Raw genomic sequence first — 126880 nt, 5'->3', positions numbered from 1 at the left:
AGTTTTTTCCCCCTCTGCTTGCACCTGTGATATGCTGGTAGAAATTAGGTAAAGCGGATTTAAGTTTGCCTGCATTAAATTCCCCCGGCCACTAGGAGCGGCACTTCTGGATGAGCATTTTCTTGTTTGCTTATGGCCTTATACAGCTCGTTGAGTGTGGTCTTAGTGTCAGCATCGGTTTCTGGTGATAAATTGACGGCTACAAATAATATAGATGAAAATGATCTCGGTAGATAGTGTGATCTACAGCTTATCATAGGGTACTCTATCTCAGGCGAGCAATACCTTGAAACTTCTTTAATATTAGACATTGCGCACCAGCTGTTATTGACAAATAGACACACACCCCCACCCCTCGTCTTACCATAGGTAGCTGTTCTGTCCTGCCAATGCACAGAAAACCAAGCCAGCTCTATATGATCCGTGTCTTCATTCAGCCATGACTCGGTGAAACAAGATAGAGATCATCCAGTTTATTTTCCAGTGAATGCATGCTGGCCAATGGATTGGATGGTAGAGGTGGGTTGACTCAGGGGTGAAAGATATGTAAAACCCCAATGATGTACAATCAAAGTTTCTGTACATAAAACATTTTTCAATCACTTTGTCAGAACATTTTTTGATCTAAGTGGTATATTTTCAAATCTCTAATTACAAAACTCAAAACTGATAACACTTATGCCCCCATCTTATGTTTATAACCTTTGATTGTGCATTCAGTGCGGTTTCACACCTGAGTCATTCATCCAAAATCAAGCCCAAGTTTTCCATGAAATATGAGAACACTTTGTTTAGTCACCAATATATCAGATAAAGATAGACTCACCATTTAGCAATTTTTATCTCAATATCAAATAATTTCTGGGTAACAATTAAGTACCTTACTGTGATTGTTTTCAATAAAAACGGTCAAAAAAAATAAATAAATGCTTCTTAGCAAAGAGCAAATTCTCAAGCAAGAATTTAGCAAGGACTGTCTGACAGTGTCCTACTGTCTGTCAAGAGGGAAAACTCTCTTATTGGTCTAACCTCTCTGGGATAGGTGGGACGCTTGATAAAAATCATGCCTTACCTTTGACGAGCTTCTTTTGTTGGCACTCCAATATGTCCCATAAACATCACAAATGGTCCTTTTGTTCGATTAATTCCGTCGATATATATCCAAAATGTCAATTTATTTGGCGCGTTTGATCAAGATAAACACAGCTTCCAATTTGCGCAACGTCACTACAAAATATCTCAAAAGTAACCTGTAAACTTTGCCAAAACATTTCAAACTACTTTTGTAATACACCTTTAGGTATTTTTAAACGTTACTAATCGATCAAATTGAAGACGGGACTATCTGTGTTCAATACAGGAAGACAACAAACTGACACTACTTTTCGAGTCATCTCTCAAAAAGTACACTTCAAGTGACACTCATTCAAGATGGCCATACTTATTCATTACACAAAGGAATAACCTCAACAAATTTCTAAAGCCTGATGACATCCAGTGGAAGTGGTAGGAACTGCAAACAAGTCCCTTGGAAATCTGGTTACCCAATGAAAGCTCGTTGGATAGACAGTGACCTAAAAAAAAAACTCTGAATGGTTTGTCCTCTGGGTTTTGCCTGCTACATAAGTTCTGTTATACTCACAGACATGATTCAAACAGTTTTAGAAACTTCAGAGTGTTTTCTATCCAAATATATCCAATACTAATAATATGCATATCTTATATTATGGGGATGAGTAGCAGGAAGTTGAATTTGGGCACGCTATTTATCCAAAAGTGAAAATGCTGCCCCCTATCCTGAATAAGATTTTAACTAATTTACCGCCTGGTGATGTCACTAGGCAGGTCAAAACTCCATCCCACCACAACAGGCTGCATTTCACTGAATTATTCCAACGTGGAAATATATATAAAACACAGGAAAAGCACTGGAGCTTTAAACTACCATTTAATCCAATAGCAAAAAGGAGAAACACATTTCAAAACAATTATTTTTAAAGAACTGAATATAAAGAATAGTGGATGGTAAAATATAATTTTCCATACAGTATTTGACTATAACTTGACATGCAAATTATTATTATTTTTTGTTGCATCCAATGGCAAGTTGTGAGCATGTTATGAAATGTCAGTCTTACAGTTTCGTTATCCTCATACAGTACATACATAGGACAAATCATCATAAATAAGAGGTATTGTAAAGCAGTTGGCTACTGTAAAAATGTAGCATGTGTGCCTTTTCTGCACATTGTACAAGATCACCTTTTCCATGTGACTTCCTACGACAACTGATACAGTATCACCATTCTCCATCAGCCAGTGTGCTTTAATAGGAAAAAGTGGAAAGAGTCACTATGTGCTACCATTTGGAATTATGGTGTGGTGTACAACGCACTGGTAAAATACCTGGGTTGTATATAACAAGATATTCCACTCATTATCTGAATGTCATCAATACACTCACTGTAAGCTGATGAATATCAAGCACAGAGACAGACAATACTGTATCAGTCGACAAGTCACATCGAAAAGGTGATCTTGTACAATGTTGCATGGAGCAGAAAGGGCATACACCACCGTGCTATGTTTTTACAGTAGCCAACTGCTTTTCAATACCCCTATTTGGGATGATTTGTCCTACAAATAGGATAATAGGTCTGAGGATAATGAAACTGTAAGACTGACATACAGTATTTCTCAACATGCTCACAACCTACCATTGGATACAAATTATTTAAAAAATGGTGCCTGTCAAGTTATAGTCAAATACTGTATGGAAAATGATACTTTATTTACTCAATTATTGCAAGGGTTCTGAACATAAGATAGGGGGTATTAAAAGTGTTATCAGTTTAGATTTTTGTACTTTTGCCATTTTGAAAATATACCACTTACATCTGAAAAATGTGCCAAACTGTAACAGGTGCTCTATGGTATGTCTAAATAGCTTCTTTCAAGGCCATGTGTGTACGTGCATGTCCCTATCATTCAGAGTGTGCAAACCTGAGGAATAGAGATTGTTCCAGTTGCTTGTGGAAAACAGATTTGAAGAAATAGGAGGATTTTAATTGTATATCTGTTGGTACTTTCCACTTTGTTTGCAATTTGACCATTTTGATAGGTCAGTCTGATTACCCACATCACCAGGTGACATCCACTGTATCCTTCCCTTGCTTCCCCTTGGCATTCACTGTGAGGAATTCAACTATTCTGTCTATAGATTGGTATTTCCATCACTCTACTTTGTCTCATTTAAATGTCAGAGGAGCAGCTCCTCATCTCCAAATCAGGGCTTCTAAACACCATTTGTCACATAATCCTTTGAATGTTTTTAGTTTCCACCTCATGTAAGATATTTCATGAATACTGATATGGATATGCTATCCTCTCAGAATCAAGTCTGTTCAAAATCCAATGGATTTATTGACATAGTATACTGTACAGTTTATTATGTGGTGCTGCGGTAGTCAGTCCTACTCAGTTCCTTTTTTTAGGGGTCGCTTTAGGACTGCTGTCTCCATGCAGGGGATTTTGTGTAGACTAAACAGGGGTTGTGGGTTGGCTTCCCCCAAGCAGTCGAGCCCAATACATGGTGAGCCACGGGCTCTGTCTCTGTCATATACTAAATGAGACAGTTTCATTTGTCATCTCTTTGTAGTCTCCTCCATGTTGTAGTCTCCTCCATTTTTGTAGTCTCCTCCATGGTCTCTCCCTTAGCTCACAGCTCATATCCCCTTCCTCATACAGTCTTCATGGGACTCATGAAATAAACAGTGAGGTATGTCTTTGTCCCAGATCTGAACACACACTCATCTCCCCCATGGCTCAAGACCAGACACACAGACAGAGAGGCTGCATGCGCTCACTATGGATCTCTCCACTTCTGTTATTTTTGCTACAATGCATTTGCAAAGCACTGAGAGAAAAAAAGACATGGATCAGTGTGTGTAGACCCTGTTCAAGAACAGCAGAGTGGAAGGCTCATTGTTCTGAAAGTGGGGCAGGCCAGCAACAAATAGTAGATTTATAGCAAAGCAGTCAGCTGATTTGAGAAGAGGAGCTTCCTTCAATGATAGTTCTGGTCAATTGAATGAAAGATGCCTTACTTTTACTGAAGGATACTTTATTGTTGTTTAGAACCAATATTCACCTACAAGCGCACTATGTCACTTTCTCACAAGAGGGTTGTATCCAACCTTGTGTGTGTTTGAGTTTTTTATTTTTATGCAATTCTCAAATCTACAGAACTCACAAATAGGGATGGGCATTTGAAATGATTTCATTATCATTATATTTTCGGATATCTGGATAGTCGATTATTGTAATGATTATTTTTTTCTACTTCAATTAAGACTTGCTCGGGCGACCCGAGAAAGCCTGTGAGCTGTGCTCTGCTTGTTTCAGATGGTGGTTGGGGGAGGGGCGACAGACGAGCAAGGGCCGGTGTGTGTGACAGTCTATATGTGTGGCAGAGAGGGAGAGAAAGGAAGTAGACAAACCGACTTGTGCTAGTTAGATCATTTATGTCTGCAACAAGTCGGTATGATAGATAGACAATCTGTTAGGGCTTGTCTTGACTGCATCAAATCATAGTAAAGAAGCTAGCTAGCTATAGTAGCCAGCTAAGGTAGTCAGCTAACTGAACAAAAATATAAAATATAAAATCAACATGCAATAAAAATAAGGATTTAAATAAATTCATTCGGCCCTAATCTATGGATTTCACATGATTGGGAATACATACAGTTGAAGTCGGAAGTTTACGTACACCTTAGACAAATACATTAAACTCAGTTTTTCACAATTCCTAACATTATATCCTAGTAAAAAGTCCCTGTCTTAGGTCAGTAAGGATCACCACTTAATTTTAAGAATGTGAAATGTCAGAATAATAGTTGAGAGAATTATTTATTTCAGCTTTTATTTCTTTCATCACATTCCCAGTGGGTCAGAAGTTTACATAGACTCAATTAGTATTTGATAGCATTGCCTTTAAATTGTTTAAAACTTCGGTCAAACATTTCAGGTAGCCTTCCACAAGCTTCCCACAATAAGTTGGGTGAATTTTGGCCCATTCCTCTTGACAGAGCTGGTGTAACTGAGTCAGGTTTGTAGGTCTCCTCGCACACACTTTTTCAGTTCTGCCCACACATTTTCTATAGGATTGAGGTCAGGGCTTTGTGATGGCCACTCCAATACCTTGACTTTGATGTCCATAAGCCATTTTGCCACCTCTTTGAAAGTATGCTTGGGGTCATTGTCCATTTGGAAGACCCATTTATGACCAAGCTTTAACTTCCTGACTGATGTCTTGAGATGTTGCTTCAATATATCCACATAATTTTCCATCCTCATGATGCCATCTATTTTGTGAGGTGCCCCAGTCACTCCGGCAGCAAAGCACCCCCAGAACATGACGCTGCCACCCCCGTGCTTCACGGTTGGAATGGTGTTCTTCGGCTTGCAAGCCTCCCCCTTTTTCCTCCAAACATAACGATGGTTATTATGGTCAAACAGTTCTATTTTTGTTTCATCAGACCAGAGGACATTTCTCCAAAAAGTACGATCTTTGTCTGTGGATATACTGTAGATACTTTTGTACCTATTTCCTCCAGCATCTTCACAAGGTCCTTTGCTGTTGTTCTGAGATTGATCTGTGTGGTCCCATGGTGTTTATACTTGTGAGCTATTGTTTGTACAGAGGAACGTGGTGCCTTCAGGCATTTGGAAATTGCTCCCAAGAATGAACCAAACTTGTGGAGGTCTACCATTTTTTTCTGAGGTCTTGGCTGATTTCTTTTGATTTTCCCATGATGTCAAGCAAAGAGGCAGCGAGTTTGAAGGTAGGCCTTAAAATACATCCACAGGTACACCTCCAATTGACTCAAATTATGTCAATTAGCCTATCAGAAGCCATAACATTTTCTGGAATTTTCCAAGCTATTTAAAGCCACAGTCAGCTTAGTGTATGTAAACTTCTGACCCGCTGGAATTGTGATACAGTGAATTATAAGTGAAATAATCTGTCTGTAAACAATTGTTGGAAAAATTACTTGTGTCATGCACCAAGTAGATGTCCTAACCGACTTGCCAAAACTATAGTTTGCTGTGTGGATCAGAAAACCAGTCAGTATCTGATTTGACCACCATTTGCCTCAAGCAGCCCGACACATCTCCTTCACATAGAGTTGATCAGGCTGTTGATTGTGGCCTGTGGAATGTTGTCCCACTCCTCTTCAATGGCTGTGGGAAGTTTCTGGATATTGTCGGGAACTGTAACTCGCTGTTGTACACTCAATTGAGATCATCTCAAACATGCTCAATGGGTGACGTCTAGTTAATATGCAGGACATGGAAGAACTGGGACATTTTCAGCTTCCAGTAATTGTGTACAGATCCTTGTGACATGGGTTTGTGCATTATCATGCTGAAACATGAGGTGATGACGGCGGATGAATGGCACGACAATGGTCCTCAGGATCTTGTCACGGTATGTAGAGGTTCTGGGCTGGAGTGTGTACACATGGTCTGCGGTTGTGAGGCCAGTTGGACATACTGCCCAATTTTAAAAAATGACGTTGGAGGCAGTTTATGGTAAAGAAAAGACTATTAAAGTCTCTGACAACAGCTCTGGTGGACATTCCTGCATGCCAATTTCTGTTGCTGTCAGAGCAGCTTACCGATCACTGTACCTGTACACAACCCATCTGTAAATAGCACACCCAACTACCTCATCCCCATATTGTTATTTCTTTTTTTGCTCTTTTTTCTCCCAGTATCTCTACTTGCACATTATCATCTGCACATCTATCACTCCAGTTTTAATGCTAAATTGTAATTATTTCACCACTATGGCCTATTTATTGCCTTACCTCCCTAACCTTACTACATTTGCACACACTGTACATATGTTTTTCTATTGTGTTGTTGACTGTACGTTTGTTTACCCCATGTGTAACTCTGTGTTGTCGTTTTTGTCGCACTGCTTTGCTTCATCATGGCCAGGTCGCAGTTGTAAATGAGAACTTGTTCTCACCTGCCCTACCTGGTTAAAAAACTTTTTTTTTAATATGCACGCTCCATCAAAGACATCTGTGGAATTGTGTTGTGTGACAAAACCGCACATTTTAGAGTGGACTTTTATTGTCCCCAGCACAAGGTGCACCTGGGTAATGATCATGCTGTTTAATCAGTTTCTTGATATGACCTGTCAGGTGGATCGATTATCTTGGCAAATGAGGAAAGCCCACTAACAGGGATGTAAACACATTTCTGGGATCTTTTCTTTCAGCTCATGAAACATGGGACCAACACTTTACATGTTGCATTTATATTTTTGTTCAATGTAGCTAAAGTAGCTAGGCTAATTGAGGCTATTTTGTTGCGCTCCCCATACTTGTCTACAACAACTCATTCATATGAAACAACAGTCTACCTGTTGGTTGATCCATTTCACATTGATTAGAAATCTCCCACTTCACTTGCTACACATGGAGCCTATGTGGCGCTGCTTTGATTGACTGACAATAACAACAAGCTACCTGTGCATTTTTTTTAAGGGGTGCACTCATAAAAACTGTCATAAAACTGTTGTTTTATTTCAGTTTCAAATGTAATGGTCTATCCTTGTAGGCTATTTAGCAACGCCACATAGACCATTTGAAGCCTTTCCATTGCTAATAGGCCTATATTTTTTTATTCTCAAAATGTAATACTCTCCCAAGTAATCAAATACAAAAGTCCATTCGGATATTCAAATATTTAAATAACCGTGCTCATCCCTATACAAAAACAACATGGAGTGGGCATAATTTCTTTGTCATCATGGTCAAGTTTGCATGACAAAAGATCAGTCAATGATTACATGGCAAGGCGTAGGGCAAAACAAGCAGGATATCTATGCCATGCAAGAGGGCTGGAGAGGGTGCCAGTCAATCACAGTAAACAGTATTTATATTCACACTGACATTCACATTGATATTCACAATGGAAATCTACTGTACCCTGCTTTAGAGGAACAGGGAAAAGCATGAGATGAACTTGGAAACATAATAATGACTTGCACAAAACAGGTGGGAAGTGTTGTTTCAGTTGAGTGTACACTGCAGTTGTGTGTATACTGCAGTTGTGTGTATACTGCAGTTGTGTGTACACTGCAGTTGTGTGTACACTGCAGTTGTGTGTACACTGCAGTTGTGTGTATACTGCAGTTGTGTGTACACTGCAGTTGTGTGTATACTGCAGTTGTGTGTACACTGCAGTTGTGTGTACACTGTAATTGATGCCTGTTAACACAGTGCTCCTGTAATAACAGAATGTATAGATCTCAGCTACTGTAGCAAGTTGGTTAGCCAGCAAAGATAGAACTTTGGACCACGTGGCATTGAAAGGCCATTTGTCAAGAATTTTCATAGAAGCTATGACAGCTGTCATGTTTCTGATCAAGGCTAAATGATGCATGGTTTAAGACATGTGTTACCAAACAAGTGTGCTGACCTTCAGGCTCCTGAGGCTGTGTGTGTATGTGTGTGTGTGTCTCAGAGGTGACTGGTGTAATCTGTTATAGCCAGGCCAGCAATGGCATAGCCTCGCCCTGTTAACATGGTCTTGCTCTACTCTGCTCTGCTCTGGTACCAGTGTGTGTTCACAGTCCGAGCCACACAGACTCACTGTACTCCACTGTACCAGAGCATCAATGTGCACATTCAGCCACTTCACTCTCATTTACTCCATCAATGGACTCATTCAGCTGCCCATGTTATATAGTACAGAGCCTGCTGGCTCTAGACCTGGGCTCATATGACTATTGGCTAACAACAATAGTGAATATCAGATATTGAATTGGAGGATGGTATGGAAGACGTTATTCAGAGGCTTTTTGTAATTATTTCTTTACGATCTACAGTACCAGTCAAAAGTTTGGACACACCTACTCATTCCAGGGTTTTTCTTTATTTTTACTATTTTCTACATTGTGGAATAATAGTGAAAACATCAAAAAGATGAAATAACACAAATGGAATCATGTGGTAACCAAGAAATAAATAAATCTAAATTCTTCAAAGTCACCCTTTGTCTTGATGACAGCTTTGTAGTCTTGGCATTCTCTCAACCAGCTTCATGAGGTAGCCACCTGGAATGCATTTCAATTAACAGGTGTGCCTTGTTAAAAGTTAATTTGTGGAATTTCTGTCTTTCTTAATGCATTTGAGTCAATCAGTTGTGTTGTGACAAGGTAGGGGTGGTATACAGAAGATATCCCTATTTGGTAAAAGACCAAGTCCATATTATGGCAAGAAAAGCTCAACTAAGCAAAGAGAAACGACAGCCCATCATTACTTTAAGACATGAATGTCAGTCAATCCGGAAAATTTCAAGAACTTTGAAAGTTTCTTCAAGTGCATTTGCAAAAACCTTCAAACGATATGATGAAACTGGCTCTCACAAGGATTGCCACAGGAAAGGTGAATGGATTATCTCCACATGTGTGGTTCCCACTGCGAAGCATGAAGGAGGAGGTGTGATGGTGTGGGGGTGCTTTGCTGGTTACACTGTCAGTGATTTATTTAGAATTCAAGAAACACTTAACCAGCATGGCTACCACAGCATTCTGAAGCAATACGCCATCCCATGTGGTTTGCGCTGAGTGGGACTATAATTTGTTTTTCAACAGGACAATGACCCAACAAACCTTCAGGCTATGTAAGGGCTATTTGAACAAGAAGGAGAGTGATGCATCTGGCCTCCATGATCACCCGACCTCAACCCAATTGAGATGGTTTGTGATGAGTTGGACTGCAGAGTGAAGGAAAAGCAGCCAACAAGTGCTCAGCATATGTGGGAACTCCTTCAAGACTGTTGGAAAAGCATTCCTGGGAGAAGCTGGTTGAGAGAATGCCAAGAGTGTGCAAAGCTGTAATCAAGAATCATGACAAAGGGTGGCTACTTTGAAGAATCTAAAATATATTTAGATTTGTTTTAACACTTTTTTGGTTACTACATGATTCCATGTTTGTTTTTTCAGTTTTGATGTCTTCACTACTATTCTACAGTGTCGAAAATAGTAAAAAAAAAGAAAAGCCCTTGAATAAGTAGGTGTGTCAAAATGTTTGACTGGTATTGTATTTTGAATGATTCCCAGTTAGTTTCTATTTTCATCACAGTTCTTCTAGTCAGCTGAATAGAGGAAGGGTGGAGGATAGAATCAGCTTTATTAAAACGCAGAATAGACATTCAACCACCTCTAGATATTCAGCCTTTCATTTCAGTGAATGCTATTATATACAGAACATAGAGCCTTTGAATTCATGGTTACAATACCTTTAGAAAGCACATGTCCATGATGCGAATGATGTATGCACGAAAACACAATGTCGTACCGCTAACTGTCAGCTTTAAATAGTTTGCATGGGGAATATAGGAGTCATTATTCCAATTTTATTCTGCATTTAAAATGATCAGAAAATAAAAAATAGATGGAACACGTCCTGGTTGTGTTCCTATTCTGTCACCCACACACTGGAGCTACAAGAGGACAGTTGTTTGAGCTTTCAATTGAATATTCCTACATTTGTTTACAATCTCCTCACGACCTCCTTTGCAATCTTGCCTGGTGATGACTCAATTGCTTAAATTGACTTTATAATTAGTGTTGGTGTTACTCATTTCAGAAAATGTCATTTCTATTCTAACATAACATGTGTTATGCAAAGCAATATTTTTTGCCAAGTGTGTGTATTAGGCTGTGTCTACACTTGACAGTTAATGCAGTTTTTATATTCTGGTCATGAAGTTCTGATCATGGAAGTCCGAACACATCATGCGTCTACACTTACATTTAAATGTGTCCACCATGTCCACATAGTGTCCTAATTCCCTTTTTACGCGCTATATCATTTTAAATGCCAGTATGCATTCTGCAAACGATGGAATAGGCCAAATATGATAATAACACAGAACCCATGTTCACCCATGACTGTGTGGTCACGCACGCCTCCAACTCAATCATCAAGTTTAAAGACGACACAACAGTAGTAGGCCTGATTACCAACATTTTTACAGATGCACAATTAAGAGCATCCTGTCTGGCTGTATCACCGCCTGGTACGGCAACTGTACCACCCGCAATCGCAGGGCTCTCCAGAGGGTGGTACGGTCTGCCCTACGCATCACCACAGGCTCACTGCCGGACTTCCAGGACACCTACAGCACCCGATGTCACAAGAAGGCCAAATAGATGATCAAGGACATCAACCATCCGAGCCATGGCCTGTTCATCCAGCTATCATCCAGAAGGCGAGGCCAGTACAGGTGCATCAAAGCGGGGACTGAAAGACTGAAAAACAGCTTCTATCTCAAGACCATTAGACTGTTAAATAGCCATCACTAGCCGGTTACCACCCGGTTACTCAACCCTGCACCACAGAGGCTGCTGCCCTATCTACATAGACATGGAATTACTGGCCACTTTAATAATGGAACACTAGTCATTTTAATAATGTTTACATAATGCTTTACTCATCTCATATGTATATACTGTATTCTATTCTACTATATTTAGTCAATGCCACTCCGACATTGCTCGTCCTAATATTTGTATATTTCATAATTCCATTCTTTTACTTTTAGAGATGTATATTGTTGTGAATTGTTAGATACAACTGCACTGTTGGAGCTATGAACACAATCATTTCGCTACACCCGCTATAACATCTGCTAAATATGTGTATTTGATTGACTTGATGGCAGTTCTGTAGCTGGCCAACAAGCTAGCAAGCAAAGCTAAAGGGATTGCAAACAGGTTAGCATAACTGTAGCCCCCCCAAAACTGTGTTTTCTCAACAGCATTTTTGAGCCCAGCAAACACGTTCCTCACACGCTAGGAACGTATTTCCCCCAACTTTAAAATGAAAAGGTGCCTCTCTCCCGTAACACAGACTTGTGGGCATAGTGCTGATGAAGTCGCCCATTGTATGCGCTTTCCTTAGCCTGATTGCGTCCAGACAGGAGAAATACGCACCCAATGTGTCAGAAGGTGGGCAGTCAGATCTGAACACAATCAGACTGCAATGTGACTTTTGTGCATCTAGACCTGTCTTTTCAATGCAGTCTTTGTATTCTGATAGCAGAAGTCGCATTTAAATGTCAAGTGTAGACACAGCCTTACCCAGTTGCCTGAAGTGAGATCCCATGTCACGGTGGAAGCCATGTTCAACCTGGGCTCAGAGCATTTCATATTATTCTGTATGTAAATCCGAGACGCTCGGTTTAGCATGTTACGCTTTGTATGGTTACTTAAGGCAAAAATGAAAGTAGGGTGGGTGGTTGGTTTGCATGGATGGGTGAGCATATAATGTGAACGTCTAGCAACCCGAAGGTTGCGAGTTCGAATCATCATGGACAACTTTAGCATTTTAGCAAATTATACAACTTTTCAATTACTTACTACTTTTTAGCTACTGTGCAACTACTTATCATGTTAGCTAACCCTTCCCCTGACCTTAACCCTTTTAGCTAACCCTTCCCCTAATCATAACCCTAACTCCATAACTTAACTCCTAAACTTAACCCTAACCCCTATCGAGCTAGATAATGTTAGCCACCTAGATAGAATTCGTAACATATCATACGTTTTGCAAATTCGTAACATATTGTACGTTTTTACTTTTACTCCTTTTTCTCCCCAATTGGTAGTTACAGTCTTGTCCTATCGCTGCAACTCCCTTATTGGCTCGGGGAGGCGAAGGTCAAGAGACATGTGTCCTCAGAAACATGACCCTGCCAAGCTACACTGCTTCTTGACACACTGCTCACTTAACCAATATGTCGAAGGAAACACCATCCAACTGGCCACCAAATTCAGCTTGCAGGCGCCTGGCCCGCCACAAGGAGTCGCTCGAGCACGATGGGACAAGGCTGGTCAAACCCTCCCCTAATTCGGACGATGCTGGGCCAATTGTGCGCTGCCTCATTGGTCTCCCGATCAGGTTTATATTTCACCCTCTTAGCTGTTGCAGATCTGCAGTCCACATTTATTTATCTGAGGGGACTAGCTCTACTCCTCCATAACTTTTTACTTATCAACCTAGACCTAACTAAAGCCATTGCTTCTATTGTTTGGGGACAATGTGGTTATAGTTTGGCCCTGGCCAGGCAAAGAGTGCTAGGCTGAGAATGTGAAAATATGACTGACCCATATTATAATGCATGAGACCAACAGAAAGTACTTTTGTCCTGCTGGTAAAGGTGGCAGTTTGTCTGTGAAGGCTGTGCATCACCATTAAGTGTCAGCCTGCTACTGGGATTCCACTTTGTGCTGATTGCACTGATACTGAGTCAGATAAAGGTCAGGTTTCATTGTTGTGGAAACATTTTAACTTTTGGATATTATCATTAGCAACATAATGACTAGTCTTATACAATGTGTCTGACATTAGACTATTATAGGACTTTTTGCTTTCACAAATGCTTAGTTTCTCCTCCATTATTACTTCTTATTCCTTTTGTATTGACTTAACCCTCCCTCACCCAGTCAATCAAACTAGGGTTTGATTCAATTATCCTGTCAAGTACAGAAGGCTACACCTCCTACAGCATGAAAAACAAACACCCATACTGGACTGTACATACACTATGTACCCAAACATCCACACTCCCTTCACACACCCCACAATTCAATGACAAGAATGAGGATGAGCAGATTTTTAAACTCTGTATGTCCTGCCCCTATCATGTTCTTGTCCTGATCCAGTTTAATATTTTATCTGAAAACATGTCTTCTTCAGTATGTACAATGATAGTTGACAAGTATGTCAACATTGCCAAACAAATATGTAAATGTATGCGTAGTGTGTACTGTAGCTTTGTGTGTACTGTAGCTTTGTGTGTACTGTAGCTTAGTGTGTACTCTAGCTTAGAGTACTGTGTACTCTAGCTTAATGTAGCTTAGTGTAGCTACACACTAAGCTACAGTACACACAAAGCTACAGTACACACTAAGCTACAGTACACACAAAGCTACAGTACACACTAAGCTACACTAAGCTGCAGTACACACCAAGCTACACTAAGCTACAGTACACACTAAGCTACAGTACACACTAAGCTACACTAAGCTACAGTAAACACTAAGCTACAGTTCATACTAAGCTACAGTACACACTAAGCTACACTAAGCTGCAGTACACACTAAGCTAGCTTAGTGTAGCTTAGTGTGTACTGCAGCTTAGTGTAGCTTAGTGTGTACTGTAGCTTAGTGTGTACTGTAGCTTAGTGTGTACTGTAGCTTAGTGTAGCTTAGTGTGTATTGTAGCTTAGTGTAGCTTAGTGTGTACTGTAGCTCAGTGTAGCTTACTGTGTACTGTAGCTTAGTATGAACTGTAGCTTAGTGTGTACTGTAGCTTTGTGTGTACTGTAGCTTAGTGTGTACTGTAGCTTAGTGTGTACTGTAGCTTAGTGTAGCTTACTGCGTACTGTAGCTTAGTGTAGCTTGGTGTGTACTGCAGCTTAGTGTAGCTTAGTGTGTACTGTAGCTTAGTATGAACTGTAGCTTAGTGTGTACTGTAGCTTTGTGTGTACTGTAGCTTAGTGTGTATTGTAGCTTAGTGTGTACTGTAGCTTAGTGTGTACAGTAGCTTAGTGTAGCTTACTGTGTACTGTAGCTTAGTGTGTACTGTAGCTTAGTGTAGCTTACTGTGAACTGTAGCTTAGTGTGTACTGTAGCTTAGTGTAGCTTAGTGTGAACTGTAGCTTAGTGTGTACTGTAGCTTAGTGTAGCTTAGTGTGTACTGTAGCTTAATATGAACTGTAGCTTAGTGTGTACTGTAGCTCAGTGTAGCTTAGTGTGTACTGTAGCTTAATATGAACTGTAGCTTAGTGTGTACTGTAACTTTGTGTGTACTGTAGCTTAGTGTGTATTGTAGCTTAGTGTAGCTTAGTGTGTACTGTAGCTCAGTGTAGCTTACTGTGTACTGTAGCTTACTGTGTACTGTAGCTTACTGTGTACTGTAGCTTAGTGTGTACTGTAGCTTAGTGTAGCTTAGTGTGTACTGTAGCTCAGTGTAGCTTACTGTGTACTGTAGCTTACTGTGTACTGTAGCTTAGTGTAGCTTAGTGTGTACTGCAGCTTAGTGTAGCTTAGTGTGTACTGTAGCTTAGTGTAGCTTAGTGTGTACTGTAGCTTAGTGTGTATTGTAGCTTAGTGTAGCTTAGTATGTACTGTAGGTTATTGTGTACTGTAGCTTAGTGTGTACTGTAGCTTACTGTGAACTGTAGCTTAGTGTGTACTGTAGCTTAGTGTAGCTTAGTGTGTACTGTAGCTTACTTTGAACTGTATCTTAGTGTGTACTATAGCTTAGTGTAGCTTAGTGTGAACTGTAGCTTAGTGTGTACTGTAGCTTAGTGTAGCTTAGTGGGTACTGTAGGTTACTGTGAAATGTAGCTTAGTGTGTACTGTAGCTTAGTGTGTAAGGTACAGTACACAGTAAGCTACAGTACACAGTAAGCTACACTAAGCTACAGTACACACTAAGCTACAGTACACACTAAGCTACAGTTCACAGTAAGCTACAGTACACACAAAGCTACAGTACACACTAAGCTACAGTTCATACTAAGCTACAGTACACACTAAGCTACACTAAGCTGCAGTACACATCAAGCTACACTAAGGTACAGTACACACTAAGCTACAGTACACACTAAGCTACAATACACACTAAGCTACAGTTCGTACTAAGCTACAGTGTACTAGCTTACAGTTCAGTGTGTACTGTAGCTTAGTGTACACTAAGCTAGTGTAGCTTAGTGTGTACTAGCAGTGTGTACTAAGCTACAGTGTAGCTTGGTGTGTACAGTACAGTATGAAGCTACACTAAGCTGTACTGTACACTAAGCTAGCTTAGTGTAGCTTAGTGTGTACTGTAGCTTAGTGTAGCTTAGTGTGTACTGTAGCTTAGTATGAACTGTAGCTTAGTGTGTACTGTAGCTTAGTGTGTACTGTAGCTTAGTGTAGCTTAGTGTGTACTGTAGCTTAGTGTGTACTGTAGCTTAGTGTAGCTTGGTGTGTACTGTAGCTTAGTATGAACTGTAGCTTAGTGTGTACTGTAGCTTAGTGTGTATTGTAGCTTAGTGTGTACTGTAGCTTAGTGTGTACTGTAGCTTAGTGTAGCTTACTGTGTACTGTAGCTTAGTGTAGCTTGGTGTGTACTGCAGCTTAGTGTAGCTTAGTGTGTACTGTAGCTTAGTATGAACTGTAGCTTAGTGTGTACTGTAGCTTTGTGTGTACTGTAGCTTAGTGTGTATTGTAGCTTAGTGTGTACTGTAGCTTAGTGTGTACTGTAGCTTAGTGTAGCTTACTGTGTACTGTAGCTTACTGTGTACTGTACCTTAGTGTAGCTTGGTGTGTACTGCAGCTTAGTATAGCTTAGTGTGTACTGTAGCTTAGTATGAACTGTAGCTTAGTGTGTACTGTAGCTTTGTGTGTACTGTAGCTTACTGTGAACTGTAGCTTAGTGTGTACTGTAGCTTAGTGTGTACTGTAGCTTAGTGTAGCTTACTGTGTACTGTAGCTTACTGTGTACTGTACCTTAGTGTAGCTTGGTGTGTACTGCAGCTTAGTGTAGCTTAGTGTGTACTGTAGCTTAGTGTGTACTGTAGCTTTGTGTGTACTGTAGCTTACTGTGAACTGTAGCTTAGTGTAGCTTACTGTGTACTGTAGCTTACTGTGTACTGTACCTTAGTGTAGCTTGGTGTGTACTGCAGCTTAGTGTAGCTTAGTGTGTACTGTAGCTTAGTGTGTACTGTAGCTTAGTGTGTACTGTAGCTTAGTGTAGCTTACTGTGTACTGTACCTTAGTGTAGCTTGGTGTGTACTGCAGCTTAGTGTAGCTTAGTGTGTACTGTAGCTTAGTATGAACTGTAGCTTAGTGTGTACTGTAGCTTTGTGTGTACTGTAGCTTACTGTGAACTGTAGCTTAGTGTGTACTGTAGCTTGGTGTGTACTGTAGCTTACTGTGAACTGTAGCTTAGTGTGTACTGTAGCTCAATGTAGCTTAGTGTGTACTGTAGCTTACTGTGTACTGTAGCTTAGTGTAGCTTAGTGTGTACTGTAGCTCAGTGTAGCTTAGTGTGAACTGTAGCTTAGTGTATACTGTAGCTTAGTGTGTACTGTAGCTTAGTGTAGCTTAGTGTGTACTGTAGCTTACTGTGAACTGTAGCTTAGTGTGTACTGTAGCTTAGTGTAGCTTAGTGTGAACTGTAGCTTAGTGTGAACTGTAGCTTAGTGTGTACTGTAGCTTAGTGTAGCTTACTGTGTACTGCAGCTTAGTGTAGCTTACTGTGAACTGTAGCTTAGTGTGTACTGTGCTTAGCTAGTGTAGCTTAGTGTGTACTGTAGCTTAGTGTAGCTTAGTGTGTACTGTAGCTTAGTGTAGCTTGGTGTGTACTGTAGCTTACTGTGAAATGTAGCTTAGTGTGTACTGTAGCTCAGTGTAGCTTACTGTGTACTGTAGCTTACTGTGTACTGTAGCTTACTGTGTACTGTAGCTTAGTGTGTACTGTAGCTTAGTGTAGCTTAGTGTGTACTGTAGCTTAGTGTGTACTGTAGCTTAGTGTGTACTGTAGCTTAGTGTAGCTTAGTGTGTACTGTAGCTTACTGTGAACTGTAGCTTAGTGTGTACTGTAGCTTAGTGTAGCTTAGTGTGAACTGTAGCTTAGTGTGTACTGTAGCTTAGTGTAGCTTACTGTGTACTGTAGCTTACTGTGAACTGTAGCTTAGTGTGTACTGTAGCTTAGTGTAGCTTAGTGTGTACTGTAGCTTAATATGAACTGTAGCTTAGTGTGTACTGTAGCTTAGTGTAGCTTAGTGTGTACTGTAGCTTAATATGAACTGTAGCTTAGTGTGTACTGTAACTTTGTGTGTACTGTAGCTTAGTGTGTATTGTAGCTCAGTGTAGCTTAGTGTGAACTGTAGCTTAGTGTGTACTGTAGCTTAGTGTGTACTGTAGCTTAGTGTAGCTTACTGTGTACTGTACCTTAGTGTAGCTTGGTGTGTACTGCAGCTTAGTGTAGCTTAGTGTTTACTGTAGCTTAGTATGAACTGTAGCTTAGTGTGTACTGTAGCTTTGTGTGTACTGTAGCTTACTGTGAACTGTAGCTTAGTGTGTACTGTAGCTTAGTGTAGCTTGGTGTGTACTGTAGCTTACTGTGAACTGTAGCTTAGTGTGTACTGTAGCTCAATGTAGCTTAGTGTGTACTGTAGCTTACTGTGTACTGTAGCTTAGTGTAGCTTAGTGTGTACTGTAGCTCAGTGTAGCTTAGTGTGAACTGTAGCTTAGTGTATACTGTAGCTTAGTGTGTACTGTAGCTTAGTGTAGCTTAGTGTGTACTGTAGCTTACTGTGAACTGTAGCTTAGTGTGTACTGTAGCTTAGTGTAGCTTAGTGTGTACTGTAGCTTAGTGTAGCTTAGTGTGAACTGTAGCTTAGTGTGAACTGTAGCTTAGTGTGTACTGTAGCTTAGTGTAGCTTACTGTGTACTGCAGCTTAGTGTAGCTTAGTGTGTACTGTAGCTTAGTATGAACTGTAGCTTAGTGTGTACTGTAGCTTAGTGTAGCTTAGTGTGTACTGTAGCTTAGTGTAGCTTAGTGTGTACTGTAGCTTAGTGTAGCTTGGTGTGTACTGTAGCTTACTGTGAACTGTAGCTTAGTGTGTACTGTAGCTCAGTGTAGCTTAGTGTGTACTGTAGCTTAGTGTAGCTTAGTGTGTACTGTAGCTTACTGTGAACTGTAGCTTAGTGTGTACTGTAGCTTAGTGTAGCTTAGTGTGAACTGTAGCTTAGTGTGAACTGTAGCTTAGTGTGTACTGTAGCTTAGTGTAGCTTACTGTGTACTGCAGCTTAGTGTAGCTTACTGTGAACTGTAGCTTAGTGTGTACTGTAGCTTAGTGTAGCTTAGTGTGTACTGTAGCTTAGTGTAGCTTAGTGTGTACTGTAGCTTAGTGTAGCTTGGTGTGTACTGTAGCTTACTGTGAAATGTAGCTTAGTGTGTACTGTAGCTCAGTGTAGCTTACTGTGTACTGTAGCTTACTGTGTACTGTAGCTTACTGTGTACTGTAGCTTAGTGTGTACTGTAGCTTAGTGTAGCTTAGTGTGTACTGTAGCTTAGTGTGTACTGTAGCTTAGTGTGTACTGTAGCTTAGTGTAGCTTAGTGTGTACTGTAGCTTACTGTGAACTGTAGCTTAGTGTGTACTGTAGCTTAGTGTAGCTTAGTGTGAACTGTAGCTTAGTGTGTACTGTAGCTTAGTGTAGCTTACTGTGTACTGTAGCTTACTGTGAACTGTAGCTTAGTGTGTACTGTAGCTTAGTGTAGCTTAGTGTGTACTGTAGCTTAATATGAACTGTAGCTTAGTGTGTACTGTAGCTTAGTGTAGCTTAGTGTGTACTGTAGCTTAATATGAACTGTAGCTTAGTGTGTACTGTAACTTTGTGTGTACTGTAGCTTAGTGTGTATTGTAGCTCAGTGTAGCTTAGTGTGAACTGTAGCTTAGTGTGTACTGTAGCTTAGTGTGTACTGTAGCTTAGTGTAGCTTACTGTGTACTGTACCTTAGTGTAGCTTGGTGTGTACTGCAGCTTAGTGTAGCTTAGTGTTTACTGTAGCTTAGTATGAACTGTAGCTTAGTGTGTACTGTAGCTTTGTGTGTACTGTAGCTTACTGTGAACTGTAGCTTAGTGTGTACTGTAGCTTAGTGTAGCTTGGTGTGTACTGTAGCTTACTGTGAACTGTAGCTTAGTGTGTACTGTAGCTCAATGTAGCTTAGTGTGTACTGTAGCTTACTGTGTACTGTAGCTTAGTGTAGCTTAGTGTGTACTGTAGCTCAGTGTAGCTTAGTGTGAACTGTAGCTTAGTGTATACTGTAGCTTAGTGTGTACTGTAGCTTAGTGTAGCTTAGTGTGTACTGTAGCTTACTGTGAACTGTAGCTTAGTGTGTACTGTAGCTTAGTGTAGCTTAGTGTGTACTGTAGCTTAGTGTAGCTTAGTGTGAACTGTAGCTTAGTGTGAACTGTAGCTTAGTGTGTAGCTTAGTGTGTACTGTAGCTTACTGTGTACTGCAGCTTAGTGTAGCTTAGTGTGTACTGTAGCTTAGTATGAACTGTAGCTTAGTGTGTACTGTAGCTTAGTGTAGCTTAGTGTGTACTGTAGCTTAGTGTAGCTTGGTGTGTACTGTAGCTTACTGTGAACTGTAGCTTAGTGTGTACTGTAGCTCAGTGTAGCTTACTGTGTACTGTAGCTTAGTGTAGCTTAGTGTGTACTGTAGCTTAGTGTGTACTGTAGCTTAGTGTGTACTGTAGCTTAGTGTAGCTTAGTGTGTACTGTAGCTTACTGTGAACTGTAGCTTAGTGTGTACTGTAGCTTAGTGTAGCTTAGTGTGAACTGTAGCTTAGTGTGAACTGTAGCTTAGTGTGTACTGTAGCTTAGTGTAGCTTACTGTGTACTGTAGCTTACTGTGAACTGTAGCTTAGTGTGTACTGTAGCTTAATATGAACTGTAGCTTAGTGTGTACTGTAGCTTAGTGTAGCTTAGTGTGTACTGTAGCTTAATATGAACTGTAGCTTAGTGTGTACTGTAACTTTGTGTGTACTGTAGCTTAGTGTGTATTGTAGCTTAGTGTAGCTTAGTGTGTACTGTAGCTCAGTGTAGCTTACTGTGTACTGTAGCTTACTGTGTACTGTAGCTTAGTGTAGCTTAGTGTGTACTGCAGCTTAGTGTAGCTTAGTGTGTACTGTAGCTTAGTATGAACTTTAGCTTAGTGTGTACTGTAGCTTAGTGTGTATTGTAGCTTAGTGTAGCTTAGTGTGTACTGTAGGTTATTGTGTACTGTAGCTTAGTGTGTACTGTAGCTTACTGTGAACTGTAGCTTAGTGTGTACTGTAGCTTAGTGTAGCTTAGTGTGTACTGTAGCTTACTTTGAACTGTATCTTAATGTGTACTATAGCTTAGTGTAGCTTAGTGTGAACTGTAGCTTAGTGTGTAATGTAGCTTAGTGTAGCTTAGTGTGTACTGTAGCTTACTGTGAACTGTAGCTTAGTGTGTACTGTAGCTTAGTGTAGCTTAGTGTGAACTGTAGCTTAGTGTGAACTGTAGCTTAGTGTGTACTGTAGCTTAGTGTAGCTTACTGTGTACTGTAGCTTACTGTGAACTGTAGCTTAGTGTGTACTGTAGCTTAGTGTAGCTTAGTGTGTACTGTAGCTTAATATGAACTGTAGCTTAGTGTGTACTGTAGCTTAGTGTAGCTTAGTGTGTACTGTAGCTTAATATGAACTGTAGCTTAGTGTGTACTGTAACTTTGTGTGTACTGTAGCTTAGTGTGTATTGTAGCTTAGTGTAGCTTAGTGTGTACTGTAGCTCAGTGTAGCTTACTGTGTACTGTAGCTTACTGTGTACTGTAGCTTAGTGTGTACTGTAGCTTAGTGTAGCTTAGTGTGTACTGTAGCTTACTGTGTACTGTAGCTTAGTGTAGCTTAGTGTGTACTGCAGCTTAGTGTAGCTTAGTGTGTACTGTAGCTTAGTATGAACTTTAGCTTAGTGTGTACTGTAGCTTAGTGTGTATTGTAGCTTAGTGTAGCTTAGTGTGTACTGTAGGTTATTGTGTACTGTAGCTTACTGTGAACTGTAGCTTAGTGTGTACTATAGCTTAGTGTAGCTTAGTGTGAACTGTAGCTTAGTGTGTACTGTAGCTTAGTGTAGCTTAGTGGGTACTGTAGCTTACTGTGAAATGTAGCTTAGTGTGTACTGTAGCTTAGTGTAGCTTAGTGTGAACTGTAGCTTAGTGTGTACTGTAGCTTAGTGTGTACTGTAGCTTAGTGTAGCTTAGTGTGTACTGTAGCATAGTGTGTACTGTAGCTTAGTGTGTACTGTAGCTTAATGTTCACAGTGATGCCACAATCTTGTTTTGAAGTGCACTAGCATACAACCCGTGTTCGGTCTCAATGTGGGTGTCATATCACATTATTATGTTGACCAAACCTTTTCATAGTCGAGAACAGAACAGGATAGAACATATTCCCAGCAGGTATTTTAGGTTGGAGCTACTGTCCAAGAATCTAGCCAATTTCATTTTATGGGAATTCCAGGCAACCTGAGAATGAATGAGACCCACAATGTGAAGATTAGAAAATATTATGCTTGTGATGCTAAGGAAGCCTGCACTACCCTTCTTACAATGAGATCCAGATTAAGTTAATGCAGACTCCATCCCAAGAAATGTAATATAATTTATTCTGACAAAGGAATTGTATGTATTTTCTATAATGAACAATGTTTTTATCTACAGTATTTGTGTCAAGCATACAGCACCCTCAGGACTATTGTAACAACATGACAATAGTCCTTCTTTAAGAACGATTACCCCTCTGAATCATTGTTTCCCCTCAATGAGGCTCTATTTTCTGAGAAAGAGGAAGTTGCTTTAAGAGTTTTCTTGGTTCTGTAAAGGAACCACATGGGGCTTTCCTTCAAAATTAACAAAATATCAGTGAAAAAGTACTGCTGTAAACAAAAACGTGTTTGTTTTTGCTTGATTGCTGTTTGTTTTACAAGCTATTCTAACTCAAATTACATATATGCCTATCTTGTGATGCAGAGAGACGTCACCCATCAGTTCTTTTCACACCAGCTCTATTTCCAGTAACAGCACGGGGGTTCCTGGGATGTAAGTTGGGTTGTGATTCCATAGAAAATGTAGACCAATCCTGGTGAGATGAGTAAGTGGCCTGGATTCCTGCAGCTCCACTAGGAGACTGGGGGGGACCCTGTCAGAGGCCTTTCTGTGGTCAGGGGCTTTCAGGGCCTCTGGTGAACTGGGTGTTGAGCTAGGGTGTGTCCCAAATAGCACCCTATTCCCTACATAGTGCACTACGTTTGACTAGAGCCTCGGACATCTGATCATGTACTGTCAGCCTAGCAGCGGGTTAACTTTAGTGTGAGATCAGATGTACAGGAGAGGAGACAAGGTTTTTTAGACATGCTAAACATCCCACTCCCTAGTTCCCAACAATCATTAAAGGTCATCGACCCCTTAGTTATACTGACCGCTGGGCCTCTTCACTGGTCTTAGAGAGCATACTGTAGGAGTTCAAAAGAAAGACCAAATTCACCCACATATTTCATGTCAGAAATTGGTTTGTGTACCAAGTCACATAGTACCATCTACTGGCATAAACTGAGAATAGCAGGCTGGCAGTTTATTTCATTCACATCCACGGTGGATCATTTGATCATAAGAATAGAGCCATTTGAACCCCTCTGGTCTCAAAAAATGACCTGAAGCATAGGAAGTCTTTAGGAAGTCCTGATCTTTTTATCTCCATCTCTTCATTCAAATACTCAATCATGGACACTCTTACTGACAGTTATGGCTGCTTCACATGATGTATTGTTGTCTCTATCTTCTTGCCCTTTGTGCTGTTGTTTGTGCCCAATAATGTTTGCACCATGTTTTGTGCTGCTACCATGTTGTGCTGCTTCCATAATGTGTTGTCATGTGTTGCTGCCATGCAATGTTGTTGTCTTAGGTCTCTCTTTATGTAGTGTTGTGTTTTTCTCTACATATATAAATATTTTGAATCCCAGCCCAAGTCCCCACAGGAGAGGCCTTTTGGTAGGCCATCATTGTAAATAAGATGTTGTTCTTAACTGACGTACCTAGTTAAATAAAGGTTCAATAAAATAAAATCCTTGCTTACATACATACATACATACATACATACATACATACATACATACATACTTTGTCCGAAAGACAGGTGTGCTACGCAATCAATATGGATCAAGTTGAGTTTGTGGTCAGGAAATGGACTGGTACCGATCCATACAAGTGCCACTTTAGCAGGTGGCCTGAGTTATTTAGAGTAACTGCTACTCCCCAACCCATTTTCTGTACTATAGTGTTTGCGTACTGCCATAGAAATAGAATGATTAGAAAGGACGTCTCCATTCAAGTCAATGATGGCATAATGGGTGGACATGTTAGCCATTTTGAGTGCACCCATGCCTAGGTTGAAGATGACAAAGGTTAAGACAACGGGATTCTAAATATCCCATGACTCTTTGCAACAATGGGACCAGCTATGGTAGCTAGCAACGGCACTGGTAGCTAGCAACGGCACTGGTAGCTAGCAAAGGTGCTGGTCCCAGATTTGTGATGACGTTGTCTTAACCTATATAGGAAGTTAAAGCAGGAAGTGTACCCTTCAATATGTGCTGTGATGTATTGAGCCAAATCAACTGACATTACAAAAAATAGCAGCTGCTGAAAAATGAGCTCCTGTATATATTGAGATTTAAATGTTTTTTTAGAGTGAAGTACATCGAAAAAATCAAGAGAACTGCAAGACTCAATAGAAGACAAAACAAGGAACAAACCAAAAAGACAGGCTTTTGAAGAAGTAACTATTTTTCATAAAATTGTACAGTTATCTTAGCTAGCTGAATTGCTAGCTGAATTGTTTACTTGTTGCTAAGCAGTTGCTAGGGACTCTCCTGGAAGAAGCTAGCTAGCTTACAAAGAATAACAACAAAAAAAATCTAGTTAACAGAAGAAAGGAAGACAAAATAAGGACAGAAGAAAAAGGAAAAGAAAAAGGACAACAAAGTGAAACCTCTAAAGAAACAAGCGACCATAATACAAGAAACAGCACTATAGAGAGATAGAACAACAACAACGCAGCCACTGCCAGCTAGCCTACTTCAGCAGTACTGTATCATTTGAATTATTTTAGTCAATAAGATTCCTGCTACGTAAGCTTAACTTTCTGAACATTCGAGACGTGTAGTCCATTTGTCATTCCAATCTCCTTTGCATTAGCGTAGCCTCTTCTGTAGCCTGTCAACTATGTGTCTGTCTATCCCTGTTCTCTCCTCTCTGCACAGACCATACAAACGCTCCACACCGCGTGGCCGCGGCCACTCTAATCTGGTGATCCCAGCGCACGACCCACGTGGAGTTCCAGGTCTCCGGTAGCCTCTGGAACTGCCGATCTGCGGCCAACAAGGCAGAGTTCATCTCAGCCTATGCCTCCCTCCAGTCCCTCGACTTCTTGGCACTGACGGAAACATGGATCACCACAGATAACACTGCTACTCCTACTGCTCTCTCTTCGTCCGCCCACGTGTTCTCGCACACCCCGAGAGCTTCTGGTCAGCGGGGTGGTGGCACCGGGATCCTCATCTCTCCCAAGTGGTCATTCTCTCTTTCTCCCCTTACCCATCTGTCTATCGCCTCCTTTGAATTCCATGCTGTCACAGTTACCAGCCCTTTCAAGCTTAACATCCTTATCATTTATCGCCCTCCAGGTTCCCTCGGAGAGTTCATCAATGAGCTTGATGCCTTGATAAGCTCCTTTCCTGAGGATGGCTCACCTCTCACAGTTCTGGGCGACTTTAACCTCCCCACGTCTACCTTTGACTCATTCCTCTCTGCCTCCTTCTTTCCACTCCTCTCCTCTTTTGACCTCACCCTCTCACCTTCCCCCTCTACTCACAAGGCAGGCAATACGCTCGACCTCATCTTTACTAGATGCTGTTCTTCCACTAACCTCACTGCAACTCCCCTCCAAGTCTCCGACCACTACCTTGTATCCTTTTCCCTCTCGCTCTCATCCAACACTTCCCACACTGCCCCTACTCGGATGGTATCGCGCCGTCCCAATCTTCGCTCTCTCTCCCCCGCTACAATCTCCTCTTCCATCCTATCATCTCTTCCCTCTGCTCAAACCTTCTCCAACCTATCTCCTGATTCTGCCTCCTCAACCCTCCTGCTAAAGCTAACTCTCTCTCCTCTGCTCTCATCCTTCTAGACCTATCGGCTGCCTTCGATACTGTGAACCATCAGATCCTCCTCTCCACCCTCTCCGAGTTGGGCATCTCCGGCGCGGCCCACGCTTGGATTGCGTCCTACCTGACAGGTCGCTCCTACCAGGTGGCGTGGCGAGAATCTGTCTCCTCACCACGCGCTCTCACCACTGGTGTCCCCCAGGGCTCTGTTCTAGGCCCTCTCCTATTCTCGCTATACACCAAGTCACTTGGCTCTGTCATAACCTCACATGGTCTCTCCTATCATTGCTATGCAGACGACACACAATTAATCTTCTCCTTTCCCCCTTCTGATGACCAGGTGGCGAATCGCATCTCTGCATGTCTGGCAGACATATCAGTGTGGATGACGGATCACCACCTCAAGCTGAACCTCGGCAAGACGGAGCTGCTCTTCCTCCCGGGGAAGGACTGCCCGTTCCATGATCTCGCAATCACGGTTGACAACTCCATTGTGTCCTCCTCCCAGAGCGCTAAGAACCTTGGCGTGATCCTGGACAACACCCTGTCGTTCTCAACTAACATCAAGGCGGTGGCCCGTTCTTGTAGGTTCATGCTCTACAACATCCACAGAGTACGACCCTGCCTCACACAGGAAGCGGCGCAGGTCCTAATCCAGGCACTTGTCATATCCCATCTGGATTACTGCAACTCGCTGTTGGCTGGGCTCCCTGCCTGTGCCATTAAACCCCTACAACTCATCCAGAACGCCGCAGCCCGTCTGGTGTTCAACCTTCCCAAGTTCTCTCACGTCACCCCGCTCCTCCGCTCTCTCCACTGGCTTCCAGTTGAAGCTCGCATCCGCTACAAGACCATGGTGCTTGCCTACGGAGCTGTGAGGGGAACGGCACCTCAGTACCTCCAGGCTCTGATCAGGCCCTACACCCAAACAAGGGCACTGCGTTCATCCACCTCTGGCCTGCTCGCCTCCCTACCACTGAGGAAGTACAGTTCCCGCGCAGCCCAGTCAAAACTGTTCGCTGCTCTGGCCCCCCAATGGTGGAACAAACTCCCTCACGACGCCAGGACAGCGGAGTCAATCACCACCTTCCGGAGACACCTGAAACCCCACCTCTTTCAGGAATACCTAGGATAGGATAAAGTAATCCTTCTCACCCCCCTTAAAAGATTTAGATGCACTATTGTAAAGTGGCTGTTTCACTGGATGTCTTAAGGTGAACGCACCAATTTGTAAGTCGCTCTGGATAAGAGCGTCTGCTAAATGACTTAAATGTAAAATGTAAATGTAAATATATTCCATTGCATGAGCCTCGTCAGTTGGCATCATTTGAATGAACATTCTACATTACCATGGAAATTATTGCATCACAATACCAGGCAGCCATTGTGAGAGTACCCATTAGTTTACATTTCAAATTACCAGGGCTAGAACTTCCAAGTCCATTCTATTCATTCTATTTCTATGTGTACTGCACTGTCTCTCTTTGTTAGAAAACAAACAAACATGAAATATTCATGTTGTTGACAGTGCTCCCATCTCTTGGGTTACCCCCTGTATTACAATGGTTGATTATAGTAGATTGAGATGGCTGGATTGTGAGAAGTATTGTTAAAAAGGCCAGCTCCTTTATACAGCTGTTCTAGCACTGGTCCTTCGAGCCAGATCATTTCTAGAATAGCTGTATGAAGCTGGCTTTTTAATGAGCACAATACCTTAAACACAAATCTATTTTTTTTGTAGTGTAATTTGGCCAAATCCAGCAATTCCACAGAACAACAGTGAATGGATAATAAGGGACAGCAGCCAGACTAACTCTCACCTCTGTTTCGTTCTTTTTAGAGTGGACAAGACCTTCTCCAGGGCCAGAAGCATATGGTGAGTTGCTCATCTTCTGATTCTGTGTCATGTAGAATCAGCTACAATACGTTCTAATCGAATGTACAGTGCATTCAGAAAGTATTCAGACCCCTTCCCTTATTCCACATTTTGTTACGTTACAGCTTTATTCTAAAATAGATTAAATTAATTGTATTCCTCATCAATCTACACACAATACCCCATAATGACAAAATTAAAACAAGTTTAAAAAAAATACAGAAATACCGTATTTATATAACCATTCACACCATTTGCTATGAGACTCGAAATTCATGAGCTACGAGGCTCAGATCCATTCTGTTTCCATTGATCATCCTGGAGATGATTCTACAACTTCATTGGAGTCCACCTGTAGTTAATTCAATTGATTGGACATGATTTGGAAAGGGTCACACCTGTCTACAGTGCCTTACAAAAGTATTCATCCCCCTCTCCATTTTACCTATTTGGTTGCATTACAACCTGTAATTTAAATGGATTGTTATTTGGATTTCATGTAATGGACATACGCAAAATAGTCCAAATTGGTGTAGTGAAATGAAGAAGAAAAAAAAGCTAAGAAAAAAACCCAGAAAGTGAAGCCCCTAAATAAGAGCTGGTGCAACAAATTACCTTCAGAAATCACATAATTAGTTAAATAGGGTCCACCTGTGTGCAATCTAAGTTTCACATGATCTGTCACATTATCTCAGCATATATACACCTGTTCTGAAAGGCCCCAGAGTCTGAAACACCTTTAAGCAAGGGGCACCACCAAGCAAGCAGCACCATGAAGACCAAGGAGCTCTCCAAACAGGTCAGGGACAAAGTTGTGGAGAAGTACAGATCAGGGTTGGGTTATAAAAAAATATCAGAATCTTTGAACATCCCACGGAGCACCATTATATCCATTATTTTAAAAATGGAAAGAATATGGCACCACAACAAACCTGCCAAGAGAGGGCCGCGAGTATCTGTCTATAGGACCACTTTAAGCCGTACACCCCACAGAGCTGGGCTTTATGGAAGAATGGCCAGAAATAGCCATTACTTAAAGAAAAAAATAAGCAAACACGTTTGGTTTTCGCCAAAAGGCATGTGGGAGACTCTCCAAACATATGGAAGAAGGTACTCTGGTCAGACTAAAATTGAGCTTTTTGGCCATCAAGGTAAACACTATATCTGGCGCAAACCCAACACCTCTCATCACCCTGAGAACATCATCCCCACAGTGAAGCATCGTGGTGGCAGCATCATGATGTGGGGATGTTTTTCCATCGGCAGGGACTGGGAAATTGGCAGGGACTGGGTCAGAATTGAAGGAATGATGGATGGTGCTAAATACAGGGAAATTCTTGAGGAAAACCTGTTTCAGTCTTCCAGAGATTTGAGACTGGGACAGAGGTTCACCTTCCAGCAGGACAATGACCCTAAGCATACTGCTAAAGCAACACTTGAGTGTTTTAAGGGGGAGCATTTAAATGTATTGGAATGGCCTAGTCAAAGCCCAGACCTCAATCCAATTGAGAATCTGTGTTATGACTTAAAGATTGCTGTACACCAGCGGAACCCATCCAACTTGAAGGAGCTGGAGCAGTTTTGCCTTGAAGAATGGGCAAAAATCCCAGTGGCTAGATGTGCCAAGCTTATAGAGACATACCCAAAGAGACTTGCAGCTGTAATTGCTGCAAAAGGTAGAGGGTAGTGCGAACAGCCCAGTACATCACTGGGGCCAAACTTCCTGCCATCAAGGACCTCCATACCAGGCAGTGTCAGAGAAAGATCCTAAAAGTTGTCCAAGACTTCAGCCACCCTAGTCTTAGACTGTTCTCTCTGCTACCGCACGGCATGCGATACCGGAGTGCCAATTCTAGATCCAAGAGGCTTCTAAACGGCTTCTATTCCCAAGCCATAAGACTCCTGAACACCTAATCAAGTGGATACTATTTGCAGGACAGTCTGAGCACTGATGAAGGGATTGTGCGTTCCTGTATTGTTGGTTGGGGGCTTGTAAGTAAGCATTTCGCTGTAAGGTCTGCACTGTTGTATTCGGCGCATGTGACTAATAACATTTGATTTGATTTGAAGAATGGGATAAAGTGCCAAGCTTTTAGCGTGTTACCCAAGAAGACTGAAGGCTATAATCGTTGCCAAAGGTGCTTCAACAAAGTAATGAGTCAAGGGTCTGAATACTTATGTAAATGTAAATTTCTTTTTTTTATATATATATATATATATATATATATATATTTTTTTTTACATTTGCCAACATTTCTAAAAACCTGTTTTTTGTTTTGTCGTTATAGGGTATTGTGTGTAGATTGATGATGGGGGGGGGGGGGGGGGACAATTTTAATCAATTTTAGAATAAGGCTGTAATGTAACAAAATGTGGAAAAAGTCAAGGGGTCTGAATACTTTTTGAGTACACTGTTTGCCATTTAGCAGACACTTTTCTTCAAAGCGACTTACAGGCATACATGTATACATTTGTGTGGTCCCAGGAATCAAACCCACTATCCTGGCATTGCAAGTGTCATGCTCTGCCAACTGAGCTACAGAGGACCACATTGTCCATAAGTTGCAGTATTTTGAGAGACACTATATATACAAAAGTATATGGACACCCCTTCACATTAGTGGATTAGGCTATTTTAGCCACACCCACTGCTGACAGGTATATAAAATGGAGCACACAGAAATGTAATCATCATAGACAAACATTAGCAGTAAAATGGCCTTACTGAAGCGCTCAGTGACTTCAACATGGCACCATCATAGGATGCCACCTTTCCAACAAGTCAGTTCATCAAATATCTGCTCTGCTAGAGCTGCCCCGGTTAACTGTAAGTGCTGTTATTGTGAAATGGAATAATCTAGGAGCAACAACGGCTCAGCCGTGGAGTGGTAGGCCACACAAACTCACAGAATGGGACAGCCAAGTGCTGAAGCGCATACCGCGTGAAAATCGCCTGTCCTCAGTTGCATCACTCACTACCGAGTTCCAAACTGCCTCTGGAAGCAACATCAGCACAATAACTGTTAGTCGGAAGCTTCATGAAATGGGTTTCCATAGCCAAGCAGCCGCACACAAGTCTAAGATCATCATGCGCAATGCCAAACGTCAGCTGGAGTGGTATAAAGCTCGCCGCTATTGGACTCTCGAGCAGTGGAAACACGTTCTCTGAAGTAATGATTCACGCATCATCATCTGGGAGTCCGATGGATTTATCTGGGTTTGGTGGATGCCAGGAGAACGCTACCTGCCCCAATATATAGTGCCAACTGTAAAGTTTGGTGGAGGAGGAATAATGGTCTGGGGCTGTTTTTCATGGTTCGAGCTCGGCCCCTTAGTTCCAATGAAGGCAAATATTAACTCTACATCATATAATGACATTCTTGATGATTCTGTGCTTCCAACTTCGTGGCAACAGTTTTAGGGAAGGCCCTTTCCTGTTTCAGCATGACAATGCTCCCTTGCATAAAGCGTGATCCATAAAGAAATGGTTTGTCGAGATAGGTGTGGAAGAACTTGACTGGCCTGCACAGAGCCCTGACCTCAACCCCATCAAACAACTTTGGGATGAATTGGAATGCCGACTGCGAGTCAGGCCTAATCGCCCAATCTCACTCACGCTCTTGTGCTAAATGGAAGTAAGTATCTGCAGCAATATTCCAACATCTAGTGGAAAGCCTTCCCAGTAGACAGGAGGCTGTTATAACAGCAAATGGGGGACCAACTCCTAATTAATGCCCATGATTTTGGAATGAGATGTTCGACGAGCAGGTGTCCACATATTTTTGGTATTGTAGTGTACATAGAGGTGAATGAAAAGTAAGGCTTTTGGCTCTCTACAGGGCATTCAGTTTGTGAGACATTAGTGAGACACTAGTAATATGATACGAACTTGAACAGTATCACTTAAGAGGCAACAGAGTAAGCAAGATAAATGAGCCACTGAGAGAGACGACGAGCATGGGACACTGTCCCGTCCAATCGCTCTCCCTGCCTGCAGTCCCCCTCCCAGGTCCCGTTGCCACAGTAACTGCAGGCAGGCACTGCCTAACTGTTCTGCAGTGTTGGCAGCATAGGGTGGTGCTGATGCGCAGGCAAGGTGAGGCTGAGGCTCTGTTGTGATGCGGAGTGGACCTGGCACCAGCACTGCAGACACACAGACAGGAGCAGATGGAGCACACCTCTCCCTGGCTGTCCTGAAGGTTGAAAGGTAGCACTGGATGTCCTGGATGTCAGCCCGACCTCCAACCCTCTCTCTCTAGGTGACTGCACCGGGATAGTTCCTCTCTGCCTTGTCCCTGTGAGAGTACACCCTCAGGACCCTCCATTCTCTGCCTGGTTGAGCCAGGCCTGCATTACTCAACACTACCTGGAACACAGGAGGAGAGGGGAGTGGGACCTGTACTTCCTGACACTGCAGAGCACGTAATGCAAGGATGGAGTCAGACAATTCGGGAATACAGTGTTATTTTAAGTTTCTGTTGTAATACTTATTAGCTGAATGTAATTTGGTGGTCAATAGGAGCCTTGCGTTGGTCTGCGCAACCTCTTTCTCTGGGCTGAAGTATTCCTTGGTAGACCGGATCAACGCTTGGAACAAAAAAGCATGGCCAACTGGGAGGAGCATAGTTGAAAGTTGAATGACACAGGCTGTACATGGTATCAGCTATCCTCAAAGTCCTTTCTCAACGTCTCTCCAATGTGGAAAAAAAAACGAATTGCTAACAAAGCCAAAGGGATCGTCTGGCTGCATTTACATTTCAGGCTTGGACAGAGGGCTTCCAGAAAGTTCTGTTTGTTTTGTAGGCCCACATAGAGGTCTTGTTGCAGGAAACATCACACAGTACAAGGTATTATAGAGAAGCCTAGTGCTTCTATTATAGAGAAGCCTATTACCCTCTAAACAAGGACAATAAAAGCACAAGACACCAACATGCCTTGCTCACCTTTCCGAATTGGAAGGCCAAAAAGATTCTGGTGAGTTTACCTTTCGTTTGTGCGATAGAAAGGAATTCTTCCATTGTTTTTGCATGTAGAAATAGCAAGGGCATTTTCTGTGCATAATCACATATTGATAAGGGTATTTGTTGACCCACTTCACTTGGGATAAGCCTGAAGACGCCAGATTAGAATTTACCAAGTGCAGATAACCTTGTGTTCAGACCTTTGATTGGCCCATTGGAAAACCATATCAGCAAATTGGAATTTGATTAGAAGCAGATGCTGCTAAAATGCTAGCGTGATTTTCTCTACTTCTTCATAATGGTGCCAGTTTTTTTATTTCTCAGGTAGATGGCTTACTTCCTACAACAGATATTTGGGATAAATGGCACTTTTGTTGATTTGCAATCTCCTCTGTGACCAGTCTGTTTCTCCCTATTGGTCTTCCCTTTGAGTTATTTAGGTTAGTGCCTGTACCTACCTGAGACATTAGCATTAACACTGAGCTGTGCAGTAAAGACAGTTTGAGAGTGATTAGCTCCCCTCATGCTGTATGGGCTCATTAGCATTTACTGTGGAACCAGGATTCAGCACTCTGTGTTTGCTCAATGTCATGTCATGTACTGCAAAGGACAGAGCCAGGACAGAGCCAGTCTGTGAACGATCTACTGTACATGCTTTCATCTCCCTTTATCATTCCTGCTGCTACTGCCGGATTTGAATAATCCTCTGGGAAACACATGTGAATAACTCACAAGATTTTATCATGGTCATCCACATTTTTACTTGTTGTCAGACAAGGTCTTAGAGTGAGCACTTGTGTCACAGAAACAGCTGGACCCCCATTTAACCTGTGGCCGTCTCTCTAAAAGCCTCTGAAAGGGATAGCAGTAATTGGTTGGAATCCCATTTTGGTTGGTAAGCTGACAGGGGAGAAAGACGGAAGACAGAGGATGAAGGGAGAAAGATAGAGGATGAAGGGAGGAAGATAGAGGATGAAAGGAGGAAGATAGAGGCTAAAGGGAGGAAGATGGAGGATGAAGGGAGGAAGATGGAGGATGAAGGGAGGAAGATGGAGGATGAAGGGAGGAAACTGGAGGATGAAGGGTGGAAGATGGAGAATGAAGGGAGGAAGATGAAGGATGAAGGGAGGAAGATGGAGGATGAAGGGAGGAAGATGGAAGATGGAGGATGAAGGGAGGAAGATGGAGGATGAAGGGAGGAAGATGGAGGATGAAGGGAGGAAGATGGAGGATGAAGGGAGGAAGATCGAGGATGAAGGGAGGAAGATGGAGGATGAAGGGAGGAGGATGAAGGGAGGAAGATGGAGGATGAAGGGAGGAAGATGGAGGATGAAGGGAGGAAGATGGATGATGAAGGGATGAAGATGGATGATGAAGGGATGAAGATAGATAATGAAGGGAGGAAGATGGAGAGTGGAGTGCCTGAGGTGTTGTGTAAGAAGCTTCTCCCCCTACCTCCCTTACCCTCCCTCCTAGACCATACTCCTCCCCTCTGTCCATAGAGCTAGGGGATTAATGTGCCAGCCAGCCTCTCCACTCCTCATGTGGTGGACCCTGAGCCTCAATCAGGGCCATCCATGCCCCAGCTCCCCCCAGAGAGACCTCACACAGGCAGGCTACTCCTGCAGATACACTCACTATCAACACAGGCCGCAGGGCCCAAGGTTTACACAACCACAACCTCTCTCTCAAGGAAGGATACTGATTCTTGGAATCAGTTTTACAGGGGAACAAAATGTCATGCCCGTTGTCAAATGATCTGTTTCAATGTATGTCTAAATGAGCAGACACTGCTAATTTGTTGAGGCATATTTCACAATATTACACTTCAGGCACGGTGGTTTAGAAAAGGGTGTTGTATGGGTGGTGTATGCTGTGACTTTGCCTGTGGTTGTATGCCCTCTAGTGGCCAAGTGTACCCTACCCAATGGATTCAGCCTCTAGCTTGAAAGTCTAAAAGATTTGCATTCAGGAAATTGATTTTGTCATTATGTTCTGTGAACACCCACTGCTGAACCCTCCCTCTGTTTAGGGTAAAATTAGAGATTAGAGATGTCATTGTGCACGCTCCTCTATTTGTGTACTCTCCAGGACCAGGGAAGAGGCCCAGCAGTCACTGAGTATGTAACCCAGGCTTACAGATGTAGGAACTTAATTTGGTCACCCTCTTGCAGGAGAACTTTCCTGCAGTGCAAGACTTTTAAAATGTTTTGTGTATTTGAGGTTTAAAAAGGCTTCCACTTTTTCAAGTTTGGCCTTTTCCCTTGTATTATTCACCACAATGTATTAACCACTACAAATATTGCCATGAATTATAATCCACATAATAATTCACATTCTCATGTTGTGGCAAACTGGTTCAAATTAAGATGTCAACTTGCATGTGCACACTCCTCTGTGCATGTAGCTAGCTGAGTTGTCTGGCTGGCAGAGAGAGGGGGACAGGGGGGGGGGGGGAACACTGTCATACCCAATCAGCCAAGACCTTCTATCTGTGTCTCCTTCAGCCTGCTGTCTGTCCTGTCTGACTAAATATAGCAAGAGAGAAACAAGCTAACCCCCTGGTTCTAACTTCTCACAGACACACCAGTCCAAATACAGTCAATCAAAGATGTCACAAAGTGCTCATACAGAAACCCAGCCTAAAACCCCAAAGAGCAAGCAATGCAGATGTAGAAGCACGGTGCACGTGCTTCTACGGTGGCTAGGAAAAACTCCCTAGAAAGGCAAGGACCTAGAAAGAAACCTAGAGAGGAACCAGGCTCTGAGGGGTTGCCAGTCCTCTTCTGGCTGTGCTGGGTGGAGATTATAAGAGTACATGGTCATTAAGGCCAGATTGTTCTTCAATATGTTCAAAAGTTCATAGATGACCAGCAGGGTCAAATAATAATCCCAGTGGTTATAGAGGGTGCAACAGTTAAGCACCTCAAGAGTAAATAAATGTCAGTTGGATTTTCTTAAACGAACATTCAGAGATCAAGACACCAGGTGTGGTAATCTTCACAGAAAACTTTGTTCTTTTCTCATTTGATATCGAGTTTGAATTTGTCACATTTGGTAGCCTTTTGGGTAGTTTAGTTTTATTTTCCGCTTAAAGCGGCAATCAACAGTTGGAACAATAACAAAGGTATCCCTGCCTCTGTTTCAGTAAAAAGCTACGGGATGGGGCTGGAGAAATTATAGTTTTAACCATGTATTGAATTGTGAGGCTATATAGTGTTTGTTTAAATGTCCTTTATTTGGAGTAAAACAAATGTATATTTGGGGTTATGATAGGGTACGACAGTTGGACTAAGCTCATGAAGCATTTCTAAGTTATATTCTTCAAGAATCAATGGGTGCATATCATTAATTAATTAAATGTATAAATGTATGTAACAACTGCAGATTGCCCCTTTAATATTATTATCCTGTGTGTTAACATCTTTGAACATGTACACATTTCCTATATGATATTCTTACCTTTATTTAAACAGTGAGTCACCATTGAGACCTGGGTCTCTTTCACAAGGGAGCCCTGCACATACAATTCATAGACAAATCAAATCTAAATGAGATTATTAAGTAAGATGTAATACAGTACAACAAGCAATCAAGAGAAACAGACACATTCCTCAGCAAATAGTTCCCCAATCAATGTGTGTAATTGCCCAAGCTGCATCAGAGCGTCCAATTGCAGTGTATTTTGCAGTTGGTTCCAAAAATGAGGAGAATTCGGTGGAGGCCCGAGGAACTTCAAGAGTTAACCAACCCTGTGAGCAGGTCTGAAATCTCATGTTTTTTTATACTTGAACAACGAAGTTAGATAAGTTGGCCTTCCACATTAAGGTCCTTTAAGGATGAACCATCTGTGATGTGTGTGGATTGTTAAACAGCATACAATAGGATGTCCTTTGTGGGAAGGCTAGATACAGGAGAATTTGTGTTTTAAGCCAACAGAGGCCAGTCACTGAGCTGAGGTTAGATGATTCCAGTACATTTTACACTCTACTTCCTGTTTAGAGGAGGTTTAAAGACATGCTCCAGTACTTTGGCGACTAAGAAAATATTTTTTAAACCTCCCACTTTGGACTGGTTGTGTCAGTGTGTAGTTCATACATGCCTAATCTATAAGCAGAATTACTGCCACACATTGCAGGGCGGTCCCAACAGCTCAGTGGACACAGCAGAGAGCGCAAGAGAGAGAACAATGACGTGATGCACATGTCTGTGTAACAATTTAGCTTCCGTCCCTCTCCTCACCCCTACCTGGGCTCGAACCAGGGACCCTCTGCACACATTGACAACAGCCACCCTCGAAGCATCGTTACCCATCGCGCCACAAAAGCCACGGCCCTTGCAGAGCAAGGGAAACAACTACTTCAAGGTCTCAGAGCGAGTGAAGTAACTGATTGAAACGCTATTAGCGCGTACCCCGCAAACTAGCTAGCCATTTCACATCGGTTACATCTGCCCATATGTGAAGTAGTACGCAATTTACTGGGATCACTTTGTCTCGTGAGTGCTACTTTCAGAACTACTGGCTAAAAAGTATTCCAAAGTAGGGATTTTCTCTTCCTATTTTGTTATTGTTATCTGATTGACAGACTGACAGACAGCACTCAGTGATAACGAGGGAGGATCCAAGTTTATTATTCCTAGCAGAATAATACATCACAACAGAGAGATACAAGTGATTGTTTTTGTTTCCCACTGTTGTTTAAAAGGCATCATGGTGATTTCCCCAGGGTGTTATTTTCCAGGAATATCTGGGCAGGCAAGGAGGGAGGGAGGCAGCTGCAGTGAAAACATTGGGGATTGGGAATCTAAAGCTGCAAGAGAGAGGATATGGTTTATTGAGAATCACCTGCTCTTTTTAATGCATACTAATGATACAGACAACTGTAAGCGGGAGGCAAAGGTAAATAAGGTGCATGTAGGATGCTGGTCTCACACAACACTTTGCTCACAAATGGAACACTTTACTTAGTCATTCAACATATCGAAAGAGCTAACATTTTGAAAGAGCAATAGATTGTATTTTGTCTGCCAACAGATTGTCATTGTTTCATGACTTACAAGTGGCCCCATTTGTAGATATTTGAAAGAACAAGAGTCATGCTTCAAGCTTTCCCAGACTGTGCTATATTTGCCCTCGCAGCCAAACACTCTTGATAAGGAACAACTAAGAGAACTGTTTCCTTATCGTTAAATGACAGGCCAAATGGACCTTCCCAAATGGCTTTTGTTGAGGAACCAATTAAGAATGACTCTCTATCAGACTAATCTGCCTTTTGACTGCGGTCCAATATTAGCAAGATCTGCTGTCTCTTAAGGCTAGAAGTAGTTTTCATTTGGAAGGGGAGATTATGGTCTTAAAACGCACTCTGCTGCCAGAGGAGAATGTTGAGAATGATGCACTTTTAGTAGGATATGCAATTCATCATATCTGCCTAGAGGTGACCTGTGTGTCATATTGCTCTGAGCGGATGGGATAGGACATAGCATGCCAGCGTGTGTGATGCCTGTAACACATAATGTCTGGCTCCATGCAGAAAAAAACACACGGAGAGACGAATACTATTGCACGCATAATGAGTACTTGAATTGTAATGTTTACGATAAAAGAAACTTGTAAATGTGCGTGCGCATCATCTTTTGAAACAAAACACACACACACACACACACACGCACACGCACACGCACACGCACGCACACACACACACACACACACAGAGGAGACAGTGATGCATCACCTCAGCTCCCATCCCTCTGAAATTGTACCCATTCCGGACAGCTCTATCACACCGCCTGGGGGCTGGGGTGGGGGTGAAGATTTCAAGGGCCCCTGAAGGGAGCAGGTGGATCTCAGTCCACAACACATATGGACTACTCCTGTCTGTGGCTGTTAGAGGAAAAGGAAGGACAGGGTAGTACAGGAGTGACTGGTGGAAGCCAGACCAGACCAGAGCAGACCGGGCCAAAGCAGAGCAGGGCAGCAGGTGATGTTGTCATGTGACCTATTTAGAACAGATTAAGCCAGAGGCTGACTGAAAACATCTGAGCTCCTCATTGTCATGATGCTAATGTATTAGAGGAATGGGGGACCATGGGAACCATGGAGGACATGCAGGATATATATTTCAATGTATGTAGCAGACTTCCTCCTTATCTTTAAATATCAGTGTTTTTTTTAAGGAATTAGAGATAATCTACAGTGATGCTGGACCAAATAGTGTCGTGTGGGCCGGCCATTCGTTGGTCCAATTCCTCCTGAGGTGATGCTGGAGGGTGTTACCTTGCCTGGGCTGGGATGTTCAATCCCTCCTTCTCTCATTGACCTTTAATACACAACATTCATACATACTGTACATGATGTCCCATCTGTTCTCTCCTCCTCTCCTCACCTCCCTGGCCCCTTCACAGCAGGGTCATCTGGGCTGAGGGAGGGATGGGGGGGATGTAGTGACAGAGGGAGGGAGGGAGGACAGGCTATCACACCAGTCAAACCCCTAATCAACATGAATAGACCATCTGTTATCCTAGGCAGAGCAATATGAACACTGTAATAGTTCATTTTACAACTGTGATAGATCACATTGATCATACTGGAAGATGTAGAGAGCAGCTGACCTGCTCATTCCTTCAGTTTTATCAAAGCTTGAAGTGGTAAAATGTATCTAGTTTTTCCTGTGAGAAATACAGTATCTGCTGTTACGGATATTTCTCATCACATGTAAGCTCTCAATGAGAAAAGAGCAGCTGAGAGAGATTGAGCGTTGAGCAGCCCGTCAGTTCTGTAATACTGAGGTCTGATTTGTTGGCATGTTTTCCATGCCTCAGATCCCGTGTGTGATGTGTCTGTGATGGGGTTGCAAACCCCGGGCCAGACCGGGCAGGCTGCTCTGGGGTCAACGGATGGTCACACACAGCCAGCCACCCAGAGACAGATCTCACAGATCCATCCATCCACGCAATACACTTCTCCTGCCTCTCTCTGACACACCAGCAAATGAGACACGGAAAGCCAGAAGGGTTGACTCATAAATTGACAAACCTGCAGTGTGGCACATTTTTACATACAGTCTGTCAATATTCATCTATACTTCCCCATACAATGAAGTGGGGTTCAGGATCAGGTATCTTGTTGTTGGTGTTCAGTCAACTGTGTACATATTCCAGAGGATGACTCAATCTGGCTGTGGGGAGCCTGCCAGTGCAGTGCTACTTTGCCTAAAGCCCAGAATGGCTGGCTGCTGCTGCTGGAAGGAAGACATGAAGGAAGACAAGTCTGGCACAGACTTTTTAAGTCTCAGTAATAATAAAAATGTACGTGTTGGTTTGAGAAGCCAGAATTACAATAAAATTAATTTTCACAATCAAAGTGGTAGAAAAAGTACCCAATTGTCATACTTTAGTAAAAGTAAATATACCTTAATAGAAATTGACTCAAGTAAAAGTGAAAGTCACTCAAGTATACTTAAGTATCAAAAGTAAATGTAATTGCTAAAATATTCTGAAGTATCAAAAGTAAACGTAAAATTCAAATGATTTATATTAAGCAAAATCAGACAACACCATTTTCTTTTTTTCATGTATTTTTCATTTTATGGGCAGCCAGAGCAACACTCCAACACTCAGACATCATTTACAAATAAAGCATTTGTGTTTAGTGAGTCCTCTGGATCAGAGGGAGTAGGGATGACCAGGGATGTTCTCTTGATAAGTGCGTGAATTGGATCATTTTCCTGCCCTGCTAAGCATTCAAAATGTAACCAGTACTTTTGGCTGTCAGGGAAAACGTATGCAGTAAAAGTACATTCTTTTTACATTAATGTAGTGAAGTAAAAGTAAAAGACCCATCTGGTTGCACTTAGCGGGACTATCATTTGTTTTTCAAGAGGACAATGACCCAACACACTTCCAGGCTGTGTAAGGGCTATTTGACCAAGGAGAGTGATGGAGTGCTGCATCAGATGACCTGGCCTCCACAATCACCCAACCTCAACCCAATTGAGATGGTTTGGGATGAGTTGGACAGCAGAGTGAACGAAAAGCAGTGCTCAGCATATGTGGGAACTCCTTCAAAGGGTGACTACTTTGAAGATTCTGAAATCTAAAATATATTTTGGATTTGTTTAACCCTTTTTTGGTTACGACATAATTCCATATGTGTTATTTCATAGTTTTGATGTCTTCACTATTATTCTACAGTGTAGAAAGAAAAATCCTTGAATGAGTAGGTGTGTCCAAACTTTTGACTGGTACTGTATATGTACTGAGCGTGTCTGATGCTCAGCAAAAAAATAAACTTCCCTTTTTCAGGACCCTGTCTTTCAAAGATAATTCATAAAACTCATAATTTCACAACTTATAAAGGGTTTAAACACTGTTTCCCATGCTTGTTCAATGATCCATAAACAATGAATAAACATGCATCTGTGGAACGGTCGTTAAGACACTAACAGCTTACAGGTAGGCAAGTAAGGTCACAGTTATGAAAACTTAGGACACTAAAGAAGCATTTCTACTGACTCTGAAAAACACAAAAAGAAAGATGCCCAGGGTCCCTGCTCATCTGCGTGAACGTGCCTTAGGCATGCTGCAAGAAGGCATGACGACTGCAGATGTGGCCAGGGCAATAAATGGCAATGTCCGTACTGTGAGACGCCTAAGACAACGCTACAGGGAGACAGGACGGACAGCTGATCGTCCTCACATTGGCAGAACACGTGTAACAACACCTGCACAGGATCGGTACATCCAAACATCACACCTGCGGGACAGGTACAGGATGGCAACAACTGCCCGAGTTACACCAGGAACGCACAATCCCTCCATCAGTGCTCAGACTGTCCGCAATAGGCTGAGAGAGGCTGGACTGAGGGCTTGTAGGCCTGTTGTAAGGCAGGTCCTCACCAGACATCACCGCCAACAACGTTGCCTATGGGCACAAACCCACCGTCGCTGGACCAGACAGGAATGGCAAAAAGTTCTCTTCACTGACGAGTCGCGGTTTTGTCTCACCGGGAGTGATGGTCAGATTCCCGATGACCCTCCAGCATGACAATGCCACCAGCCATACTACTCGTTCTGCTCGTTCTGTTCCCAACCCTCCTCCTCTCGCTGCTGCTGACCTTTGCAGATTCTGCCGTTATGCTCCTGAAGTTGGCGGTAATAGGCTACACCAGGGGTCGGCAACCTTTTTCCATTTGGACTGACAGTTTATTTTACAATTGCATGCCAATTATGATTTTCATGTGCACATGTTCGTGGAACAATTTAATTTATTTTACAATAGTCTGTGTCTCAAAATCATTGTCATGTGGTTAATTGAAATAGTTTCTAAATGAAATGATGCCTCAAATATTGTGGGCCCTCAGTTTCCCACACCAGTGAGCTCGGGACAGACACAGCTGTATGCTGTCCCTTGTGTCCCTTGTGCAAGGGATAAGAAGTAATCAGGTATTTTATGACATTTTTCCCTTTGATGCCAGTGGTAGAAATACATTGAGGAACTATTGTCATTCTCAATGGATTCTTTAAACACGCTTTGTTCACTTGCTGTTTGAGGTGAAGAAAAAATGACTTTGTTTAGACAATCATAAATACTTTTAGACATCCCCAAATGGGCATATTTATAGGCCTACATTAGCATGCAGGACAGGTAGCCTAGGCCTGCTTTTTTTATGCGTAATCAGACGCGTGTCCTTACCCAACATTGACAGGTGTGCCCCAAACAAAAGACCATTAATAAATTGATAATACGTGTAAATGGAATGAAATTAACCAAAATGTTTTTCTCACAAGTGTAGCATAGGTTGTGAGCTCTGCAAACCATGTGTCCACTCTGACAATGAGAACGGTAAACAATTGTAATAATAATATATTGAAGGCATTAACAGAAATTTCTGTAACCAAACGAGCATTGTAGATTAGAAATGATGGGAATTAACCGTAAATGTTGGCCGTTACTGGTGACATATGTCATGTGGAATTGATAGACACTAACAATCAAAGGGCAAACAATTCACACAATGAAGTTATGAAACAATGAATGCGAACGAAATGGCAGGAAAGAGATGTGCCTTTGTGCATCTTAGCCACACTCCCCTTCTTCTTGGACCATGGAATCCTCAATGAATAGTCCACTTTTTTTTGCAACTGTTTGACTAAAACAATCTCGGTTGTATTGACCAAACAATCGACCAGTCAAATAAACAGGGTCAGCCCTAAGAGGGATGTTGTCGCCCTGTTGTTTGATGTTGGCGATTACCTGCCTGGCATCGGGGTCTCCAGGACCAGAGGAGAGTCCTGGGGCCTGACAGTCCCGTTCCAGCGGTGCAAAACGTTTTACCAGGCGGAGCGACTCCTCCAAGGCAGGAAAGGCTCCCTCGGGCCCTTTCACCTAACCACCTCTGCCGAGTATTTTTGGTGAAGTGGAGTCAATTGAGCCACCTGTTCTGAGAAGTGGGCCAGATTGACTTTGACCAACTCTCCACCACCTTGGGCGAGAGAGATGTTCAGCGATGAGATGTGTTTAGCCTGGGCTACAGCTACATTGGTGAACTCACCAATGAGAGTCTCCTTATTGTTCAGGTTAGCTGGGGAATGCCCCTCTGCAGCCCGTTATCATCCAGCATCCGGTCACACCAAAGGCACATTTTCCACACACCCCTGTTCCGTATGCTGTCTGTCCTTCTGGTTAGTGAACATCTCACAGTGGTAGCATTAGACACTCAATGGTTGGCCATTGATATCCATTGGATAGCCGCCGGTAGCCATAATGCTAAAGAACAAAGCAGTCTAGCCACAGTTAGCAGCCCTATAGCTTAAAGTCCAGTAAGGCGGTGTGTTCCATGAATAGCTCAAATAGGCTACAAAAACAAACAAAAAAACAAGTGCATCAGTTCGGACCTGTACAGGCCGTCGGTCGATACACTCAAGTAAGTAAAATATAAAATAGCCTATAAGTTAGGATAAAATAGCTCACAGACGAGTTGAACAACTCGCTCCAAACTTAAATTGCGTCATCCCAGAATGCAATGCTGGGGAATATTATGATGGCACCTTGTGATCTTCCATCAGAGTGTGAAGGCCTTGAATGATGTAGAGACCATGTTGGTACAGTAGGTGAGGTTAGCGGTCAGAGAATAAGAGAGTCGAGGTAAAGAGAGAAACAGCGAGAGTCCTCCCAACTCCAATTGAATAACCTGGGCATTGAGCTGTTCATGCTGAATGGACAGTAAATCTTTTGTTCACTTTTATTCTGGCATTGGGAATTAAAACTGTGAGGATTACTTTTTGTAATGATTACCACAATACACAATTTTAAAGACTATAATAATTTATCTCTCCTAGCATACCAAACACTACTAGTAGGATGAATCCTACTCCTGCATGACTGTGCTTCAAGGCACACAATTTAGTGAAAGCAGGTCCACTTGGTCCTTGACTCAAACTATGGGACGAATAGAAAGGTCAGTGCACTCACTGGCAGACAGGTCAGACAGTGCATTAGTGTTCCTACGTACCTGAGGGGACAAACAAACATGCTTTAGGAGAAGAGAACATCGCCAGGGACATTAGGACTGGTGGGAGCGGAAGGACTTCAAAAGAAACTGACATTCAACATGTTCCAGTAATAGACTAAATATAAGCTTTCCTTTTTATTGCAGGAGTGCAATCGCTGATCATTTTAGTAATTAAAAGCTCTTCTGCTTGTAGCCTCTCACTCCAAACTGTGGTACTGCAAGGCAGAGTATGTCTCCTCTAGTATTCTCTCTTACTGGAAGAATAACTATAGAAACACACACTCAATATACGAAGTACACTATTCAGTGTGTGTGTGGGTGGGTGGGTGTAGGTGTGTTGTTGGTTGGGGTTAGGTGCATGAGTGCGTGGATGCCTGTGTGTGTGTGCTTGTCTGTGTTTTTGCATGCGTCTGTCCCGTTGTCTGGGGAGACTCATCTGATTTGGTTGCCGGAGCAACCGGTCCTAGCTAGTGAGGCACGTTGTTTAATTAAGGTGAGGTGTATTCAGAGGAGAAGAGAACAAACCTCTAGAAAACTCAGAGCAGAGCGGCAGGCTTCACTCTCTCCCTTCTCTCTCTCTTTTATTTCTTTCTCCCAGTCCCAGTATGGGCGGGGAGGGGCACCGTGTCAGAGAGGGAGGGAGAAAGGAGAAGAGAGCTAAGAGCATTGAGAGAGAGAAATAAAGAGAAAGGGAGTGCGTGAGAGAGCAGGTGTGTGACAGGCAGAGGCAGAGAGTTGAGAGAGAGAGAGTCCTAGCCATCTGCTTTTTAACTGATCTCTGATCAATTTATCCAGGAGCAACACTGCTCACAGCTGACACAGAGTGAGTAACTTACTTTGCTCTTATTTCTGTTTCATCATGTTTGTTCTGATAGTATCTACGGCTTTTACTTTATGACCCTATGATTTCATTCTGTAGCATTATATATAGGTTGGATTTGTTATGTAATCTGTGTTGTGGTGGTGGTGGTGGGGGGGTGAAGCAGTGGCAGCTTTGTGCTTCCTGCAAACTGATATGTAGGAGTTTTACGTAGAGGCAGGCAGGCAGGCAGGCAGGCGGGCGGGCTGGCGGGCTTTGGGCGGGCGGACGGGCTGGCGGGCGGGTGGGCGGGCGGGACTCTGGATGAGAACATAATGATGTTTGTTTCCAACATTAGGGCTGTTTTCCTAATTAGGTGAAATCTGCTTTGTTTTTTGTTTCCTTGCCACGATACTAAGGAGTTTCATGATACTGGTATGGTCATGGCCCTAGTAAGGAGAGAGGAGAGAGGGTCCCCTACTGCTCTGATGTGATATCGTTGTTATTTATGTGCTCTGACAGTTTGTGCGTGGTGTGTGGTGCATGGTACAGTGTGTTTCCTCTCTCCTGATTCATGTCATTGGGGAAGAATGAGTCATCTATATTAGAACTATGCACACTTGCAATCACTCACTCAAGTCGCTAATCTCTTTCCAAACTTCTGACAGATCTTCTCTCTCTAAATTACACATCTAAATGAAATACATCCCACAACCACCAGGACCACCTCCTCCTTAGGGAGTTAGTCTGCTGGCTGGTGTGTGTGTACTCCAGCACTGTCCATCCACACTGTGTGTGTGCATGTGTGTGTCTGGGTGTGTGTGTACTCCAGCACTGTCCATCCACACTGTGTGTGTGTGTGCATGTGTGTGTCTGGGTGTGTGTGTACTCCAGCACTGTCCATCCACACTGTGTGTGTGCATGTGTGTGTCTGGGTGTGTGTGTACTCCAGCACTGTCCATCCACTGTGTGTGTGTGTGTGCATGTGTGTGTCTGGGTGTGTGTGTATTCCAGCACTGTCCATCCACTGTGTGTGTGTCTGGGTGTGTGTGTACTCCAGCACTGTCCATCCACAGTGTGTGTGTGCATGTGTGTGTCTGTGTGTGTGTGTACTCCAGCACTGTCCATCCACTGTGTGTGTGTCTGGGTGTGTGTGTACTCCAGCACTGTCCATCCACAGTGTGTGTGTGTGCATGTGTGTGTCTGGGTGTATGTGTACTCCAGCACTGTTCATCCACAGTGTGTGTGCATGCATGTGTGTGTGTGGGTGTGTGTCTGGGTGTGTGTGTGTACTCCAGCACTGTCCATCCACAGTGTGTGTGCGTGCATGTGTGTGTCTGGATGTGTGTGTGTGTGTGTGTGTGTGTGCACTCCATACACAGTGTTTGTGTCAGGTCTAATTAGCTGTGTTGGGCAGCTGAAGTTCTGTCTTGATCTCTCATGAGACATACTGGAGCTGCCTGCATGGCCTCATTGAATTCCACTAAAGACACACTGGTTTCAGCTTCATCAAGAGACTGTCAATCAGGAGAGTCTCTCTTTCAGTAAGATGACGAGAGCTGCTATATCAACCACTCAGCTCAGCTCAGTCAGTCAGTCAGACAGTCAGACACAGCAAATGTGATGATGACTTTACCATCATGTATATGTTTAAACACATACTATAATCTATGACTCATACAGCCTGCTCCGTATACCTTTTTAAAACGAATCTGACAGCGATCTGCTTTATTCAGCCTCACCAACCAACAACCCATAGCTCTACTAACCACTATATTAATTCACAATTTTTTAAAATCTTAATTTACACCTGCCATGTTCTCTTATAATCTCCACCCGGCACAGCCAGAAGAGGACTGGCCACCCCTCATAGCCTGGTTCCTCTCTAGGTTTCTTCCTAGGTTCTGGTCTTTCTAGGGCGTTTTTCCTAGCCACCGTGCTTCTACACCTGCATTGCTTGCTGTTTGGGGTTTTAAGCTGGGTTTCTGTACAGCACTTTGAGATATCAGCTGATGTAAGAAGGGTTTTATAAATACATTTGATTGGTTGATTGTCAGCAACGGGTCTGGCTGAAATAGCAGAATTCACTCATTTGAAGGGGTGTCCACATGCTTTTGTATATACAGTGTATGCATATTGATGGATGTCAGCCCTATGACATGATGTACTAGCAATATCATGGTATTCACTATAACTGTGGCATTGTGTTCCATGGGGATTTTGTATGTTTAATGTGGTGTTTTATGCTCCTTTGCTGCAAAACCAATTGCTCTCTGGGACAAATCAAGTTAAAACTTGATCTTCATCTGGACACAGTGTGATTCAAAATCAGGGAGAAATGGCAATACATTTCCTGTATTCACCAGAAATGTTGACTGTAACATATTCTCGAGTCTCAAGCTCGTCCAGTATTTGTATTGGTTTCTACAAGATATTGAAAGTCACCCTTTAGCTCAACTCTCATATCCCCAGAAACCTTATTTAGCCTGAAATGTAATACAATATATTTTCCTCCGGTCACTGAGTCATCATATCTATTATCTAATAATACCCTACTGCCAGAACAATAGAGGAAGGAAGTCAGAGCAGAGATGAGGAGTTAGAATGATATTGGATTACTCAGTCTCTTCATACTGCTCTTCAACCTCAGTTTACTGTTTACACCATAGGCCATTGTGATGCTTCCCAGAATGGGCACCACGCTGCAGCCAGTGTTTCCTAAATAGCTGTGTATTGTGTTGTGTTGCAGTTGTAAGGGATTCGAACCCTAGAACCCTGAGGCATTCAGCCACATTGTTTATTCCCCTTCTCTCCCCTCATGACCTCAATGTGATATGAGGGACTTATTCTGATCTGTCTGATATTCATGTTTCTCTCTGTGTGTTTTCTGTGTTTGTAGGAAACAAAATGGGGGTGACCCGCGGATCTCTACCACACTAGATCCACCGCTGTTCCAGCCCCTGTTGTCCCCTCTCCCGTACACCGCTCCACCGTTCCTCAAGGTAGGAGGGGAGGGGAGGGTGGGGTGGGAGGGGAGTGGATGGATGGAGAGGTTTGGATTTGTGTGCTGTGGACACCCGTCCTCAGCTTACACCCCCCAGCATAACCTACACTCACTTACCCTATGTTCTCTGTGTCTGTACTCACCATGTCTGTTCTGTCAGTTATGCCTGTCTGTACTCACCATGTCTGTTCTGTCTGTCTGTACTCACCCTGTCTGTTCTGTCTGTCTGTACTCACCCTGTCTGTTCTGTCATTTCTGTCTGTCTGTACTCACCCTATCTGTTCTGTCTGTCTGTACTCACCCTGTCTGTTCTGTCTGTACTCACCTTGTCTGTCTGTACTCACCCTGTCTGTTCTGTCATTTCAGTCTGTCTGTACTCACCCTGTCTGTTCTGTCTGTCTGTACTCACCCTGTCTATTCTGTCTGTCTGTACTCACCCTGTCTGTTCTGTCATTTCTGTCTGTCTGTACTCACCCTGTCTGTTCTGTCTGTACTCACCTTGTCTGTCTGTACTCACCCTGTCTGTTCTGTCATTTCAGTATGTCTGTACTCACATTGTCTGTCTGTACTCACATTGTCTGTTATGTCATTTATGTCTGTCTGTACTCACCTAGTCTGTTATGTCTGTCTGTACTCACCCTGTCTGTTCTGTCTGTACTCACATTGTCTGTCTGTACTCACCCTGTCTGTTCTATCTGTACTCACCTTGTCTGTCTGTACTCACCCTGTCTGTTCTGTCATTCCAGTATGTCTGTACTCACATTGTCTGTCTGTACTCACATTGTCTGTTATGTCATTTCTGTCTGCCTGTACTCACCTAGTCTGTTCTGTCTGCCTGTACTCACCTAGTCTGTTCTGTCTGTCTGTACTCACCCTGTCTGTTCTGTCATTCCTGTCTGTCTGTACTCACCCTGTCTGTTCTGTCATTTCAGTATGTCTGTACTCACCCTGTCTGTTCTGTCATTTCTGTCTGTCTGTACTCACCCTGTCTGTTCTGTCATTTCAGTCTGTCTGTACTCATCCTGTCTGTTCTGTCAGTTCTGTCTGTCTGTACTCACCCTGTCTGTTCTGTCATTTCTGTCTGTCTCTACTCACCCTGTCTGTTATGTCTGTCTGTACTCACCCTGTCTGTTCTGTCTGTCTGTACTCACCCTGTCTGCTGTGTTTGTCTGTACTCATCATGTCTGTTCTGTTCTGTCTGTACTGGCCCTGTGTAACCTGAGACCGTACTCACCCTGTCTGTTCTGTCTGTCTGTACTCACCCTGTCTGTTCTGCCAGTTCTATCTGTCTGTACTCACCATATCTGTCCTGTTCTGTCTGTACTGACCCTGTGTAACATGAGACTGTACTCATAATGTCGGTCCTGTGTGTCTCTATTCTCTACCCTAAAGCCTGTCTGAATAATATTAATTCTGAAGGTAAAATGACCCTGTCCCAAAACCACAATGTGTCACCTACCTTACTAATGTACTACTATACTGCTTATGGCTTACAGTGACTTGGCAACCTAACTCTAAATTCATTCACAATTCAAATTGTGGCAATAGTACTTCAACACCCATTTCTAAATTATCCATTTCAAATAATATATACCTTTTGACAGGTCTTACATCTGAACTGAAAGGCTAAGTAATCTGTCTCAGATATTTTGGGAGGTATTAGATTAAAGGTATCTGAGCTTGGTGATTCAGATGATACAATCTTGATGATGTCTGTGATGTTTAAGAGGATTCCCTACACTTAGAAAGGAAGGACTTACACTTGACTGGCTGAACAGAATGTAATGGTTAGAATGAGAAACAGATCAAGACAGTGTTCTGAGATTGGGTTATTTAGATTGGGTTATTTAACTTGAATCATTCACTTCCCTTGATAATCCAGCCAACACCTATGCATAGTTCTTTGAGTAGGCCTTCCCGACATTAGACCTAAGTAGCAGACCAAGAGTAGAAGGATGGAATCTTGAGGAGGGAATGGATAGACGGTGTGAGAAGCAGGATGTAGAGAGGGAGTCGTGGACGGTTTACCAGATCAAGAGTCAGTGAGCATTGTGGTGAAATCAGGCCAATCCCTAATTAACACCATCTGTGAAGGATTGGACCATTACAGTCATCTGTAGCATTACAATGAGAAGGCCGTGTGTTAAAGGAATACTTCAGGATTTTGGCAATGAGGCCCTTTATCTACTTCCCCACAGTCAGATGAGCTTGTGGATACCGTTTTTATGTCTCTGTGTCCAGTATGAAGGAAGCAGTTTCCCTAGCCAATGCGAACTAGCATGGTATCCTCATTGCCAAAATCCCTGACATGTCTACCTTAGATCAACCTCTCAGAATAGTACTAAAGACAAACAAGCAACCCAAAAAAGGATTAAAAACAGCCCATATTAACATACTGTATGTATTCTGAGAAAAGGCTCATGAAATTGACAACTTACTAACATCAGAAAACATTCATATTCTGTCCATCTCTGAAATATTATTTTAAGGCATTGCTGAGAAATCGTAGGTTGTGCTTATTGATAGTTGTTGGAATGAGGGGTACTGTGTGGGTACTGTGAGGGTCAGAGCTCTCTGCAAAGGGCAGTCATTCTTATGTGCACACATACACACACACACACACACACACACACACACACACACACACACACACACACACACACACACACACACACACACACAGCGCCAAGGTCGGTCAGAGACTGCGTCACATGGCACATGACTCCTACCAACTTTAACTGAATAAAATAAATCAGACTTTTTTTTCCCAACCATAGAGATTAGATTAAATATGACCTGCTGCTTTCTCTTCTAAATATCTCCGCTCTGGAATTACTGTATATTAGCACATTGTTGCTATGACTTCATGGAGGTACACATTGTTGCTCTGACTTCATGGAGGTACACATTGTTGCTCTGACTTCATGGAGGTACACATTGTTGCTCTGACTTCATGGAGGTACACATTGTTGCTCTGACTTCATGGAGGTACACATTGTTGCTCTGACTTCATGGAGGTATACATTGTTGCTCTGACTTCATGGAGGTACACATTGTTGCTCTGACTTCATGGAGGTACACATTGTTGCTCTGACTTCATGGAGGTACACATTGTTGCTCTGACTTCATGGAGGTACAGATTGTTGCTCTGACTTCATGGAGGTACACATTGTTGCTCTGACTTCATGGAGGTACACATTGTTGCTCTGACTTTATGGAGGTACAGATTGTTGCTCTGACTTCATGGAGGTACAGATTGTTGCTCTGACTTCATGGAGGTACACATTGTTGCTCTGACTTCATGGAGGTACACATTGTTGCTCTGACTTCATGGAGGTATACATTGTTGCTCTGACTTCATGGAGGTACACATTGTTGCTCTGACTTCATGGAGGTACACATTGTTGCTCTGACTTCATGGAGGTACACATTGTTGCTCTGACTTTATGGAGGTACAGATTGTTGATCTGACTTCATGGAGGTACAGATTGTTGCTCTGACTTCATGGAGGTACACATTGTTGCTCTGACTTCATGGAGGTACACATTGTTGCTCTGACTTCATGGAGGTATACATTGTTGCTCTGACTTCATGGAGGTACACATTGTTGCTCTGACTTCATGGAGGTACACATTGTTGCTCTGACTTCATGGAGGTACACATTGTTGCTCTGACTTCATGGAGGTATACATTGTTGCTCTGACTTCATGGAGGTACAGATTGTTGCTCTGACTTCATGGAGGTACAGATTGTTGCTCTGACTTCATGGAGGTATACATTGTTGCTCTGACTTCATGGAGGTACACATTGTTGCTCTGACTTCATGGAGGTATACATTGTTGCTCTGACTTCATGGAGGTACACATTGTTGCTCTGACTTCATGGAGGTACACATTGTTGCTCTGACTTCACGGAGGTACACATTGTTGCTCTGACTTCACGGAGGTACACATTGTTGCTCTGACTTCACGGAGGTACACATTGTTGCTCTGACTTCATGGAGGTACACATTGTTGCTCTGACTTCATGGAGGTACACATTGTTGCTCTGACTTCATGGAGGTACAGATTGTTGCTCTGACTTCATGGAGGTACACATTGTTGCTCTGACTTCATGGAGGTACACATTGTTGCTCTGACTTCATGGAGGTATACATTGTTGCTCTGACTTCATGGAGGTACACATTGTTGCTCTGACTTCATGGAGGTACACATTGTTGCTCTGACTTCATGGAGGTATACATTGTTGCTCTGACTTTATGGAGGTACAGATTGTTGCTCTGACTTCATGGAGGTACAGATTGTTGCTCTGACTTCATGGAGGTACACATTGTTGCTCTGACTTCATGGAGGTACACATTGTTGCTCTGACTTCATGGAGGTATACATTGTTGCTCTGACTTCATGGAGGTACACATTGTTGCTCTGACTTCATGGAGGTACACATTGTTGCTCTGACTTCATGGAGGTACACATTGTTGCTCTGACTTCATGGAGGTATACATTGTTGCTCTGACTTCATGGAGGTACAGATTGTTGCTCTGACTTCATGGAGGTACAGATTGTTGCTCTGACTTCATGGAGGTATACATTGTTGCTCTGACTTCATGGAGGTACAGATTGTTGCTCTGACTTCATGGAGGTATACATTGTTGCTCTGACTTCATGGAGGTACACATTGTTGCTCTGACTTCATGGAGGTATACATTGTTGCTCTGACTTCATGGAGGTACACATTGTTGCTCTGACTTCATGGAGGTACACATTGTTGCTCTGACTTCACGGAGGTACACATTGTTGCTCTGACTTCACGGAGGTACACATTGTTGCTCTGACTTCACGGAGGTACACATTGTTGCTCTGACTTCATGGAGGTATACATTGTTGCTCTGACTTCATGGAGGTACACATTGTTGCTCTGACTTCATGGAGGTACAGATTGTTGCTCTGGCTTCATGGAGGTACACATTGTTGCTCTGACTTCATGGAGGTACACATTGTTGCTCTGACTTCATGGAGGTACACATTGTTGCTCTGACTTCATGGAGGTACACATTGTTTCACTTGACTTTGACCAAAGGTGATAAACATGGTGTAACATGCCATTGTAGCGACTGGCAGTTCTACTGTAATTATTTCAGTTCTACTGTCAATTTCATAATTTCACAGACCAGGAACAGTCATGCAAGCACAGTCACCCCTGTCATAATAAGCTCAGAGGACATGGAAATTGTATTTTATCCCAGAGAAAGAGAAGTGAAATCCATGTAAGTAACCCAATCTATGTTCCTTTAACTTTGAGTTCCGAGGGTATTGTCAGCAATAATCATATGCCCATAGAATGTCCACTGTTTCCACTGAAACGGTCTGCTTTAGGAAGAAGCCTCTGCGGGCAGACCACTCAGTACCATTGGCTCAAATGTAAATGTCACTGACATGTCTACCTTGGATCAGCCTCTCAGAATAGTACTAAAAACAAACAAGCAACCCAGAAAATTATTAAAACAGCCCATATTTGCATAATGTATGTATTCTGAGAAACAAGGCTCATGAAATTGACAACTTACCAACATCAGAAAACATTCATTTTCTTTTAATCTCTGAAACACACTTAGATCATTCCTTTGATGATGCAGTAGTATCTCTACATGGTTATAGCATTTACAGGAAAGATAGAAATGCAAATGGAGGAGATGTTGCTATATATGCCCAGAGTCATATTCCTGTTAGGCTGCAGAGGATCTCATGTCAGATGATATAGAAGTAATATGGCTACAGGTTCATCTATTCTCGTATGAAGTTGCTATAGACCAGCAAGTGCTTAAAGTCACTATTTGAACTATATGTGTGAAATGCTCGATAATGTATGTAAATCAACAGATAGGTATATTTTCTGGGTGACCTAAATATTAACTGCTTGTCATCAAGCTGTCCACTCAAAAAGAAGCTTCAAGCTGTAACCGATTCCAGCAATCTGGTTCAGGTTATCAGTCAACCTACCAGGATATTTTCAAAAAGAATAGGAACTAAATCATCCACGTGTATTGACCACATCTTTGCTAATGCGGCTAGTCTAAAGCATTATCCACACCCGTCAGATGTAGTGATTATAATGTAATAACCATATCTAGAAAAAAGTTCCAAAGACTGGACTTAAAATTCTATATAAGCGACCATACAAGAGGTTTGTCAGGTACCCCAGGTAATCTCCTATGTCAAACAAGCATTGTTACCCCAGGTAATCTTAGGTTTTATTACATACAGTCAGGAGGAACTAATGGATATAAGAGCAACGTCAACTCACCATCATTACGACCAGGAATACGACTTTCCCGAAGCGGATCCTGTGTTTTGCCCCCCACCCAGGACAATGGATCGGATCCCAGTCGGCGACCCTAAACAACGATGCCGTAAAAGGGGAAAACGAGGCGGTCTTCTGGTCAGGCTCCGGAGACGGGAACACCGCGCACCACTCCCTAGCATATTACTCGCCAATGTCCAGTCTCTTGACAACAAGGTTGATGAAATCTGAGCACGGGTAGTATTCCAGAGACATAAGAGACTGTAAGGTTCTTTGCTTCATGGAAACATGGCTCACTCGAGACACGCTATCGGAGTCGGTACAGCCAGCTGGTTTCTTCACACATCGCGCCGGGAGAAACAAGCATCTTTCTGGTAAGAAGAGGGGCAGGGGGTATGCCTTGTGATTAACAAGATGTGGTGTGATCATAACAACATACGGGAACTCAAGTCCTTCTGTTCACCTGACTTAGGATTCCTCACAATCAAATGTCGAACGTATTATCTACCAAGAGAATTCTCTTCGATTATAATCACAGCCCCATATATCCCCCCCCCCCCCCCCCCAAGCAGACACATCGACGGCCCTGAATGAACTTTATTTGACTCTATGTAAACTGGAAACCACATATCCTGAGGCTGCATTCATTGTAGCTGGGGATTTTAACAAGGGTAATCTGAAAACAAGACTCCCTAAATTATATCAGCATATTGATTGTGCTACCAGGGCTGGTAAAACCCTGGATCATTGTTATTTATTTTAACTTCCACGACGCATATAAGGCCCTCCCCCGCCCTCCTTTTGGAAAAGCTGACCACGACTCCATTTTGTTGCTCCCAGCCTATAGACAGAGACTAAAACAGGAAGGTCCCGCGATTAGGTCTGTTCAACGCTGGTCCGACCAATCTGATTCCACGCTTCAAGATTGCTTCGATCATGTGGATTGGGATATGTTCCGCATTGCGTCAAACAACAACATTGACGAATACGCTGATTCGGTGAGCGAGTTTATTAGCAAGTGCATCAGCGATGTCGTACCCACAGCAACTATTAAAACATTCCCAAACCAGAAACCATGGATTGATGGCAGCATTCGCGCGAAACTGAAAGCGCGAACCACTGCTTTTAACCAGGGCAAGGTGACCGGAAACATGACTGAATACAAACAGTGTAGCTATTCCCTCCACAAGGCAATCAAACAAGCTAAGCGTCAGTATAGAGAAAAAATAGAGTCGCAATACAACGGCTCAGACACAAGAGGTATGTGGCAGGGTCTACAGTCAATCACAGATTACAAAAAGAAAACCAGCCCTGTCGCGGACCAGGATATCTTGCTAAACAACTTCTTTGCTCGCTTAGAGGACAATACAGTGCCACTGACACGGCCCGCTACCAAAACCTTTGGACTCTCCTTCACTGCAGCCGAGGTGAGTAAAACATTTAAACGTGTTAACCCTCGCAAGGCAGCAGGCCCAGACGGCGTCCTCAGAGCATGCACAGACCAGCTGGCTGGTGTGTTTACGGACACATTCAATCAATCCTTATCCCAGTCTGCTGTTCCCACATGCTTCAAGAGGGCCACCATTGTTCCTGTTCCCAAGAAAGCTAAGGTAACTGAGCTAAATGACTACCGCCCCGTAGCACTCACTTCCGTCATCATGGAGAGACTATGGAGAGACTAGTCAAGGACCATATCACCTCCACCATACCTTACACCCTAGACCCACTCCAATTTGCTTACTGCCCCAATACGTCCACAGACGACACAATCGCATCCACACTGCACACTGCCCTAACCCATCTGGACAAGAGGAATACCTATGTGAGAATGCTGTTCATCGACTACAACTCAGCATTTAACACCATAGTACCTTCCAAACTCATCATCAAGCTCGAGACCCTGGGTCTCGACTCCGCCCTGTGCAACTGGGTACTGGACTTCCTGACGGGCCACCCCCAAGTGGTGAGGGTAGGTAACAACACCTCCAGCCCGCTGATCTTCAACACTGGGGCCTCACAAGGGTGCGTTCTGAGCCCTCTCCTGTACTCCCTGTTCACCCACGACTGCATGGCCATGCACGCCTCCAACTCAATCATCAAGTTTGCAGACAACACTACAGTGGTAGGCTTGATTACCAACAACGACGAGACGGCCTACAGGGAGGAGGTGAGGGCCCTCGGAGTGTGGTGTCAGGAAAATAACCTCACACTGAACGTCAACAAAACAAAGGAGATTATCGTGGACTTCAGGAAACAGCAGAGGGAGCACCCCCCTATCCACATCAACGGGACAGTAGTGGAGAGGGTAGTAAGTTTTAAGTTCCTCGGCGTACACTTCACGGACAAACTGAATTGGTCCACCCACACAGACAGCATGGTGAAGAAGGCGCAGCGGCGCCTCTTCAACCTCAGGAGGCTGAAGAAATTCGGCTTGTCACCAAAAGCCCTCACAAACTTTTACAGATGCACAATTGAGAGCATCATGTCGGGCTGTATCACCGCCTGGTATGGCAACTGCTCCGCCCAGAACCGTAAGGCTCTCCAGAGGGTAGTGATGAGGTCTGCACAACGCATCACCGGGGGCAAACTACCTGCCCTCCAGGACACCTACACCACCCAATGTCACAGGAAGGCCATAAAGATGATCAAGGACAACAAACACCCAAACCACTGCCTGTTCACCCCGCTATCACCCAGAAGGCGAGGTCAGTACAGGTGCATCAAAGCAGGGACCGAGAGACTGAAAAACAGCTTATATCTCAAGGCCATCAAACTGTTAAACAGCCACCAATAACATTGAGTGGCTGCTGCCAACATACTGACTCAACTCCAGCCACTTTAATAATGGGAAAAATTGATGTAAAAATGTATCACTAGCCACTTTAAACAATGCCACTTAATATAATGTTTACATACCCTACATTACTCATCTCATATGTATATACTGTACTCTATACCATCTACCGCATCTTGTCTATGCCGTTATGTTCCATCACTCATTCATATATTTTTATATACATATTCTTCATCCCTTTACACTTGTGTGTATAAGGTAGTTGTTGAGGAATTGTTAGGTGAGATTACTCGTTGGTTATTACTGCATTGTCGGAACTAGAAGCACAAGCATTTCGCTACACTCGCATTGACATCTGCTAACCATGTGTATGTGACAAATAACATTTGATTTGATTTGAGATGTGAAAAAGATTTGTTGGTGGGATGTGTGTAATGAGGAACAACCTGACGCTGCACTTGAAGCATTTATGAAATTGCTTATTTGCCGCTTACTGATAGGCATGCGCCCATCAAGAAACTGACTGTTAGAACGGCCAAATCCCCATGGTTAGATCTATGGATGTCAGCCCTATGACTTGATGTACTAGTCCAAAATCTCTATGGCTAAAGAGGGATGAGGCAAAGGGAATAGCAAATAATTCTGACAACACAGCAGATTGGACAAACATACAGTAAATTGTACAAAACTAAACAAAAAGAAGAAGAAACTATACTATGGTACAAAGATAAATGATTTATAAGGAATGATAGTAAAAAGCTCTGGAGTAACTTAAATGAAATTCTGGGCAAAAAAGCTAGCTCAGCCCCATCCTTCATATAGGCAGATGGTTTGTTCATAACAAAACCCTTTGGTTTGCCAACCATTTTAATAACTATTTTGTCGACAAGATTAGCAAACAGATTAAGATTAACAAACGCCTATTCATGCATAACGGACCAAATAATGAAAGACACACACTGTAGTTTTGAGTTCCGCAAAGTTGGTGTGGAAGAGGTGATCTATTAACAAGGACAAGCCACCTGGTACCGACAACCTGGATGGTACATTGCTGAAGTTGGTAGCGGAATACATTGCTACTCCTGTTTGCCACATCTTCAATTTAAGCTTACAAGACGGTGTGTGCCCTCAGGCCTGGAGGGAGGCAAAGGTCGTTCCGCTGCCCAACAATAGCAAAGCACTCTTTAGTGGTACAAACAGCTGACCAATCAGCCTGTTACCGGTGCTTAGCAAACTTTCGGGAGAAATGTGTTTGACCAAATACAATGTTATTTTACAGAAAACGAATTAACAACAGACTTTCAGTGTACTTATAAGGAAGGGCACTCAACATGCTCGGCAAGGACACTGATGATTGGCTGAAAGAAACTGATAATCAGAAGATTGTGGGAGATGTTTTGTTAGATTTCAGTGCAGCTTTTGATATCATTGATCATAACCTATTGCTGAAAAATCTTCGGTGTCATGGACTTACATCCTACCTATCTAATAGAACACAGAGGATTGTCTTTAATGGAAGCATTCGGTTGAGTCCATGTACCGCAGGGCCGCCGGCTTGGGCCATCATTGTTTTCTGTTTTTTACTAATGACCTTCCACTGACCTTGAATAAATCCTGTGTGTCTGTGTACGCTGATGACTCAACTGTACAGTACATACTACAGCTACGACAGTAAAATAAATAACTGACACTCTTAACATAGAGCTCCAGTCAGTTTTTGAACGGTTAAACAGCAATAGGCAGGTGCTAAATATCTCAAAAACTAAACCTCATCTAGATGTATTACTGAATGTATTACTGATTTACTGTGACGATTGAGCAAGTTGAGGAGACTAAACTGCTCTGTGTAACCCTAAATAGCAAGCTATCACAGTCAGAACATATAGACTCAATGGTTGCTAAAATGGGAAGAGGTCTGTCCATGATGAGGCATTGCTCTACTTTCTTGACATCTAATCCACCAGACAGGTCGTGTAGGACCTAGTTTTGTCACACCTGGACTACTGCCTAGTTGTGTGGTCACGTGCGGCAAAGAAGGACAGGAAAATTGTAGTTGGTGCAGACCAGAGTAGCACGTATTGCACTTAGATTTACACAAAGGGCAGATGTCAGTGGTATGCATGTCAATCTCAAAGCTGGCTCAAAGTTGAGGAGAGATTGACTGCATCACTATTGGTCTTTGTGTGACTTGTTGAAGGGTTAAAGGTACTGAACTGTCTGTTCAACTCTCTGCCACCCCAAGTAACTCAAACTAGCAATAAAATCAGATTAAGAAAAATTATAAAAGAACCCTTTACAGCATGATGATTATTTGCATATATTTTGTATTGTATTATGCATTGTATTATGTGTAGTTCATTATGTATTGTATTATGTATTTTATCATGTGTGGTATTATGTAGTTTATTATGTATTGTATAGTGTATTTTATTATATATTGTAGTATGTATTTTATTATGTATTGTATTATGTAGTGTATTATGTAGTGTTCAGGAGTCTGGACCCAGCTGATGTACTGTATGCACAGATAGAGATACTTCTCTCCAAAGTTTTAACGAGTAGCTCAGAAAGACAGACGATGGGTGGGTGGAGTTGAGTAGCAGCTGACAAACAGGTCTGGTAGAGAGAGGAGTTATTGCTCCTTATACTAATGATAGGCCTATTGGTCTTTTCTAAGGAGAGTTCCCAGCTCTGACACCTGCACTAGGCCTGCATACAGGGCATTATAACTGAGGCTGAGCCAGGCAGATTCCACACTGCTGTTCACTCCTCCCCCACTAGGCACAAACTGATTGAAGTACAGTGGATAGCACATTCTTCAGTCAAATATAAATAAGCTAAATATCTAACATTATATTACCATTTGAACTTTGCTGTGCTTTTCAATGGTTGAAAGCACAGTGAGGCATTTGGGTGACAATTCAATGTAAAAAATCAGACATTGTTTTTCAATTGGAATTTTATTGTGCTTTCAGATGGTTGAAAACATAGTGATAACACACTGAACATTCAGCTAACTTTTGGCTGTCTTTTTGAGTGGCTGAATATAGGTTGTAATCTCATTGATCAATGTCTCAACCAAATATGACCCAATTATCCACGTTGAAGTGACGTGGTGTTCCCTGTGGGCCACCTCTCAGACCGGCTGGCTGGTATTGCTCTGCTTCCTGTGTTACACTATTGGGTGTTTTCCAGTATAGCATCAGTGTGTCACCAGTCATTATGTTAATATCAGCTCTAGTATTATTTTTAGGAAACTGGGCTGATACCGAGGACTTGTAAAGAGCAGTATCAACAACCTCTGCATCATCAAGATAGTTTTTTGTGGTGGGAGGTGTTAACCCATGTACCCGGTTAGCCATTGTTATGTAAATGACAGCTGAAAAGTACCAGTGTCCAGGGCCTTGGAGGGCAGGTCCACTGAGGTCATGGCCCAGAGAGATACTGGAGCCAGGCCGTGGAGGTGGAAACACAAAAGTCTGAGCCATTTGGGTAAAATACTGGGGTAAGTCCTTAGTGGAAATATACCATATGTGGGATGAGATCTTATAGTATTATTTCTCAATTCTATTCCCTTTCTCTTTGATCCAGCTTTGCAATAATGAGCAGCCCAAAAAAGTGAAAAGAATTTCATTGAAATGATGGCAGTTGATGTACGCCTACAATTGTATTACAATAAAGTTATTCCTAGCTATATGAGCCCAAAACATTGTCTCTATAAAGTGAAGCAGCGCCCACAACTACCCTAGCTCCAGTGTGGGTAGGCGGGTGCTGCAGGGACTTGTCTGAGCTGTAAAGTACATCACGGCCTGAGGAGTAGGACCATGCTCCACCTCTGGCCATCTGCCAGACACACACAGAGAGAGAGGAGGAGTGTTTTACACACAGTGCTCTTTCGGGAATGCATTACCTCCCTTTCTACTTCCTAGATAGTGACAGAGAGACAAAGATAGCGTAAAAAGACACCATTTTTAACTGAGGATCGCTGAACAACCTACGACACACACACCTGCGGACATACTCATTATACAAACATGCAGTTGAGGATTCCTTGAGTCTGTCACCACCTCTGCCTCCTCTGTGACTCTTGGTCATGGCTGTAGTCGTTTGGGGAGTCACTGTGCTGTGGGTGAGGAACTCTGCAGTACCACAGTGAAATACAGGCATGTCTCTGGGGCTGGACAAAGACGCATCAGGCAATGTGTTCTTCTAATCTTGGACACTTGAACGTAACAGTTGAACTCACAAACCAGGGACTCTGAATCATTTTTCGGCTGCAGGATTTTTCCTTGGAAAAATAGTCTACTTTGAAAATGTCTAAAAGTCAGATTCATCTCAATGCTCCACTTGTGACAGTGGGACCGTGGAGGAGACACAGCGAAGTAAGTACTTGGGTAGATTAGTCACACCTCTGACAGAGATCTCTTCTTTTGATTGTCTGAAGTATTAGGACTAGAGTAAGAATAAAGGGCTTATTCTCACCGAAGAGAGTTATCGGGTTGAAATGACAATTGACATAATATGTACATACACTTTTCAAATCACATTAGTGACGGGAATGTCACGAGCTGAGAGAGATTTTGGTTGACGTTCTTGCTTCGCAGCTCAAAAGTATCTTAAATGTCACAGTAGCCACTAGACAGGAGGCTAAGCAGGTTCAAATCCCGGTCAGTATTATGGAATACTACCATGTTGATTGTTCCTTGTTCATTTAGTGGTAAAGGCAATATACTGTAAATGTCTTTGTGCCTTTAAAAATCCTATAATGTATACATATACCAGTTGTGTTTCTGACAGTTGACTGTTCTGTATGTAGACAATGAGGATGTCATGTGTGTCTGAATATTTCAGCTGACCATAATGTTTTGACAGTGTCATCATTTTCAACAGTGTGTTTTCCAGGACAGTAATATTTATCTTTAGGGTTTGTACTAGTTTGTACTGTTTGCATATGGCGGAGGACTCATACTCACTCTGGACACTCAGATCGTATAGTACTGTACACAAATTGTTTGGTCATGTCAACATTGAGTGAGTGTGCCTTTTGGATTCTGACATCTTTTGAGGCCGGAATTCTCATACTTTTGTGTTATCCAGACTGAGGTCTGTTAAGATACTGAGTACCAACCCTAATCAACTTCTCAGCATGTGAAAGGGTGAGGGAATAATATTACATGTTGAAGCATTCTTTACTTTGGTGTGTTGACTATGAAACAGGGTCCACTTCAACCAGGGAGGGGCGGATTAGTTCACACAGATGGAATCTGTTAAAAAGTCCAGTAAAGTGTTGAAACTCTGAAATGGACGATGCCAAAATGCCTTTAGGACGTTATAGTCCTACATAACATGTCACTGCATCGTACTTGATGCTGCATGGAAGATACAGCATTTTCCATCTTGATGTTGATGAATCGTGTGCTGGCAACCTGCCTAGACTGAGCATGATGCAGACCATCTCCTAGCATATAGATTTACAACCCAAAGAGACTCAGACATGCTGACATACTATCATTTTGTTGTTGCTATTGTCATGCAACATTATCTTAAACAGTATCATCAAAGGGAAGAGAGCTGTGGCTCAGACAAGACTCTCTGTGAGATGGGACGTGTATCTCCATTCAGGCTCACACGCCAGGCCCTTCAATATACTGTATCAGTTTATGTTTATCACACTGGTGATTTATGTATCTGTTGCTCTCGGAGATGTAAACAGTCTTTTTTTAAAAGGATTATTCCACTGAAAGATTCATCTCACTTCTGAGGGGAAGAAAACAATGAGTGTGTGTTTCCGCAGGGCCAGATGTGCAATGCCATGGAGAACTAATGTGTAACAAATTCATTATGTGATGGTTCTATGAAATAACGTTTTATAGTAGAAAGTTCACACAGTCAGTCCTAAGACTCAGTTTGTAGTACAATGGGAACACATCCCACGCTAACGCTGATAGAATACTGAATCGAGTTTCATTTCCACTTCATCTCATTCTCCTCTCTACAGACCACAGATTTATTTGAAATGATTGAGAAGATGCAGGTAATGTATTCTGGATCTCTTGCTGTTCCTTTATTAACTCATGTTTCTAAGCTAGGCAATGTACACTAACCAGTGATTTAGTCTCTTTTACTGTAAACTCTGCTTTTCTGGCTCTGCTCTCCTGTAACAACGGCTTGTCTTACCTGTGCTCTGTACTGGAGTTTAGCAGAGCTGGGACAGACAGTGTTGGAGAGGAGATGTCTGGACACGAGCAGTGTGCCTGACTCTGGACAGCCCCTCTCCTGATGCTTATTCCCAGACCCTCAGCTAATTACCTAACTTCAGAGAGCCTCTAATAACCCCCTGTCCCCTGGCCTTTGAAAACTGTAGCCAGCCTCCATGCACAAACTAGAGGAATACAGGTTAATATTACAGCAGTTTACTACTTATCATAAGGCAAGACCGTGTTTGATACAGTACATTGGTGAACAGGGTGTGCTTTTTACACTGTCTGAACGTACATTTTTATTACAGTGTCATATAAAGAAACATATGACGTTATTTTAAGAGCTGTAATACAAAGTCTGTATGGAGATTGTATTACTTCTCTATTTCTAATGTATTTCTGAAGGATTATTATTCATAAACATATACATCATTTTTGGGCTTGGGGATATTATAAATGGGCTTGTGTTTTTATTCTGTATGTATGTTGACATAGTTATGTATAAAACAATTTCTTTGACCAGAAGATTCCTCGTCGGTTTGTATATCAGATGCCCCAGGGATTCCGCTTCTCCTCAATAACAGATCACATATCAACGCATCAAACTCACAGCAGCAACTATCTGCTCCATCATATCAGACAGACTCACAGCCCTTTACCCTGTGTGACACAGCCCCAAAGGTGTTATTACTGCTTCCATGCCTTTCTGTCCAGATAGCTGTTAACTGGCTGCTCTGTTGTGCATCTCCCTACCCATCTCTCTCCAACTCCCCACTCTGCATCCCTTTTCTCTTCTGCTATCTGTATAAACATATGGATGGCTTTGTAACCTCTTTGTCTGTTGATAATATGATTAGTCCTCCCTGTACTTTGTTACTTCCTCTAAAACTGTGAATTCAAATGTAACTAATCTGTCAGATAAGACGTACGACACGGCTGTGAATCAGTAATGATGATGAACATCTCCAGACCTCCGATGACCTGGGTTTGGAATGTAACATAATCTGTCATGTGTAACTAGCGTGTGACAATTATCTTCTTCTTCTCTCTCTCTCTCTCTCTCTCTGTGTGTGTGTTTCTCCCTCAGGGCAACAGAATGGAGGAGCAGCGATACACCTTTCCTCCCCCACTCAAAGTACGCTCTCGCTGGGTCTCCTGACCTCTCTCTCTCTCACAATACACCCGTGGTGTCACTACTCCTCATATCTCTCTGTATCTGACTACTGACTGTCGAATTGTATTCACTCAGTGGGCACATACTGGGCACAAACTGGTTGAATCAACGTCGTTTCCACGTCAATTCAATTGAATTACGTTGAACCAACGTTGAATTGACGTCTGTGCCCAGTGGGTATGCTCGAATCCAGCAGCCCTCCCTACCAACTAATGTATAGACTAACAAGGTTAGAATACAATTATTGTTACAGAGTAATATAAACATCAACCATGCAGCATGATTGTCTGTTTATGCGTTAAACAGACAGGCACTTTGGCTGGATTCCATGGTAATAAAAGCATCACTTTAAATCAGTAGCATCAATTAAATCAGTTGTAGAGCACCACTGACTCTTACTGAGACAGATGAATAATTGATGTGTCTGTATTGTTGTCTTTGCAGACTGAAGAGGACTACATTCCTTACCCCAGTGTCCATGAGGTACACACAGAGACTCAACTTCAATGCAGTCATTTCACCAGTAACATGGATGTTGGCAATTTGTGCTTCATGGTTGATATTTCAGTATTCATTGAAAATCACTATCACATTTCTTGGGGGGAAAAATTACCCTCCAACCTCTTGTGTCTTCTACTCTGTGTTGTGAACCAGGTGTTGGGGAGAAAGAGTGGGTTCCCACTGATTCTGCTGCCTCAGTTTGGGGGTTACTGGATCGAGGGCAACAACCATGAGCTTGGTGACAGTGCTGAGCCAGACCAGATCCAGCCTCTGTCCCCCACCACACACAAGCTGGAGAGTAACTCCACCACCAAGATGTACAGGAAGCACTTTCTGGGCAAGGTGAGGCTGAACACTGGGACTGTTGTGTTGGAGTTTGGCTGAGTGGTTATACTGCAGGAGACCGGGGTTCGATTCCCGGTTCATCCTTTTTGCAGTTTGTCTCCTCCTCTCCTTCCATCACATATTTTTCCAACTGCCTTTAAAACACAAGACAAAACAAACACTGTCTGTAGAATAATGAGGCTACATGTGTATGAAACAGTTGTTAAGCATCCTCTATTCATATAACATATTGCAGCCCAAAGGGCATACAACTAGTATGAAGACGCCATAACTCACATAGATTCCTATTCATTATGGTAATGAAAGTGAATGAGTGTTAGAACAATCCCAGCTGGGTAACCTAATAAGAGCTACTCTACGTGTAGGGTGGCACTTCAGAGACGGGTGGTAATGAAGAGGCTTTGCCACACGTTTCACACCAGTCAGAGTAATATGAACTAATCTAATGTGCCCATAGAGGAGAGCAGAGACCTGAATGGAATGGCAGCAGTTGGCTAGCACATACAGTTGAGACATAGTTGATTAACTCATTGAAATGTGTTTGGGTTGGTGTGTGTGTGTGTGTATGAAAGACAGAAAATGTATCCTTCAGCTAAACTCTGTCCTTGTGCTGTGTCCCCAGGAGCACTTGAATTACTACTCAGTGGACGGAACTCTGGGACATCTGGTGTTGTCCATGAAGTATGACGAGATCGGAGACCAGGAAGACCTCCGCCTCATGCTCAGGTTAAACACCCGTAGCCTCCTCCATCACCTCCTTCTCTCTGCTCGCTCTCATCTCTCTCTCCGTTCTCATCCCTTTCCCTTCCTCCTCTTTCATCCCCACGTTCTCCTTTATCTGAATGCTGTGGATACATACAGTACATACAGTACTAAACTGTAAACATACTGGTATTGTTCACATCATTCTGTGTCTGTGCAACTGAGTAATGCAAAATGCACAGTTGTAACTGTTGTAATCAATGGAAAGTTGCTAAAAACAAGATTTTCCATTCACTTCCAGTGTTTATGAATCATTCCCTATTGTGGTGATAATCCCATCCTCATAGGAGTCATAAAGCCAGTGAGAGTGTAAACAGCACGCTGTCATTTCTGCATGATGTGACAGATTTAGGCAGTGTGTGGGTGGAGGGTAGAGGGATGCGGATGTAGGGACTAGGGCCAGGGCTGGGTTAGTTACAGTGGGTAGATGATCCATTCCAGATGCCCAGCCCATGTGACAGACTGACAGCTTCTAAGAAGCATAACTATGATCATGACGAGAACATGTTGTTGTGGTTGTCTAAACTACCAGGACCAAACTGGAGACATACCATGATGTTATCCCCATATCCTGTCTCACAGAGTTCCCTAACGTGGTGCAGATGGCCAAGGTGAGATCATGGTTGGGGATGAATATCAACACGCACTGTTTGTGGAAAAGATGTTGAAAAGTGTCATAATTGTACCGTGATTACATCAATTTGATCTCAGCGCAGTTATTTCTATGTTTTTCTTTTTGACCCTTAGCTTGTCTGTGAAGAGGTGAATGTGGATCGTTTTTACCCTGTCCTCTACCCAAAAGTAAGCATTAGGTTTTGAAGTGTACTCAGATAATTAACCACAGAAATATGTTTTTTACATGGATAATACAAATGTCGTACTCCTGACTATTCGTTCAATTTGTGATCTCTAAACAGGCTTCAAGACTCATTGTCAATTTTGATGAACACATTATAAGCAACAACTTCAAGTTCGGAGTCATCTACCAGAAATTTGGACAGGTGAGCCTTGGAGATACATTAAGATCAGTTAAAACGATTGGGAATCAAATCATCATCATCATCATCATAATGCCAAACTCTTCAATCCCACACAGACCCACACATTGAACAACAAAAAAGATGAATAAATGAACGAGCACTTGACTTTTCCTACCAGCACTGACTCAGCTGATAGCTACTTTAATGAGGAAAAATGTACTTACTATGACTGTGATATGTGGTTGTCCCACCTAACCATCTTAAGATCTGTCGATCTGGAGCATCAGATAAATGACTAGAATGGAAAAGTTAATGTACTGAATAAGAGCTGACCTGAGTGCATTAACACAAGTACCATCTCTTGCAAATCTCATAAGAAAATGCACAATATGCTTATCCTCCTCCCCATCACATGAATAGTCTCTCTAAGCCTAAGCCAACCATATGTTTCTCTTCAATATTCCTTCTCATTACAATAACAACCCGATTGTTTACGGCACTGAGCCAGAGAAGCTGGAGAAGCCTCAGCATAGCCTCAGTAGAGGGTCATTGTATCCTCTGATGGAGCCTAGGGGGTGGAGCTCCACATCCTTGATCTTTAAACTTTAAAGGAAAGGGCCACACTCAGCAGAGGCTCGACCTCACAGGGGCTCCAGGGGCCTCAAGATCCCTCTCCTCTTCTTCTCAGCACCCAGAGAGACATTAACATACAGGAGAGACACTGAGGACTGGATACACACACACTCGCACACACACACAAACACACACAGACACACACAAAGAGAGGTTTTATGTGATCAAAGTGTTATTGTTCCTCACTCATTATTATAGTTCACTCATTATTATTATTATTATAGTTATTATAGTTCTATTCACAATATAGCGTAAATCTTAAGTATGTTATCATGAGAGCTTCATATACAATAAGTTGTATAATCCTCATAGTGCTTTGGTCAGTGGTATTGTTTTCTGTTTCTGACTGCTGTCAACCTCTATAAACTCCTGGTTTGCAGACATCAGAAGAAGAGCTGTTTGGGAACAGTGTTGAGAGTCCTGCCTTTGTTGAATTCCTAGAGTTTCTGGGGGAGAAGGTCGACCTGTATGACTTCAAAGGGTAAGAACTTCACCACAACGTTCTAATATACACTACCGTTCAGAAGTTTGGGGTCACTAAGAAATAAAAGTTCCAGTAAAATAACATCAAATTGATCAGAAATACAGTGTAGACATTCTTAATGTTGCAAATGACTATTGTAGCTTGAAATGGCAGATTTTTACTGGAATATCTACATAGGCGTACAGAGGCCCATTATCAGCAACCATCAGTCCTGTGTTCCAATGGCACGTTGTGTTATCTAATCCAAGTTTATCATTTTAAAAGGCTAATTGATCATTAGAAAACCCTTTTGCAATTATGTTAGCACAGCTGAAAACAGTTGTGCTGATTGAAGAAGCAATAAAACTGGCCTTCTTTAGACTAGTTGAGTTCCTGGAGCATCAGCATTTGTGGGTTCGATTACAGGCTCAAATCGGCCAGAAACAAAGAAGTTTCTTCTGAAACTCATCAGCCTATTCTTGTTCTGAGAAACGAAGGCTATTCCATGCGAGAACTTGACAAGAAACTGAAGATCTCGTACAACGCTGTGTACTACTCCCTTCACAGAACAGCGCAAACTGGCCCTAACCAGAATAGAAAGAGGAGTGGGAGGCTCCGGTGCACAACTGAGCAGGAGGACAAGTACATTAGAGTGTCTAGTTTGAGAAACAGATGCCTCACAAGTCCTCAACAGGCAGCTTCATTAAATAGAACCCACAAAACACCTGTCTCAAAAAGATTAAGATGGGCAAAAGAACACAGACACTGGACAGAGGAAATCTGCCTAGAAGGCCAGCATCCCGGAGTTGCCTCTTCACTGTTGACGTTGAGACTGTTTTTTTGCGAGTACTATTTAATGAAGCTGCCAGTTGAGGACTTGTGAGGCGTCTGTTTCTCAAACTAGACACTGATTAAAAATCAGCCATTTCCAGCTACAATAGTCATTTACAACATTAACAATGTCTACACTGTATTTTTGATCAATTTGTTGTTATTTTAATGGACAAAAACATTGCTTTTCTTTCAAAAACAAGGACATTTCTAAGTGACCCCAAACTTTTGAACGGTAGTGTACATTCAATAGCAACAACCACAATTGTGCAATTGATTGTGTCTTGAACAGTGTGTTGGAAATAGATAGAGGGTTTCACTGAATGGTCCTATCTGTCTAGGTTTCGTGGTGGGTTGGATGTGACCCACGGGCAGACAGGATCTGAGTCCGTCTACCACAACTACCGCAACAAGGAGGTCATGTTTCATGTGTCCACCAAGCTGCCTTACACTGAGGGGGACACACAACAGGTACTATTACATACCCCTCTGATCTCCTCCTACTGATGCAGACTGTCATCATCACACTGTTTATTCTGTTATGGATCATGTTTTAAATGAGTAGAACGTTGTGTACTGGTATGACATGAGTATTGGTATCCATATGATCTGTTATGATCGGGAACATTCTGGAAGCATCCATAAAGCTTATGTATATTGTATGTTTTCTTTAGAAACAGTATCTTTCTCTTTCAGTGCAGTTTTCAGTGGAGCACTACTGTATAATGTCTTACAGTGTAAACTTCCTCAGTCTTCACTCATCAGGGAAACTGTCCCAACACAAACACAGACAGACACCTTATCAGAAGAATGTCTTAAGCCTATCTAGACGAACACACACCATAAGTTATCAGGACGAACACACAATGTGTAATCAGAGCCCACAGCTGCAGTGGGAGCAGCTGATTGGTTTCCCTGAGAGTTAAGTCAATCAGAGCTGTTGTCCAGGTTGATATGGTGGAGCAGCAACCCTCCAACTGGTGTTGGTTTACCCTGGCTCATCTGTGGACAGACAGAAACCTGCCAAGACAAACAGGGAGAGAGAGGGGGAGAGACAAGGGACTCCCCAGAGTGGTAGAGAAAGGCATTTGCAACATTCAGTAGTTTGAAAGTTAATAAAAAACTTGTATTACTCCTACTCAAGCAATACATGACAGACAAATTCATTACTGTTCTTGAAAGCATTTCCATGTGACATGAATGTGCAATACAGCTTTGCTTTACGTGCTGTCCTGTGTTGCAGTTGCAGAGGAAGAGGCACATAGGGAATGACATTGTGGCCATAGTGTTCCAGGAGGAAAGCACTCCGTTCGTACCAGATATGATCGCCTCCAACTTCCTCCATTCCTACGTAGTGGTGCAGGTGGAGAACGCCTGCACTGGTGATGTACTGTACAAGGTGCTAAAGCACTCCTTGATTTTCACTAAACTAGCCAACCAACATCATACCAAACATACAATACTGTGACCATTGATCATTCATGGCCAGTTTGATTGTCATCTGTTAGGTGTCAGTGACGGCGAGAAATGACGTACCTTTCTTTGGACCACCCCTGCCAGACCCGGCTGTCTTTAGAAAAGTAAGTTGGCACAACTACAATCCCAACTCCTTAAAACACCAGTCAGCTAGTGTTTTCTCTCTCCTCCTTCTTTTGTGTCACTCAGTCCAGTTCTCTTTTATCCCAGGGTCCAGAATTCCAGGAGTTCCTCTTCACGAAGCTCATCAATGCTGAGTATGCCTGCTATAAAGCTGAGAAATTTGCCAAACTGAAGGTGAGTTATTCAAAGGATCTCTGTCATTGTTTTCAGGAGCCAACTAAGGGACACAGGCCAGCATCCTTGGTAGACAGTGTTGCCAGCCTATCATTACATATGAACTGTCACCTGTTTGTGTTATCAGGAGCGTACACGGGCAGCCTTACTGGAGACATTGTATGAGGACTTGCACATCAACAGCCAGGCCATGATGGGTCTGGGAAGAGATGAGGACAAGATGGAGAATGGGTCCGGAGGAGGAGGGGGCTTCTTTGAAACCTTTAAGGTAACCCAGCACGGCTGGGAAAAGGCTTGGGGCAATAAGCTTAGTATGCACTGACTAATGTGTTTTTACATATGATCACTTGTTCCTGAATATGTAACAGTACTAAACGGAACACCCTCATAAAACTATTTGTAATTCATTTGAATTATGAAACTAAAACAGAGGATAATTTCCATCTTATAGTGACACAGTTATTTATACGCCACTAGTTCTCTGTTGTTCCCCTTGGTTGTACGGGTTGTTGTCTGTCTGGGGGGTTCCAAGAATGTCCTTAACTATAATACAGGACACTGGCATCAACTGCTTGATCAGTCACCATTAGTCTGTCTGGGGAACATCCTTGTCTCTGTGCTCTGCTGCTCTGTCAAATGGCACACCAGCTTCTCAATGTCAAGCTTTATGTGGTGTTGTGTTCTGTCTGCTGCATTCTACCATGTGTTTGTGACATACATTTGACATACATTTCCTTCTCTGTTTCACCCTTCCAGAGTGAGGAGAGCGATGCTCCCTCTCCCTTCCCTGAGAAACCCTTGATAGAGCCCAGCCCCCTCACATGCGTGCCTAACTCAACTCACTAACTTCTAAAGCATGAAACACACAGAGAATCTCACTGCTGATAGGTACTTATCACAGTGGAAGGCTGTTCCTTCTCTTGCTAGAACAAAAGCGGTACCTACTGCGTGCCGACATAGTAGTGACGAACCTACCGCTTCTACTTGTAGAATCGCAATGTAGAATCAGTGGCCAACAACTTCGCTTTGAGCCAATCAGAGAGCACGAACTCCAACATGCGGGAGCCAACAAACAAAAATTAAAACAGAGGGCCTTTTCTCTGTACATCCACGGATGAGCCAATCATACTTCATAGCAATGTAGGCTATGGGATGGTAGTTAGCTAAGCACACAACACTAAATACTTCCTCCAAGCTAGCTAACCAGTAGCTAGTATTGACATTATATTTAAGTCACAGTCGATTAGCTAGTGTCCATGAGCTATGTTGCGCTAGCTAGCGAACATGCTAAAGTTAGTTAGCTAGCTAAACACTTGGCTATGGGCTGGCACAGGCAGTATGGGATTATGTTTATTCGTCATCTTGCTAGGTAGTTATCTAGCTTTGGCCATCTGGCTAGCATCAACAAGGGCTTTCTATAAAAATAGAAACATTAGCGCAGATAGCTTGGAATCTAGACCATAAGTATTACACACGGATATGCATTGGCAAAAAATGCTACTGCCACCTTCTGGTTCGGCTGTGTAAACAAAAGAGATTGACTGCCAACACTGTTCAGAGGTGCTAAATACTGTCGGCAGGCAAACATTTGACAATCCTACCGGTGTGTCTGAGCTTTTGCACAATAGTCTTGCACATGATTAGACTTGGACCCTCACACAGCTAGAATTACTAGACTGTCACTACCCTTGCCTTTATATTAATAGTGGATGAGCTGAGTCATCTCTTTGGATCAAATGTGTTTTTAACATTGAATGCAATTTAATATTGTTTTCATGATAAAAATTCCATGCATTTGCATTGCATCAGAATGGGTCCCTGCACTGTATGCTCTGTGTACATGCCAGCTCCTGCTCCTGCTTTATGTTTGCTTTGTGATGTTTATATCAAGAACAAGCTTGTTAGTTAGAAGAGTTCAAGGGGAGTGCGTAGTGCGTACATGGCGAGAATGTTTTTGCCATTTGTCAGACAGATGGAATGATATGTGGCAGAAGAGTTGCCCTTCTAAGTGATACAAGTGTGGCTCATGACTGTTTGAATGTTTCCTGTATGTTTGGGGATGTATTATACCACTAAGATTTTTGATGAAACTTATGATATACATTTATATCAAATCTGAGAGGAACCTAATTTGGGAAGTCACAAGATCTTTCTCTATTAAGTCATCCCCTTTGTCTAAGATGCCACATACATAGAAAAGACTCAAATAAAACATATTTATGAAGCATGAAACAAATAACAAGTGCTTTGAAAAGTATTTGTAACTAACCTCTATGTGACTCTACTGGAGGCTTTCTTCTTGTTCGTGACCATGTCTGCTGCGCTCTCCAACGCTGTAACATATGTATGTTGTTTTCTACTCTTCCTCTTTCTTCTCCATGACTCCATCATCCTCTTCTTTACAGGCCCAATTCTGTGGGCCATTCTTTCTCTCTGCTAAAGTGTGTCTCCCTATTTCACTGTCTGTGTCACACCCGTGGTGCCCAAAGTCTCACTCTCTGTCTATATTTTAAAACTGTGCTTTTATTTGTAAAGTTCAGATATAACACATGCTTTAATGTATTTTGTTTTATTAACAAACAGTAACTTGCTGCATGTAATTAATCTCATGGTGTTTTTCTCTCTCTCTCTCTCACTCTCTCTCTCTGTATGACTCAGTCATTGCTTGTCCCAGGGAAAAGTCCCAGTAAACATGGACGTCGAGGCAGTGCCATAGGGATAGGAACAGTAGAAGAGGTTCATATCTAATTCTAACTACTCCCTCCTTCCTACTCTTCTTCTCTGTGTCTTATTTCTCAGCATGACTACACTGCATCCTGACAAACACTTTTCCTGTGGTTGGTCAGTGAACCACAACTTTAGGATTCCAGGGCAACCCCTCCAGAAATGCAAAAGGACGACTCGTATTCTGAAATATGTGACTTTCTTAGCAGGAGATTGCATCTATACAGTATTATACACCTATTTTTGGTATTACTGAGGCTTGTGAAATGACTTGCCTCTCTCAACTGTTTGAACTACATAACACACGGTACACTAGCCTTTGATCCATATGACATCAGATATACTGTAGGTACAACACTAGCACAAATAACGTTTTGTATAAGTGCATAGAGACAAGTGGTCCGTTTAATGCCCTTAGCCGTCACTTAACTGGTCTTTTTTTTTTGCATATTTCCTTGTTTTGTTATTATATTGTATTGTGTGTTCACCCTCTGTAGTCTCCACAAGCATATCTCTCAACATGCAAATCTTGTTTAGCTAATTCTCCATTTGTTTAAAACTATGAATATTAATGGTTTAGAGAAAATAGATTCTTCTCAAGCTCTTTGAAGCCCACATTAAACACAAGCTATTTTTCAAGTCCTTATTTTGAGAGCTTACAAAGGGAGATTGAGTGAACAAAGTGTTCAGTCAGAAAGCACATTTTAGTGGTAAGCCCTGGAGCTCTACAACTCATCTTTCATCTCATGCTCTGCTCTCGCTAGCCAATCTGAGTGGAACTGGGGCTTGTTGCTGAGCCTCTAAGTGCATATTCTAATGTTTTCTTATCTCTGTTAGCCACAACTCCAAGGCATAAGGATGGTTACTCTGTACGTAGCCTGATAAAAATGATTCATTCTTATGCAAGATAGAACATCTTGTACTTTCCGCAGAGACGGTTAAATTGTCTCAAGATTTACAGTGAATAATGATACAATACCTGGAAAATCATGACATTTGTAAAATACAAGGGATGACATACTGTGTAATAACACCTAACGTACTAGAAACAAATGAACAGAGCATAACGATGCAATAACCACAGCATTAAAGACAGATACCATGTTCTTGGCTATTGATAGGCTGTTATTGTGAAAGATATGGTGTCATGGATGCTCACTGGTTGTTTTCTTCTTGTCCTGTCAGTCTCTGATCATCCCTGGGAAGAGTCCAACCAGGAAAAAGTCTGGTCCCTTTAGCTCCAGACGTAGCAGTGCCATCGGTATTGAGAATATCCAGGAAGTCCACCAGAAAATGTAAGTGTGACCTAGTCACATAGCAGGGACGGGTCAATGTTCATAGACATGAATATTGATGTTGATAGATGTTTGTATATGATGTTGATACAGTGGGTATCATAAGTATTCACATTTAGTTTGACATTTTGTTGCGTTAAGATGTGGGATTTAAATGAATTTAATTGTGATGTTTTTGGAATGGTCTATAATGTCAAAGTGGAAGAAAAATGCTATCATAACGTTTTTACATAATGTTTAATTTATGAAAAATAAAACACTAATATACGTTGATTAGATAAGTATTTAGAAACCCTTTCTTGGGTAAGTCTCTAAAAGCTTTGCACACCTGGATTGTGCAATATTTGGCCATTATTTTTTCACATATTCTTCAAGCTCTGTCAGGTGTTGGGGATCATGGATAGACAGCCATTTTCATTTCTTGCCATAGATTTTCAAGCAGATTTAAGTCAACTATAACTTGGCCACAGGAACATTCACTGTCTTCTTGCTAAGCAACTCCAGTGTAGATTTAGCCTTGTGTTGTAGGCCATTGATTAAAGGTCAATTCCTCTACCCAGTGGTGTAAATCAGACTGAAGGACGTTTTGCTCTAGGATTTTGTCTGTGCTTAGCTCCATCCTGTTTTTTTTTAATTCTGAAAAACTCTGCAGTCGTTGCTGATGTCAAGCATACCCATACCATGATGCAGCCACCACCATGCTTGAAAATAAGGAGGCAGTTTCTCAGAGATGTGTTGTGTTGGATTTGCCCAAAACATTTAGGCCAAAAAAGTATTCCTTTGTTTTTTTGCAGGATTACTTTTGTGCCTTTTTATTCGGTATATTTATTATTATTTTGACTACAATGTTGTTAATCCATCCTGTTGTCTCCTATCACAGCCATTGAACTGTTTTAAAATCACCAATGACCTCCCAGTTTCCTTCCTGTCCTGCAGCTCAGTTCAGAAGGACAATTGTATCTTTGTTGTGTCTGGGTGGTTTAATACTTCATCCACAGCATAATTATTAACTTGACCATGCTAAAAGAGATATTCAATGTCTGATTTGTTATTGTTATCTATCTACCAATCACTGCCCTTCTTTGAGGCTTTGAAAAACTCCATGGTCTTTGTAGTTGAGTCTGTGCTGGAAATGTAATACTTTACTGAGGGACCTTACAGATGTTGTATGTCTGGGGAACAGAGGAAGGGGTAGTCATTAAAAAATCATGTTTAGCCCAATTATTTCACACATTTCAGTCCATGTAACTTATGTTGAGCCAGATTTGACTCCTGATCTACATTTTAGTTATTATATTTTTATGAATTTGTTAAAATATGTATCATTTCTTTTCACTTTGACATTATGGAGTATCTGGTGTAGATCTAAATTAAATCTATTTAAATCCCACTTTGTCACGCAACAAAATGTGAAAAACTCCAAGGGGGGTTAATGCTTATGATACCCATTATATGTTAGTTATAATATCCTGTGTTTCTGTCTGATGTCCTGATCCTGTGCCTGTATCTATGATCCTGTGCCTGTATCTATCACCCTGTCCCTGTCCCTGTATCCATCTATCGCCCTGTCCCTGTATCCATCTATCGCCCTGTCCACTCCCCACTCAGCAGCAGCCACAGCGGTAGGGAGTGTTTACCTGGCACACAGAAGACTCCTGACAGTGACCATGCCTCTCAGGACCCCAAGTCTGAGAACTCCTCCAATCAAAGCTCACCAGAAGTGCTCATTACAAAGAACATGTGAGTAGATTACATTTTAACACAGCTATACAATGCATTCGGAAAGTATTCAGACCCACATTTTGTTACGTTACAGACTTATTCTAAAATGGATCAAATAAAATCCTCATCAATCTACACACAATACCACACAATGACAAAGCGAAAACAGGTTTTTCGACATTTTTGAAAAATGTATTCAAAATAAAAAACAGACATACCTTATTTAAATAAGTATTCAGACCCTTTGCTTTGAGACTCAAAATTGAGCTCAGGTGCATCCTGTTTCCACTGATCATCCTTGAGATGTTTCTACAACTTGATTGGAGTCCACCTGCGGTAAATTAAATTGATTGGACATGATTTGAAAAGGCACACACCTGTCTATATAAGGTCCCACAGTTGACAGTGCATGTCAGAGCGAAAACCAAGGAATTGTCCGTACAGCTCCGAGACAGGATTGTGTCGAGGCACAGATCTGGGGAAGGGTACCAAAAATGTCTGCAGCGTTGAAGGTCTGCAGGAACACAGTTGCCTCCATCATTCTTAAATTGAAAAAGTTTAGAACCACCAAGACTCTTCCTAGAGCTGGCCGCCTGGCCAAACTGAGCAATCGGGGGAGAAAGGCCTTGGTCAGGGAGGTGACCAAGAACCCCAATGGTCACTCTGACAGAGCTCCAGAGTTGCTCTGGGGAGATGGGAGAACCTTCCAGAATGACAATCATCTCTACAGCACTCCACCAATCAGGCCTTTATGGTAGAGTGGCCAGACGGAAGCCACTCCTCAGTAAAAGGCACATGACAGCCCGCTTGGAGTTTGCCAAAATGCACCTAGGACTCAGACCATGAGAAACAAGATGTTCTGGTCTGATGAAACTAACATTGAATTCTTTGGCCTGAATGCCAAGCATCACGTCTGGAGGAAACCTGGCACCGTCCCTACTGTGAAGCATGTTGGTGGCAGCATCATGCTGTGGGGATGTTTTTCAGTGGCAAGGACTGGAAGAATTGTCAGGATCGAGGGAAAAATCAAATCAAATTTTATTAGCCACATGCGCCGAATACAGCAGGTGTAGACCTTACAGTGAAATGCTTACTTACGAGCCCCTAACCAATAATGCAGTTTAAAAATGATATATAAGTACGAATAATGCATGGATGATAACAACAGAGAGTAGCAGAGGTTTAAAAGGGGGGGGGGGGCAATGCAAATAGTCTGAATAGCCATTTGATTAGATGTTCAGGAGGCTTATGGCTTGGGGGTAGAAGCTGTTTAGAAGCCTCTTGGACCTAGACTTGGTGCTCCAATACTGCTTGCGGTGCCGTAGCAGAGAGAACAGTCTATGACTAGGGTGGCTGGAGTCTTTGACCATTTTTAGGGCCTTCCTCTGACACCGCCTGGTATAGAGGTTCTGGATGGCAGGAAGTTTTGCACCAGTGATTTACTGGGCCATACGAACTACCCTCTGTAGTGCCTTGCGATCGGAGGCAGAGCAGTTGCCATACCAGGCAGTGATGCAACCAGTGGTGCAGCTGTAGAACCCTTTGAGGATCTGAGGACCCATGCCAAATCTTTACAGTCTCCTGAAGGGGAATAGGTTTTGTCGTGCCCTCTTCACAACTGTCTTGGTGTGCTTGGACCATTTAGTTTGTTGGTGATGTGGACAGCAAGGAACTTGAAGCTCTCAAACTGCTCCACTACAGCCCCGTCGATGAGAATGGGAGCATGCTCGGTCCTCTTTTTCTTATAGTCCACAATCATCTCCTTTGTATTGATCACGTTGAGGGAGAGGTTGTTGTCCTGGCACCTCACAGCCAGGTCTCTGGCCTCCTCCCTATAGACTGTCTCGTCATTGTTGGTGATCAGGCCTACCACTATTGTGTCATTGGAAAACGTAATGATAGTGTTGGAGTAGTGCCTGGCCGTGCAGTCATGAGAGAACAGGGAGTACAGGAGGGGATTGAGCACACACCCCTGAGTGGCCCCTGTGTTGAGGATCAGCGTGGCAGATGTGTTGTTACCTACCCTTACCACCTGGGGGCGGCCCGTCAGGAAGTCCAGGATCCAGTTGCAGAGAGAGGTGTTTAGTCCCAGGGTCCTTAGCTTATTGATGAGCTTTGAGGGCACAATGGTGTTGAATGCTGCGCTGTAGTCAATGAATAGCATTCTCACACAGGTGTTCCTTTTGTCCAGGTGGGAAAGGGCAGTGTGGAGTGCAATAGAGATTGCATCATCTATGGATCTGTTAAGGCGATACGCAAATTGGAGTGGGTCTAGGGTTTCTGGGATAATGGTGTTAATGTGAGCCATGACCAGCATTTCAAAGCACTCCATGGCTACAGACGTGAGTGCTACAGGTCGGTAATCATTTAGGCAGGATACCTTAGTGTTCTTGGGCACAGGGACTATGGTGGTCTGCTTAAAACTAGTTGGTATTACAGACTTGGACAGGTTGAAAATGTCAGTGAAGACACTTGCCAGTTGGTCAGCGCATGCTCGCGGTACACGTCCTTGTAATCCATCTGGCCCTGTGGCCTTATGAATGTTGACCTGTTTAAAGGTCTTACTCACATCGGCTGCGGAGAGCGTGAACACACATTCTTCTAGAACAGCTGGTGCTCTCATGCATGTTTCAGGGTTATTTGCCTCGAAGTGAGTATAGAAGTAGTTTAGCACGTCTGGTAGGCTCGTGTCACTGGGCAGCTCTCAGCTATGCTTCCCTTTGTAGTCTGTAATGGTTTGCAAGCCCTGCCACATCCAATGAGAATCAGAGCCAGTAGTACGATTTGATCTTAGTCCTGTATTGATGCTTTGCCTGTTTGATGGTTCGTCAGAGGGCATATGGGGATTTCTTATAAGCTTCTTGGTTAGAGTCCCGCTCCTTGAATTCAGCAGCTTTAGCCTTTAGCTCAGTGTGGATGTTGTCTGTAATCCATGGCTTCTGGTTGGGGTATGTACATACAGTCACTGTGGGGATGACGTCATCGAAGCACTTATTGATGAAGCCAGTGACTGATGTGGTGTACTCCTCAATGATACAGGACTGTTTTGCTAGCACAGACTGGAATCCCAGGACATATTCCAGTCTATGCTAGCAAAACAGTCCTGTATCTTAGCATCTGCTTCATCTGACAACTTTTTTATTCATCGTGTCACTGGTGCTTCCTGCTTTAATTTTGGCTTGAGTGCGGTCTTAGTGCCAGCCTCAGTCTGTGGTGGTATATAGACAGCTACGAAAAATACAGATGAAAACTCTCTAGGTAGATAATGTTGTCTACAGCTTATCATGAGATACTCTACCTCAGGTGAGCAAAACCTCGAGACTTCCTTATATATCGTGCACCAGCTGTTAAGTACATGGTCCACCACCCCTTGTCTTACCAAACGCTGCTGTTCTATCCTGCCGATACAGCGTATAACCAGCCAGCTGTATGTTGATAATGTTGATTAAAGAACATAGCAATGTACAGACCATGAGATCCTCGATGAAAACCTACACCAGAGCACTGTGGAATTTCTGGGGGGGAAAAGTCAAGGGGTCTGAATACTTTCCGAATGCACTGTATAGGCCAATATTATCATTCACATTCAAATGTAAGCATCATATCAACATGAGTAGTGCACTATCAAGTTTAACATCACTAGGACAATGTGATTTAGGTACCCCCCCCCAATATCCTACAATATGTACGTCTTCTACTCCAGACAGTGTATGTGTGACAGTGCCTGGTTCTATTGGTGGACTATTAATGCAGGCATGGTCCTGTCACATTGTGGATGGCTGACTGACTCAGGATGTAGTTTTGCGCTTTGTAACAACAGGGCTCAGTCTATCCCTGAGGGTCACGACCTTTCCCGCTCCTCCTCCAATGACAGCAGCTTCGCCAGTGTGGTGGAGGAGAACGAGACTGAGGCCACAGAGGACTATGACACTGGCATGGTGAGTGTGTGTGTGTGCTTGTGTGTGTAGGTGCATGCCCGCGTTGTGTGTGTATGTGTGTGTGCGTGTTTTGCCCATGCTTCTAACCTTTTGCGTGTGTTCCCCAGGAGAGCCTGTCATCATCGGGGACGCCACACAAGCAGGACTCGTTAACCTACAGCACATGGCTAGAGGACAGTATGAGCAGCACAAGCACCACCAGCCGAGGCAGCTCGCCAGGTGAGAAGGGGAGCCTGGGGGGGGGCTAGGAGGCTAGGGAGCTAAGGGGAGAATGTAGACGTACACAAAAGAGGGCATAAGGTACATATGAGTCTCGAAGTCAGTTACTGTTGCTTGCCAGGTTGTTATTGTAAAAGGGGGTTGGTTAAATAAAGGTCATACCAAAATAAATACAACATTTGGCAGTTTGATGATGTAGATATGTCTGATTTATAGGGGTATTGAGTCCGAGAAGGCCATATACTGTACATTTCTCCCAGTACAACCTGGTCCAGGATCATAACTGTTGAGGTCATGTGTTTTATTATCCAGGTCCTGGTCAACTTGATGGGGGTAAAGGGTCAGAGATCCGCATTAAACTGGACCGGCCAAAAGATAGTCGGTCCTCATCGGTGAGACATCATCCATACTGGGTCTAGGCCTCAAAGGGCTAGGGGTCTACAGCTGTTCCTCTGTCTAATACAATAGTTCAGATTGTACAGTTTGAAATGCCTTGCTCACTGTAAATAGATGTGTGCTCTCTGCCTTTGCATGAATTCTTATTTTATTCTATTAAGTGAACATTGGCATTGTAACTTCAGATGTTGTACTTCTGTTACTGCGGCTGCTGTTGTATTCTCATTACTGTGGTCATGTGATAACTGTTGTGGTTGTTGTGTAACTCCTTGTTTCTGTCTATGCATCTCTGTCTGTGTACCCTTCCTGTCCAGAACTGTTAGCCTGGTTATTTCCTGCGTGTCCATCTGTAGGTTGCCTGTCTCTCTCTGAATGGGGTTCTATCATGGATGAATGATAGAAAGCGGTGGACTCCATTATACAGTATATACTGTAACTACTGTACATGTATTTCCTCATGAGTGTTTTAGAACTCCTCAAAAGAACACACACATCCTGCCCTGCTTATCCACTTATATACTGTAGCCTCATTTACATCTCATTTTGTCATGTTAACTATAAGTAAGAGTCTTGTCTTGTGTCTCCTGTCCCTAAAGCATTCCCATAAGACACAATCCTTCTGGGAGGTGAGACGAGCACAGGCTTTCGCCGTAACCAAGGATGACGATGAGGATGAGGTGGACCCTGGATAGTCTGCTAGTCAGTGAGGCCAGACCACCCATTCCCAGAAGCCCCGGCGGTGGTGTTGGTGGTGTCGTACCAGGAGAGGAAGTCAAACACAGAGGCGCCAACTTTTGCACAGTGTCGTTTCGTTCTGCTCACTCCCTCGCCTCTGTCTGTACACACATCTTCTGCCTGGTTTTGTGTAAATAGGTGTATTTGTCTCAGTGAACAAATGGTACCTTTGGTTCAGTTTTGTTGACGCCTACTGTATGTAGACACGTGGATCACATGGTAGCTATGGCAACATTGAACTCTGCCAGAGACTTTGGGAGGGGCATGTTGGTATAGTCACATGGATTGTACAATGTAGTGACAGTAGCACTGCCTGAAAAAATCTATTAATTGAACCTATTTCATTCCAAATACCAAATATCCAACAACAAATATATGTGCATTTTTAATTGTAGGTTATGTTGAATACAGTTGAATGTGGTAGTGATTTTACAGGTAAAGTCATTGTAATTTGTCTATTAGCCATAGCTTTAACTGTACAGCCAAAAACAGTTGCTTTGACAGTGAATATTTTCTTCTGAATATACAATAGCTGGGATATTGTCATCACAATATACAATGTACTTCAAGCCTTGCCTGCTCATACTGTAAATGAAATTGAAGATAGATATGTAACCAGAAAGAATGGACATAGCCTTAAACTTTTCAAACACAGTTTTTCTATACCTTCATAATTCATTTCTACCGTTATCACAACATGGCCAGAAGCAGCCAGTAATTGGACAATGCGTGGTTTCAGATTACATGGATATGGGGAAGTTCTGTTTTATGTTCCACACTGTTTTTGCACACAGGATGCTCATTGCTAACTGGTACCTATTTATTATTGTGAACCACCGTACATTTGTATCATTGTAAGCTAACAGGCAATGTTAGCTTTGTTCTTCCTGTCCTCAGAAACAGCTCTCTGTTATGATGTGTATCAAGCAGGTTACTGAGGTCGGGTATGTAGAAATGTGTTGATGACTACAAGGGTAATTCATAACTGTATTGGATAATCTACTGTATTAGTCCATCTAATCAACTTGTCTGCCGATCTACAGTACTCTACATAACAAATCCTGTAGCTTAAGTGTTGCCATCAGTACCGTGGAAGAAAAACATGTTTGTATATATTTATTTGGTTTTATTTGGGGATGAGATGGGGCACCACTGTATGCCTATTATTATACAGTATATTTCACTGTTTTATAAAACATTCTTAGGCTGTTGATAGATTGATAATGTACAGAGATGAATACTTCAGTTTGTGCCTGTTATATAGAGTATAGTCCTACCCACCATGGAACCTCAGATGACACTACATGCCAGATCTACTGTAGCCCAACAATGACATTTCTTTAAGTGGAAATCCTGATTGTGTCATACAGTAAGTTATACATAATAAATACAACCCTGTTTATTCTATTGAGTACTGCCAAATGTTCACATTGTGTGCCATCTTTTTATTACTGGTGCTGTTAGCTTTCAAGTACAATTTGAAAATAAGTTTGAAAATAAACAAAAACTAGCCCACACTGTCTGCTCAATAAAAGGTCAAAAGCGAACTATAAAGTAACTTGTGGTTGCCTTATGTGTGAGGAATGGCAACATAGAACAAAAAGGGTTGAATGTAGAACAGGCATTGATTGAACAGATACTGTATATGTTTATCTAACTAAAATTGCCCTGATAGCATTTATATTCAATTGCCTTTTGGATATTATTTCATTCTTATATCTATAGTTTGTGAATAATGCTACTGTACACATTCACCTCTTGCCCTAGATCCGTTTAGAGATGACTTAAAGAAAGATGCATTTCATCATATGGTATTTCCTCCCAACGTTTATCCTAACTACAACAGGGTTCCACAAGCCATCGTAACACTTGTGACAGTTAAACAATTAAACGTGTGTAGCCTACTGTATACCTCTTTATCGTTTTTTTTTACTGAATGAAACCATTGAAGGAATGTCCCATAAATACGTTATTAGATGTGGATAACACCACCAGTCTCGAAAAGTAGAGCCCTCTAGAAGTGGAGGCGCCTCTACTCCTCTCCTCTTACATGCTATAACTGTGCCACATGGACCAGAGCAGCATAATAATGAATGTTCATTCAAATCGCCACAGGTTTTTTTTCTTCTTCAGCTGTTCAGAAAGATAGGCTACATCATCATGGTTCAGAAGAGGGTGAGTAAAGATAGAAACGTAAAGAGAGGTGGAGTGTGAGCAGTAGTTACGTAGTGTGCGTAAAATAACACTTGCGCAGAACGTGATCCGGATTCTTAGCTTTGAGCAAAAGGTTTCCGTAGCGGCCGTGCGTGAGCGAAAACTCTGTATTCGTAGCCATGGCCTAATAATTATTGAGTCAGTAACTTATCATCATCAAGGGGGCTAGAAATGGTATTAATGTGTGAAAATAACTGCGACAGATGCATTATGTCTTGCTGAGTTTAGAATTGAGAAAATTGTATTATTTTTTACCTCGCTACAGTACCGTTTTTTTTTGTTATAAAGATTCATGGCTTTTTGGGGAAGCAAAGTTTGATGTAGTGAGCGAGTGCATCATGCTTTCTGTTGCCTGTACAGCAAAGCCACACACATTTACATAGGAAAACTTAACTAAATGTCCCTTCCCACTGGGCACCAACATTGTTTCAATGTAATTTGTAAACGTATCGTGACATGAATCTATCAAATTTCAACTCCAGGATTATGTCATCATGGTAACCAATTTTCTGCATAGACAAACCTTATATAAGATATGTTGAATTTGTACCTTTGAAACAATGTCAGTAGGCTGGGCAGCACCTCCTACAGGAGAATTGATCTATCTACAGCTACACCTTTGGTCTCTCAACCTTGGTTTGAACTAATCCCCTGCTTAGCTTTAGATATTTACCACTGACTACTACCAATATACTATGGTGAGAAAAACTATTGAGCGGTCTCTACTTAATTGTTATAGATTGACTGTGATATTAAAGTAATTTCAAGGTATGTGTTTAAGAGAGCAAATCAAATGGTACCACACTTTATGAATCAACTGTATATCATCATTAATACTTTTTACATCTATATAGCTTATGAGATGTCATTAACAGCTATTGTTTCAATTCAACCCAGGATTCACCTAAAAATATACAATACATATAGGACTAGGGTTTTAGCTTTGGTTGATTTCAAATTTAATCTACAAGTTAATAATGAATATGTTGGATTCACATCTAAACCAAAAATATAAGTTAAAGAATAGGACTAAATCAAATAAAACCTTATTTAAAGTTTGATTTGATTTAGTCATATTCTTGAACTAACGTGTTTGGTTGTTGATGGAGAAAACATATCAATTATTAATTTGTAGACAAACTGGAATTAAAGCCAGCCTAAGTCAGTGGCACAGATGGAACTATCCAAGCAGAATATGCATCTCCTTCAAATGTTGATGTTTGATTGTGTTGGCAACCAAACACAATTCAATATCACTTTTGCAATAGAGTAAATAGTTATGGTTTTTTTATGACAATTTGTACACTGAGTGTACAACACATTAGGAACTTTTCTAATATTGAGCTGCACCCCCTTTTCCCTTCAGAACAGCCTCAATTCGTTGGGGGAATGGACTCTACAAGGTGTTGAAAGCGTTCCACAGGGATGCTGGCCCATGTTGACTCCAATGCTTATCACAGTTGTGTCAAGTTGGCTGGATGTCCTTTGGGTGGTGGAACATTCTTGATACACATGGGAAACTGCTGAGTGTGAAAACCCCACAAGCGTTGGTTGCAGTTCTTGACACAAACTGGTGCGTCTTGCAGCTACTACCATACCCTGTTCAAAGGCACCTAAATATTTTGTTCTTATTGTTATTCTTTATCCTGTCTCCTCCCCTTCATCTACACTGATTGAAGTAGATTGAACAAGTGACATCAATAAGGGATCATAGCTTTCACCTGGATTCATTTGGTCCATCTTTGTCATGTGTCGATAATGTTTTGTACGCTCAGTGGAAGTCTCCCTATGCAAATCTAATACATTCAAAGTGCGATTTCAACAGATTTATACTTTTATTGTGTCAAACTAACTAATGATTGTCTTTCGTAGAATGTATATAGCAACATTCTGACCTTGTTTAGCATTATCTAGTCCAAATTCGTCATGATTCCACTATTGGTATCCGGTTTATGGACTTTTAATGGGGGACTTTTATTTTAAAGGCGAACTGTAAATGCCATTACTGTGACAAATCTTATTGTGGCTAGCTTCCACGCCACCTATGGATGTTTGTTTTAAATATTAAATGTGTTTTTAAACCTGACTCTAACCTTAAATTAAGACCAAAAAGCACATTTTTGTTTTTATGATGTATAGCCAATTTTGACTTGTGTTGGTGGTAGCTAGCTAGTGGAAACCAAGTGGCTCGGGGCTGACCGGAAGTCTTTTTCTGGAGTCACATTAAAAATGAAAATCTATGCTAATGTTAGCTACACTTGTAGCTATTGCCAAGTAAGTAATTGGGAATCAATTAGTTTAATTGTCGATTCAATCATGTGTCGTTAGTAAACGTCATACTGGAAATACTGTTTGGGGACTATTTCATCATAATCTGAGTGTTCAGAGTAGCGTAAACTAGCTAGCTAGCAAAGCAGCTACCATTCAAGGAAATCAACAGGATCTCTGTGGTAGCTGTCAGCTAAGCAATGTTAGATAGCAGCTGGCTAGTTACCAGGTAACTGCCTGAAGTGTAAACTATGGGCCAGCAATACAGTTAGTTATAGGGAAATTTCACAATTTCTCTTCTTTATATTTATATTCATAATCTCCAGCACCTCCTTAGCATCAACAAATGTGAAAATTGTAGTAAAAAAGATAAATACAGTGGGGCAAAAAAGTATTTAGTCAGCCACCAATTGTGCAAGTTCTCCCACTTAAAAAGTTGAGAGAGGCCTGTCATTTTCATCATAGGTACACTTCAACTATGACAGACAAAATGGAAAAAAAAAAATCCAGAAAATCACATTGTAGGATTTTAATGAATTTATTTGCAAATTATGGTGGAAAATAAGTATTTGGTCATCTACAAACAAGCAAGATTTCTGGCTCTCACAGATCTGTAACTTCTTCTTTAAGAGGCTCCTCTGTCCTCCACTCGTTACCTGTATTAATGGCACCTGTTTGAACTTGTTATCTTTTTAAGTGGGAGAACTTGCACAATTGGTGTCTGACTAAATACTTTTTTGCCCCACTGTAAGTGTTTTCAATGACATCATCAACCAATTAGTAGGCAATGCCTAATCATAATTGTTTACAATTACACAATGCACACCAATGATGTCATTGGAAACACTTATTTCCTCTATCATTTTTACTACAAAACATAGAAATGTGCCATTTTCACATATGTTGATGTTGTGGTGGTGCTGGACATGATGAAAATTAAGTTGAAAATGTGTGAAATTTCCCTTTAATATTGCAGGTTTTACATCTGACATGACTGTCGTTATCTAACATTTTTCCTTAGGGTACTGCATGCACTGGAGAAACATATTCACTTATTCATTCCTGATGACTTCACTTGAATAGTCATAGATATGTTTATCTCAAGGGTGGCCCCTCACCTAAGTCTGCTTTGCAGAGGTACTGGTAAGTGTTGTAAGACATGTCAGATCTATAGCTAACCTAAAGTGTGGCACTATCACTTGGAAACAGTAAATTAATACAATTCGGTTTATTCTCCTTCAATGCTCAGGTGCACTTCAGACTCCAGGACAGTCATTGAGTGAATATTTACTTCCTGTCTTTCCTACTCGTTGCTCTTATCTAAATGTAAAACCAGCAGCAGACAACACACATCCTCCCCAACACTGGAGCCAGAGCTGGAAGAGTTCCTCATCCCTCGTAATCCATCAGTGTCCCCACATAAGAGCTGACTCTAGCTGCACTACTCCCTCCCCTTCTAGTGTCTCCTCTGCCTTGGAGGACACCACGGTACTGCCCACGTTAATTAAGAGGCCCTCTCCTGGAGGAGGGTGGAGGCTCAGTAACTAAGTAGCTCAGAATCTCCGCTGTAAGAACGTGCTGGAGATCCGGCGGTGGAAGATGAACAGGCACAAGTACAAGAAGCTGCTGAAACGCACCAAGTTCCTGAGGAGGAGAGTGTTGGATGGCAGGAGGAAAAAGAAGCAGGTCAGTGTTTTGGCTGGAGATGGGAGGAAGAATGTTGTGCTCTTAGTTGTTATTGTTATGAGTATGAACTCTTAACTGCACAGCTAAGTTTACCTCAGTAATAATGTTCCCAACACATTCAACATATTATGAACCGACCTGTTTACTGTATTATTATAGCCATTATGAGATATCTAACAGTGACTGTGTCCTTGTATCCAGAAACGCTTTGAGAAGGATCTTCAGAGGATCTGGATGTGAGCTGGACTGAAGAAATCCCCAGAAGGATGGAATACACAGAGGATCTTCAACAAACAATCCAAAGTCTCAGAGAGATTGTAGAGTACAGCACACTGCTGACTGACAGGAATCACGTGCTTCTCATCAGCCTGCTCTCCTCTCTGCTACTTGAAATAAGACATTAGTGATGTGGACATTTTCCAGTTGTGTTCTGCCCTCTCCTGTTAAGTGTGATGGTTGTTGCAAGTAGGTAAAAAAAAAAAATTAAAATTTTTTTCACATCCTGATTATTCACTCTACTTATCTTATTTAATATATCATACCAGTATGTTCATATCTTCTTAGAATAGGCTGTTATTTAATACCTTCTCCTATGCAGTTTCCTAAGTTAAACAGTGGGTGGCAGTATTGTACAACCTTTGTTTCATTGAACATTGTGAACTTGGCAGTCTCAAAGATGTTCAGCTTAAATAGTCTATTGTTGTTCAGTCAGTGACAAAGTTATAAAACTATTCTGGTAAGCTGTGATATTAGGTCAAAAGAAGTGATCACTTTCAAAGATGTTCTCACTCAGTAGCAGTGCCAGGAAGGTGTAGGGTTTCACAGGCAAGCGAAGGAGGGACATACACAGCTGGTTTACACTCTGGAGACTTCTGCAGTTTTGTTGTTGCTGGTTGATGAACTTTCTTCAGGTGTTGCTGTCCTCTATTCATTGATGCGCAAAACACTGTGTTATAACCTACCTACTTTTATCCCATTTCTTTGAGTAAGAGTTGTAGAAGAAAGACTGGAAGACATGTTGCGGTTGTTTCTAAGTAAGTTCCAACTATGTTTTTACTAAAACAAGAACAACGCTTTGAGAAGTAGGCTATGCAAACCATTTTAAAGAGTCAATGCCAGGGAAGATGGTAAAGCTTTAATAAATGTATTTCTAAGATGTTATAGACAGTTAAGGGGGTGTTTCTTGTTCTGTGGTTAGTCAAACATTTGTTCTCCATTGGTATTTTGTTTGTTCTGTTTGACAATTAAAAGTTTGCTGTACAATGTGAAAGAAGTAGCTATAGGTGATGATCTCCATCACCTTACTTTTATGGTGTAAGCCAAAAACAATCATAATTACAATCTTGACCCCCTTGTTATTTATGAATTTGTTGATCTACTTATGAAGTGTATGTGTATCATTTTGACCGATCAGTGATAGAGTAGTGTATAAAAATAAAATAGACTGAATTGAACAAATGTTCATTTATCCGGGACAGGAATTGTGCAAATGAGGTAAACACCCCCCCAAAAAATGTGCATCATGTCTGCCTCAGTTATCTGGTGGTGTGTGGGTGCTTTTCTTATGGGTTCATTACTGTTTTGAGTTAACTGCGGTCAGAATAGGAGAGTCAGCACAATCCCTGCAGCCTGTCATTATATGTGTCAGTAATGAGTGTCTCACCATAAATGAGCTGAAGTTACTCCAGATACAGGGGAAGGGGATTACCACTCCGAAAAAAACATTTAGGGGACTTAGACTCCTAGCAAATAACAATGTCTTATATGAACTGTGAAAAAAATAATTTCTTCATGAATTCTTACAAAAGAAAAGTATTAGTGTGATAACGTGTTCACAGCTGAATGATTTACCAATATCGTGGTGGTTGCAAAGATTCGTAGGAGAGGAAACCATGTGCATGATTTCTTCCTCTGGCCTCATTAATGAATAAATTCATGTTAAAACTGAACATTGAATATAAAACACAATAGAGATTCACCTGAATATTTAAGTTATTGTGAAAGTTGCAGTCATTAAACATGGCAATCCAGTAGCATGTAGTTAAGTCTTTAAGTGTTCATTTGGCTGCCTGAGTCAGTCAGCTACTGCATCAGAGATCAAGGAGAAAATGATAGGGTTTTAGACAGTTTCTTCTCTGTCTACAGAATACTTTATACTCTTCAGTGCTGCTCACGCCACCATTTTCCAGTAGGCTCTCACATGCAAGTACAGTGGCATACTCATTATTGCACTATTATGAGCTCATTGTACAAAACCCTCCGACTGCAGTCACTCAAACTCTGACACTTTTTCACTCATTGACATGCATAGACATGTTGATCATATAGATGAGACATCTAGCCTCTTCTAGGTACCGTCTAGTTATATAAAACATCAGCATTAAAAGTGTCAGAAGTGGATGAGAGTCATTTTAGAACGATCCTTTGAAATACATAATGGTATTGCAATGCCCATAGAGACAAGCACCTGGTCTCTATTGTCTCTCATAAACCCCACAACTACCCCTTCAAACCAGAATACTGTAGGCCTACTCAAAACCATTATGATCCATTTTATGGCGTTAATTTAAACAAAACATAAACCTGCCTGCTAAACCTATGTGACTTGACAAGAATAGCTAACATACACTGGTATTACAATAGACATCTATGACCTATGTAATAGGCAGCCAGCTGTAGTGCTGGGCTGTGGCAGCGGTCACTTTGTGTTATCTCCCAGGACCTTGGCCTTGAAAGAGGTTATCGGGGGAATGAATAAAGCCTCTGTGTGCTGCCTGGGCTGTATACATCTCACTGCTGCTGCTGGCCCTTAGGTAAACAGCACATGTAATGGCACTTAGTGAAAATCTGGGTTAGTAAAAGATGACTTGCAACAGGGAATCCTTCAGTCCCAAGAGAGTAAAAACACAAATGTAGAGAAGTATATACAGTACCAGTCAAAAGTTTGGACACACCTACTCATTCAAGAGTTTTTCTTTATTTGTACTATTTTCCACATTGTAGAATAATAGTGAAGACAAAACTATGAAATAACACATATGGAATCATGTAGTAACCAAAAAAGTGTTAAACAAATGAAAATATATTTTATATTTTATATTCCTCAAAGTTTCCACACTTTGCCTAGATTCTTGATTACAGCTTTGCACACTCTTGGCGTTCTTCTCAACCAGCTTCACCTGGAATGCTTTTCCAACGGTCTTGAAGGAGTTCCCACATATGCTGAGCACTTGTTGGCTGCTTTTCCTTCACTCTGCAGTCCAACTCATCCCAAACCATCTCAATTGAGTTGAGGTCAAGTGCTTGTGAAGGCCAGTCATTGTCCTGTTGAAAAACAGATGATAGTCCCACTAAGTGCAAACCAGATGGGATGGTGTATTGCTGCAGAATGCTTTGATACATAGGGGATAATGGGGCAATTGGGCGACACCTGGAGGGGGACAGAAACAAGCACAAAGACATAAGAAACAGATCAGGGTGTGACAGTACCCCCCCCCTCTAGGGACACCCCCTGGCGTCCTACCTGGGCGTATACCTGGTTGACCGGGGTGCCTGCGATGGAACTCGGTGATGAGGGCTGGGTCCAGGATGTTCCTAGCGGGGATCCAGCACCTCTCCTCCGGGCCATAACCTTCCCAGTCAACCAGGTACTGGGATCCCCTGCCCCACGGCCGAAACTTCAGGAGGTGCCTCACCGTGTATGCCGGGTTAGCCGTCGATGAGACGGGGGAGAGGGATGGGCCTGGAAACAGCAAACAAAGGGCTGTGAGACATATGTTTAATCCTAGAACATGAAAAGTGGGATGTATACAGAGGATATGGGGCAACAGAAGACAAACAGCAGAGGGGCTAATAATCTTGGAGATGGGGAAAGTGCCAATAAAACGGGGGGAAAGTTTGCGGGACTCTACCCGGAAGGGCAGATCCCGAGGGGAGAGCCATACCCTCTGCCCAAGATGATAGCGGGGAGCCGGGGTCGACGATAACTTTAGATGGTATTGAGAAGAGCCGACCGAGCACTCTTCCAGGTACTCCGACAGCGCCGGACAAACATCTTTGCAGAGGGTATGTTGACCTCTTCCTCTTGCTCTGGGAAGAGCAGGGGCTGATAACCCACAGAGCACTCGAAGGGAGAGAGCCCAGTGGCCAAGCAGGGAAGGGTGTTCCGGGGGTACTCCACCCACACGAGTTGCTGGCTCCAGGGGGTGGGTTTGGCCGAGACGAGGCTCCAGTTCCTGATTGGCATGCTCTGAGTGGCCATTGGATTTGGGATGAAACCTGGAGGACAGGCTGGCCGACGACCCAATGTGCAGAACACCTACCAGAACCCGGACGAGAACTGAGGACCACGGTCGGAAACCATTTCCACTGTAAGTCCATGGATCCGGAAGACGTGCTGCACCATGAGCTAGGCCGTCTCCTTTGCAGAAGGTAGCTTGGGGAGGGGAATGAAATGGCGACTTTGGAAAACCTGTCCACCACAGTGAGGATAGTGGTGTTTCCATCAGACAGAGGGAGACCAGTGACAAAGTCCAGGTATATATATGTGACCACAGACGGTGAGGGACAGAAAGAGATTGAAGGAGGCCAGCCGGAGCATGCCGAAGAGCTTTGTTCTGAGCACAGACGGTGGCAGGCGGCGACAAACTCAGAATCGTCCGAAACCATGGTGGGCCACCAAAAGCATTGTTGCACAAAGGCCACGGTCCGACAGGAGCCAGGGTGACAGGCAAGCCTGGAGGAATGAGCTCATTCCAAGACCGGGGAGTGGGCAGGATCTGGGAGAAACATCCGGGCCCCCCCACCCTGGGTCAGAGGGTGTAGAAGCGGGGCAATAGTGGCGTGAAAGAGCGTCCAGCTTAACATTCTTAGACCCCGGGCAGTATGAGATGGTGAAGTTGAACTGGGTGAAAAACAGGGCCCGTCGAGCTTGCCTGGAGTTGAGACAGTTGGCGGTGTGGAGATATTCCAGGTTCTTGTGATCCGTCCACACTATGAATGGAAGATCCGCCCCCTCTAACCAGTTTTTCCACTCCTCCAAGACCATCTTCATCGTGAGTAGTTCTTTGTTCCCCACATCATAATTACTCTCCATTGCATTAATGCGATGGAAGAAGAAGGCGCAGGGATGCAGCTTAAGGTCTACGGCATAACGCTGGGACAGGACGGCCCCCATTCTGACATCCGAAGCGTCTACCTCCACCACGAACTGATGGGATGCGTCCGGATGGATCAATATGGGAGCTGTGGTGAAGTCGTGCTTTAGGTCCAGAAACACCCGGTCAGCAGCTGGGGACCACATAAACGGGACCTTGGGAGAGGTGAGTACTGACAGGGTGAAGTCAGGGTGCTGCAGCTCGAAGATGAGGGAACACTAGGAGAGAAATGCCCGACAGGTTCCTGACCCTCCAGCAAAGCAGTTCGGAAGAGGTAAGCGAGGCACAGTCATGGCACTCTGCCAAGGTCTGAAATCCATCCAGAAGACCTCGAAGTAACTCCTTGTGTCTCCCAATGGTGGCCCCTTGGGAGGAGATGGTGTTGCGGGTCTGCTGAGTCAGTTCGTACTATCAGACCTTAGGATAAGACCCAGATGCAGACAGTTCGAAGTAACAAAATTACAAAACAGGGGCAGGCAAATGACAGGTCAAGGGCAGGCAGGGGTCAGTAATCCAGATCAGAGTCCGAAAGGTACAGAACATCAGGCAGGCTCAGGGCAGGCAGAGGTCAGTAATCCAGGGCAGTGTCACAACGTACAGTACGGCAGGCAGGCTCAGGGTCATGGCAGGCAGAATGGTCAAAACCGGGCAACAGGGACTAGAGAGAAAACAGGAGTAGGGGAAAACGCTGGTAGGCTTGATGAGACAAGACCAACTGGCAACAGACAACAGAGAACACAGGTATAAATATACAAGGGATAATGGGGAAAATGTGCGACACACATAAGTGTGCCTTAAATTCTAAATAAATCACTGACAGTGTCACCAGCAAAGCACCTCCACACACTCACACCTCCTCTTCCATGCTTCCCGGTGGGTACTACACAATTGGAGATCATTCATTCACCTACTCTGCGTCTCACAAAGACACGGCGGTTGGAACCCAAAATCTCAAATATGGACTCATCAGACCAAAGGACAGATTTCCACCGGTCTAATGTCCATTTCTTGTGTTTCTTGGCCCAAGCAAGTCTTTTCTTATTATTGGTGTCCTTTAGTAGTGGTTTCTTTGCAGCAATTTGACCATGAAAGCTTGATTCACGCAGTCTCCTCTGAACAGTTGATGTTGAGACGTGTCTGTTACTTGAACTCTTATTTGGGCTGCAATCTGAGGTGCAGTTAACTCTAATGAACTTATCCTCTGCAGCAGAGGTAACTGGGTCTTCCTTTCCTGTGGCAGTCGTCATCAGAGCCAGTTTCATCATAGCGCTTGATGATTTTTACGACTGCACTTAAAGAACATTTCAAATTTCTTGAAATTGTCCGAATTGACTGACCTTCATATCTTAAAGTAATGACAGACTGTTATTTCTCTTTGCTTATTTGAGCTGTTCTTGCCATAATATGGACTTGGTCTTTTACCAAATAGGGCTATCTACTGTATACTACCCCTACCTTGTCACAACACAACTGATTAGCTCAAATGCATTAAGAAGGAAAGAAATTCCACAAATTAACTTCTAAGAAGGCACACATGTTAATTAAAATGCATTCCAGGAGACTACCTAATGAAGCTGGTAGAGAGAATGCCAAGAGTGAGCAAAGCTGTCATCAAGGCAAAGGGTGGCTACTTTGAAGAATCTCAAATATAAAATGTATTTTGATTTGTTTAACACTTTTTGGGTTACTACATGATTCCATGTGTGTTATTTCATAGTGTTGATGTCTTCACTATTACTCTACAATGTAGAAAGAAAAAAAACTTGAATGAGTAGGTGTGTCCAAACTTTTGACTGATACTGTACATCTCACTTACTTATTTCTCTAAATTCTAAATTCAGGCATATACAGTATTTTAATGAAAACAATCATGGTCTTCATTGTTCCTTTGGTGCTGACACTCCCTGTTATTTAAATTCCTCCTCCCTGCTTCATTCTTACATATTCTTCTTGGTTTTCTGTTGGCCTATTTTTCTCCATCCCTCCACCCAGTTGTCTCAGTTACCCAGCTGTAATACCAGTCAGTCCTGACTACTGTATTAGCAGCATCATGACCAGAAGTCAGGGATCAGCTCAGGTCAAACCCTGCCAGACAGATAGTTGTTGTTCCTATGATGACTCAGTTGCATTTTCTATTATTTGTTTCAGTTTCTTCTGTCTTCTTCCTGCCCAGTGGTACGTCCTCATAAAATATGACTTAATTGTATAACTCATTTTATTGCATTGAAAACATTTATGCATGTGTTTGCGGCTTTGTTTTGTAGTGTGTGATTCATGGGGTTTTTAGGTCTTTGCCAAGTTTACTAATACGTCCCATGTGTGTGTATTGCATTAGCGTGGGGCCAGAGCAGCAGCAAGTTAGATGTGGTGGTGGAGGCCCGTAACATCACCCTCCCAGCCGGGATCCAGGCCGTGCTGCCCTGCCACAGCCCCCGCATGATATGGACCCGGGACCGGCTGAAGGATCGCCAGAGGGTGGTCCACTGGGACCTGTTCCGGAGCACACCAGAGTACTCTGTGGAAAGGATACTGGACATGTCTGCTGGCGTCAAAGAGAGAGTCTACAATGGGTTCAACAAGGGCCGCATAACCATCCCCAAAACCGCCTTCACTGACGGGAACTTCTCCCTCGTCATCAACAGTGAGTTGGGCCTGTTTTCTATTGTATGCTCATGACTGCAAACGCTCCATAAAATATTCAGTCATTTCATGCTGGACGACATTAATATTACACAAATTCTTGGAATCTAGAAATGTACTTGTAATGTATGTTATTCTTCCAGATGTTGGAACAGCTGATCGAGGTGTTTATAGTTGTAATCTCCATCACCACTACTGCCAGCTTCACCAGTCCATCAAGATACAGCTCAACACCACCAAGTCAGGTGACTACCCTCAATACATTTCTGAATAGTAACAATCTAATTAATTTTGTGTATTGGCGCTATTTGTTTAGCTTATTTTAATAACACATTTCAACCTGTCCTGTCTCAGTCCGTAAGGAGAAGCGTTACTGGGACGGGGACAAGACAGTGTTTGTGGTGTTGCTGGGGAGCTCTGTGGTGTTGCCTTGTGTGAACAGGCGGCCCTTGTGGATGGAGGGCCAGCAGGAGGACCAGCAGCAGGTAGCCCACTGGGACTGGCAGCCACCTGGGGTGAGACCTGATGGAGCTGACCGCCTAGTGGACCTTTACGCCTCTGGAGAGCGCCGGCAGTATGGACCACTTTTCCCTGTGGACAAGATGAGTGTCTCTGAGGATGCCTTCTCTGTAGGGGATTTCTCTCTGACCATCTCTAATCTCCAGCCTGTTGACAAGGGCCTATACTCCTGTCACCTGCACCACCACTACTGCGGCCTGCACGAGAGACTCATCTACAGGCTCATGGTGGGGCCTTCACTGCCCCCACCTCCTCCGGTCCTCACCACTGTCCCTGCTGCCCCTGCTGCCCCTGCTGCCCCTGCTGTCCCGACTGTCCTTGCTATCCCCCACACACTCCCCAATGATGACCCAAGTAAGAGACTCAGCATTACCCTTTATTTTAGAAATGGCTTTTCTGATGGGAAATGTGAACCTTTTGAAATCTTCATTAGAACATGACAAAGTAAGAATGAAACTACAGTTCTGTTCTTTGAAAGCACTTTCTCTTTTCTCTTTCTCTTTTCAACTATAAATCATTCTATCTTCTCTCTATAATCTCTTTTTCACATCTTCTCTGAGTTTCGCTTTCCCTAATCTGATTGGTGTGTGTCTGTCTTTTCAGCAGTTTTTGTGGTCTGAGAACACTGTTCCTGGGATGTATTTATGGGTCATTTTTACGTATAGGCATTTTTGGTTGGTTAAGTCAGTGCATCTTTGTGGCAGATCCTCAAACCTTTTCCCTGTCCGCACGAGAGGAAGGGGGAGAGAAAGAGGGAATGGAGGAATGGTTGAAAGAGGCAACAAAAGACACAGACTGAGAAAAAGGGAGCGAGAAAAAAATAATGAAATAATGCATTTGGCTGCAGAAAAAAAAGTCATAGAGGGAGACAGAGCGAGAGAGAACTGAGAGTTTGGAGTGTGGAGAAGGGGAATCTGGCTGTGATGTTGGACAGCAGGCAGCCTGTCTGAAAAAGTCTGTCTGGAAGGCCACTAATTGGCCATAACGGAAGTGCTCTCATTTTCATTGGAGACCTTTTTCCTTTTTCCACAGTTGAGCAATGGCTTAGTTCACCATTTTAGCTCCACAGAGTCAGACAGGAGCAGTAAAGCCAGACTCCAGGGGAAAGAGGGAGCATGGTTAGGCTTTGCATCTGGTGCATTGGGATTTCTCTGTTAGTCTCTTTTAGTTTCATTAGGGAGTGAACGTTATTTATAGTAAAGGTTACATGGAGAAAATCTGACCTGTCTGAAATGAAAATGGAGAGCCCTCCCTTCAGCAAAATATATTTTACCAAAACCCTCCCTGAGCGCTTCAATTTTTTTAAACATAAAGTGGATAGCAGAGAACATGCCTACCATTTACTCTCCCTTTTTGGACAGACCAGAGCCTTAGATATGCCGTTTCTAGAAACTGTTCTTCATCCTGTGAGCATTACATGGCAACGCAAGAATGTTGATAGCACACAGGGCTGTGGGCCAGAATGTTGTTCTTTCATCGTATTTGAGAAAAAAGATCCTTCTATAAACATTTCATGCAATTCTATGTAATTTGACACAATATTTTTAATACCACACAAATTACTGAAATTACAGGCTAGGCCTATGTGTTCATCTTATCATATTTATCCAATGCCAAATCAGTCTGTCTTGTTGCCAAAAAACTGTCTCTGTTTGCAAATAATTACATCTGTGACATTATTAAGAATCTGAGCATGGTACTTTCAAAAGTTAGGTCTACCTGATGCAGAAAATTGTATGCTTTAACTGCTAGCTACTCTTCTTCCGTGGGTTAACCCAATGAGAGGAGGTCGCTAGTGTTTCCCTAAAAGATGTCTGGGTTAAAACATCTTCTATGGTACAGAAAGTGAATAGCTAAATCAATTGATAGTGACAGAATTAGATTACTTCCCAAACAAAGTACATTTTTTGTATCCTTGGCTATAGAGGGTTATAGCTCCATCTCTGAATGTCAAAGAAACTAAACAATGATATTCCCATATGCATCCGGGTATTTTACAGCTTGTTTTTAGCATAAATAATTGCCGACCAACGCACTGTTATATATCACTTTATAATCGGATCCGTTTGATTTTCTTCAAAATGGTAAGCTAACAAGGGGTAGGCCTGTGCTTTTTTGCCATTGTCTTTAAGGCCTATGGCATACTCTCTCATAACCCTCAATTCGGATCCTGGTCTTAACTTAACAGCCTTTCACTGACGAGGAGGTAGGCTATTTAAAGAGCATAGGCTATAGGCCGGTCCTTGTGCAAGATATTGCATTTTTTTGGACTAGGCCTAATCAAAAACTATTTTCTGAATAGTTTTGGGATTCTCCTCCTGTACTGCCACTGTAGGCCTACACAGCACAGCATTGGTTAGGCAGCACAAAAAAGGTTTGATCAACAAGAGTAGAGCAGGCCGGGGCTCATGGTTGGAATATCCATTGCAGTACATAATGTAGCCTAGTTTAATTTAAACGATCCCAGCAGCTATCTAGAAAATATAACTTTGCTCTGTGCTTCTCCGAGCATGTACTTCATAGCGTATAGCCTACAGGCTGTGGATAATTTGATAGCGACCACACTACATAGCCTATAGGCACACTTGATATTCCCCAGAGATGAGGTGCGGCATCAGGCACACATTAATATATAGACTAATGAGCAACTCATTCTAAAACACAGAGAAATATTTAAATGTCATCAATTACAGACTACATGACCCTCCCCTGGACTAGATTAAAAAAATACTAAACCCTCCCCTTGACTAAAATGTAAAAATAATGACCCTCCCCCATTTTCCTCCAGGTACCGATTCTGTACATTTCCATCCATCCCTAATCTCTCCCAGACTCTCTACAGTAGCCTATATTTACAGAACAGTAGCCTATCTTTACAGAACAGTAGCCTATCTTTACAGAACAGTACCCTATCTTTACAGAACAGTACCCTATCTTTACAGAACAGTAGCCTATCTTTACAGAACAGTAGCCTATCTTTACAGAACAGTAGCCTATCTTTACAGAACAGTAGCCTATCTTTACAGAACAGTAGCCTATCTTTACAGAACAGTAGCCTATCTTTACAGAACAGTAGCCTATCTTTCCTATCTTTACAGAACAGTAGCCTATCTTTACAGAACAGAACAGTAGCCTATCTTTACAGAACAGTAGCCTATCTTTACAGAACAGCCTATCTTTAGTAGCCTATCTTTACCTATCTTTACAGAACAGTAGCCTATCTTTACAGAACAGTAGCCTATCTTTACAGAACAGTAGCCTATCTTTACAGAACAGTAGCCTAACAGTAGCCTATCTTTACAGAACAGTAGCCTATCTTTACAGAACAGTAGCCTATCTTTACAGAACAGTAGCCTATCTTTACAGAACAGTACCCTATCTTTACAGAACAGTAGCCTATCTTTACAGAACAGTAGCCTATCTTTACAGAACAGTAGTATATCTTTACAGAACAGTAGTATATCTTTACAGAACAGTAGCCTATCTTTACAGAACAGTAGCCTATCTTTACAGAACAGTAGCCTATCTTTACAGAACAGTAGTCTATCTTTACAGAACAGTACCTAACAGAACAGTAGCCTATCTTTACAGAACAGTAGTATATCTTTACAGAACAGTAGCCTATATCTTTACAGAACAGATTTACAGAACAGTAGTATATCTTTACAGAACAGTAGCCTATCTTTACAGAACAGTAGTCCTATCTTTACAGAACAGTAGCCTATCTTTACAGAACAGTAGCCTATCTTTACAGAACAGTAGCCTATCTTTACAGAACAGTAGCCTATCTTTACAGAACAGTAGCCTATCTTTACAGAACAGTAGCCTATCTTTACCTATCTTTACAGAACAGTAGCCTATCTTTACAGAACAGTAGCCTATCTTTACAGAACAGTAGCCTATCTTTACAGAACAGTATATCTTTACAGAACAGTAGCCTATCTTTACAGAACCTATCTTTACAGAATCAGTAGCCTATCTTTACAGAACAGTAGCCTATCTTTACAGAACAGTACCCTATCTTTACAGAACAGTAGCCTATCTTTACAGAACACCCCTATCTTTACAGAACAGTAGCCTATCTTTACAGAACAGTAGCCTATCTTTACAGAACAGTAGCCTATCTTTACAGAACAGTAGTATATCTTTACAGAACAGTAGCCTATCTTTACAGAACAGTAGCCTATCTTTACAGAACAGTAGCCTATCTTTACAGAACAGTAGCCTATCTTTACAGAACAGTAGCCTATCTTTACAGAACTATCTTTACAGAACAGTAGCCTATCTTTACAGAACAGCCTATCTTTACAGAACAGTAGCCTATCTTTACTATCTATCTTTACAGAACAGTAGCCTATCTTTACAGAACAGTACCCTATCTTTACAGAACAGTAGCCTATCTTTACAGAACAGTAGTATAATATCTTTACAGAACAGTAGCCTATCTTTACAGAACAGTAGTACCCTATCTTTACAGAACAGTAGTATATCTTTACAGAACAGTATATCTTTACAGAACAGTAGCCTATCTTTACAGAACAGTACCCTATCTTTACAGAACTTTACAGAACAGTAGCCTATCTTTACAGAACAGTACCCTATCTTTACAGAACAGTACCCTATCTTTACAGAACAGTAGCCTATCTTTACAGAACAGTAGCCTATCTTTACAGAACAGTAGCCTATCTTTACAGAACAGTAGCCTATCTTTACAGAACAGTAGCCTATCTTTACAGAACTTTACAGAACAGTAGCCTATCTTTACAGTATAGTAGCCTATTTACAGAACAGTAGCCTATCTTTACAGAACAGTACCCTATCTTTACAGAACAGTAGCCTATCTTTACAGAACAGTAGCCTATCTTTACAGAACAGCCTATCTTTACAGAACAGTAGCCTATCTTTACAGAACAGTAGCCTATCTTTACAGAACAGTAGTATATCTTTACAGAACAGTAGCCTATCTTTACAGAACAGTACAGAACAGTAGTATATCTTTACAGAACAGTAGTATATCTTTACAGAACAGTAGCCTATCTTTACAGAACAGTAGCCTATCTTTACAGAACAGTAGCCTATCTTTACAGAACAGTAGATCTTTACAGTAGCCTATCTTTACAGAACAGTAGTATATCTTTACAGAACAGTAGTATATCTTTACAGAACAGTAGCCTATCTTTACAGAACAGTACCCTATCTTTACAGAACACAGAACAGTACCTATCTTTACAGAACAGTAGCCTATCTTTACAGAACAGTAGTATATCTTTACAGAACAGTAGTATATCTTTACAGAACAGTAGTATATATTTACAGAACAGTAGTATATCTTTACAGAACAGTAGCCTATCTTTACAGAACAGTACCCTATCTTTACAGAACAGTACCCTGTCTTTACATAACAGTAGCCTGTCTTTACAGAACAGTAGCCTATCTTTACAGAACAGTAGCCTATCTTTACAGAACAGTAGCCTATCTTTACAGAACAGTACCCTATCTTTACAGAACAGTAGCCTATCTTTACAGAACAGTAGCCTATCTTTACAGAACAGTAGTATATCTTTACAGAACAGTAGCCTATCTTTACAGAACAGTAGCCTATCTTTACAGAACAGTACCATATCTTTACAGAACAGTAGCCTATCTTTACAGAACAGTAGCCTATCTTTACAGAACAGTACCCTATCTTTACAGAATAGTAGTATATCTTTACAGAACAGTAGTATATATTTACAGAACAGTAGCCTATCTTTACAGAACAGTACCCTATCTTTACAGAACAGTAGCCTATCTTTACAGAACAGTAGCCTATCTTTACAGAACAGTAGCCTATCTTTACAGAACAGTAGTATATCTTTACAGAACAGTACCCTATCTTTACAGAACAGTACCCTATCTTTACAGAACAGTAGCCTATCTTTACAGAACAGTAGCCTATCTTTACAGAACAGTAGCCTATCTTTACAGAACAGTAGTATATCTTTACAGAACTATCTTTACAGAACAGTAGCCTATCTTTACAGAACAGTACCCTATCTTTACAGAACAGTAGCCTATCTTTACAGAACAGTAGCCTATCTTTACAGAACAGTAGCCTATCTTTACAGAACAGTACCCTATCTTTACAGAACAGTAGCCTATCTTTACAGAACAGTAGTATATATTTACAGAACATTAGTGTATCTTTACAGAACAGTAGTATATCTTTACAGAACATTAGCCTATCTTTACAGAACAGTACCCTATCTTTACAGAACAGTAGTATATCTTCACAGAACAGTAGTATATCTTTACAGAACAGTAGTATATCTTTACAGAACAGTAGCCTATCTTTACAGAACAGTAGCCTATCTTTACAGAACAGTAGCCTATCTTTACAGAACAGTAGGATATCTTTACAGACCAGTAGTATATATTTACAGAACAGTAGCCTATCTTTACAGAACAGTACCCTATCTTTACAGAACAGTAGCCTATCTTTACAGAACAGTAGCCTATCTTTACAGAACAGTAGCCTATCTTTACAGAACAGTAGCCTATCTTTACAGAACAGTAGCCTATCTTTACAGAACAGTAGTATATCTTTACAGAACAGTACCCTATCTTTACAGAACAGTAGCCTATCTTTACAGAACAGTAGCCTATCTTTACAGAACAGTAGCCTATATTTACAGAACAGTAGTCTATCTTTACAGAACAGTAGTATATCTTTACAGAACAGTAGTATATCTTTACAGAACAGTAGCCTATCTTTACAGAACAGTACCCTATCTTTACAGAACAGTAGCCTATCTTTACAGAACAGTAGCCTATCTTTACAGAACAGTAGCCTATCTTTACAGAACAGTAGCCTATCTTTACAGAACAGTAGCCTATCTTTACAGAACAGTAGTATATCTTTACAGAACAGTAGCCTATCTTTACAGAACAGTAGCCTATCTTTACAGAACAGTACCATATCTTTACAGAACAGTAGCCTATCTTTACAGAACAGTAGCCTATCTTTACAGAACAGTACCCTATCTTTACAGAATAGTAGTATATCTTTACAGAACAGTAGTATATATTTACAGAACAGTAGCCTATCTTTACAGAACAGTACCCTATCTTTACAGAACAGTAGCCTATCTTTACAGAACAGTAGCCTATCTTTACAGAACAGTAGCCTATCTTTACAGAACAGTAGTATATCTTTACAGAACAGTACCCTATCTTTACAGAACAGTACCCTATCTTTACAGAACAGTAGCCTATCTTTACAGAACAGTAGCCTATCTTTACAGAACAGTAGCCTATCTTTACAGAACAGTAGTATATCTTTACAGAACAGTAGTATATCTTTACAGAACAGTAGCCTATCTTTACAGAACAGTACCCTATCTTTACAGAACAGTAGCCTATCTTTACAGAACAGTAGCCTATCTTTACAGAACAGTAGCCTATCTTTACAGAACAGTACCCTATCTTTACAGAACAGTACCCTATCTTTACAGAACAGTAGTATATCTTCACAGAACAGTAGTATATCTTTACAGAACAGTAGTATATCTTTACAGAACAGTAGCCTATCTTTACAGAACAGTAGCCTATCTTTACAGAACAGTACCCTATCTTTACAGAACAGTAGTATATCCCTACCCACTTCATCTCTAGTCTCTCTCCTTCTCTCTGGCCCTCTGCTTGTGGCGTGTTTATCAGCAGCAGAAGGAAGTGTGCTACATCTGTTCAGCATCTGGGCCAGCTGGGACATAAAAGGGAATAGTTGGGGGGGGGTTCTGTGTTAGATTTGGATCCTGCTTCACCCTTTTAAGATAGGTTGACCCATTTAACAGCATTGTAAAGTATGCAAGGAAGACATTCACATGGATCAATGCATATATGGCTTGAGGTCTTTTATTTTATCTTTACTTTTCTCCTACGTAGTTGTGCCCTTTCCTTTGTTAAATCCAGCCAACTCTTATCTGTGCTGACCTCTACAATCCTCTACAATTGCAGCAGTCATTACCCCTCTCTTTTGTTACACTGTAATCATTTATGGCAAACTGAAGTAGAACTCAGTTCTGTTGTGACCACAAGAACGTGCATAAGTATCAGTAACAGCGTGTAGCTAGCATAGAATAGAATATGCTGTCAGTGTCTTCTTGTTTAAATGAAGATGTCTTCCCTCAGCTCATTGGCTGCAAATTAACCACAATGTTTCAACAAGACTAAAACCACACCCTGTGTGACCCCTGCAGTCTGCATGGCACGTCACACTGTGTTTATGTGTGTATGTTCTCATTTTATCTGTCAGGGGAAATTAAACCGTCAACAGCTGAGACACGAAGAGAGAACTGAGGCTTGACAAATTGTTCTCCAGAGAGTTGACCTTGATCGTGACACTGTGGTTTTGTGCATATTAACATAATTCAAAACAGACAAGAGATAATTAGCAACCTTGATGCCCTTTGGGAAGTGTTAAATTAGATTAATTGACTACAATTTGTTCTGTAAGACTGGTGCGGTTTGCAAGATCCACCCAGGAGTGGTACCTGTCCTCAGATAATTTCTTATTTGAAGCCTGCCTCAACCTCTTACATATCCTCAGGCTAGTCATGACAAACCTGCGCTTTGGCCAAGGACAATAGATTTAAACTAGAGAAATGCCCCAAGGTGATGGAAATCACTACTATTTTGGTTGGGTTGAGTTATCTAACAGGTCTCAGCAGGGTATGGAGTAGTGCCATCACCTGGCATGATGATTCCTTGCGGTCCCCAGTCCACCTGGCCGTGCTGCAGCTCCAGTTTCAACTGTTCTGCCTGCGGCTATGGAACCCTGACCTGTTCACCGGATGTGCTACCTGTCCCAGACCTGCTGTTTTCAACTCTCTAGAGACAGCAGGAGCGGTAGAGATACTCTTAATGATCGGCTATGAAAAGCCAACTGACATTTACTCCTGAGGTGCTGACTTGCTGCACCCTCGACAACTACTGTGATTATTATTATTTGACCATGCTGGTCATTTATGAACATTTGACCATCTTGGCCATGTTCTGTTATAATCTCCACCCGGCACAGCCAGACGAGGACTGGCCACCCCTCATTGCCTGGTTCCTCTCTAGGTTTCTTCCTAGGTTTTGGCCTTTCTATGGAGTTTTTCCTAGCCACCGTGCTTCTACACCTGCATTGGTTGCTGTTTGGGGTTTTAGGCTGGGTTTCTGTACAGCACTTTGAGATATCAGCTGATGTAAATAATATATAAATACATTTGATTTGATTTGTTAGTGTCATCAGCCTTCCCAAGCTTGGTCTCCACCATCATCATCCCCAATGACTATAATTTCTGTTCTCACCCCAGCAGGTGAGAGCGAGACCTGTTTGATAACAGTGGCATGCTGATTGAGGGTTATGGTGCAGTAACTGTTATTGTCTAATGGAAAAGTATGGATGGATGACATATTATTGTGTGCATAGGGTTTGAGCAGATTCTAGACAGTGGAAGAAACACCTCAGTGAAGGAAGAAACACTTGTATATGCCAATCTGAAATAGCTATTTTTATCTATTAAATCATATGGCTTTCACAATGAACAAATCCCTCTCCCTCCTCCCTCTCGCTGTCTGATATGTTGGTGTATGGCAGAAGTTGTGTTTGTGTTGCAGAGGACTTGATGACTGTGAGGTGAGTGTTGTCATATGTTTGCTCACATGGACCAATCAGACTGGTGGAGTTTCAGGGACTGAGAGAGATGGCAACGGCTAGGATTTATTTTTCCATACTGTGCAAAAGGTTGACTGTGAATAAGTAAATAACTGGAAAACTCATTCAGACTTGTCTGCACACAACAGAATTCCTCCCCTCTCCCCTCCCACCTTCCTTTTCTCCCTTTCCTTTCTTGGTTAATCTGTATTTCTATTTTAAGGAGAAAAATAGCAGCTGCATTGCATCAGGTCTGGAAGTCTTACAGCTGAACAGAAAAGTGTTTTGACATAAAGCTGCTCTTCCTTACCTCACGCTCTCTGCCTTACGCTCCCTGAGAGAAATGAAAACCAGCCTAAAATAAGCACAATTGTTTTTAACTGAAGCAGAAATAACTTACTGTTGTAATTGTCCTTCAAAATGCAATATAAATGACATATAGACATTACATATAATAATTTGAACTATCATTAAGATAAATAGTTTGATTGACATTTTAATTTCACTGAGCATGGATAAAACACAATGTGAACAAGACAATGTACTTTGAACCACCAGACTGTGTTTATAAAGTATTGAGTGTTATTAGTGGACGGATGAATCCACTGTGTTGTTGTCCTTCTACCTTCAGGCCCTGATGTGGTTGAACTTGAGAGACCACGGGTAGTCAACGTCATCCTCCCTGAGTACCCAGGGCACTTCTTCCAGCAGATGGGCTACTTCCTGGCTACCTTCTTCCTCCTAGCCTTCATCATAACAATCGTCATTGTGCTTACCCGACGACGCAGAAAGAGAGGTAGTGTGTGTGTGTGTGTGTGTGTGTGTGTGTGTGTGTGTGTGTGTGTGTGTGTGTGTGTGTGTGTCTTCCTCTGTACAGTTGAAGTCGGAAGTTTACGTACACTTAGGTTGGAGTCATTAAAACTCATTTTTCAACCACTCCACAAATTTGTTGTTAACAAACTATAGTTTTGGCAAGTCGGTTAGGACTTTTATTTGTGCATGACACTAGTAATTTTTCCAACAATTGTTTACAGACAGATTATTTAACTTATAATTCATTGTATCACAATTCCAGTGGGCCAGAAGTTTACATACACTAAGTTGACTGTGCCTTTAAACAGCTTGGAAAATTCCAGAAAATTATGTCATGGCTTTAGAAGCTTCTGATAGGCTAATTGACATCATTTGAGTCAATTGAAGGTGTACCTGTGGATGTATTTCAAGGCCTACCTTCAAACTCAGTGCCTCTTTGCTTGACATCATGGGAAAATCAAAAGAAAAGAGCCAAGACCTCAGGGGAAAAAATGCAGACCTCCACAAGTCTGGTTCATCCTTTGGAGCAATTTCCAAACGCCTGAAGGTACCACGTTCTGTAAAAACAATAGTAAGCAAGTATAAACTCCATGGTACAGCGCATCCATCATTCCGCTCAGGAAGGAGACGCGTTCTGTCTTCTAGAGATGAATGTACTTTGGTGCGGCGGAAAGCGCAAATCAATACCAGAACAACATCAAAGGACCTTGAAGATGAAGATTCTGGAGGAAACAGGTACAAAAGTATATATATCCACAGTAATATGAGTCCTATATCGACATAATCTGAAAGGTCTCTCAGCAAAGAAGAAGCCACTGCTCCAAAACCGCCATAAAAAAAGCCAGACTACGGTTTGCAACTGCACATGGGGACAAAGATCGTTCTTTCTGGAGTAATATCCTCTGGTTTGATGAAACAATAATAGAACTGTTTGGCCTTAATGACCATCGTTATGTTTGGAGGAAAAAGGGGGAGGCTTGCAAGCCGAAGAGCACCATTCCAACCGTGAAGCACGGGGTGGCAGCATCATGTTGTGGGGGTGCTTTGCTGCAGGAGGGACTGGTGCACTTCACAAAATAGATGGCTTCATGAGGATGGAAAATGATGTGGATATATTGAAGCAACATCTCAAAACATCAGTCAGGAAGTTAAAGCTTGGTCGCTAATGGGCCTTCCAAATGGACAATGACCCCAAGCATACTTCCAAAGGTGTGGCAAAATGGCTTAAGGACAACAAAGTCAAGGTATTGGAGTGGCCATCACAAAGCCCTGACCTCAATCCTATAGAAAATATGTGGGCAGAACTGAAAAAGCGTGTGCGAGTATGGAGGCCTACAAACCTGACTCAATTATAACAGCTCTATCAGGAGGAATGGGCCAAAATGCAACCAACTTATTGTGGAAAGCTTGTGGAAGGCTACCCGAAATGTTTGACCGAAGTTAAGCAATTTAAAGGCAATGCTACCAAATACTAATTGAGTGTTTGTAAACTTCTGACCCTGTCACACCCTGACCTTAGAGCTTTTTATGTCTCTATTTTGTTATAATGTTCAGTTTAAATAAAAAGCATGAACACTTACCACGCTGCGCTTTGGTCTGATTCCTCCTCATCTGACGACGACACCCGTTACAGACCCACTGGGAATGTGATGAAATAAATAAAAGCTGAAATAAATCATTCTCTCTACTATTATTCTGACATTTCACATTCTTAAAATAAAGGGGTGATCCTAACTGACCTAAGGCAGGGAATTTTTACTTGAATTTTATATCAGGAATTGTGAAAAACTGAGTTTAAATGTATTTGGCAAAGGTGTATGTAAACTTCCGACTTCAACTGTATATATCTCTTCGTGACTCTTTATCACACACAACCAAACTATATATTTGTATGAATGTCCTCAATTTCATATTCAAATCAGTTAAATGGCTCTGTGTGTGATTGGTAATCTGTAATGGTGTGATTAAAGTATGTTTAATCTTGTTTTAGGGCTGGAGTACGACCTGCGAAGATCTGAACGGTCAGAACTGATTTAGTATGGTGGATGGTCACACTTGATAATGAGAACATGACTCATTTTAAGGAGGAGCTGAACTCTCACTGAACTGTTAACACTAACCACCTCCCTCTCTTACTGGTAAACAGGAGTCATGTGACTGGCCACAATGACATCGCATTGGATGCCACAGAGCTGAAGGTCTGCACCCAGGAATACCCACATTCAGGTAAGGTTCCCATGCTGCTGTAGGCCCTACTGTACCTCATATAGACTAGAGAGTTTGAACAGGGTGACTCAATAATGGCTGCCGCTGCACAGATCTCATACGGCATGGTACATCATGACATGGCGAATTTAATGACCCACCTTTTTGCACTTTCTATCCTTAGACTCCAAAAACAACCTACTGAAAGAGAGAGATATGTTTAAAGGCTGCAATAAAGGTCAGTGTATGTGACAGCAGGGGTTCAAAACAACAACTGCATGTCTCATTTAATGCCGTTGTTTTTTGCTAATGTCACTTCTCATTTCTTTCCTACCACGTATTCTTCCCTCCTCCATCTCTCTCTCTCTCTAGAAATGGATGGAAAGTTGTGGATATGAGACAGAGAGAGCTGATATGCCGCTGGCGGCTCCAGAGCAGACACACAGGACTAGGAAGAGGAAACAAGGGTTTATAATGGTGGAATCCGAAAAGGACAGGAGGGACTCTCTTTTTATAGACACCCCTTACCAAACACTCTTCCCAAACAGTCTTACCAAACACTCTTACCAAACACTCTTACCAAACACTCTTACCAGACACTCTTACCAAACACTCTTACCAGACACTCTTACCAGACACTCTTACCAAACAGTCTTACCAAACAGTCTTGACAAACACTCTTACCAAACAGTCTTACCAAACAGTCTTACCAAACAGTCTTACCAAACAGTCTTACCAAACACTCTTACCAAACAGTCTTACCAAACAGTCTTACCAAACAGTCTTACCAAACACTCTTACCAGACACTCTTACCAAACACTCTTACCAAACAGTCTTACCAAACACTCTTACCAAACAGTCTTACCAAACAGTCTTACCAAACAGTCTTACCAAACAGTCTTACCAAACACTCTTACCAGACACTCTTACCAAACACTCTTACCAAACACTCTTACCAAACACTCTTACCAAACAGTCTTACCAAACACTCTTACCAAACACTCTTACCAAACAGTCTTACCAAACAGTCTTACCAAACACTCTTACCAAACAGTCTTACCAAACAGTCTTACCAAACACTCTTACCAAACACTCTTCCCAAACAGTCTTACCAAACACTCTTACCAAACACTCTTACCAAACACTCTTACCAGACACTCTTACCAAACACTCTTACCAGACACTCTTACCAGACACTCTTACCAAACAGTCTTACCAAACAGTCTTGACAAACACTCTTACCAAACAGTCTTACCAAACAGTCTTACCAAACAGTCTTACAAACAGTCTTACCAAACACTCTTACCAAACAGTCTTACCAAACAGTCTTACCAAACAGTCTTACCAAACACTCTTACCAGACACTCTTACCAAACACTCTTACCAAACAGTCTTACCAAACAGTCTTACCAAACAGTCTTACCAAACAGTCTTACCAAACACTCTTACCAAACACTCTTCCCAAACAGTCTTACCAAACAGTCTTACCAAACAGTCTTACCAAACACTCTTACCAGACACTCTTACCAAACACTCTTACCAAACACTCTTACCAAACACTCTTACCAAACAGTCTTACCAAACACTCTTACCAAACACTCTTACCAAACAGTCTTACCAAACAGTCTTACCAAACACTCTTACCAAACAGTCTTACCAAACAGTCTTACCAAACACTCTTCCCAAACAGTCTTACCAAACACTCTTACCAAACACTCTTACCAAACACTCTTACCAGACACTCTTACCAAACACTCTTACCAGACACTCTTACCAGACACTCTTACCAAACAGTCTTACCAAACAGTCTTGACAAACACTCTTACCAAACAGTCTTACCAAACAGTCTTACCAAACAGTCTTACCAAACAGTCTTACCAAACACTCTTACCAAACAGTCTTACCAAACAGTCTTACCAAACAGTCTTACCAAACACTCTTACCAGACACTCTTACCAAACACTCTTACCAAACAGTCTTACCAAACAGTCTTACCAAACAGTCTTACCAAACAGTCTTACAAACAGTCTTACCAAACACTCTTACCAGACACTCTTACCAAACACTCTTACCAAACACTCTTACCAAACACTCTTACCAAACAGTCTTACCAAACACTCTTACCAAACACTCTTACCAAACAGTCTTACCAAACAGTCTTACCAAACACTCTTACCAAACAGTCTTACCAAACAGTCTTACCAAACACTCTTACCAAACAGTCTTACCAAACACTCTTACCAAACAGTCTTACCAAACACTCTTACCAAACAGTCTTACCAAACAGTCTTACCAAACACTCTTACCAGACACTCTTACCAAACACTCTTACCAAACAGTCTTACCAAACACTCTTACTAAACACTCTTACCAAACACTCTTACCAAACAGTCTTACCAAACACTCTTACCAAACACTCTTACCAAACAGTCTTACCAAACACTCTTACCAAACAGTCTTACCAAACAGTCTTACCACACACTCTTACCAGACACTCTTACCAAACAGTCTTACCAAACAGTCTTACCAAACAGTCTTACCAAACACTCTTACCAGACACTCTTACCAAACACTCTTACCAAACAGTCTTACCAAACACTCTTACCAAACAGTCTTACCAAACAGTCTTACCAAACAGTCTTACCAAACACTCTTACCAAACAGTCTTACCAAACAGTCTTACCAAACACTCTTACCAAACAGTCTTACCAAACAGTCTTACCAAAAGTTTCTGTTGCTGCGCCAGTTTTTAATATTTTATTTCATATTTTCATACTTGTGTATTCTGTATTCTGATCTGCTGTTATTTCAATATGGCTAAACATGTCTTCAATTTTGTATTGTACTACACAGATATTTGATGTCAAGTATTTTATATTACAAAAAACAACCAGTGTGTGCTTTTCAACATTCCTTGTCATTTGGTACATAACAAAATACTTTCTATCACCATATGACTTCATTTTCCGAAAGCATGTTGTCTTTAAATGTATGTGGGAAAACTGTCATGTTCTGTTTTCTGATTTCAGAGCTCAGCAAGCTCAGAATTAGTTGAGAATGTTTATTAAAGTATTTGCACAAACCTGTAATTTACTAGTAATATACTAGTAACATTCATTCTGTGTGTAAAGGGTTTGTAAAGGGTCACAAGTATTTTATAGCTATGCTGTTAATTATTAGTTCATAACTTGCTTAGAAATCTGTATTAAGCCTTTATACCTGTTATAATGGTATTCTTACCAAGTTCATGCGATTGATGATCATGGACCACAAAGAAAGGCTATACATGGAATAAAACTCAGGAAATCAAGCCTTAAACAGAATCAATGCGTCCAGATGGGGTTGTTGACAATGTACAGTTGTGGCCAAAAGTTTTGAGAATGACACAAATATTAATTTCCACAAAGTTTTCTGCTCCAGTGTCTTAAGATATTTTTTGTCAGATGTTACTATGGAATGCTGAAGTATAATTACAAGCATTTCATAAGTGTCAAAGGCTTTTATTGACAATTACATGAAGTTGATGCATAGAGTCAATATTTGCAGTGTTGACCCTTCTTTTTCAAGACCTCTGCAAACCGCCCTGGCATGCTGTCAATTAACTTATGGGCCACATCCTGACTGATGGCAGCCCATTCTTGCATAATCAATGCTTGGAGTTTGTCAGAATTTGTGGGGTTGTGTTTGTCCACCTGCCTCTTGAGGATTGAACTCAACTTCTCAATGGGATTAAGGTCTGGGGAGTTTTCTTGGCCATGGACCCAAAATATCAATGTTTTGTTCCCCGAGCCACTTAGTTATCACTTTTGCCTTATGGCAAGGTGCTCCATCATGCTGGAAAAGCATTTTTCCTCACCAAACTGTTCCTGGGTGGTTGGGAGAAGTTGCTCTCTGAGGATGTGTTGGTACCATTATGTTTTCATGGCTGTGTTCTTAGGCAAAATTGTGAGTGAGCTCACTCCCTTGGCTGAGATGTAACCCCACACATGAATGGTCTCAGGATGTTTTACTGTTGGCATGACACAGGAATGATGGTAGCGCTCACCTTGTCCTCTCCGGACAAGCGTTTTTCCGGATGTCCCAAACAATTGGAAAGGGGATTCATCAGAGAAAATGACCCCAGTCCTCAGCAGTCCAATCCCTGTACCTTTTGCAGAATATCAGTCTTTCCCTGATGTTTTTCCTGGAGATAAGTGGCTTCATTGCTGCCCTTCTTGACACCAGGCCGTCCTCCAAAAGTCTTTGCCTCACTGTGCGTGCAGATGCACTCACACCTGCCTGCTGCCAATCCTGAGCAAGCTCTGTACTGGTGGTTCCCCGATCCTGCAGCTGAATCATCTTTAGGAGACAATCCTGGTGCTTGCTGGACTTTCTTGGGCGCCCTGAAGCCTTCTTCACAACAATTGAACCGCTTTCCTTGAAGTTCTTGGTGATCCGATAAATGGTTGATTTAGGTGCAATCTTACTAGCAGCAATATCCTTGCCTGTGAAGCCCTTTTTGTGCAAAGCAATGATGACAGCACGTGATTCCTTGCAGGTAGTGTAAAGGTTTTCCTCCTCTTCGTCTGAAGAGGAGGTGTAGCAAGGATCGGACCAAGATGCGGCGTGGTAATTGTCCATGGTTGTTTATTTAAAAACTCAACATGAACACTAATACAAAAACCATAAACGTGAACAAAACCGAAACAGTACCGCGTGACGAACAAACACAGACACGGAAACAATCACCCACAAAACAACAGTGAAACCCAGGCTACCTAAGTATGATTCTCAATCAGAGACAACTAACGACACCTGCCTCTGATTGAGAACCATACTAGGCCAAACACAGAAAAACAACCTAGAAACACAAAACATAGAATGCCCACCCAACTCACGTCCTGACCAACTAAAACAAACAAATAACACAAGAACTAGGGTCAGAACGTGACAGTACCCCGGCCCTCCCAAGGTGCGGACTCCGGCCACAAAACCTGAACCTATAGGGGAGGGTCTGGGTGGGCATCTGTCCGCGGTGGCGGCTCTGGCGCTGGACGTGGACTCCACTAGTCTCCTAGGAACGGCGACCCTTGCCGCCGACCTTGACCTGGGAACCCTAATAAATAGGCCCACAGCACTGAGGGACACCTCCGGACTTAACAAACTCCTCCGGACTGAGAGGCAGCTCCGGACTGAGGGGTAGCTCAGGACTGAGGGGTAGCTCAGGACTGAGGGGTAGATCAGGACTGAGAGGTAGCTCAGGACTGAGAGGTAGCTCAGGCTGGTTGACGGCTCTGGCAGCTTCTGGCTGACTGACCGCTCTGCCAGCTCCTGGCTGGTTGACGGCTCTGGCAGCTCCTGGCTGGTTGATGACTCTGGCAGCTCCTGGCTGGTTGACGGCTCTGGGGGCTCCATGCTGACTGGCGACTCTGGCGGTTCCATGCTGACTGGTGGCTCTGGCCGCTCATGACAGACTGGCGGCTCTGACGGCTCATGACAGACTGGCGGCTCTGGCGGCTCATGACAGACTGGCGGCTCTGGCGGCTCATGACAGACTGGCGGCTCTGGCGACTCAGGACAGACTGGCGGCTCTGGTGGCTCAGGACAGACTGGCGGCTCTGGCGGCTCAGGACAGACTGGAGACTCTAGCAGCTCTGGCCAGACGGGAGAATTCTAGCAGCTCTGGACAGGCGGGAGACTCTAGCAGCTCTGGACAGGCGGGAGACTCTAGCAGCTCCGGACAGGCGGGAGAATCTAGGAGCTCTGGACAGGCAGGATACTCTAGCATGTCTGGACAGGCGGGAGACTCTAGCAGCTCTGGACTCCACTAGTCTTAGTCCGCCTCGGTGGCCTCCTAGGAACGGCGACCCTTGCCGCCGACCTTAACCTGGGAACCCTAATAAATAGGCCCACAGCACTGAGGGACACCTCCGGACTTAACAAACTCCTCCGGACTGAGAGACAGCTCCGGAATGAGGGGTAGCTCAGGACTGAGGGGTAGATCAGGACTGAGAGGTAGCTCAGGACTGAGAGGTAGCTCAGGCTGGTTGACGGCTCTGGCAGCTTCTGGCTGACTGACCGCTCTGCCAGCTGCTGGCTGGTTGACGGCTCTGGCAGCTTCTGGCTGACTGACCGCTCTGCCAGCTCCTGGCTGGTTGACGGCTCTGGCAGCTCCTGGCTGGTTGATGACTCTGGCAGCTCCTGGCTGGTTGACGGCTCTGGGGGCTCCTGGCTGACTGGCGGCTCTGGCGGCTCCAAGCTGACTGGCGGCTCTGGCGGCTCCATGCTGACTGGCGACTCTGGCGGCTCCATGCTGACTGGTGGCTCTGGCCGCTCATGACAGACTGGCGGCTCTGACGGCTCATGACAGACTGGCGGCTCTGGCGGCTCATGACAGACTGGCGGCTCTGGCGGCTCATGACAGACTGGCGGCTCTGGCGGCTCAGGACAGACTGGAGACTCTAGCAGCTCTGGCCAGACGGGAGAATTCTAGCAGCTCTGGACAGGCGGGAGACTCTAGCAGCTCTGGACAGGCGGGAGACTCTAGCAGCTCTGGACAGGCGGGAGACTCTAGCAGCTCTGGACAGGCGGGATACTCTAGCACGTCTGGACAGGCGGGAGACTCTAGCAGCTCTGGACAGGCGGGAGACTCTAGCAGCGCTGGAAAGACGGGAGACTCTAGCAGCTCTGGACAGGCGGGAGCACCTGTAGGGAGGAGACAGAGAGACAGCCTGGTGCGTGGGGCTGCCACAGGACCCACCAGGCTGGGGAGACTTCCAGGAAGCTTGGTGTTAGAAGGAGGCACGTGAAGGACTGGAGCTCTGGTGCGCAGCCTTGGCACCACTCCCCCAGGCTAGATAACTACTCTAGCCCGGACCCTCCAGAGTGCAGGCACAGGTTGAACCTGGCTGTGTGCCTACTACGCGCACCTCTTCCTTAGGCTCCACTCTCACATTTGCCCGGCACGAGAGGAGCGCAGGCATAGGACGCACTGCACCCTCCCAACGCCCCGGAGACACAGCACGCAGAGCCGGCGCAGGATACCCTGGACCGAAACGGCGTATCGGCGGCCAGACACGCTGAGCAGGCACCATACGCCCTGGCTGGATGCCCACACTCGAATGACACTTTCGGGGGGCTGCCCTATAGTGCACCGGGCTATGGGCACGTACTGGTGACAACGTGCGCTTAACTGCATAACACAGTGCCTGACCAGTAACGCGCTGCTTATAATAATCACGAGGAGTGAGCTCAGGTCTGCTACCTGGCTTAGCCACACTCCTCGTGTGCCCCCCCCTCTCGTACCTGTCGCGCTGCCGTGCTGCCTCCTCATATCGCCGCCGCTCAGCTTTCGCTGCCTCCAGCTCTGCTTTGGGGCGGCGATATTCCCCAGCCTGTGCCCAGGGTCCTTCTCTGTTCAAAATCTCCTCCCATGTCCAGGAGACCTGTGATGCTGGCGCTGCTGCTGCTGCTGCTGCCGCTGTCTGTTACCACGCCGCTTGGTCCTTGGTTGGTGGGTGATTCTGTAAAGGTTTTCCTCCTTTTTGTCTGAAGAGGAGGTGTAGCAAGGATCGGACCAAGATGCGGCATGGTAATTGTCCATGGTTGTTTATTTAAAAACTCAACATGAACACTAATACAAAAACAATAAACGTGAACTAAACCGAAACAGTACCACGTGACGAACAAACACAGACACGGAAACAATCACCCACAAAACAGTGAAACCCAGGCTACCTAAGTCCTGACCAACTAAAACAAACAAATAACACAAGAACTAGGGTCAGAACGTGACAGGTAGCCATGGATGACAGAGGAAGAACAATGATTCCAAGCACCACCCTCCTTTTGAAGCTTCCAGTCTGTTATTCAAACTCAATCAGCATTGTCATGACTGTCCTGACCAGGTCAGGTTACAGGAGACCACAACCCTACAGATTATCTCTCAACCCCAACAGAGGAGGAGAGATCTAGAGGTCTGAAGATGTGTTTTTTTTATGACCCCTCACGCCAGTGGTAAATCTCAGGCCACAGACAAATTCCTTTGTCCTGTTACTATTGTGGCAAAGAAGGGGGTCGAGTGATAAATAGCAGATATGTGAGAGCAGAACTAATAAACAGGCTCTGCCCAATCACTAAAATGGCCACAGTGATCAGAAATGGCCACCCCGACCCACAGATAAAGGGTCAAGAAAAACCAGGAAGAGGAAGCGAGAGGGCTGGAAGGATCTATGAACAATAGAGAAAGAGACAATAGAGATTGGCTGGATTTACCGTGTATGAGCTGGACTGTTTTGGACTTACCTGTTGGCATTTGGACCTGGACCTAACGAGAACCCGATTTGTGTACCGAACCCTGCTATCCTTGACCTTGCCTACGGCCTGGGTGGACCAGGACAGAGAAACAAACACACAGGTACTGTCCTGTTCGAAAGAACTCTCATTCTTGGGTGATTTGGTGACAGTTTCCCACTTAAGTTGTGACAAACCCTCATAACCTTGAAAAGGTTTGCCACAATATGGAGAACCAGCCTCAGAACATTAAACATGAAATAAAGGGACTTTGGAACAATGGTTTCCGTCAGCCACAATGGTGGTCATGACGATAGATCGAATATGAAAATGTATGTCATTTTTGTTTTGTTATGAAAGGTTAATAGATGACGTTATTACGAAAACATTGTAACGTAAAGAGTTTTCCTAGTAGATGCTTGATGTTTATACATTGTACGGAAAATATCCAAATCAAAGAGAATGTTTTGGGGAAGATTAAATGTTAAGTTAGTTGTCTAAAATTGGATTTGAGTAAAATCTAGACCTTGCCTCATTAACTTGGTACGCCCAGAGAATTGCCCTAAAGGCGGTTACGCCCACTTCTGACCCAAGGGTATAAAACCTGTGAGTATAGAATTTACAGGAGGACTACGTGACCCCAGCTGCAGCAAGTTCTAAAAAGTCAACGAACCCAGAACGCAACGCAAGTTTGAGGACAAAGGAATCCTTTTCTACCCAAGCTACGGATGAGTAGCTGTGTCTAAGCAGGTGAATTCAAGTCGAACCACCTAGCATCCATCTCCCATCAAATCGTGGTATCTAAAGGGTTTCATTACTATGCTGTGAGCTCTGAGCTACAGAGCTGTCTGCCCTCAGAAGACCCCTTCCAGAGCAAAGGGTGAGGGAACAGACAAAAAAGGACACTGACATTGGGAGGTCTCTCAGAGAGGTGCGCCGGGGTAGTGCGTCATCGAACAGCTGAAGGCCTATGCAGAGAATCCACGGAGATCATCCCCACGTAATTACATCATTATATTCTGACCCATAAGAGCGACAGTTTGGGGAAAGGCTAGGGTTAGAATAGCATAGCTGACAAATTCACCCAAATGTATATTTCTCTTGTGTACTTTCTTTTTTCTCTCTCTATTGAAATTCCCATCGTGGGTAACACGCGCCATAGTGTGTTGGCCCGTTATACTAAGTTCTAATCAATAGCCTATAATGTGTTTTGTCTATGTGTATCTTTTATTATCATTTTAGCTTTTTAGTAAATAAATATTCAACTAAGATTGGTGTGGTACGAATTCATTGGTGAGACCCGGGTCCGTGCAGATTCACGGGCTATACGACGTTCAGAACGAGACTGGTAGAGGCAACTGGTTAATTAGCGGCTGTTGTAAAATGTATATTCTGATATTCTTTGAGTTAATTTGGGAAATAGAAACTCAATAAAAACTATTTTTCCCATGGTGCCCCAGGTTAATGAGTTAATAATTGCTTGATTCAGATAATCACACAATTAGAAACTTTAATAATTAGATGAACAACAGTCATCACATTAACTAATACAACGTCACTGTAACGGTTCTCGTGTGGTGAAGGAGAGTCGGACCAAAATGCAGCGATGATTGCGATCCATGTTTAATGAACAAACTTAACACGAATCTAAACACAAACACTACAAAACAATAAACGTAACGAAAACCGAAACAGCCTATACTAGTGTAAACTAACACAGAATAATGACATCAAGACACTAAGGACAATCACCCACGAAACACTCAAAGAATATGGCTGCCTAAATATGGTTCCCAATCAGAGACAACGATAAACACCTGCCTCTGATTGAGAACCACTTCAGACAGCCATAGACCTAACTAGAACACCCCACTAAGCTACAATCCCAATACATACACACCACATACAAAAACCCATGCCACACCCTGGCCTGACCAAATAAATGAAGATAAACACAAAATACTTCGACCAGGGCGTGACAGTCACGACAGCATGACAGAGTGATCTCCAGCCTTGTCCTTGTCAACACTCACACCTGTGTTAACGAGAGAATCACTAACATGATGTCAGCTGGTCCTTTTGTGGCAGAGCTGAAATTTGACTGCACACTACCATTCAAAAGTTTGGGGACACTTAGAAATATTCTTGTTTTTGAAAGAAAAGCACATTTTTTTGTCCATTAAAATAACATCAAATTGATCAGAAATACAGTGTAGACATTGTTAATGTTGTTAATGACTATTGTAGCAGGAAATGGCAGATTTTTTGTGGAATGTCTACATAGGCGTACAGAGGCCAAATTTCAGCAAACCTCACTCCTGTGTTCAAATGGCATATTGTGAAGGCTAATCCAAGTTCATCATTTTAAAAGGCTAATTGATCATTAGAAAACCCTTTTGCAATTATGTTAGCACAGCTAAAAATGGTTGTGCTGATTAAAGAAGCAATAAAACTGGCCTTCTTTAGACTAGTTGAGTTCCTGGAGCGTCAGCATTTGTGCGTTCGATTGCAGGCTCAAAATGGCCAGAAACAAAGAACTTTCTTCTGAAACTCGTCAGTCTAAACTTGTTCTGAGAAATTAAGGCAATTCCATGCGAGAAACTGCCAAGAAACGGAAAATCTTGTACAACGCTGTGTACTACTCCCTTCACAGAACACCACAAACTGGCCCTAACCAAAATAGAGAGATGAGTGGGAGGCCCTGGTGCACACCTGAGCAAGAGGACAAGTACATTAGTGTCTAGTTTGAGAAACACTTCACATGTCCTCAACTGGCAGCTTTATTAAATAGTACCCACAAAACACCAGTCTCAACGTCAACAGTGAAGAGGCGACTCCGGGATGCTGGCCTTCTAGGCAGAGTTCCTCTGTCCAGTGTCAGTGTTCTTTTGCCCAAATTAATCTTTTCTTTTTATTGGCCAGTCTGAGATATGGCTTTTTCTTTGCAACTCTGCCTAGAAGGCAAGCATCTCAGAGTCGCCTCTTCACTGTTGACGTTGAGACTGGTGTTTAAAAGATGATGAATTCAACTATTGCAGTGGGATTCTTGACAATATAATATAAAGTCCTGACAATATTTCAATTTGGATGTTTTACATACAAGCAACGTATCTATGCAGTTGCATGTTGTTGGTCCATTCTTTCCCCTCTAATAAAGGTTAAAAACATTAAAAACAAACCATAGTGTTTTGATCAATATTTGATAAGGTCATTACAATGTGTACAAAGTGGTATATTGGTACACTGAATATATGAATATGAAGAAAAATATTTGTTCAAATTAGATTTTATTCAAGAAAGAGCCTCACAATAAATAATTATTAGGAAATGATTTTGGTTTCTTGAAAATAATTCAAAATAAGAACAAAAGATTTGGTCACAGGTATTTGTTTGCATAGGTTAGAAACATGCCACGTTCATTCTATAGGTTTCTTCACCCACTGGCTGCGGCAAGACTTTCTGCCTACACTGTACAGCAGCACAAGACTACCACCTACTGTCACAAGTTGGACTCAGGTGATCAAGAAAGTCTGCCCATCTTGATGATAATATTGATTATGATGATGATCACTTGTTAACATGATCATAATTATTGTAGTTAATTTGTGATTATAAAATGGATTTATAATGATTATATTATCTGCTATTATTAGATATATTGTTACTAAATTGTGATAATTAGAATTCCATAATGTAGGCTAATAATAACAAAAATAATGACATTAATTAATAATATAATAATAAGTTATTAGTAATATTATATAATTTTGTTCTCAATATAATTATCAATATTTTCAACAGTTAATACAAACTATTATTACTGATCAAAACCATTATAATTAACTGTGTTACTATTGATATACAGTAGCCTATGGTAAATTAGAAAGGGCCTACAGTAGCTTGAGTAAAATCCACTCCAAAGGTTTACTGAATAGAATGTGTCCTCCAATCCTCTCTTCATGTGTGGTGCACTGCAGACTGCAGAACACCGGCTGTGACTAGTACTGTATAATGGGGAACAGTAGGTCTCTAGCCTAAACACACCACTAGATGACAGCACTGTCTAACGAATTACTGGAAAAAATAGAAATATTCTCCACTCAATATCGCAAGGATGTGGACCGTCCCTTCCTGTTTTAGTACCGAGAGGGCCACCGTACCGATACACATTGGAGCTGGAATACAGTCACTTAGGACTCGATTATGTTTAGATTTATGTTTATTTTATCAAAGACAAGGTTATTTATTTTCCAGCGTGAGGTCTACAGTTATATTTATTAATGATGTCACGTCAGCGTTTCGTCTTATTGGGTAGCTAGATAGCCACATATTTATTATTGCGCTGCCAACCCTTGTTCCTTTCCTGTGTCAATGATTCTCCTACCCTCACTCTTATGGCGGAGACTAAAATAATATATCACATTGACGAGGAGGAGACTCCTTATCTAGTGAAATTATCCGTTTCTCCTGAGAAAGTCACTTTAGCGGATTTTAAAAATGTCCTCAACAATCGTCCGGTCAATAGCTACAAATTCTTCTTCAAATCCATGGACCAGGATTTTGGGTAAGAATCCACCCATGAATAGACTATATTTTCTTCCTGTCTGTGTTGCGGTCTTGTCCTTGTTATCATATAAGTATAAATGTATCTCAGCGCTAATTGGTTATTACACAGACACAACCATGTGTCCAATTTCACAACAAAGGTTGGGAACATTGTAACATTTGCGCAAGACTGATTGTGCAATGTCTGATCCGTGGTTGGCACCTGTTCATTGTATCCAATGCGCAATAGAATTGGTCCTTTGAAGTTCAGACCCGTAACACCAAGATCTCATAGGACATTAACCGCGATTAACGTTACGCTTTTATTGTTGTCGATGTTGGTTATAGGCTACTGTAGCCTACACAAAAGTGATTATATCTCATTTCGGAGGTTGTGCTGTGTTGTCATCGTCATGTAATAAACCCATCTAATTTAATGATATAGACGTTACATTGACAAATCCTCCACATGTTTGCTGTGTGGCGCGAGTTCGGGATCGATTCCAAATGAAATATTGCCAGACAGGTTTCTCTTGTGTGTTCATGACTTTGTAGCACTTATAGCAATAGGTAATCAAGAGAGAGAAGAAAATGAAAGGCATAATAGAGATTGATGCCGATCGATAATAGTCACATATTAACTGTAGCCAATCATGATTTTCAGGAGACATTTATCAAATGTGACAGCATGACTGTATGATGAGAACTTTGACATATCTATGTCATGTTAATCTTATTTCATTTAATAGGATAGGCTAAAAAGTCATCCGATGCGTCAAATAGGCTTCCAATGGACTGAAATTGTCACAGTAGGGATCCTGTATCCCTCTCATGTCGCTCTGTTTTACACGCACAGACGAGCACGCGCACGAATACACACACACACATACACACACACACGCATAAAGGTAATTTCCTCCGATTCTAGGCTGAAGGTGAATCAAGCGAACATCCATTTTCATGGAAAACAACGCGCCGTGTGCTCGCCATACATGTTATATAACGAATGGGTTGAAGAGCCAAAAGCTCACTCTTCGTTGTTGGGATTTTGCTCTTTTTTTTTGCCATTTTGCCATGCGACCCTAGGCCGCAAATCAGCTAAAAATGCCTGAGTAGAAACATGGCTGCCCGGTAGAAGAGCACTCCCTGAAAGAGGCGAGTACCGTGGACTGACGGCCTGCCATAATTGTCAAATAGCGCTCAAATCGCGCATACATTTTTTTATTGACATACATCATGTAAATCAGTCAAACAAGCTCAGCTGGCCAACACCAATACTCCATTGAACATTTTATTTAATTAATAACGCGTGTTTTAATGACCCTTGTCTCAGTTTGAATAGTTCTGCCTATTGTCCTGTGAATGTACACTACAGTTCTATTGGCCAATAGATTGTCTGTGGTTAGTGGTAGCAATTAGTTCATTGCATTGTTGCCTGTCAGACATTTAATTTATGCTCACTGATATCAAATAGGATGATAGTCTGAATTGTTAGATGTTTAACATTCTTTTTCACATGTTGCCAACAGCCTATTTTCACTGATATTTTATTTTACTGTGAAAGGGATTTACCCTCTGTTCTTTCAAATGGTCTAGTATTTAGAATTAATGCAGGATACATTGATGTATAATTCACCATAGGCCTACATGCAGTTTATAAGTATGTTTTTATTCTTGTATGTAGTATTTCCTGTCACCCTTTCCATTGCACTCAGTATTGTGTTGTCATTGCTCAGTCTTTCTGCACCGACATATCTCCCCAGACAGGCAGCAAGGTCTAAAGAGATGGTAGAAGTCTCTAGTTATGGTCCTGTTAATAGAATGTGTTTGACCTCTCCTTCCCCCTCCCCCGCTCCCATACATTCAGACAACATGGACACCTTTAATAGCTGCAGGTCAGAGGTTCACTTGTTATAGAGTCCTCCTTGGAGGATGACATATTTGTGTTAATGTCTGTTTCTCCTCTGACACGCACAGTCGCACACACAGCACACATGGCACCACATTGCACTCAAACAAACGCACACAGCCGCAGACACACAGGGGCACAGCCACACACACACACACACACACACACACACACACACACACACACACACACACACACACACACACAGGCATAGCTCTGTAAAAGACCTGACTCCATCTGGTGTGAATATGATTGTATTTCCCTTATTTGGTTTGAGTCATCAACTTAGCAATGACTCATTCTGAAACCTATTATCTTATTCAGGGATTCATTCATTTAGCTTTATTCCATTTACCAAAAGGTGCTATTGTTTCCAGTTATTCTACCTTTGAAGATGTTTTCAGGCGATTTCCAGTTATTCTAGTTCTTAAGATGTTTTGAGGCGATTTCACAGCCAAACTGTTTTTAGTACACACTATCACAATCATCAGAGGAGGAAACCCACACACACAGAGACAGACAGTCGTCTGTCTCTAGCACAGGGACGTCATATCGTCATGTCAGAAATTCCTACAGCAGGCAGCACGACCTTGTGAGGGAACTGTTTTTTCCTGGTAGCAGGTTAGTTAGTTGGGTCTATACTGTGTCCTCAGCAGGGCCTTCCTGTCCTGTCCCTGTCCCTCCAGTCACCAGCCAGGGCAGATTGATCCATGAGGCCCCAAGTGAGGAGATCCATCATCTGATTATGGAAACAAATAATCTTCTAAAGAGTTATAGTTAAGGTTAGACCTCCACATGGAGTTACAGATTTCTGTTGCTGAGTGCAGTGTTAGGCTTCGTGCCGTGGTCCACCTTTCACAAGGGCCAGTGCAGTGTTAGGCTTTGTGCCGTTGTCCACCTTTCACAAGGGCCAGTGCAGTGGTGGCATTGGTCTTGTCATTTCAATCAACACATTCCTATGGTTTGATAACTGTAGCATTGTTAAAGTAGATAAGTAGGCAAAGGCTACACTGAAAGTCACATGTGAAAGTGAAATCCTTGAGCAGCATTGTACTCAGTGTACTGGCTGTATACAGTATGGGAACAACACAGACAGACACCCAGAGGATAATAAGGCTGGTGTACCGCATAGACACAGACAGTATAGCTGTTAGAGAAATGAACTAGGGAATAATCAGACTCCATTAGAGAGGGAAAACATGGAATCCCTTGCAGTTATAGACAGTGTTTGATATGTAAATGTTCAGTCAGTGCCAGGTCTTACATAGTAGATCCCCTGTTGTGAAGGGGAAGCAAGCTATTTTTTATTTCATTGTAATAAAATGTTAGATTTGTGCTGATAATACCAGGATTAGTTCATTTGGTCTACGTGGTTTTTATGATTTTTTTGGGGTCCATAAAATATATTTAGTCCATCTGTGTATGATTACGCATCTATTGTCTGTCTTATATCTCGTGAAATATTGTGTGTCCATTTCCAGTTGAAACATAGATTTGTGTAGGATAGAATGTAAATCCGGTTTGCTGTTGAATTTTTATCCCTCACTGGCCTGACAAAAGACTGCATTATAATGTTGTTCAACCACATATGAATGAGTAGAGCTTTGATGTTGATATCATAGAGATCCTATTAAATAACTATTAGTATTCAAATTCCTAATTGTATGGTCAATATGCTGTTTTGTTATGGCAACGGTTGAGAAGTTTGTTTGAGACCTTAGTAAAACCTTTGTCATAGAGGATCACTGAAGGTAATAGTATAAGGAAAGGAAGTAAGTGCTCTTGGCATGAATGAGGATACTCAGCTGAATATGGAGATCTTTCCACCTGCGCCACGTCTACCTTACCTCACTTGAAAGGTTACTGTTGTTATTAGTACAGTAACCTGATATGTTCTGAGTACCTGAGGTTTCAGGAATAGCACTGAGCTAAGGTTGAGGAACCAATCCTCTTGAATAATTAATAATTCATTCTAATTTGAATCACATATATTTTGTGTACTATTGTGGCGAGTGACATTTTTGGACTATGGGCCTGCTGTGTACAGCCTCCTGACCCTGTGCTGTTGGGCCTGCTGTGCACAGCCTCCTGACCCTGTGCTGTTGGGCCTGCTGTGTACAGCCGGCTGGTCAGTGGCCCCTCCTGACCCTGTGCTGTTGGGCCTGCTGTGTACAGCCTCCTGACCCTGTGCTGTTGGGCCTGCTGTGTACAGCCTCCTGACCCTGTGCTGTTGGGCCTGCCGTGTACAGCCTCCTGACCCTGTGCTGTTGGGCCTGCTGTGTACAGCCTCCTGACCCTGTGCTGTTGGGCCTGCTGTGTACAGCCGGCTGGTAAGTGGCCCCTCCTGACCCTGTGCTGTTGGGCCTGCTGTGTACAGCCTCCTGACCCTGTGCTGTTGGGCCTGCTGTGTACAGCCTCCTGACCCTGTGCTGTTGGGCCTGCTGTGTACAGCCTCCTGACCCTGTGCTGTTGGACCAGATGATAACTAGCTTCCCTCCTGCCCTGGGCATTATTAAAGTCCTCTAATCCCTACATCCCCCCCCACACACACAGCCAGCCCTGCCGTACCATGGTCCACCACTACATTATGCAGCAATCTCCCTTTAAATCTTGTGTCATTAGCCTGTGAAATCTGTTAAGACTTGTTTAAGCTGCCGGCTTTGAGAAGTGAGGGTTGTGATGACTGGAACCCAGTGTCTGACACTTGTCACATTTTAAACTGAGCTCTCCTGTGTGTGTGTCATCTACCCACTTGGGCACAGACGTCAATTCAACGTCTATTCCATGTTGGTTCAACGTAATTGAATTGAAATGACTTTGAAGCAACGTTGGTTCAACCAGTGTGTGCCCAGTGGGTAGCTACTGGATGTGTTTGTGCATGGGGATTCGGTGGAGCAAATTGTGATGCTGAAATCAGTTGGAATATGAAAGTATGCATGAATAAAGGTCATGGTTTACAGAGAGCACATCATTTAGTTTACTTTGGATGTTTGTCTGGATTCCTTTGGTTTTAATGCTTTTAACAGAGTGAGCGGCAGAGAGAGAGATTGTTACAATTCATGTTGTATCTAGCTTATTTGATCAATGTATTACCCTTAAACAGGGTCCTTGACCACTAATTTACCAATATGATGTTGTTCAGTTTGGAACCACATTAAATTAGCACTGCTAATAATATATCAGAGTCCCATCCCGAGACCTTAAGAGT

The 126880-nt window shown here is 42.5% G+C and overlaps 2 protein-coding genes and 1 pseudogene across 10 annotated transcripts; all 3 read left to right on the top strand.

The window, feature by feature from the left end:
• The first annotated feature begins 27664 nt into the window (after positions 1-27664).
• LOC115132321 (rap1 GTPase-activating protein 1-like) lies at positions 27665-83281 on the top strand. Of its 8 annotated transcripts, none has more exons than XM_065020798.1 (23): positions 27665-27704; positions 47877-47979; positions 63074-63109; positions 64363-64410; positions 64894-64932; positions 65104-65292; positions 65918-66021; positions 66590-66668; positions 66805-66858; positions 66975-67058; positions 68051-68151; positions 69306-69435; positions 70208-70363; positions 70473-70544; positions 70651-70737; positions 70865-71005; positions 73396-73473; positions 74647-74756; positions 76365-76496; positions 80278-80416; positions 80524-80635; positions 80948-81027; positions 81628-83281. In XM_065020798.1, exons 3-23 carry the CDS (start codon positions 63092-63094, stop codon positions 81721-81723), a joined length of 2049 nt encoding a protein of 682 aa, XP_064876870.1. In that variant the 5' UTR covers positions 27665-27704; positions 47877-47979; positions 63074-63091; the 3' UTR covers positions 81724-83281. The 8 variants fall into 8 exon arrangements, with proteins under 8 accessions (XP_064876870.1, XP_029520725.1, XP_064876869.1 ...); XM_029664865.2 differs by lacking the exon at positions 27665-27704 and adding an exon at positions 44759-45001; XM_065020797.1 differs by lacking the exons at positions 27665-27704; positions 63074-63109 and adding an exon at positions 44762-45001.
• A 4363-nt stretch (positions 83282-87644) lies between these two features.
• Positions 87645-109790, top strand: LOC115132629 (matrix remodeling-associated protein 8-like). Of its 2 annotated transcripts, XM_065020793.1 has the most exons (11): positions 87782-87934; positions 88136-88968; positions 95239-95265; positions 95426-95731; positions 95874-95975; positions 96085-96603; positions 106560-106724; positions 108732-108762; positions 108888-108967; positions 109131-109184; positions 109319-109790. In XM_065020793.1, the coding sequence occupies exons 2-11, from the start codon at positions 88950-88952 to the stop codon at positions 109342-109344; spliced, it is 1329 nt and encodes a 442-aa protein (XP_064876865.1). In that variant the 5' UTR covers positions 87782-87934; positions 88136-88949; the 3' UTR covers positions 109345-109790. The 2 variants fall into 2 exon arrangements, 1 of the variants encoding a protein (XP_064876865.1); XR_010464402.1 differs by lacking the exons at positions 108732-108762; positions 109319-109790 and having other exon boundaries at positions 87645-87934; positions 109131-109149.
• Positions 109791-121366: 11576 nt separating this feature from the next.
• Positions 121367-126880, top strand: part of LOC115115029 (segment polarity protein dishevelled homolog DVL-1-like) — a 127043-nt pseudogene continuing 121529 nt past the window's right edge.

Source organism: Oncorhynchus nerka, linkage group LG7, assembly GCF_034236695.1.
Source record: "Oncorhynchus nerka isolate Pitt River linkage group LG7, Oner_Uvic_2.0, whole genome shotgun sequence".
Taxonomy (NCBI): domain Eukaryota; kingdom Metazoa; phylum Chordata; class Actinopteri; order Salmoniformes; family Salmonidae; genus Oncorhynchus; species Oncorhynchus nerka.
The sequence above is the reverse complement of the archived record's forward strand: the minus strand, read 5'-3'. Positions and strand labels throughout refer to the sequence as shown.

Coding starts and splice junctions, on each gene's coding strand:
- LOC115132629 (XM_065020793.1), top strand. Junction 95,266..95,425: donor TGTCTTCTTCCTGCCCAGTG/GTACGTCCTCAT, acceptor GTATTGCATTAG/CGTGGGGCCAGAGCAGCAGC. Junction 106,725..108,731: donor CCGACGACGCAGAAAGAGAG/GTAGTGTGTGTG, acceptor ATCTTGTTTTAG/GGCTGGAGTACGACCTGCGA.
- LOC115132321 (XM_029664863.2), top strand. CDS start 61,389: ATGTCTAAAAGTCAGATTCATCTCAATGCTCCACTTGTGACAGTGGGA. Junction 66,669..66,804: donor ACGTGGTGCAGATGGCCAAG/GTGAGATCATGG, acceptor TTTGACCCTTAG/CTTGTCTGTGAAGAGGTGAA. Junction 73,474..74,646: donor GGATAGGAACAGTAGAAGAG/GTTCATATCTAA, acceptor TTGTCCTGTCAG/TCTCTGATCATCCCTGGGAA.